Source organism: Melanostigma gelatinosum, assembly GCF_949748355.1.
Source record: "Melanostigma gelatinosum genome assembly, chromosome: 2".
Taxonomy (NCBI): domain Eukaryota; kingdom Metazoa; phylum Chordata; class Actinopteri; order Perciformes; family Zoarcidae; genus Melanostigma; species Melanostigma gelatinosum.
The window spans coordinates 31,322,529-31,440,028 of record NC_136635.1 but is presented as its reverse complement, the minus strand read 5'-3'; the positions used below and the strand labels follow the sequence as shown (position 1 = coordinate 31,440,028).

Here is a 117,500-nt window from a genome sequence, read left to right as displayed (position 1 = left end):
TATCGATGACTGAAGGGATGATCGTAGATAGTTTAGTTGATTTGAACTAAATAGCTTTCATGACCTACGACATCATCTCTAGAATCTGTGCCCTAGTTAGAGAGGATTCTGGTTTAGAAATGTATATAACATGCTAACAGAGCGGTAACACACGCAAAGAAATAGTCTGCTTTTATGCTCCTTGTACAGCTGTGGGAACAAATAACTTCAAACTGGAAGACACTTTATAATAAATACAAGATCAGGCCAACACATGAGCACTGAAACACCACAACATACCGGAGGGGTAACGTAACCAGACAACCTTCTCCAGCAGCGTGTGTCAGGCCCACTGACTCCATCTCATTTCGCTGAATCAGCGGACGGGAAGCGACCACAAGCTGACACAGGTGGGAGAAACCTCAAAGGGGCGTGGCCCACAAATCTAATCTGGGAGGTACGGGAGGAGGAGAAGTCCATTAAAAGCTAAAGATGCTAATGCTAAAGAAGGATTCCACTGGACAGGGCTTGTGGCGCTGAATATTTGCAGCAGACTTGGACTGAAGTTACTCAAGTCATGCGCACACAGATATTGAGTGCACGATGAACGTATTTCTGCTGGGGGGGTTCTACTATTACCATGCTAATCCGATGCTAGCTTGGTTGACTTGTGTGTATTAAGAACATTTAAATGAGTTCATTCAGAGGCACAAAGTCTCGACAGTGTATTTCTCGGTGATGTAATCAGGTCGTTATGTTTGGTGAAATCTTTCAGACTTCTTCAGTCCAATGTTGAAAGTAAAAAATAATAAATGAGTAAATAACACGAGCCCTAATGCTGAACGAGACTCCGTGTTTACGCTGTTTGTTTGGGAATACTGTGTCTTCAGCAAACATGATCTGTTGTAACTACAAGTTAGGTATGAACTGTTAGAAACTTGCAGCAAAAAGAAGCACCGGCTATTCACAGGCTACACGTGAAAGTGTTCAACTCACAGTGCATTTCTTTATGTTTTACTCAAACAACCACAGCGAGCCTCTTCCACCCACAGGCCCTCGACCATAAACCAGTCAGAGTCTTTAATATTCACACAGAATAGAAGAGTGAGTTATGACTCCAGCATCACCACGAAGACCACAGGACACTGCGATGCACCATATTCTGAAGAGGAGAGATACGAGTCGTCTTCAACGCGCTTTGATCTCCGACAGCACGAAGCCGTCTTCGGGAGGAAGCTCCGTGCAGCACGCTTTGACGTCTCCGAGCCCGGCCTGCACTAACTGCAGCCACGGCCCCCGATTGTAAAGCCTGTTGGAAACTCTGTGTAATGAGTGTGAGTGTCAGAGGGCCATTATGTCACCGCGCTGCTGTGAGCCAGCAGATGTATCGCTGCGTGCAGATGTTGCCATAGGTACACACGGACGCAGCAGCTTCTCACCTATTTTTCATGAGCCCGGTTTGTTGCCAGGGTTTTTGTTTCCATAGCCACGCTGCAGTCTGATGCAACAAATCCCAGCCAGCCAGCCAGAACCCCCCCCCCGGGCACGATACCAACACAGAGAGAAAGCCAGCGCTATAGGCTGGCACCGACCGACTGACTGTCCGACTGAGCTCACACTGTGCACAACCCACTGATGCAGTTTCCTACCATCAGTGATTCAGCTTTGTAGTACTCTTGGTGGATCTGCAGGAATGTTTGGGACAGGAAACGTCTTCCAATACTTGCGTGGAGCCTGTCTGTCTGTGTGTGTGTGTGTGTGTGTGTGTGTGTGTTTTCCAGGGTCATGGACTGCAGCCCTTTGGGAAAACATGCCCTTGAAAGCTCTCTGAATTTTTAAACGCGTGGGCAAAAGATTTTTGAATGTGACTACTGTGTCTCTCTCTCCCATCAGAAAACAGAACGCCACCTGAAGCAGCATTAATGTGACAGTAACTTATCATAAAAAGTACTGCAGTGTAGAAGAAGTATTGCTTTATTCTTGACTGTGCCATCTCAAATGTCTTAAAATGAATTTAAAGAGCTAGAAAATGAACAGTTTATTTGCTAATATGAGGTGAAAATGGATTATTTCATTGGTTTGTTCCCCTTTAAATAACACCAACACAAGGAGGAAGATGTGGTAGCAGGTTAAAAAGGTGTCCGAGCAGCTGGAGGTCCTACCTGGGTTGTTGGCCTCTCCCTCCAGGACCTGCAGCTCGGTGCACTCGGCGAGGGAGTGCTCCAGACAGAGCTGCAGGAAGCGGGCCTGGGTCCGGCTCACCCTCTTCAGCAGCGACAGCAGAGCCACCGTCTGCTCGCACTCGTTCCACCCCTTGAACCAGCTGGCTAACACGCCCACCTGATCGCGAAACATCATGGTCTGCGAGGCCACCGGACTGTGGCGGTGGAGTGAAAAAAGATGGAGGATGGGTGGTCTTCTCAGCTGATTGTTGACGTTTCTACAGGTGTCAGCAGGTGAGCTTCAGCTGGAGCACCGGGACGCCATTCTTAGCCTTGTTAGCGGCTGGGATAGCAGTCACTTTCAGAACTTCTGGACCCAAAAATAGTTTCGGCCGTAGCTGGTGCTGGATATATTCCTGCAGGAGGTGGTTTTCTGCAACGTCTTCTCCTGTGTGTGTGTGTGTGCGTGCGCGTAAAGGCTCTCCTCTAGCTTGGCATTAGGTGATACGAGCTGCTCTCGGCTGCTTAGTCGCTCCCAGAAGGGTTTGATATCCGATGAGTCAGCTTTCTTCCAGCACACGCTGTGTCACATCAGCCTCACTGGCATTTTTTTTTCTTCTTCTTCTTCTTCTTGTTCAGGGAATCCCTCTTAAGCCTGTATGGAGGACGTTAGAAGTTAAGCAGAGGATGAAAACCATATTCATAAAACAGACAATGGTGGCTCTTTGTACACACATGCAATGACTTCTACAGAGGAAACAAAAAGGCAGTTCTATAGAAATGCGACAGTGGGCCTTGTTGGTTCAGCTCTGCAGACTTTGTGCTGCTGCAATGTGAAGAAGGAGAAGAAGAAGAAGAAACTCCTACAAGCATTTATAGGTCGCCTCCTCGCCATCGCACAGGCTTGTGGCATTCACCGCCGAGACAAAAATAAATAATATTCGTTTTGGTATCCACCCATTCCTAAAAATACAGCTGTCGGTGCTACTGGAATTTTCCAAAAGGAAGGAGGCCGGTGTTATAGCGACCATTGGCCGGCGTGTGTGCAGCTGAAGAGACGTTTAATGACAGGTTGACTCGCATACAGCTGAGTTTCTGTGGTGGTGAGTTCAGACCAGAGAAGAGAGAGAGAAGAGAGAGAGAAGAGAGAGAGAGGAGCACACGAGCGTCAGCCGACGTCTAAAACTGTCACTTTGCTTCATCAGCACACACAGAATGACCGTTGGCTGATATGTGTGTGTGTGCGCGTATATATGTGTGTATGAGTACGTATGATAGTGTGTATGAGTATGTATGATAGAGTTTGTGTGTGTGTATGATAGTGTGTGTGTGTATGAGTATGTATGATAGTGTGTATGTATGTAGTATAGTGTGTATATGATAGTGTGTGTATGTATGATAGAGTGTGTGTGTATGATAGTGTGTGTGTGTGTATGAGTATGTATGATAGTGTGTATGTATGTAGTATAGTGTGTATATGATAGAGTGTGTGTATGTATGATAGAGTGTGTGTGTGTATGTATGTATGTGTGTGTATGTATGATAGAGTGTGTGTGTGTGTATGTATGTATGTATGCGTGTGTATGATAGTGTGTGTGTATGTATGATAGAGTGTGTGTGTGGGTGTATGATATAGTGTGTGCGTGTATATGATATAGTGTGTGAGTATGTATGAGCGTGTGTGTATGAGATTGTGCGTGTGTCCCCCTTCTTTTTTGGATCTGGAACCTTCCCGTGAAAGAACCGTGTAACTTCGACTTAAGTTAGCAAAGACTAGCTTTACGAATGTCCGCGAACCTTCGCACCGCTAACTCATTGTTTGAGTGTATGTGTGTATGTGTGTATCTCTTCACGTGCAGTCGGGTGCTATAGCACAGCTATGCGAAGAGTTTTATTTCTTTCTTGGATGAACACTAAAGCCGAAAAGAAGAGTGAACGAAACAACGGAGTATTTTCTTAAACTTCGGTTGGAGTGTTTGAATTGTCGGTGAAACGGTTTTAACGGAGCTTTTAACGGTTCTTACCTCGTGGATCAGTTCGCATCGTTGGTGTTTGTCTCGAGGACCGACGACGGGCTCAGCTTATCTTTGACTTTGTTTTATTCTTATTTTATTATTTGCCATCTTAACTAACTTTTCCTCCGTCTCTCCACCCAGCAGACGGGCTGCTCGTTCTGCTCTGGCTCTAGAAAAGCACCACACGGTCAAGATAGGACGGAAGCTCTGCGTGACTTCCGGTTTGAGCTTTCAAAGTAAAGTACTGCAGTGCGGCGAGGCAAAAATGTCAACAAAAAATTTCGCTGAATCAGAATCAGAATCAGCTTTATTGGCCATGTCTGTGTACGCAATATAAATACATATAAAAACATTAAAGACAACAAAGTAGATCAGAGAAGCTAAGCATAAACATTCAACAACTATGTACAATATAAATATATAAATATATATCGAAGAATATATATGAACATAAAGAACAACAACAATGACCGTGGACAATGTATTTGAGATATTAGTGCAGAACCAATCAGAATCAGAGCCATTTTATTGCCAAAATACGTTGCACCTACAAGGAATTTGACTTCGTGAATGGTGCATAACAATAAACAATGAACACAGTGCAATAATCGAGACATAATTTAAAAATAGAAACATATTTCAATTTACAATAAAATATGGCAGACATATAGAATTTGATTATGATTAGTATGAAGTAAAGATACAATTATATAATATATAAGATAATATATTATTAACATATAATTATATAAATATAAGCAGGTTAATTAATAGTAAAAAATATAAACAGGTTAACAGTTATGGTCATAAAATATAAACAGGTTAACAATTATGATCATAAAATATTAACAGGTTAACAGTTATGATCATAAAATATTAACAGGTTAACAGTTATGATCATAAAATATTAACAGGTTAACAGTATAGTCAGTCAAGTAGTAAGGTGCATAGCACCGCACTAGTTGCAGTTGGGTACTGAAAAGATTATTTAAAAACTGCATGAATACAAACCTTTATGTTCAGTAATAATGTTTCGAAATGAAGATAAGTCTTTACATAAAACAAACTGTGAATAACAGGATATATGCATCTCCCAACCAAGAGATACTTTTATCACAGTGTACCATATATTCACAATGATACCAAAACATAGTAACAAAGTGGTGTTTTTGAAGTATATTCTTGATTTCGGTTCAATACGTATATTATTATTATCATATAATAATACACCATCGCGTTCAATCTTAATCTCACTATCTTCTGTGTTTATTGTTGTATTTAACCTCCAGCAACCGTTTTGACGAATGCCGGTTATTATTTTGAAGGCACAACGACGTCAACTTCCGGCAACGTTGCGGCCGCCTTGACTCGGGGAGGCTCGCGCTGCTCGTTTCCACATGCTAATCATTAACAGCGGAGCATTACGTCAGGGGCTTGGCAGCGCGAGGAAGCACCAAAATAGAGAGAGAGAGAGAGAGAGAGAGAGAGAGAGAGAGAGAGAGAGAGAGAGAGAGAGAGAGAGAGAGAGACAGAGACAGAGAGACAGCGACAGACAGAGAAGCAGAGAGACAGACAGAGAGAGAGCGAGAGAGAGACAGACAGACAGAGAGAGAGAGACAGAGACAGACAGAGAGACAGACAGAGAGAGAGAGAGAGAGAGAGACAGACAGACAGAGAGACAGACAGACAGAGAGCGAGAGAGAGCGAGAGAGAGACAGACAGACAGAGAGAGAGAGAGAGACTCTCAAATATATTTATATATATTTATAAACATTATATTTATAAATATATGACCTACACACATGTATATGTATATATATATATATATATATATATAATAATCAATCTAGATGTTATATTAATGTTATTACTCTCTGGAACAGCACTTATCTGGTTTGAATCCTACTTGAAGGACCAAGAATACTTTGACTAAAATGAAAATGACATGTGGTGTTCCCCAAGGTTCAATACTGGGGCCTCTTCTGTTCAACATCTACATGCTTCCACTAGCTCAGATTATGGAAAGCAACAAAGTGTGTTATCATAATTATGCAGACGACACACAAATCTACATAACTATGTCACCAGGGGACTATAATCCCATACAAGGGCTGGGTAACTGCATTGAACAAATCAACAACTGGATGTGCCAGAATGTTCTTCAATTAAACAAAGATAAAACAGAAGTAATTGTTTTCGGTACCAAGGACGAACGATTGAAAATCACCACTCAGCTTCAGTCACTGATGTTAAAACCCACAAACCAAGCCAGAAATCTAGGTGTAGTTATGGATTCAGACCTCAACCTGAACAGCCATATCAAGACAATTACAAAATCAGCCTCCTATCACCTTAAGAATATATCAAGGATTAGAGGATTTATGTCTCAACAGGATTCAAGGATATTAATCAATTTCATGCTTTTTACTACCACTGTATTTTATTTCATTTTTTTGATGCTTTGGCAATACTGTTTCTAAACTTTCATGCCAATAAAGCGAAATTGAATTGAATTGAATTGAGAGAGACAGAGAGAGAGAATAATGAATTATGCTGATAGATTATGTAATCTATTATATATAATATCTACATACAAATCATACACAGTAAAACCTGCTGCATTTCATATATTTTATATTGTTTACTTATTATATTATAGATATCTACCCTACAAATTATTTTATTTAATGTATTATCATTTTTTTATCGTGTCTGTTTAATCTCTTGTTCTGTTTTATCAGGTTTAACTCAATACAATATAATTTTACTGAAAATCGAATTGTACATTTCCCTTCTTTTTGGAATAACAATAAGTATGAATTCAGCCACAAATCTATAAGTGACACGAAAGAAATGATGTGAGGGAATAAATCTTTTATTATTATAATATTTTAATACAATATCTTAATTATTTCACAGAGTGCCCTACATTCAGCTGTTGCAGATGTAATTGCTGACGTTGGACTCACAATAAACATAATAGTTGCGCCACCTTGTGGTGTATCAACGCAACGACACTTTATTGATTATACAGAATATATATACATTCCATCCAGAGGCTCTCATGTGTATTAAGGGAGAGAGAGAGAGAGAGCGAGAGAGAGAGAGAGAGAGAGAGAGAGAGAGAGAGAGAGACAGAGAGAGAGAGAGCGAGAGACAGACAGACAGACAGAGAGAGAGAGAGAGAGAGAGAGAGAGAGAGAGAGAGAGAGAGAGAGAGAGAGAGAGACAGAGAGAGAGAGAGAGAGAGAGAGAGAGAGAGAGAGAGAGACAGAGAGAGAGAGAGAGAGAGAGACACAGAGAGATACAGTCGTATATTACAACGTGATGCTCCAGATTAAAACGGCACTTTCTTTATCAATTAAAATATACTCAATAAGGGTGGGACAACATTATAATAATTTACTTTAATTTATTTCATATTGTTAATTGTCACTAAATTATTTTCCTTTTGACTGTTTTTGTTCCAGAGCCGTGAATAAATGTCTTCTAAAGGTGATTGAATGTAATCTCATTACATGTAGGGATGATGAAAGAGGCTTTATGATTAATAATACACAAGTTAAAGGAGCACAACAAATACAAGAATAAATATTTAGTTGACAATGTGGAGCAGACTTTACAACATGTAGTAGACCCGTAGATTGGAAAATAAGTGAAAATGATGCTAAATATCGACGTCACTTGGACTTATGAACTCAGTATTTCTAAAACTGCAGTTATAATTATTAGTCAGACGATGCATCTCTGAAACTCGTGGACTTCTTACTCATTAAGGACTCGTTAACTAATATTTGTTTCAGTAAACAATGTAAGCCAGTTAACACTGACTTTATAGTGTCACAGATTTATAGGATATTTTTTGGGGCTATAGTAAATTACCAAAATCTATAATTCCAAAAATTTCCAGTCGTTTCACAGAAACATGAATCATTATTTTGATGAGCGTTTCATTGTTTCAGTCATTATTGTAACAAAAACTACAAAACATGTTTCGGTTCCAGATTCTCAAATGTGACATTTTTTCGACTTTTCTCTGCTTTTAAACAAAGTGAAGTGAATATCTTTCGATTTCTGACTGCTGATCAGACAAAACATTAGAAGTTTGATGACTTTAATCAGTGAGCTACATGTTTGGAGCTCCAGACTTAATGTAGCACTCTTAATAGATTTCTGTAGTAAGAAAAAGGAGAAGTATATATATATATATATCATACATGTGGTCCTGGACACGCCTGCTGTGATGGTTTGGAGTGTACTTTGTCAACCAGGTGTTGGTCTGTGCACAGATATTGTCAACGCCAGTATGTGAGTTTGAAGATGAAGGATTAAAAAAAAGATATGTAGACAATAATATGCATATTTTTTGTGACCAAACGTTTGTTAATTTACCAAACCGTCCTGGCGTAAACATTCAAACACGAAAAAGAGAGTAAAGCCAGGAACCCTCCATCCCTCTTGCTGCTTTACTATTGTTACACGTAAAGTTTCTTGTTTAAAGCATAGTTTATCTACTCACACACGAAATGCAGTTTGATGTGTTTGGATGATCATCGTGTTAAGTTCAGGGAGAGACACGAACATTCTTAAGCTTAAGAGGAATATTCAGATTACATACAGTGATTGTGTGTGCACACGTGTCGTATCTGACATGTTTACAGGTGGAGCTTCTCAACAAGCAAACCAGTTATTGCTGCATCAAACATGGCTCGGGGTGTTACAGTGGGAGCTGTGGCACAAGCACACAATATGATGTGTGCAACACGGATAAAGTGGAGGATTTTAACGACTTTATAACCTGCTTGGTAGTTTAAGCTATGATGTTGATTATACTTCGTATTAATAATCTAAATGTGTAAAGTAACTAAATACATGTAAAAGTACATATCGTCAGTAGAAGTATAAAGAGCAAATACCTCATATTTGTACTCAAGAACAGTACTTTCCCGTGCTGAAAGTGTACATTTATTTGACGCTGAGCACCTGAACTGTTAATCAAGATTAAGAAGAAAGTGTTTTCTACCAAAGTGTCTTTGCTCATTCTCACCACTAGAGGGCGCAAAGTAGTAACGTTTTTAATTCGACACACATTGACTCTAATGAAGAAAACGACTTTAGTTTGTTAAGAGATCAAAATGTAACAAAGAACAATCATCATTAATCCTTTAAGACATTATATTGAGAAACCTTGTAAAAATATATCAAGAAAAGGAGAAACCTCCCAAAAACTTTGACATAATACCTCAAAACTACGAGTTAGCGTCTCTTTTCTCATCATTTTAAGATGCTGACTCATTATTTGAAGGTCGTTTCTCATTAAAATCACTGATATGATCTATTTGTTTTTCATCACCGTGGCAGAAATGTTTTTTTCTATAATTCTATATCGACACAAACACATTTTACAAGTTTTCTGTCTGAACTTCTTCAGTTTGTGGAGTTGAACATCGACTCTTTCACACGAGGAAGCAGACTGAAGAAGCAGAGCGTGGCTGCTGTGAGGCGACCAGCAATTAAATGCACAGATTTGATGTTACGAAACTTTAAAGCTGCTGAGTCAGGCCTCTTGTCAGACATCCAGATGTCACCAGCCACCCCCTTCTGCCTCTCTCTCTCTCTCTCTCTCTCTGTCTCTGGGCTCAGGGCCAGATTAACCCTATAATTGGGCTAAAAGAACAAGCTGTTGGGCCCTTTTTATATGGAACCAGTTTAGCCTTCTTCCACTTTTACTTCATGATTTTTCTTCATGAATCAGAAAGGGACTTCATGATTTTTCCAGAAGAGGTAACGAGCTCATTGCAACCAGCTGTTGGAGGTTGAAAGGTCACATCGTTCCCTTCTTCTCAGTTCAAGGTCTTCATCATGAGCACAAATAGGTTTTTCACCGACACCACGCTGCTGGAGACCCAGGACGTGTTGCTGGACCCGCTGGAGGGAAGAGAGGCACGGGAGAACCAGAACCAGGACTGAGAGGAGCAGACTGTCAGACCTGCTGCAGTAACATGAGAGGATTTCTAAAGTCTGGTGCTCAGAGACACTACCACGTTAGTCCACAGGGGGCGCCACAATCAACACTAACTAACACTACACTCCTTGTAGTAACTTTGAGTATAAATGTGTCAATACTAGTGTAGAAATACTCTGTTACAAGTAAAAGTACAAAAGTATTCCCATCAAAATATACTTAAAGTAAAAGTACTCACTATGCAGAAAGGGTCAATGATATATATATATATATATATATATATATATATATATATATATATATATATATATATATATATATATATATATATATATATATATATATATATATATATATATATATATATATTACATTACAGGATTATATTCTGAAACGGTTTTCCGAAACCAAACTAAGTGGTTTTGTTGCCAAATGTTCTGTGAAGAATGAAGTTTATTTTGAAAAGACACTGTGCATGTAACAAGAGTACATCGACACGATAACGCGTGTTGCTAACGTAACGTAGAGCGCCACCGTTTGAAGCGTCTGTATTCGATTGGTGGGAATGTGTTCAGCTCTCAATGAAGTGCACGTCGGTGACACGCTGTGAAGAAACAGACAGTCGCTGCGGTCACGTAGAGATTTATTTTATCCTTTGATTAAAAATGATCAGAAATAAACACAGTTTACATAAAGTGACGATGGTGGTGAAGAGGCCACAGAACAGGCCGTCCTTCTCAACAAGGCCACAGAGACAACAACACGGCTGTTCATTCACTGAACACACACACACACACACCAACATACATTCACACAAACACGCACAAACACACACTAGCATACACACATTTTATTTGCCTCTCAGTTTATTTTCATTCTTTTGGTTTTAATTGAGAGGCAAGTTGGCACATACAGGATAATAATAAGTTATATTATGTTATTATATTACTTTCATAAACTTGCTCATTTTTTCCCTGTAAATATATGACTCTAATTTCATAGAATTTCTGATTTTCTTTTCGCAAATTGATGACTATAATTTCAGAAAAAATGGAATTATTTTTTTGTAAATTTGCAATTATTTTTCCACGTAAATATACGACTTTAATCTCTGAATATTACGCCCCTCTCCTTGCTCCAGTTATTATTTTTTCCACCTATAATGACCCTAATGTGCCATCGCAGATATTTTACATCACTGAGCTAAACAACTAAATATAACTGTAAACCACATATCTGTCACCCTCTACTGTTATTTTTCATTTTTCAGTAACGTCCAACAACAAATGCCATTTTTATCTTCATTTGAAATTTCTCTAAGTGCCTTTTGTTGTGCCTTGTTTTGTCTAGTTTGTGTATTGTGGAAAAGCCAATAAAAAACATTTGTCAAAAAAAAATACAACTGTAAACCTGAAGCTGTTTATTTCAGCTGCTGATGTTTGGTTGTTGTGTTGTTTATTTGTGACACTCTATGAAGGGCCAGAAACACTAATAATTGTGTTTTGTGATGATTTTTTTCGGTGGATTCTCTCTGTTGAACTCTCCCGCTGTGTTCCGAGGCCGACGCTTGACATTTGGTGAATGAGCAGAGCAAACACGACTCACGTGAACAAAAGGGAGTAAAGTCCCGTCGTCTGACAAAGTAAACATGTCCGTCCGCAGCCTCGAACACAGAGATCGTGACGCTTCTCCTTATCTGACCAACAAAAAGAGTCACAGTAAACACTCGGTCACTGACTGGTGAGATGGAAACACACACACACACACACACACGTAACGTGACAGCTGGTCCGTGAAGGTGGAGGTAACCCCAGGCGAGTGGAGGAAGAGGAGGAAGAGCTTCGTCGTCCTCAGCTCCTGATAAGCGCCAGGAACTCGTCGCGGGTTTTTGGATCTTCCCTGAAAACTCCCAACATGGTGCTGGTGATGGTTTTGCTGTTCATCTTCTGAACGCCTCGCATCACCATACACATGTGACTGCGGAGAGGAAGAGAGGGGGAGTCAACACGAAAGGAAAGGAAGTGGAAAATAAAAGAAGACGCGTAGAAAAGAGATTAGATGAAGAGATTAGAAGGAGAGGGAGGAGGAAAGAAGGAGGAGCTGTGACAGGAACATGAAGAAAGAGGAAAGTGAAAGCAAATGAAGAATGAAGTGAAAGATTCATGAAGTGAAATAATTGAGGAACAGACAACAGCAAGTAAATGTGATCAAATGGAAAGTAATGGAAATGAGATAAATATAAAAAATGAAGAAGAGGGGAAGGAAAGGAAGAGCTGTAAGGAAAGAGGAAATCGTCTCAAACAAAGGAAGTGACGGAAGTGAAAGTAAAGGGAAACGGTTCTGAGAAATTAAAATAAAGTATAAAAGTGAAAGGAAAGATGAAGGAAAGGAAGAGGTGTTTCGGAAAAGAGGGCGCAAATGAAAGGAACTGAAGTGATGGAGATGAAAGTCACAGAAAAGAGGTCAAATAAATAAGTTCAATTATAAAAGAACAACACAAGGTGATGGGAAGAAAGACAGGGCTGTAAGTAAGAAGGAAGTAAAGGAAAGAAAATGAAGTGATGCAATCGACTAATGGAAACAAGAGGAAGTGAACTGAAGGAAGGGAAGAGGTGTAACAGGAAAGAAAAGAAGAAATGGAACAAAGTCAAAAGAAAAGAAATGAAAATAAATAAAAGAAGAGTGGAGTAGAAACAAAGAAAGAGGAGGTGAGGAGGAAAGGAAACGAAGCGATGGATGAAGTGAAAGTAAAGGAAACGAAGAGCGTATGAAACCAAAGTAAAGTCAAGTTAAAATGAATAAAAAGAACGTGTACGTACGTCGCCTCGATGACCACGCCGACCCCGGTGGGCTGCAGCGCCTCGGTGATGGCCACGGCGATCTGTTTGGTCAACCTCTCCTGAACTGTGGACGCACAGACAAACATGAACCCGGCCGGACGGAGCAAACACACCACCAGAGTTAAGAAACACTGAACTTTAGCTTTCACTTAAACGCGGTGCACCTTGTAGTCGACGGCTGTAGATTTCAACAATCCTGAGAAAAAGAGAGAGAACACTTCTCAGTAATGAATCAATATCCTCTGATCCGTAGATCTCCATTCAGAACACATCAATGAACTTCACTGTTGCTCCTTCATCCCCATGAACACACGCACACACACACGCACACACGCACACGCATACACACGCATGCACACGCACGCACGCGCGCACTCACACACGCACGCACACACTCACACACGCACGCACGCACACACGCACGCACACACGCACGCACACACACACTCACACATGCACGCACGCACACACGCACGCACACACTCACACATGCACGCACGCACGCACACACGCACACACGCACACACGCACACACGCGCACATACACACACGCGCGCACATACACACACGCGCGCACGCACACGCACACACGCACACACACACACGCACGCACTCACACACGCACGCACACACACAGCTGCCTTTACTGCCTTCACTAGAGCTACGATCCAACACTATCTGCGGTAATCAATAAGCTGTATAATTCACTGTGTGGGAGACACTGGGATGGTAAAACAAAAAAAGTAAAATATTTTATGGAACACTTTGTCAATAATTCATATTTTTCATATTTACCTCAGTAAACATTGTAAACATGAGTTTATGTCTCAGTCTCTAGTTTCAAGTCTTCTTCAATACAGCATGATGTTCATTTAGTACATTATGGTCCATTTAGAGTCACACAGACCATAAAGCAGGGGATGCTTTGGGGCGGGGCTACACAGTGATTGACAGGTCGACACCAGAGACGTCCACAAACCAATGGGTGACGTCACGATGACTACGTCCACTACTTCTATACAGTCTGTGGGTAAAGCCACAGCTCCAAAACGTCCACCAAAACAATCTAGATTGATAAATAGCGCTACAGGTAAGAGGAACAAAATGTGTTTTGATTTATGGGTGAACTGTCTCTTTAAACCAAACAACGGTCACCTTAAAGCTATTTATGGACCGACGAGGGAACAGAAGAAAATGAACTTATTTGTAGCAACGAGCCGGTCTTCACCTTCGGCCTCTTGCTCTTCTCTGTGAGAAAAACCACTTTGGACAAATTTGACCTCATCCACCTCCAGGAAAATGTGAGGGGATGAAAGAGGATGTACTGTACGTACGTACAGGAGAGACGAGATGCTGCAGCCAGAGGGAAAAGTAGGAAACGCTGCGTCCCTTTGATCAAACAATAATCATACATTTTATTCACAGAGTGATTTTCATACAACACAACACACATGATGTGACAGACACAGGGAGGATGCAGGAGAATTTAGTTCTCAAAAATGTCTTGAAGAGGAATTTGATGCAGGATTTCCACACCTGTTCATGTTCATATGACTTTACACCTGATGTGCATATTAATACACATGTGCATCCTAAGTGTGTATTTTTCTCATTGTTTCATCTTTATTCTATTCATTTACGTCTGATTTACTATTTTTTATATGTGCATCTATATTTATTTTAATTAATTGTATTATAAGTTAGGTTTATTATCAGTAATATGTTATCTGTCATTGCCAGTATTTTACTTGAATATATATTGAAATTGATGTATTGTGTTTACAATTGAAAAATAATAAAATGAATAAAAAACTTTTCATTTTATTTTTCCTTTCTTTCAATTTTAATCACAAAATGTAAATGTTTGTAATCTTACATTTTGCATTTGATTTAGAGTCCGACTCTAAATGGACCACAATGTACTAAATGAACATCATGCTGTATTGAAGAAGACTTGAAACTAGAGATTGAGACATAAACTCATGTTTACAATGTTTACTGAGGGAATAAATCAAGAGAGAAGTAGAGTCATTTTCTATAGACTTCTATACAACCAGAGGAGTCGCCCCCTGGTGGACACTAGAGAGAATGCAGCTTTAACACACTTCCTCATTTGCTTCACTCGGCAGAACCGGAGGTTGCCGCCTGGTGGAAACATAACATTTTATAAACGTGTATCTCGTCCCAACCTCTCCGGGTAACGAGTATCACTATTACACGTTTAACCACGAAGAGCTGCAAATCCACCAAACCAGCCTGAACATGAAGACCATCTGAAACCATTGATGAGAGTCTGTGGAGCCGCATAGTTTTTGGACCCTGGTCAGAGCTGGAATGATGCTACGCTATGATTGGCCAGACTGCGTTCGAGGGGCGGGACTTAGCAAAGGGTAGGTCAGATGTGAACCAGCAGGTCAGTCTGTAAAGTGTGATGGATGTTTACAACAGATGGTTTGGGTGATCATTTTACTGTTTTCCTTCTGCCATGTCGCCAGATATCAGCCCAAAAAACCATGGAAATAAGACCAAAGTGGGATGAAACCAGATTTTCCTTTGAAACATTCTTACATCTCTGTAATATTTCTTTGCTTTCTCTCAGCTCGACCAGGACAGAGCTTTTAGTTCCAATCGCAATGTGAGTCAGCATGCTCAGTACCGTGTTTGTGAGGGGTGTTAGTGCGATAAGCCTGAAGGTATTGGGGTCAGTGGGATCAGATCCTACGCTAGCACACGCACACACACACACACACACACACACACACACACACACACACACACACACACACACACACACACACACACACACTGTTTAATAATCAGCTTAATCACACACTAGTTCTCACTCTCTCTCACACATGCACATAATTGAGAGTACATTTACTCACCTGGCCAGCTTGCTGAGGCCCAGAACTCTCTTATTGGGGAGGTAACCGATGTGAACCTGCACCCAGGGAGAAAGTTCAAGATCAGACATTTTATACGCGTTGAACCTGTTTCCACTAAAGCGAGACAGGTGGTGCAGTAGCTCATGGAAGCAGATGCATCTGAGCACCGCCATTTATACCAAGGGATACTCTTATTTTGGAGGGGTAGTCTTTGTTAATGAAAAGCAAAAACAACATTATTCTGAGTGAAACTAAATCTGGAGTAAAACATCCTGACATGCATAGTCCCCAGAGGATGAATCCTGATGTTTTGGGCTGCACTCAGACCATAGCAACAAAGAAAGGACTAGAACGGAATAGACATTCCCATTCAAGTCAACGTCGATGAATGGTCAGAGAGGCGGCCATCTTTATGTGTACAGTTGCCATTGCACCCGTTGCAGCGGGCTCACTTCCGTATAAACTAAACAGACTCACGGCAAGTCGCAGACTCACTGAGGTGAAGTTTTGCGGTAACGACTAAAACGGCAATCTCCATTTTCTTATCTACTCGTTAAATGACTGCGGGAAGCAGTTCAATGTCGGTTCTACTCTGAGTCATTTATTCATTTTCCCCATTTGACCAACACTCAGAAAACTGCTGGCTAGATTTCTATTAAATGAACGGTGGCCGTTCATGGTCTCAGGGGATGACTCCAGGACCTCATGACCGTTCCACAAGTGTTTTCCTCTTCCAACCCACACGTTGAGTTAGTTTGGTGAGTTATCTAACCACTTTATCGAACCATGCCTGTCGAAATTGTGATATTGTTTATTTCTGTGTAAATATTTCTCTCTATTATCTATTTTTTTTTAAAGCACTTCCATATTAAAATGTATTATTATTATTCGTTAAATTGTTGGAATTGTTACACAGTAAGTAAGTCACCTGCACCTCAAACTGCCTTTTATTTTAAAATACGAGAAGGCAGATGTTTCCCCTCAAGTGTACTTTAAGTTGTGAGCTCTTGGCCAGTTTATCTATCTGTCAGTTTATTGATGAGAGTTTATCATAAACAATAGTTCTTATATGATCGATGTGACGGAAGCAGCAGGAAAAAGACGGCAGCAACAGAAGACGAAGATGAGAGCGGAGCAGGTGGACGAACAAAAGACAAGAGGAGGAAGAGATGGAGTCGTCAGCTGGAGAATCACTGATGTCTGTCGGCTCTAATTCTCTAACACACACACACACACACACACACACTCACAGTCCACTCAAATGTCAGACGCAATTTGTTGTCAAGACGAGAGAAAGGGCAGCGGCAACAAGCGTGCAGAGATCTCTTTTTCCTCCAGTTTCCTCCCTCTCTGCTGCAGCGGCCTGACATATCGACATCAAACTGACGGACCGTGACGGCTGCTTTTCCACTTATCTGCTCACCTTATTCATGTTCACTGGCACACGCTGGGGTGTGACGACAAAAAAGTCATCACAATGGTAGATTTATTAAATTGTAGCCACTTTTAATTCATAGATTACCGTAGGTTTGTTTCCCGCAAACTAAACTCTGGTGAACTCACTGTAGATTTAGCAACGAAAGGGACGGACGCAGAGACTGAGTGACTGTGACTCCAAATGAATGCAGATGTTGCTCCGTGTCTTATAGACGCATGTCGGCAACGGAGGTGGCCTTTTGACCCGGAACATCCGGACAATTTATCAAGCTTCAAAACGTTAAATTAAAACTTTCAGCAGCATCAATAAAGTGTTTTTTTAACTTTTCCTCTTTACTTGATCATAAAACATATACAAAATAAAATATATAATTTGTATGGATTAAAACAAATCTTGTCATCAGTAGTTTTAATGATGTATTATTCAAGTTAGTGTAAACAAAACTACTGGATTTATTCAGGTTTATCACCAAACCTACACTTTACAGATGTCATGTGAACACATCATGATAACGTTATAATGTACCTTCAGCCAGTACTCGTTTTCACTGAGCAGAGCCTGAAGGCATCATAATGTAACTGAAGTGAACCTCCGTTGGTTAGCCGTTAGCGGTGCTGCTACCGTTACTAGCTCTCCTGTTGGTTAGCCGTTAGCGGTGCTGCTAACGTTACTAGCTCTCCTCCTGTTGGTTAGCCATTAGCGGTGCTGCTAACGTTACTAGCTCTCTTCCTGTTGGTTAGCCGTTAGCGGTGCTGCTAACGTTACTAGCTCTCCTGTTGGTTAGCCGTTAGCGGTGCTGCTAACGTTACTAGCTCTCCTGTTGGTTAGCCGTTAGCGGTGCTGCTAATGTTACTAGCTCTCCTGTTGGTTAGCCGTTAGCGGTGCTGCTAACGTTACTAGCTCTCCTGTTGGTTAGCCGTTAGCGGTGCTGCTAACGTTACTAGCTCTCCTGTTGGTTAGCCGTTAGCGGTGCTGCTAATGTTACTAGCTCTCCTCCTGTTGGTTAGCCGTTAGCGGTGCTGCTAATGTTACTAGCTCTCCTGTTGGTTAGCCGTTAGCGGTGCTGCTAACGTTACTAGCTCTCCTCCTGTTGGTCTAAACACTGATTGGTTGTTTACAATGTTAATTCATGAAAAGAGGACACAAAACAACGGTCTCAAACTAGCGACACCCTGAAGTGTCGCAACTTCTCTCAAACTAGTATCCCTACGGTTTACACTTAAAATAAATGATCAATATCCTGAAAGTACACCACACTGCTAGCATGACTTTTAAAGGTGAATGAATGTGTGTATTCTCATTGGAGGCTGATCACAAAATAACAAACAGACATATCAAACAGCCAGCGGCTACCTGACCAATAATAGAGGAGGAAGAGGAGGCCTCTCTCTCTCTGGTGAGTCACTCAGAGACACAACAGACAGACAGATGAGAGAGGCTGCTGACGATGACGAGGGGAGGGAGGAGGTTTAGAGACATAAAAAGCCACCTGACGGCCACCACACACACACACACACACACACAGGAGGTGTGGTAAGTGTGTGTGTGGTTCACTGCTGTCATCAGAGCCCATTTACACATGGTGGAAATAGATCAGCTGCCAGCTGTTATTGTTTTAAACGAACATGCACCTGCGGGTGAAGATGGAGTGATGAGGGAAGACGAGGAAGCAGAATCAGAGAGAAGGGAAGAGGCCAATTTAGGTTTCTTAGTGGAGACTAATGATGTGAGGAGGAGGAGGAGGAGTCTAAGACAAACGCAGGATAAACAGATCTCAGCTAATCTAATTGTTTCTCATGTTCTCTGTTGTTCAGACCAGCGGCCTCCAGATAAAATGTTTCTGTCAGATTCACATCTCTTTCTATGTTTGTGAGAATGTTTATGTATTGAATTATAAATATTTGCAGCTTCCTGCAAGCAAAAACAAAAGTCCACTTTGTTGATTATATCAGAAAGCAAAGCGACTCGGCTGCAGCAAAGTAGTTTCGAGTATGAATTCATGTGCTTGGTACTTACTGGAGATCCAGCGTATCTGGACATTGCATGAACAATTACTTCTCTGGCAACCATCTTTGTTCTTTTATCGTATGTCAGTGGGTTTATCAGGGTTGGGGGTCGGGATGTAGTTTGTGTTTTTGATAATACTTGTTCTAAAAATTCAAAAATAAAATGTAAGAAATAAATGGGGGCCCAACAAGTTAGCTTAGCTTAGCATAAAGACTTCAAACAGAAGTAAACAGCTAACCTGGCTCCTAGAGAAAATGGTGCGAATGCCATAGCTTAGCCTTCTGCTATCCTCCGCAAGGCTAAGCTATTAGAGAGATGGAGAGAAATGTTGCGAACAGACTAAACTATTGAAGAGACGGCCCACTCTTGGGCTTATTTTCTGTAACCGGTGTTGCATAAAAGAATGGTGGAATTAGCAAGCTAACTAGTGGAGGGCTGGCTACGTAGCTAGCTTGCTAATTTCAGCATTCTTTCATGCAACACTGGTTACAGAAAGTGATCCGAACAAAGTTGTCCCTCATCTGGCGATAGCGCTGTGCTCTCCTGTGATAAGAGCGTGTCGATCAAGCATTAATTGTCAAAGTCAAACTTTCGGAGCGACGGTGGCGCTAGTTAAAAGGTCAGAGGGTCACTATAATGATCAAGAATCATCCTCTGGGGATCACGAATATTCACATGAAATGTCTTCATCTTCATTCAACATGATCTCCGAATTTAAATGAAAAACCAGCTTCTTAAACCAGAGGAGGAGACCTGTCTGTGCTCACCCTGCCGAAGATTGGCACCAGGTGATGTTCACACATGGAGAACATGTCGATGTCTTTGACGATCACCATCTCGTCGTGGTCTTCGTCGAAGATGGCGTCGTTCAGCACGTCTGCAGAGAAAATTTAAAATAAAACAGAGACATGAAATGAATGAATCTCTTGTAATTCTGAAACATTTTTTAATTTACAGAATTACCACCCAAACTATCTTTCTCTATATTATATCATTTCACCATTAGTCCACTGAATTTATTCATTCATCTCAATACTTATTTCCAACATATTTCTTTCAGAATTAGCTTTTTTTATATTCTATTTATTTCATTAATATATCAACCAACAACTGCATTTAATAATACTGTTGTGATTGAAAGGAACAATATGTGCCACCGCGACCCGATCCCGGATAAGTGGTAGAAAATAGACGGATGGAATATGTGTCACATAATACAAATTTAAAGAAATGTATGTATTTAATACATACATTTACATTGAAAAACATTTACATTAAAAAAATAAACAACTGATTAAAAAAAAGGGAAAGAATGATACAGACTAAAATAAAAAAAGTAAAGTAAATAAATAAAAAGGGCTGGTTTTTGATAACCCGTTCAATGAACCAACGACTGTATCTATTTGTATCCATTTAACGTTAGGCTTGTGGATTATCTTACAGATGAATTTCTTATTTACGAAAAAGCTATTTTACTCTGAGTTTTCCTGCTGTATTTGTACCTTATCTTACGTCTTTTGAAAGTGTTTATCGCCAGATTTTTTTAAAATGTGTATAAAAACTGTCCTGCATCACTTTCTGTCCCCATCGAGGACGGACAGATAGAAACCACGAGGGCCGTTCTGCTCACCTCCACCGCCGTTCTGCCGCTTTTTTATCGCAGACTTTGGTGTTTCTCTCTGGCGAACGGTCGCTGTCTAATTATAGCTGTGCTTCCATACGCTCCTTCCTCTAGTTGCTTTATTGCATTTCTTTCAGTTGCCGGGGGTTCAATAAACCGCTTTATCTGTTTGTGATGACGTAGACGCCTCTCGCGCTCACGGCGGCATCTTTTAATTTCCTGACTGGCTATCTGTTGGAGGGAACGGGGGGGGGGGCAATGAAACAACAGAGGACAGACTTGTTGCTTCAGTCTCTGCTGCTTATTGTGTGCAAACAGGTTGTTTAACACATTCAGACTCTCTTTAGGTCTCTTTTTAAATCTTTCTGTTTGTCTGATTATAACGTCATGGCGCCATTCATCACCAAGATCGTTCCCAACACCACACACACATTGTTGTTTTGTCTCTTGATCTTATTTTTGACTTTTGACAGCGTTTTCTCTGCAGGTGAGGCTTTCTGCTTTGGGACAGCTTCTCTTCAGGCTAGAGATATGTTAATAGTAAATGTCAACATATTTCTCTGTATGAGTGAACACTTTCACATATCGGTGACGCTTCCGGATAAATCAGAGGATTCGACCTCTTCACAACCAATGAACAGAAGTGACCATATATGGACTGAGGAGGAGTGAAGTAGAGAGGCCGGATAGTCTCTGGTAGAGACCTGTCAATCACTGTGTAGCCCCGCCCTAAAGCATCCCCTGCTTTATGGTCTGTTGACTCTAAATGGACCATAATGTACTAAATGAACATCATGCTGTATTGAAGAAGACTTGAAACTAGAGATTGAGACATAAACTCATGTTTACAATGTTTACTGAGGTAATACATCAAGAGAGAAGTAGAGTCATTTTCTATAGACTTCTATACAACCAGAGGAGTCGCCCCCTGGTGGACACTAGAGAGAATGCAGCTTTAACACGTGAAGCTTCGGCTTCACTCGGCAGAACTGGAGGTTGGCGCCTGGTTTGGGCCAAAGTGGTGGGCCGACCCACCGACACTGCCATCCCTAACACCACAGCGCTTATGTGGCTAAAAAACGGAAACAAACAACTCTTGTTGCCCACCTGACCTCTACAATGGACAGGAAGAAAAAACTGAGCACAACTCCTGCACACACTTTAAACCTCATTGAAGCAACAACAGGAGGAGCTGATTCTGGATGTTGTTTGCCTTCAGGTCGACTCTGTAATAAAGCGGTAATCCGGTTTGGAGTCCGTCTCAAAGAACAAAGTTAAAGTCAAAGAATGACTTTGCTGTTCCCGTTGATCTGGGAACAACGCAGCCACAATAACACAACCAGACACCTGAACTGTTGGTAATTATTTGTCTTTTTCGCCCTTTGTGCCTCTCAGTAAATAAGTCCAATAAACATGGAGGACTGTATAAACCTGATCTCCTGACTATTCTTGTTTGTTGTCCCTCTGGAAGTTGTTGTGTTCCCAGAGCTGAAACAATCAGTTATTATTAGTTATTAATCGATTAGAACACCGACGCAGCGAAATCAGCTGATAATTATTCATCGGTTCCTCACTACGAGAGACACATTGGTAACGTATTGATTGCAGTCGCTTTAATGAGAACAGCTGCAGTCCTAATCTGAAGCACAGCGTCACTATTTCTGATAGAAACGATGAACAGAACTACAAAATAAGACCCAAGTTGTTGCAATAAAGAGGAATTAGAGTCCTGCTCATTACAGCTTCTTACACCACCAGTTACAGTTACAATTGCATCCCCCCCCCCCCACACACACACACACACTGAAGGATAATAACGTTAAGTCAGCCTTAACTCAATAAAGGACAGCTGGTGAGGACTGTCGGTTCGGACGCCCTGGGTGACAGAAAGACGAGGCGGTCATCAGGTAATGACAGTGTTACTCATCATCAGCTCTACGTTTCATAGTGCTGCCTCCTGTGTGTGTGTGTGTGTGTGTGTAAATGAATATCCCACACCCACACCCACACCCACACACACACACACACACACACACACACACACACACACACACACACAAAGAGTGAATAGGCCACATGTTGACACATTGTGAATGAAGCAGGGAACAGTGGAGTGAATGACAACATAAACAAGGTTATTCATTTATTGTTCCGGCAGCCAGAAGTGTGTGTGTGTGTGTGTGTGTACTGTCTCTCTCTCACGCACGCACGCACACACACACGCACAGTATAGGTCACACCAACTTGTCAGAGGGAGAAAATCTTTTAGTTAAAGCCGGGTATGCTTTAGGGCGGGGCTTACTGTGATTGACAGGCCTCTTCCACGGCGTTATCCGGTCTGACAGTTGTTTTGGTTTTTTTTGCCTTGTACTGAAACTGTAACGCTTTCAGTGTTTCTTCAGTTCATGAGAGTTGTAACATGTTGGTGGCCTTAAAATGTCTTTTTCAGCATTCATTTGTACTTCTGCTTCCAAAGAAACAAGATGGCGACGGCTGACATCGCCGAACTCTAGGCTCCATAACTTCAGTCCACAAACCATTGAACCAATGGGTGACGTCACGATGACTACGTCCACTACCGATATATCATGGAACGGATAACGGTGGTTATCAGTGCTTTTTAATCACGGTGAACTACATCATTTCCCTCCTCATTCCACAGCAGAGCAACAGCATCTGATCACCTGGTCGCCCGGCCGCTCCACCGGCTCATCAGCTGGTTTTACCGCGGCTCAGTTTAGCAAGGTGTGCTTCAGAAGCCTGTGAGACACGCCTCGCTGCAGTCGGGGCCTTGAGGCTCCTGGAACGTCACAAACTCAAGATTTCCTGTTTAATCTCTGCATTTCTATTTGCTCACTCCTTGTGCTCGACAACAAGATGATTTTCAGCTCGTGCTTTGTTCAAAGCTGAACCCGTGACCTGCACACACACACACGCAAGTGAACTCTCTGATCAAACAGTGACACTCACTATGAAATGCTATAACTCTCCACAAACATCCAGTTCTGGAAACTACATGCGTTCTCTGCTTTTCCAACAAGTCTAAAAGGGGGAGTCTCCTGCAACAGCCAATCAGCAGACACGACGGAGCACCGCCGCGTCCTGCAGAACACACGCGTGTCTTCACCATCTTCACCAGCGCCCATCCGCTCCTTTTGCAGGTTCAGAAGGAGAAATTCACTGGGTGCTCTTCACATTTATGTCTCCTGTCGCTGCATTCCTTCCTTGTTTCATACAGTGTTACAACACACAACCATCCCCCACAACAGAACAAACGACCTCCAGATGGAGTTCAGAGACGGGGGGGGGGGGGGGGCAGATCCCCGACTCCAGCCATTCCAACGAGCCGGTTGAGTTGAAGTGCAGGATTTTGTCGGTTGAAACACCGAAATCGCGCACAAAATCTCTTCAGTGATGTTTCACCTTCAATAAACTTCCTTAAATTCAAGTCTGGTTCCCAAACTTTCCATAAACATAAGAACGATGTCTGTGTATGAAATGATGCACAAGGGCCGGGGGGCTGTTGGTAACGAGTCATTTCTTCATGGATTCATCTGGAAACTATTTATTTCATTCATAATGTACTCTATTATATGTCAGAAAATAAAAACAGTAATCTTCTTCAAAATGATTTCGGATATTTTTGTTGAAATTTCTTTTTCAGGGACAATGCACACTAATCAACAGTTGCACTGTAAGTGAGCCAGAGTTAGCCAGAGAGGCTCATTTCCATCTGCTGTCCCCGGCCAGATGTTCAAGGCAGCCTAAAATAACAAAATCTCAAATTGAAACGGAGTTAAAATTCATAGAGAAACAGACGGCAACATACAGACAAAACCGAAACACAGCAAAAGAAAAGTGAACGACATTAAAGCGGAGCAGACATAACAGGTTTCAGCATGCGTCACGCAGAACAGACCCACCTACAGGACAAGCACATGTAGCACTGAAGCGCTTGTTTGTGCTTGTTTGTACTTGTTTGTACTTGTTTGTACTTGTTTGTGTGCGTGTGGTGGCACAGCATTCCACCAGTGAGCTGCCTTGACCTTGTGGAATGACACAATCACCTCTTGAAGCAGATCCAGTGAGTCTGCTGCTTTGAGCGCTTTGTTTAATAAGTGGAGGCGGGGCCACATCATGTCAAATTTTAAAAACCAGACACACATCAGTGAATTCAATGATGTTCTCCCAACTCAGGATATGGTGTTTGGTGAGAATATTGCAGTGATGGTGACTTTTGGGTTTTTAATCAAGTGTTTTTTACATTTACAAATGTGACTTTGTCAACTAACAAGATCATTTTGCACATCAGGAATCACAACACAGGACGTTTCTCATGAAACTGTTGAAAAGACGTAATTAGAAAGACCAAACCGTGAACGTCTCCCTGAAGCGAGGATGTGTGTGTGTTTGGTACCAGGATGTTCTCACAACGTTCTTTCTCTTCCTGACTGATACAAAACATATGACGTAAGGAAGTGAAGGAGTATTTATACACCGTGGTACTGCTTCTGCTGAAATACTCAAAGTAAAGTACAGTAAAGTACAAATAGCTCAAACCTTGAGGTACTCTGACCTTCGTCAATTTTAAATAGGATCACAGCGCCACCTGTGGCTGCATCGGGGAGAACAGTCAAAGCATCGAAGCCTGGTTTTCATTCACTCTTCACGGCTTCCTTTCATCTCTTGGTTCCCGAACATGAAAATGTGGTGGTCATTATTATTAATCATCTTATTGTTATTATCATGATTAGTAATAATGTTTGCTGTCCCTATATTATGTGTTCTTATAACTACTCTTATTGTACAAAGTAACTACAAGAAACTAAAGTACAAAGCAGAGTTAAATACTTCGGTATCTCGAGCAGTTAGGTCCAAACAGTGTTCATATCTTATGATCTGTCTTCACGGATATAATATTAATATGCATATATAGTATTGGAGTGAAGAGTTTTTGGGAGCAGTGTTCTCTCCTTTAACTGACACCTGTTGACAAACCCAAACAGCCTCTGAGCGGCTTTGCGGATTGAAAAAACTCACCGATGATTTTCTCCTGGTACCCTTTGGTGAAGAACTGCATGGCGGTGGCGGCCCGCCACGGGGTCTTGAGGAGCCCCTGCCGCTGCGGGTCCTCTCCGAGCCCCCGCAGGATGGTGGTGTAAGCAGCGGCCAGGGACGGCAGGCTCGACTCGTTGTCCTCCACGCTCCTCGTGCGCTCCTCCCTCCAGCTCTCCATCACGGGCCGATGCGCGCCGGACTCCGCGCCCGGATTCTGCGCTCCTGCTGCAGCCGATGTGGCTGCTGCTGCAGCGGTGCGTCCGGAGCCGCCCGGTGCCGGACACTTCACCATCCCGTCAAAGTGTCCGTTCAGCACGGCGCCGCAGTCCGGCTTCTCCGTGGAGCCGTACGGAGTCTGTTCGGAGTTCTCCATCACTTCTTCTTCTGTGGTTTATTTCTGATTCCTCGCGGCGGAGCACTTGTTGAGCAAGTTTGTTGTTTGATGTTTCACTTGTGTGTTTTTGGATCAATGTGCGCGCTCCTCGCGCTGTCTCAGGATCCTCGAGGCTTTATCAGAGCAGGATAATCCAGGGAGAGCTCCCATTGGCTGGCCGGCTCCAGGGAGGGGGCGGGGCCAATATCTTTCACCAGTGGAGGAAGAAGTTCTCAGATGTTTTTACTTCAGTCAAGTAACAATACTAGTGTAGAAATACTCCGTCACAAGTTCAACTGCATTCAACTCAAGTACTGAAGTAAAAGCACACAATTAAAAAGTGTATTTTTCAGTCGGAACCAATGAGCTGAGAGGAGACGGACTAACCTGTTCAACGTGTTCACAGTAACACAACTGTGAATCGTCCCGTTTCAGTGCTGGATGTGAATACTTTAAATTAAAATCAAGAGTCGCAGAAACGTGAACTAACAAACATTTACATTTATTGAACTTTTAAAATACAGAGAATAAATGTTCTGAAAGAAAGGAGGCTCCACTGTCGATGAAGGCCCATCTGAAGAGTCACTGAAGGCGTCTGAAGGCTTCACGTTCTCATCAAGTGCCTCAAACACATTTAACAACATCGACAGTTTTTACACCAACAAAAAAAATGATTTAAAATGTTTAGTTTTTGTTAAAAGCGAATGCAGAAAGCTTGGCGGAGGGATCCAAAGATTTCTTCTTCTTGGCACTATTTTCATCTGCTTCCGCAGGTCCATGTTCATTTCCTCCTCCTCCTCCTCCTCCTCCTCCTCCTCCTCCTCCTCCAGCTCGCTTCCTCTTCTTCAGATCTGTGTCTCCAGTTTGGCCCTTTGCTCTTTCCGTCCACGACTGAACAAAATTATACAAAAAAAAAGAAGAGCACATGAGATGCACGTTAATTACAGAACAGGACAAAATCACATTGTTCTTCTGCTTCAATCCTACATGACGACCCCCCCCCCCCCACTGTCTGAAATTGCATCCTGTCATGTATAATCACTGACAGGCTGCTGCCTCTTTCCCCTCTGCGGTTTTGTTTATTTATTTTCTCTCCGAGACAAAAGGAAGCGCTTTCCTGGACGTACTGGAGTCGGGATGACTCATCAGGCCTGGCGAGCGAGCGGACGGACGGACGGACGGACTGTCACGCACGCTTTCTGGCTAAACGTCAATCAGATTATTTTCCAGTTTTTTTATTCAATAGCCAAACTGATGAGTCAAAGCCTCGGCTGTTACAGATTCTTTATTTATTGACTTGTTTCATCATCATATGTACTTTCTCTGTGATCCAAACTCATTTAGTCATAAAATGTGAATAAAACACGACAAAGAATATCACATAACTTGAGCATCATATTTAAATCCATACCAGTATTTCTAAGGGGGATAAAAAGGAGGAAAAATTAAAACTGAATAGTAATAATAGAAATAATAATGGTGGGTAAATAAATAAAAGAAACTGTAATAATCATATTAAAGCGAGTACCACCACACTAAAAGGAAGGTGAACCAGTAATAAAAACCATATCAATACGTCGTCATATAACTCCCGTTACTCCGCTCAATAATAAAACCTTCTTTGTTGGTGAGACGGAGACACAGAGACCGTGACTCCGGAACTGAATGTCCGCAGCAGGAACAGACTGTCTGAAACATCATGACTCCCTTTTGACGCATTATCTGAAGGCGTGAACCTTTGAATGCAGAAATGATGTTGAATGTTGCATTTCGTCGAAGAAGCATTCACGTGGCTGCTGTGCTTTCTTCCCTCTTGCAAGAGAACAAACGGAAAAAGACAACTTTGAGTCTTCTGATAACTTCATTATTGATTGAACACAAACTCTCTCCTCCCGATTAACCGAGACATTTCCCACCACGTAACACACATCCAACAGGATCGCAATTTTGACTAAAGGTTTTCAAGGTTTGCGGAAAAAGTCCTGAATATGAATTCATTATTTTAGTTTTAGGTGTTGAATGTATTGTCTGACTGCGGCTGCCTTTGATGAGAAACAACGCAAACACAGCTTCAGCAGGATAAAGCGTCGCGTTGTGCGTCTGCGTTCTCGGACATGTTGAACACTAATTCTCAAATGCGTAAAGTATAAACTGGGCTTCAGAAGTTAAAACAAATCTTGGCGGTACAAAACTGTTCAATTTACAAATATAATATGAAAATGTAATGGACAATACAGGCCCCCCCCCCCCTCACAATGCTCTTCAAAAGAACATTTGTTCTGATGCAAATTCAGATTACAGTGAAGGAAAGTCTTTAAAACGCGTCGTGTTTCTCCTGCAGGCTGACCGGCTCACGGTGTTATTATCATAAGATCAATGCTTTGTGCCCTCGCTGACAAAACACACTCCACAGGGTTCCCAGGCAACAGGCGGCGGCGGCGGCCCCCCCCCCCCCCCCCTGCTGAGAGTCTTGATGTATGCTGGGTCAGGGACCGGGTTGCGACACTAACATCTATTGGCGCTTGTCTGGCTGGAAGGATGAGGTGCGTCCACTCGCTCACACACACACACACACACACACACACACACACACACACACACACACACACACACACACACACACACACACACACACACACACACACACACACACACACACACACACACACACACACACACACACACACACACACACACACACACACACACACACACACACACACACACACACACACACACACACACACACTTCAGCGTTTGAACACCAGCATTAGTGGCAGAAAAGAGGTTTCCCTCAGGCTGCTCCATCCCTCTACTCTTCAGCTCCACTGCCTCCTCTTGTAGTTACTGAAGACAGAGAGCTCATCGCCTCTAGACCGGTCCGGCAAGCGCAAACCGCTAAAGCCCCGCCCCCCTTTTGGGAGAAAGAATCGTCCATCAGGGCTTCAAGTGTAAAAAAAACAAACGCGAAGTATTCGAATACTGATTTCAACGTCTATCCACCGCAGCGACGGCTGAAGCGTCGGAGCTGTGTTTCTAGCAGACAGGCTGTTGTGCTAGCGGGCTAGCTAGCTAGCGAGCTGTACCCAGCATGCCGTTCAGCGGTGTCATTTTATAAATGTACAATTATTCGTGTTCCAAATTGTTTATGTGTCACAAACTGTTGCGTCGTGGTGTTTTGTTGTTAAAGAGCGTTCGTCGTGGGTTATTAATTGTTGTAATAAAGTTATGACCACGACTCGGGTTCCCTCTCAACACAACGAGCTCCGACCGCTCAGAGCAGCGAACAATATATTCTGCTGCTGTTGAAGAGCGACAGCAGTTCTTTCGGCTGTGCACCGGCATGACGCGTGTGAAAACGTATGTCATACAGGAAATTAAAACGGTGAACCGGTGTGGCCTACTTAGCAGCCACGAGGACAAAAGGGCTGCCGGCGGACAGAATCGGCTCCGGTTCCTCCGGTCCGCCGTACGAGCTGAACCGGTATTTGTTATGAGACGTTCTGGCAAGTTTAAAAGTGGCCAACACCAGCATCCTGTGCCGACAGCGTCACGGTGCTCAATCCGGCTTGTATTGCACGAGTATAAATAATATCATAACAATATTAAAAATGATAGAACTGTAGAGAATGAGTGTGAAGCGTCTCCGGGCTGCAGAGATCCCTGCAGCTGATAATCATTCCGGTCTAATCGATGTTTCACTGGTTGCTCTTCAGGCCAAACGAGATGAACGCAGGATGAACAGGAAACACCTGAATCCCTCTGAAGGAGCAGATGAAGAGCTTCTTTGGTAAGGGGAGACACAGATGGAATCAGCAGTGAGGTGGAGGTTTAATCTGAAGGATAAACAACATAATATCAGCGCCGGCATTATCCCAGAGGTGTCGCACCCATCCTCCGGTTCTCCTTGGGTTAACACTGTTAGCAACATTAGCTTCTAGCTGCCGGCTCACCCGTCACGAGGAAAATAGAAATGCTCTGAATTCCACACGGAGAACCTTTAACTCTCTCCTTAAGTGTGTACGTACAGAGGCTTCTACCTTCGACTCTCCAACCAACGAAACGGTTTCTAATGCGTTTCTCATCCGTTTGTACCGATGTCTATTCACAGCCTTGGAAGTCGCACAACATCGTATGAGAAACGGAAAGGGACCCCGAACGCTTCATGGAACTCCTTCGACTTTCCTGATGTTGATGTTAAAATGAGGCTGTCGTGAGCTGAAGTCACGTGACTTGAGTTCCCCCTCAGGTAAACGGGTCGCTCTCTTTGAGCACCGCTAGCTGTCATCGTGTTGATGTCTTCACCATCTTATCTTCTTCTTTGAGTTGTGCACTTTCATCCAGGACTTTAAAAGCCATTACTTGTCGGATGCTTGAAATTTGACGACTTTTGTTCACGGAAGAGTTGGAATTTTAATAAAATGAATGCTGGTAACATCTTGGAACGATTCCCATCGTGACTTTAACTCCTCTTTACCAGAGTTCCTTTGTAGATTCCAGATACTTTTGCTTAAAATTTGTAATTGTTCAGTGAATTCCTCACCAGTCTTTCCTCTGATGACAGCGTCCTGAAGCGCCCCATGGCCTCTTTGATGACGTCCGTCTCCTCCAGGTCTGGGTGGTCGGCAGTGATGCTCTTCCTGTTCTCCTCCAGCCAGAACTGGAAGCCCGTCTTCGGCCTGAACAGACAACAAACAACACAACCGTCAGTCCACCTCGTAACTTCCACTGAAGTCACTTCAGACGCACGACTCCATCGGTTACCTTGTGGGAGAAAAATGTATCCACATTCATACTGAATCACCGTCATATGTTCACGTCACTGAGACAGGGAGTCGGATATAGCAGCCCGGGTCAAGATACAAGGGGGGTGAAGAGAGAGAGCGAGAGAGGGTGGAGAGAGAGAGAGAGAGAGAGAGAGAGAGAGAGAGAGGGTGAACAGAGAGAGAGAGAGAGAGAGAGTGAGAGAGAGTGAAGATAGAGAGAGAGAGAGGGTGAAGATAGAGGAGAGAAAGAGAAAGAGAGAGTTCTAATGGAGGGAAAAGACAGGAGGCGGTCAGAGGAGGATCAGGAGAAGACGAGTGTGGAGGGAGATGGTGGTTATGACTTGTCTGAGGTCCTCAGTGTAACTTGTCTCGGTGAGAGTTCAGAGGACATCTCTGACATCACGAGTCAGACAGAAGAGTTACTGAGTCAGCCGTCAGGTAAAGTCAAAGAAGCGGCTCATAAACAGGAAGAACCCACAACAACCTCTTATCTTCAGTGTTGTCTGCGGGTGAGGCTGGAGGCGGGGCTTCTGCTGGTTTCTGCTGCTCTGGAGGCGGGGCTTCTGTTGGTTTCTGCTGCTCTGCAGCCGGCGGTGGGATCTCCTGGGTCTTCTTCTTTGTGCTCGTCAGCTGCAGAGTGGACTGAGTCTGGAGAGGAAACAGCAGAGCGGAGTAAACACCCCCAGTCTGGAAACACAGACGCAGAATATGTACGAGGAAATCTACAGCGTTCAGTCTGATTTAGGCTCTTTAAATACAGATGTTTTTGATCATCTTGAGGTCACCACATTGTTTTTCCTATCATAAAGATTAAACTTATATTAAAGTTATTAAACTTAATCTAAACTAATTCACAAAGTGCTTTTCCGGTTCGAAACATTAACAAAAAACATTTCAGGACCGCAGTGAAATAAAATCAGACATTTAAAACATTACAAATTAGAACGAAAATAAAGTCATGTCGAAATGTAAACGATCCCCAAAACCCACCGGCAGCGATCAAACTGCATTTCTTTTAAAGGTTTGCCAAAACGAGCCGGCTGTAAAGCTGGACACCGATACCTTGGCTTTGGCCCGGGGGGCCAGCGGTTTGAGGACGGGGCCCTTGTTGAGCGGAGACGACTTCCTGCCGGACGTCATGTTGTCCAAGATGTTCGTCACGCGAGGCTGAGCCGACGAAGACGAGGGCGTCCCCGAACCGAGGACCTGCACGAGTCGTGTCAAAAGCTTGATCCTTCTTCTGTCTCTCTTCATCTCACTCATTCTATGTGTATGTGTATTCACCCTTAAATAATTACAGAAATCAAACATAATGGCAACATATGTTCAGTTCTTACCTTAAAAGGATTCGCACGTCCAACTTTACCAACTGCAAAAGAATAAAAAGTAAGATTGCCAAATTAAAATGATTGTATCTCTGATGGGATGGGATGGGGGGGGGGGGGCGTCAACGTGAAATATTTTAACCCTCACTTTCAAAAAACAAAACAAAAATAAAAACTTGCCCCGCCCGATGTCCTTAGAAGATAAAAACTGTCTTAAAAATATTATTTTTACTTTCACAGAGTTAAACCAACTTCAGTCCTGATCAAAGCAACTAAATATTCACACATTTTCATAACGTGACCCTTTAAACTTAAGCTCGTTTACGTGAAGCTGCTGTTGTGTTTGATGAGTCTGGCTTATGGCAACAGTTATTTTGAGTCATTTTTATTTTTTGTGCAGTGTCAGATAAAAAAACCTCACTTACATTAGAGCAGGGATTCCCAAAGTGGGGTGCGCGAGCTGCCTCTAGGGGGTGCGCGAGAGGAAAAGTGTAATGGCGGTCTGATGGTGTAATAATATTAAATATTAAAAAAAAAAAATGTAATTTTAATTTAAAAACTGTCAGGTGGGACATCTGAAGCTATCAGTGGTAAAAGAGGAGAGGGACAGAGAGAGAGAGAGGAATCGGAGGCGAGGGGAACAGAGAGGTGCGTTGGGGAGAGACCGGGAGAAGAAATCGAGCCAGAGTCAGAGGAAGATGAGACGGAGGAGACCGGAAAGGAGGAAGGGATAGCACAGACACATCGGGAGCACATCGGCCCATCGCGGAGTCAAGGTGAAAAAAGAGGAAACGAGAGTGAATCAGACTGGGAAAAAAAAAGAGGAAATATGATGAAAAGTATGTGTGTCTGGGCTTCACTTGGATTGGCAACGCAGATTCCCCAAAGCCACAGTGCGTGGTGTGCAGTGAGGTTCTGGCTAACAGTCTGAAGCTCTTATTTACGTCGCCACCTGAACACCAAGCATGCCAGTGCAAGTCAAAAGCCCCTTACATTGTTTATGTCGAAATTGGAGGAGTTACAAAACAGCCAAAAACAACTGGAGTCTCATTCATGTGTTGGTCTATAAATGACGCACTACGGGCTTCATATCTGGTTACAGAATAGCGAGAAAGGGGCTACCGCACACAATCACTGAAGACGTGAGCTCACCAGCTGCCAGAGAGATGGTGGAATGTATGATTGGGGAGAAAGAAGCAAAAAAGTTGTGCATGATCCCGGTGTCCAACAACACTGTGTCGCCGCATCGATGCTTTGTCTGAAGACATCCTGGCTACATTAGTCGCTCATTAATTGTAAATTAAATGTGATAATCTGCCTCTGAGCCTGTGCGTGTGTCCTCACATCCGTATTGCTCTTTAAAAGTGACGCCTTGTGTCACTGAAAGTTATTGAAACGTTGTTGCAGTGTTTCAGGGCGTTTTCACACCTTCAGTTCGTTTGCTTTGTTGCAGTTGCTCCTTTGTTCGGTTTGTGTTCACACTGCAACATTTAACAGCGGACTAAATCTTGTAAACAAATGCCACGCGCGAGCAAACTGTTCTCTCATTGGTCCAATTCTTATGCGGCTATGAAGGCTTAAAAGGCTCTGTTGCTTCTTTTTTTTTTTTTTTTTTTATTAAGGGGGGGGGGGGGGTGTGCGAACCCGGTCGGGATGTAGAAGGGGGTGCGCGGCCTAAAAAGTTTGGGAACCGCTGCATTAGAGGATCAAGTGTTACAGAATGCTACTGTGCTATGCTGCTAACTGCTAGCAGTATGCACGTGTCTTCACAGTACAGCACCGCTGCCTCTAGTGGACAACAGCGTGCATTACCTCCATAATGCAAACATGAGGATCAGTCAATACAAATCAATACACTTCAGAGGCCAGAGCTCCAGACTGAGAGCCTGATATAATAGAAAGAAGGATGTTATGCAGTAATGGCCGAGGAATCAAAGAGTGGTGGTTTCCATAGGGACAGTTGTATGTTTATTATAGACGATCTATAGGAGGCACAATATGTCCGTAGTGATGCAGAAAGCTTTAACAGTGTATTTACAATAACACCCAAATTCTATTGTTAACATTGAAATAGATCTATACCTCCATATGAATATAGATATGAATAGATCCAGCTACGGATGGTGTGTACTCACTTGGAGTGAGAGAAGGAATCACCGGCGAAGCAGCTTCTTTAACAAACGGAGTCACGCCTGCAGAATGAGACGCGTCACAGTAAACACTCAACATCAGACAAATGGCAGAAAACAAACGCGTGCAAAGAGTTACAGAGATGCAAACTGACGTTTTCTGGTTTCTGCTTCCTCCCCCGTCTCCATCTCCTGTGCATTCTCCTCCTCTTCCTCCCTGAGCTCTTCTACTCGCTCCTCTTCCTCCTCCTGACGACGCCTGTTGCCTCGACGTCCTCCCGTGACCTCGTACCTGTCCGAATAGGAAACTCGTGAATCAAAAGTCTCTTCCGCTCCACTGAAGCGTCGCAGCTTCGGAATCCTTTAGCACCAGTCTTAAAACTACAGGGAGAACTGGAATACGCGCGTCACGCCGTTACCCAGAGGGCCGTCTGACGGCGGCGTGTTCTGGCTCTTCTTCCCGTTCCTCCGGCTCTTCCTCCTGGATCTGGTTGGCCTTCTCCAGGGCGATCTCGCTGAGCCGCTGGGCGAGCGCCATGCGTCTGGAGCGTGACGCGTACCTGATGGCCAGAGTCACCACGTTCTGGGTCATGAGCTCCGCCAGCTCCACGCAGCGGAACTCTCTCTCCAGCTTACAGGACAGCTGGAAGGAAACAACGACGACGCGTCGGGAAATAAAACGAGGCAGAAGCTCCGACGTCCTGATGAGACACAGAGCGCTTCTGCAGCCTGACGAGGATTCATGGGACTGTTTTCAATGTGAGTGAAGCATCTTGTGTTGCTGAGCGGCTCTCGTTTTTACATGAGCACCCTGAACGCCTCACGATGAAAACAATTACACTAAAAAGAGAAATTAACATTTCTTCTTAAAATTAAAAAAATGACAAAGTAATACAAACTGTTCCCTCTTTATTAAGATTTCATTCAACTTATTCATAAATATTTTTGTTTTACTCATTGTGAGCTACATATGACTTTACTAAATACAGTTCCATTCATCTGAACAGAGACTAATTAATGCTGTACTTTAAATATCGTGTCAGTTGTTTTTATTAATTTAAACTTTGATATTCACTGTCAGGTAGTGTACAGTTCATGCACATCAACCAAATGTAAAAATAAATAATTAAATATATTATGTTTATTATTGTGATTATTATATGGTTATAAAAATATAATTATATCATATAAATATTATGGATAAATATAATATATATTTATTTGCACAAACTGCAGTACGCGCTCTGTCTGATCAGGCTTTTGATCGATGATGGTCAAATAAGAGACTCACTGCGAACATCTTCATGAGCAGCTCCTGCTGCTCCTTCTGGGACTGAGTCCGTCCGTCCTCGTCCACCTCGTAGCCGCTGGACGACAGGAAGCTGAAGTGGTTGTGGAAAAGGACCGAACGCCAGTACTGCTCCTGGAGGAGGACAGAGGAGGTGAAAGAGGACAGAGGAGGTGAAAGAGGACAGAGGAGGCGAAAGAGGACAGAGGAGGTGAGGCCTTTACACACAAACCGTTGTTTTTGTCATGAGAACTTTCATACAGGACGCAGCATAAAAGTTAATTCCTTGCAATAGTTTTGATGCAAAATATTCGCAGTTTTTTACATTTTCATGTTTGTCATAACATTTTATAATTCGACAGTATGAAGTGTTATTTTTGAGAACTTGTCTTTCATATCTTTAATGTGTACATGAATATTAGGAGTCTTTTATCGGGTTACAGGTCAGATATGTCGCCCGTACTCCATGTTGTGTCTCTTACTCTAATCTGGGCAGATGTTGGCATGTGTTAGCAGGTGTTAGCATGTGTTGGCATGTGTTGGCATGTGTTAGCATGTGTTGGCAGGTGTTGGCATGTGTTAGCATGTGTTAGCAGGTGTTGGCAGGTGTTGGCAGGTGTTGGCATGTGTTGGCATGTGTTGGCAGGTGTTGGCAGGTGTTGGCATGTGTTGGCAGGTGTTGGCAGGTGTTGGCAGGTGTTGGCAGGTGTTGGCAGGTGTTGGCAGGTGTTGGCAGGTGTTGGCATGTGTTGGCATGTGTTAGCAGGTGTTGGCATGTGTTGGCAGGTGTTGGCATGTGTTAGCAGGTGTTAGCATGTGTTGGCAGGTGTTGGCATGTGTTAGCATGTGTTAGCATGTGTTGGCAGGTGTTGGCATGTGTTAGCATGTGTTAGCAGGTGTTAGCATGTGTTGGCATGTGTTGGCAGGTGTTGGCAGGTGTTGGCATGTGTTGGCAGGTGTTGGCAGGTGTTGGCAGGTGTGCAGTTTGATCAGAGCGAGCGGTTTACCTCCATCAGTCCTTTCTCTGTGGAGGTCTGACACAGAGGCAGCTTGAAGGGCAGGATGGCCACAGCCGGCCTGGGCAGCGTGGGAGGATACCTGGAGCCTTTGCATGGAATACACCTGAGAGGACCAGAGCAGGAAAACCTTTGACACATTTGACTTTTGGCTCTCATTGTCTGTCTTTTCAATGACTTTGTAATTAGTTGTAATTCGTCAACTGTTTTCCTGTTTTTTCCAGGATGATTTATAAACATACACATAAACCTGCTGCCGCTTTGCTCCTTTGAAACCTATCTTGTGTTGAATTTAAAGCATTTTTAAGCACTTTTAAAACCATATTTTCTACCATACATTTCATTCAGCATCCTGTTTTAAGTGAAAGTGTTTGAAAGGAGAGTTCACCTGAGCTGCTGAGGGTTCTCGTGTATCCCGACCACCCAATAGTGGTCTGACTTGCTTTTGCAGGTTTCTCTGGTGTTGCACACTGGTGTCCAAGTGTTGCCGAGAGAACGGTTCAGCATCCGGACGACTCCATCCGAGTCCACATAGCACGGGGTCCCTGAGAGAGAACCGGGCCCACGTCTCACAAATCAAGACGCGGTTTCCAAAAGCGTTTGCTTCTGCTACTTTAACAAAACAGGTTTCCAGCAGAATAAAAACACATCGTCTCTACAAACGGACCCTCGGCAGTGAATCCCAGCCAGCACAGGTGGGACCTGTGAGACAGAGGGAGCGGCTCGCCGATCATGAGCTGCTTCTTCCTTCCACCGATCTGCAGCAGCTGGACTCCCAGAGCTTGTTCCCCGTCAAAACCTGGAGCTGACGACGGCGAGAGGAGAACCGACGTCATTTACTACCATGCATCTGTATGTAGCTGCTGGTTGTTTCCCAAAGCATCAAAGCTGTTACGCTTTAAAGGAAGCTACTGGTTTCAGTTCATGTCTGTGCTCTACGACGATGAGACTTTAACCGTCGATCACTGTGAAAGAACAGTTTCACTAAAACGAACTAAAGTGATCGACGGACATGATGTTTACTGAACTCGGGCATCTTCAGAGTCCTTCAATGGTTCATTAAACCATAATCTGCTATTAAATTGATGGATAAAAATGTGAGAGTGTGTGTGAGTGTGAGTGTGCGTGTGCGTCCTTCCTACCCCGGTGGTAGACGACGAGCAGCTGCTCTCCGTGTCCGACCATACAGACCACATTCCCCGGCAGGCTGTAGATTTCCCTCTGCACTCCTCCGATGGAGAAGAGTCTGAGCATCAGCGCGCTGGTGGCGACCGCCGCCCAGCCCTGACCGAGACACAGCGCCCGCACGTCCTCGCCCGGCGGCAGGTCCACCATCCACTCCTTATTGGTGTCCCAGGACGAGAAGTGGAAGCACTGGAGCTTACTGGAGGAAGAGGAGAGGAGGAGGAGCGCGATGAGGAGACACAACCACCAAACAAGTCACAGACAGCGGGGCGGACGGAGGTTTTTACCTGGCGAGCTCGTCCGTGCTGGGGCAGGCCAGCAGCACGGCCTCCTGGGAAAGATCGACCACGCTGTGGCCCAACGAGTTGGTGAGGTGCATGGCGTGGTGCACGGCGGTGTCGTGAAACTCCACGTCGATGGCGTCGTCCTGCTCGTCGTTGTAGCCTCGAACGATTCCCACCGAGTTCCACATCTGAGGAACAATTAGTTTGTTACGACATGCGAGACTGGAAATCATTTTATTTTAGGGAGTTTTGGAACATGTCATGTGACGAGGAACAACCAATCACAGCGGGAGATTTATTGTCTTTCTTCAGTCTACGGTCGATATACGGAGAAGTTACTCATTTTAGTTCAGCTCTACATCCTGTCCCACATTCACGACGCCACAACACCCGGTGAAAAAGGTGAAACTGCAGCTTTACTGCTCCGTGTGTCGACTTCAGTGAGTCTTCAGTTACGATGCTGGAAATCCATTTAGCTTCGTTTAGTTTAGTCAGTGAGGCTAAATAGATAAATAGATAAACACAATGTACATTTTGGAAATGACACCTTTTTAATCAAAAATGTTTGCATCCCAAGCACCCCGGATGAAAGGGTGAACGGCCCCTTTAGCAATAAAAATAACAATATAATATAATTAAATATTAAATATTAAATATTAAAAATGCAAATGTAAAAATTCACAACATGTACAATGAAATACAATAATATCAAAATGAACCAAACACAACAAACAAACACTGTTGTTTGTTTGACTACAAAAGAAGAAGGACCTGAATGTACCATGAAGCGGTGCGTGAGGTGAGCCGGGGTGGAGCCCGGCTGAAAGGCCTTCTGGGGGGCCGTGGGCAGCGGCCCCTCATAGACGGGACGAAGGGGAACCAGCGGGGGGGCGGCCGGAGCCGCGGCGCTGCCGTCCTCGTCGTCCCCGAACCCGTCCCAACCGACCTTCAGCGAGCCGGTGTCTGAAGATAAGAAAGTTACAAAAATATATGAATATGACATAAATCATGAACAAGTTAAATTGTGTATTTAAAAAACGGTTAAAGCAAACGGTTTAACTGTTGCAAGAGTTTAAATGACACAAGTAGAATAAATGTTTTTGATGAAATATCACAATTTAAAGCTTCGTTTCGCTTGTTTTCTGACTGAACCGTAAAGATGAAAATCTCACTATGATGACGGTCTTTACAACGGCTGGCTGTGAAAAACGGTGTAGTTTTGGCTATCGTTGTAAAAACTAAAAAACTTGCTTTTCCATCCTACCGACGGGGTTCAGGGTTTATTTTTGCCAAATTTATTCAGAACAATAGCAGCGAAATCCTTTTGTGAGTTCAACCAAGTTTCCTGCATGAACTTTGAGAGTTGAGCTGCAACGACTCGTCTTCTAAGCGCGTGTCCAGCGGACGTCCTGAATGTGAATGAAGTGTCCTGCTACTCTTTAAACCGTTTTAAAAACACACTTCCTGTCGTTTCATTTCTTTAATCTGTCGTTGATCTGCCTCCTCACTCACCCAGCGAGTTCTCATCGTCCAGGATGGCCCCTCGGTTCCTCACCCGCCCCGTCGCAGGCACGAGGAAGTCGTCGTCGTCATCGTCCACCCCCCCGGCGACGGGTTTCTTAACCGGCGAGTTGGTGTCGCTCAGCCCTTCGTCCATGAGTCGGTCATCATCGTCGTCATCAAACAGGTCGTCGTAGTCTTTCGCCGTCTTTTTCGTCGCCGCCTGCTGAAAGTCACGTCGTTCATTAGAATCAACGCAGAAATATTTTCATCAAAATATCAAGAGATTAAAATTCAAAGGAGCGATGAGTACAATCTTAGCGAACGTCCAGAGTTTTAACAGAAAAGAGGCCGAAACCTTTCCAGAGGATGTTTTCAGATGATTAACTTTAGTAAAAGTAATAATTCCACACATCACAAGTAAAAGTGTGTAAGTAGAACCAGGAAAACATACTTAAAGTATTAAATCTGTCTAACTATCTTAGCTGGTGTTACAGAGTTGTATTAACCGGGTTTTCTGAGCCGTACCGTGGTGCTGGTGGAGGTGCTGAGTCCGTCCAGCAGACCCAGGCAGCCCTCTGTGTCCGTGTAGGCCACCTGGCTGCCCGACGGGTTCCAGGCCAGACCGCACACCGTGAAGCCCTTCTCGTGCTTCTGCCTGCAGCAGAGACGAGGCAACTTCAGCTGCAGCAGATCCTGAACGCTTTGAATCCTGAATAGTTTGCGTCGGTCGAAGCTCATGACTCTGCCGACCTTTACCTTTCAACGCAGAGCTTGCTGTTCACGTCCCACACCGCCAGCGAGCCCCCGACGCCGCCGGCCGCCAGGAACCGACCGCACGGAGACCAGGCCACCACGTTGATGAGCTGCAGAGACAGCAGGGGGGGGGGGGCAGATCAACTCGATTCTGGTACCCGACAACACAGAATGCAGACTTTTGATGAGTAGCTTTAGCCCCGTACTCATGTGCACGTCCAGCCGGCCCTCACCTACCTGTGTCTGCAGGTCATCGGACAGCGTGCTCACATGATCCCAGGTCCCTCGCTCGTACAGGTGCACCTTCGTCTCCACAGGAACCGCTAAAAACTAAAGCACGCACACAGACATCTTGACATTGATTCGACCACCATCCACGTGTTAGTCCCTGATGTGGTTTGCATGGAGGAAGTGCTGGAGGGATGCAGATGTAAAGAGCTGCGTCGCTGACCTTTGCTGTCGAGGGCTGCCAGGCCAGCCGACACAGAGACTTCGCATTGCTGACGTCATTGGTCTTCTGCAGCAGCGGCCAACTGATCAGCTGAGACTGAACGGACACAAAGCAGATCAGCATCCGACACACTGGACTGATGGGAGCGCACGTTAAAAACATTTAAAAAACACAGACGCACCTGCTCCTCGATATTCCAAACCACCACGGAGCCGTCACAGCTGGCGGACGCCTGAGAGAGAGAGAGAGACAGAGAGAGAGAGAGACAGACAAAGAGAAAGACAGAGAGAGAGAGACGGAGAGAGACAGACAGAGAGAGAGACAGACAGACAAAGAGAGAGAGACAGAGAGAAAGAGAGAGAGACAAAGAGAAAGAGAGAGACAGAGAGAGAGACAAAGAGAGAGACAGAGAGAAAGAGAGAGAGACAAAGAGAAAGACAGAGAGAGAGACAGAGAGAGACAGAGCGAGAGACAGAGAGAAGATTTTTATTTGTTGCTGAAAACGTACCACAAGCCTCAGCCTTTCAATACATTTCCTCTGTGATATTATTATTATTATTATTATTATAATATTTCCTATCGCAAGGATCTCTGCCGCAGAAGCGACGTCAAAGCCTCGTGACAGCTGCAGCTTTTAAATGCTGACAAAACAAAAGACGCTTTCATTGGTGAAGGTTTGGTTAAATCTATCTCAATCGAATTATACGTGACGGTCGATGCTGGTCCTCCGGTCTGTTTCTCCAAACTGTAGTAAAACACTGACTGTGGAGAAGAACCTCATACAAATATACTTCAAAAACACATGAACTGCCCCTTTAACCTCAGCGTTGCATTCCTAACGTCTTACGCACCAGGAAGTCATCTTTGGGGTCAAAGGTGACACTGAGGACGGGCGCTTCGTGGCCTCGGAGCGTTTTCTGCTGGCTGCTGTCCGACACCTCCACCACCTTCACCATGAAGTCACTGGAGGAAAACAGAGAGACAATACAAACCATAAATACGCGAGAAACCGGCTCGTGAACGCGGGACTACCGGCGACAGAACGGAGGGGACATCAGCTGCGAACCGGCACGAGTGAAAATCATCAAATCGATGCAAAAATAATGCTGATTTCCGCCGACGTCGGCCAGAATGCAGATGTCAAATTCGCCCTAACAGCCTCAGATGCCTGAATTGTTACAATCAATACCACACCAGAAATGACCGGTGTGGAAATGGAAGCATCAATAAGGCGCCATGCTCTGTGCCGTCATTGCCGTGATAAACTGGCTCGGGGCGAATCAATTCTGGGAGCAAAACAAGACGTTTATGTCCAATCAAGACTGATTCAAAGCGGCGCCCCGTCTGTGAGGCGGAGCAATGGTTCAGCGTTCTGTGCTGGAACAACAACAGCGAAACCTAATCATGATCAGAGTCTGCTTCAGTCACGGCGAGCTGAACACAACACGTTACGCACGACAGCTTCACCTGCAGCCACAGCACACGCCGGAGAGCAGAGAACACGCGTCGCTTAACAAAGCAGACGTGACGTCCGCTCGTCTCTCAGGTCCGGTTCTTCTCTGGGATCAGACTCAGGATGAACCCATCAGTCAGCTGGAGGCCCTCATAGCTGAATATATATATATGAATATATATATTCATATATATATATATATATATATATATGAATATATATATTCATATATATATATATATATATATATATATATATATATATATTAATATATTCATATATATATATATATATATATATATATATATTAATATATATATATATATATATATTAATATATATATATATATGCATATATATATATATGCATATATATATATATGCATATATATATATATATATATATGCATATATATATATATATATGAATATATATATATATATATGAATATATATATATATATGAATATATATATATATATGAATATATATATATATATATATGAATATATATATATATATGAATATATATATATATATGAATATATATATGAATATATATATATATGAATATATATGAATATATATATATATGAATATATATATATATATATGAATATATATATATATATATATATATATATATATATGTATGAATATATATATATATATATATATATGAATATATATATATATATATATGAATATATATGAATATATATATATATATATATGAATATATATGAATATATATATATATATATATATGAATATATATATATATATATATATATATATATATATTCAAGATGATGTCACAGGTTGTGGTCCACACGGGCGGAGTCTCTGTCATGGAACACTTTGAAGCAGCTCATTGACCGATAAAGTCTGACAGTTACGACTTTATATGTGATAGGAACTATTGTTACGTCCAATGTTGCTCTGGGGACATATTTAGCCCGTGCCGGTGTTGCCAACTTTCTCGCTAAATCTGGTGACTTTCCAACCCCTCATGGCGACTTTTTTTCTAGCAACTTGTTCTGGTGTTGTTGGAGTTTGCTGGTGTTTTGACTCTGACGTTAAAGCACGTACGTTCTGCACCGTCGTGAACGAGAAATCACCAAACCTTAAAACACAGCACAGTCTTACAAACTCTTGTCCAATGGAATTAGCAGCATTAGCTCCAAAAGTTGCTAAATCTAGTGAGAAAGTCTCCAAGTGGTCAACACCGACGGTTTGTCCCTTCAGGCCTCCTTCCAAAGCCCCTCCCCCAAAATGATCATCATGAAGGTAAACAATGAACATGGCTGCTATCAACACTCACAGCTGTTCAGCTCTCAGCTTGTGGGAGATGAACAGTGAGTGCAGGTAGTTAACCCGCCCAATCATTACATTCGTTCTGAATGGACGGGCTAATTACAGGCCTGCGACCGCCACAGATTCTTTCTATGTTTCCTCGGTTCATGACTCACTGATTGCTGTCAGGATGGAAGGATGCCTTTAATCCGTGAGCTACGAATCTCACCACATTTGCTACCTTTGCCTCAGCTTCTCGTTCTGGTTTTTATTCAAAGTGGTCACCTGGAGCCGGCAGCGACTCTGGAGCCGCTGCTGTTGAAGGTGACGTGTGTGGCGTTGGTGGTGAAGCGGGTCAGGATGCCGTCCGGCTCGCCGTCGGGAAACGTGTGGATCTGCACCGTGTTGTTGGAGCTCGCCGTCACCAGCTTGCCGTTCTGTGGAGGGAAGGACACGTCTCAATCCTCCAGCGACCGCGGATTCATTTCAACAAAGGTCTCGGTGGAACGTGAATCAAACATCCTGAAAGATCCCAAAACAAGCAGCAGACAGGTGGTGACCAACCTTGAGTGCGAGAGAGTACGCCTTCTCCCCCACGGTGATGAACTTTGGATCGTCGTCGTCCAGACCCTCCCATATACGAACATCTCCATCATTCCCGCAGGTTACAATGAACCTGAAAATTTGAATATTGTGAAGCAGAAATATGTCAAACCAATTATTTCATCTTCCTCAGAAGATAAAGATTTAAAGGTGAAGTGTTCGGGACGTCTCCGGTGTGCCAAGCGTGTGGGAGAACTTCTGCGTCTGACGTGAACACAGGAGTGTGCTTATCTAAAGCCAGCGTTTGGTTTGTCCCTTCTGGGCTACTGTAGAAACGTGGCGGACTCCGTGAAGAGGCCCCGCTCCGTATATGTACTGGTAGGTATAAACGGCTCGTGAGGTAACACAAACACAACAATACTTATTTGCAGGTGATTATACACTAAAGAAAACATACTTATACTCAATAACTGAATGCCACACACTGTTCCTTTAAATCAGCTCACTAGTCTGCATCAGGAGGACTGAGAGCTCTTTCTATCATCGCTGTGCTGCAGTGTTTTCACACACAGCGCTGCTTCAAGAAGTCTCGTCACACTTGGAAGTTGCAGATTTAAAAGACGTACAGTATACCTAAAGTACAGTATACCTAAAGTACAGTATACATAAAGTACAGTATACATAAAGTACAGTATACATAAAGTACAGCATACCTAAAGTACAGCATACATAAAGTACAGCATACATAAAGTACAGTACACATAAAGTACAGTATACATAGAGTACAGCATACATAGAGTACAGCATACATAGAGTGCAGTATACATAGAGTACAGTATACATAGCTAGAGTACAGTATACATAGAGTACAGTATACATAGCTAGAGTACAGTATACATAGAGTACAGTATACATAGAGTACAGTATACATAGAGTACTGTTGGGAATGTAGAGGGGCGTGTTTGGGTTATCAGCATTTAAGAAACTGAATTCTTGACATCAATAGAATTATTAATGTGAGTAACAATTATTAATGATTATTAATAATAACGGGGCACCACCCTGTAAACAGGGACTAATAACCAAACGATAAACTAAGTCTCATAATTAGTGGCCACTCGTAATGTCAATAGTCGGGTGCGACTACACATTCGAAGTGACAGTGAAGGGTTAAGTTCGTACACAAGGCTACTACATACAGATCTTATTACACAAATATGCACAAGTAATCACAAACGACTGCTCTTTAAAATATAACAGAATTTATTAAATCGAAATAATAAGTGATCAGATCAAATAATATCACAACCAACAACGCTGTCATACAATTTTATGTGCCTAATATCTAAACAAATGAATAAAATGGGTGATGATGTATGTAATACAAGTATGTGTGTGTGTGTGTGTGTGTGGGTCTGTGTGTGGAAAGGAAGGTGAGTCCTAACAGCTATCGCTAAAGACTACAAAGATGGCGGCGTCGAGTGACGCAGACAAACAGGGAGGGGCCTTAAAGCGTTATAGCTAAAACCTTCCACCAGATGGCGGAGTCGAGTGACTTAGACCAAATGGCGAATGGAGAGGGGGGGGTCAGCTATATGTGTTGCGTGTGTCGGCGCACACGTGTGTTGGAACAATAGGTGAGAGTTTCACCCACAATCCGGAGCTCTATGTGTGTGCAAGTTACGGAAAACAAGAGGAATAAAAGGGGCAGAGAGAGGAATCAGAGTTTCTGTGTGCGATGTCGCGTCGTAGTGAAAATGAGGATCGCCGAGCGTATCTCACACAAGTTGCCGTTGTCGCTTCGCGAACTGACGACACTTATGCCCGATAGTCGCGTTTCCACACTTCACTCACAGAATCGACTCGAGGAAAGAGAGCAAGAACAAAGATGAAATCAAATAATCCCAAAAGCAACAGTCAAACAGGAAACGCACAGTACGACGGACCTCGGAGCTCCGTCGACGATTGCGTAATCTCTCAGCAAAACGAAAACAATTACTTTAACACGACAAAACACGGGAATAATAATATATAAATGAATGGCCTGAATTAAACTTAAGTTCATTTAAGCTAAACTACGCCCAGACACCGTGACTCTTACTATGAGATGCTTCGTGGCAAGGTTGTAGAGTGTTTGTCGATGAATGGTTTTTCCTCCTCCAGAAGGAAAAGAAAAGCGTGAGGCTGCTGTGGTTTCGGCTGCTGGTTCGGCCCGGCTCGCTGCAGAGAGGAGGGCCTGTGGTTTTCCAACGTCGGCTGAGACACGTGTCGGTTCGTATCTCTCGGTAATGGTCGGTGAAGGAAGATTGTTTGGTCTTCCTAGTACCGTGGCGTGTACACGAAGGGGGGGGAGCGGCGCGTGGAAGAGAGGATGCTTTCCGCGGGCCAAGGCCTTAACTCAGAATAGACGTGGTTCTTTTTCGTCCAGCGAAAGAGCACGTGCGTGCTGAGATGAGTGGGGGTTGAGGTCGATCGGGTCCTCTGGTGATTCTTCTTGAGCCTAGACGGGAGTCCAGAGCGAAGAGAGCGATTTTGGCTGCGTTGCCGCTTATAAGCGTGTCTCTGCGCACAGCGGGAGACGGCTTGTCGGCCAATGAAAGGTCCACCTCCGCGGTGGACCGAAGGTGGAGGTGTGGTCATCTCCAGGGGGCAAGGATCAGACCCCAGGTCATTTGTGAGGAGGGGAGGCCCATGTGAGGGACTCAACCAGCCAGGAGGTGGCGCCAGAACCCCAACATCCCCCCTTTGGTCTGAAGAGCGGGATGCTGGTCACGGTCTTTAGAGCAAACCAAGGGCTGGCACTTACATCCATGTGCAGGGGAAAAACTGTCCATATATTCCTGAGAACCTGAAGAGGTTAGACAGTCCAAGTATTCCTGGGATCAAAAGCAGTGGTTAACAGGCAGTGTTCAATGTTCAAAGTTCAGAGTTCAGAGTTCACTGGTGTCTGGTTGCTAACGAAGGTGGCATCTGGGCAGATGGCTTTAACTACTTTTTCCCTACATCTACTATCATACACAATTCAAATCATAGGTGAGCAAAACATTATTCCCAAATAATTCAATCGCTAATATGATGTTGTGATACTTCAAGCATTGCGGTATAGTGTCAAAGAATGTAACAACCCAAATAAAACAAAAACAAAACACAAAGGATAAAAAGAAAAGAGGTAGAAAGAAGGGAAGCAGAGGAGGGATACAGTGGTTACTGATTCTACTCCTAGACAGGACTGGAAACCGTCAGCGGAGCGGTCGCCGGGTGGCTAACACGTGGAGCTCCGTATAGGAGGGAATCCAGTCTGTTCTGTAGCTTCTGGATGTATTTATACATAATATGTGCGACGATTGCTGTGATTATCCAGCCACTAAGAAGGAGTCCCAAGGCTAGCATGCTGAGGTTGTTTGCCTGATAGGGGTTGGACCTAATCAAATGGTTAAACAATGTGGTAGTGAGTCCAGTGGGTTTGAGGCTGAACTGGACCAATTTCGTCCCTTCTGTTAGAAGCTGCTGTTGAATGTTATCATCAATGGTGAGGTTGTGACCCTTGAAGGCATCCATAATCTCAATCTCTACATTGTGTGTGTCTGGGTTGAGGTAATGGAGGACGATGTCATTGATGTGCAGTGTGGCTCCTTGTGGAACTGTCAAAAAGAATGTCTGATTTGGTAAAGTTAGCTTAGTGGCGGTGTCGTGGCGATCGTAGGATACGAGGACTTCGGTGGCGGGGGTGCTAACCAGCCATTTGTTGCCTGCTCGTTCTACTCTTGTCTCCGTACCATCATCCTTGACGGACAGACTACCTCGGCACCTCTGTTCAGGGGACTCGGCTCTCAAGCCGCAGAGGTAGCCTGTTACGTCTCTAACGAAAGGGTTGCTCGGGCAGACCCAGTGGATGTCTTTAGTTTTTGTACACATGCCTAGGTTGGGGATGAGGTAGAGGGAGAGATCGTCATCATGGTAAGCAAGGATTGGCGGTGTTGTGAGGTGTACATGTGTATCACCTTTCCAGAATCCGACATTCAAAACAGACTTCATTCGATACACATTTTGTCTCTCTATGATTGGTAGATTCAGAATGAATCCTATTTCTAGGTTCTTTGGATCTACCGAAATCGGGATGGCGCTGCCAAGACTATAAGCTAGATGTACCTGTGATGGTTGCACAACAGTAGTGGTCGCAGATCTAAGGATTTTGTCAACAAGGTCCAAAGGGACCAGATAGGGTGGGATTTTCCCACTGGTCAAGCTATTGACCGATGAGCTGATTTCTCTGATGAGATCCTGCATTAAATCTCGTACTACTCGTACATAGGTTATGTCTTCTTGGACTACTTCGGAGAGAGTAGCTAAGGCATGCAAGGTGTTATTGAGGAGAGCAGAATGTAAGTTTACAGTGACGATGGTTCCCTGAAGGGTTTTACCCAGGCCCTGTAACTGTGCTTGTTGGAGTTGGATTCGCTGTTGGATCTCTGGCATTTCTTTGTCAAGTTCGCCCATGTGTCTTTGGAGCGCGCTCAGGCTAATGGAGTTGGCGGCCGAGAGGCCGATGGAGAAAAGGGACCCAATGGCCGATGCTGCGACGAGCAGACCGCCGAGGAATCTCTTAGGTCGGTGCTTACCGCTAAGATCCTCCTCAGTGACCAAGAACTTGTGTAATTGGTCGAGGATGTGAGCGGTCGTCTGCTTGGCCCGGTCGACTGTGTCGTGGGCTTGGACTCCGCTCAACCTTCCTTCGGTCAGCCGTGGGGGCAATCGGATATGCTTACGGTACACGTCCCAGGGGTCTAGTCGTACATAGACTCTCTGGGTGTAGAGGCCGCAACGGGTAATTAGGAGTCCGGGTGTCCCTTGTAGGACGATCCCAGTCGGTGGGCCTGGTTCCACCATTTCTAGCGCTTGGGTGAGTTGTAGACCGAAGAGTATGCCGAGGATCCAAGGGAGCCCCATCTGTGAACACACCAGAATCTAATTACTGTGGGGATAATGTATTCTATGTTATAGGTTAGTGCATGCCGACGGGGTGAGTTGGGGCATGCAGTTAATTCCTATCTCTACTGGGGGGAGATGGCCGTAGCCTCTCCTTGGAGTGAACCCGGTTTGTAGGGTTTGATCTGGTTCGCATGGACCCATTTGTATGCCGGTGGCTGTTTGGTCTTAGGGACCCGGATCCGATATGCTACCGGTGAGAGTTTTCCTACGATTTCGAAGGGGCCTGTCCAGCGAGGTAGGAATTTCTTTGAGATTCCCACTGGGCTGGTGAATCTAAAGTAGAAAACCTTGTCGCCCACCTGGTATTCGTGGTGCGATGCCTTCCTATCGTAGTAGGCCTTAGAGCCTTTTGCACTGTCTTCCAAGTTCTCTTGGGCCCACGCAAACGTATCTCGGAGGTGCTCACGCAAGTCTGAGACGTACTGATGTGTAGTGTAGGCTGTCGCGACGCTGACATCCTCGGGGTGGTACAGGAGGTGAAGCGGGAGAGTCATCTCCCTTCCCGTCATCATTTCAAAGGGTGTGACCCCCGTGGAACGGTGCGGGGTGGACCTAATGGCCATCAGTACCAAGGGGAGTTTCACGTCCCAGTCTCTGCCACTGCTGTTAACATACTTCTTGAGCATGCTGACAATGGTGCGGTTGGCCCGTTCGACCTGACCGGAGGACTGGGGGTGGTACGAAATGTGGAATTTGGATTCAATTCCCAAGAGATCGTACACGCTAGTCATGACGTGGGAGGTGAAATGGGTACCTTGGTCTGAATCGATGGAGAGGGGTAAACCCCAACGGCTGAACACGTGGTTCAGAAGTAGGACTGCAGTCGTCATAGCCGTGTCATTGGGTGCTGGGAGGCATTCCACCCATTTAGTGAACGCGCATGTGACGGTGAGGAGGTATTTGTTACCTCTCGAGGACTTAGGGACTGGACCGACCCAGTCGATTTGGAGGTTGGACCATGGGAATGTGACCCCCCTTGCTTGAAGTGGGGCACGACTGATGGGGCGGGATGGCTGGAACTGGCAACAGACCAGACATCCCCGTACGTAGGACTTAGTGTCCCGCATCATGGACGGCCAATAAGCGACTTGCTTGAGGGTGTTGAGAGTTGCCTTGTAGCCCCGGTGTCCTCCTGTTAAGGAGTCGTGAGCATGGGTCAACATCACCCCCCTATGGTCAGTTGGGACGACCCAACGGGACGGGCCCTGACCCTCGTAGGAGTAGACCAACAGACCCTGGTCTATCTTCAGGTGTGACTGGACGGACTTAAGGTCTTTCAGTTCTCGTGAGTCTAACGGTGGCGGTGCCACCTGTTGTGACGGAAGGTTCAGTATCTGGTTTCGAATGCTTTGAATAGCCGGGTCTCGTTCCTGCATCGTGACCAAGTCTGTGTCGCCTGGTTTGCGTCCCAGGTGCAAAGTCTGGAGGCACGACTGCGGATTCTCTGCTTTCTCTTTGGTTTGCCGCCGAGTGATCGCATTCACTGCATACGTTTGGGGGCTTGGGAGCCAGCTTTCCTGGAACTCCCAAGGCGTGCCTTGTTCAGCCCCCAATTTGGCGAGGCGGTCCGCCTCATCGTTCCCGTCCCTATCAGGGCCAGAGGTTTGGGAATGACCCTTTACCTTCTTCCAGTAAATTGTCATCCCCTGGGTTGTCACCAGCTGATCGCATGTGAGGAAGAGCTCTGAATGTTTGACCTCTTTGTTTCGAGCATTTTTCATGCCGTTCGCCTTCCACGTAGGGAAGTGAGAGATGAAACTGTGGCGAGCATAATTCGAGTCTGAGCAGATCACCAGCTGTACAACCGCTTGCCTAGTGGCCTGTTGGAGTGCGATGAGTGCTGCTGCAATCTCTGCGTATTGGCTCGACTTTGAGCCGAGTTGGTAGCAGGGTGGCTCGTTCGTTTCGAAGCCCACCCATTTGATACCGACTCCAGCTCGGATCTGGCTCTCGTGATGGAATGAGCAGCCGTCCACATAGACCTTCGGGAGGCCTTGGCAGATGTTCTCATCGTAGTAATGATGGTTGGATGGAAGCGATGGGGTTGTGATGATTGAAGATTGGGAGCTCGGCTGTTCTTCACAGTCGCAGTGTTGGCACTGCGCAAGACCCTGGCCCAGAGCCATCTTGTGGTTCTGGGCGTACTTAATCTCAACATCATAGCCTTGCAACGCCATCATCCAGGATGCGATACGACTGTTAGAGACTCGACCCTCTCTCAGTCGCTGACTGTTCAAGAATACGACCGGTTGGTGGCAAGTCTCGATGATGACTTTCTGACCTCCGATGTAGCTACGGAAATGTTCCACAGCCCAAACGGTGGCAAGAAGGGCCTTTTCGCAGTCGGAGAACTTAATCTCAACGGTGCTTAAAGGTCGGCTGGCGTAGGCAACGACCCGCTGGTCGGTGTCATATTTCTGTGCCAAAGCAGCGCTAAGGCACTGGGAAGAGAAGCTGGCCTCAAGATGGAACTCTTTGTCTTTGTCTGGGTAGGCCAGACAGGGGGCGGAGCAGAGCTTTTCCTTCAGTTGGTGGAAGGATTGCTCTTGGGGTCCCCCCCATTCGAAAAGGCTATCTTTGCGCAGAAGCTCCGTGAGGGGTCTGGCTATTTCTGCGTAGTCCTCCATGAACTGCCGTGAATAGTTGCAGACACCCAGGAAGCTCCTGAGTTCCGACACGTTTGTCGGAGCTTTGATGTTTCGGATGGCTTGTATCCTCTCTGCCAGAGGTTCAATGCCATCTGCGCCCACCGTGAGCCCCACGTACTTGACCTTAGTACGGCACCACTGGCCTTTGGTGATAGCCAGTTTAGCTCCTGCGGCGGCGAGCTGGCCGAGAACATGGCGGATCTCAGCCAGGTGTTCCTCAAAGGTCCGACTCCTCATGAGGATGTCGTCCACGTATATGAGGTTTCCGCGAGCGGCGGCGTCGGCCATCGCTTTGTGGAGGAAGATGTTGAACTCTGAGGGCGAGTTAGAGTACCCAAACGGGCAGCGGTTCCAAGTGTACTGGCGATTGCCAAAGGAAAAAGCAAGCTTGTATTGGTCGACTGGGTCGACTCTCATGGTCCAGAACCCATTGGCTATGTCCACCGTTGAGAAGAAACAGGCCTCTTTTACCTTTGCCAGTTCTTGATCCAGGTGGATCATTGGCCAACGGGAGAGGGGAACCTGCTTGTTCAGTGGGCGGTAGTCGATGGTAAGACGCCATTTTCCAGTTGGCTTCAGCACTGGCCAGATGGGCGAGTTGTACGTTGAGTTGCACTCCCTAATGATTTGCTTTTCCAGCAATTTGTCAAGGATCTCTTGAATCGAGTCATAGGCGGCCAATGGGATTCTGTACTGACGTACAAAGGTTGGTTGGGCCTGTGGGTCGGTAGGGATGCGAACTGTATGGAGGTCGGTGACTCCGCAGTCGTGGGAGTCTTTTGAAAAGATCTCCTGAAACTCGCGGAACAAGTGTCGAAGTGCGTCTCTCTGAGTTTCTGTTATCAGAGCGTCCGACTTCGCGAGCTGTTGCTCCATCTCTGCCTCAAAGCCAGGGTACGGTTCGTTGGTCGGTGAATCCGCACCCGTGACTGCGGAGGTCGAATCTCCTGGTAGAGTAGTGAGGGTGTACACTATCATGTCGCCGTCAGTACTCAGGGAAGCGTCGTGGATTGCTTCGCTCTGTAGCATTTCATGACGGACGATGGTGATCATTTTGGTCGGAAAGGTATAAAGAAGGCCATTCAGTTCATCCTCTCTAGCTAGGGATGGGGGCAGCTCCCCTATGACAGGGACTGTGAGTTCAAAGTCGTGGAAGGACTGGTCAACCAGTATCCCCAATGGTTGTCCTCCCGTCACCTGGATCGGTGAGTGGGTCAGATTCTGAACCAGTATGTAGGCTGAACGATTGTTCACCTCAAGCAGGGGCATACCACAGACTGTCAAGTTCAGTTCCCAAAAGCGGGGCAGAGGTTGGAAGAATGCCTGTTCGCTAGGCAGCGTCTGTCCCTTAAGGATGACGAGGCGTATGGACACTCCGGCAGTGCGGGCGGGCACTGTCATGCCAGTTTCACTGGCGACTTGACACGCCTGGGGGATAGTTTGCCCCGATACCATATGTTCGGGTTCAGTGGCGAGGGGGTAACGCTCAGCGCTACCTTGAGACCACAGAACTTGGTGGACTGTGTCCAATACGGCGCCAAGTCTTACTAGCAGGTCTGCGCCGACAAAGAACGGGGGATGGAGTCTAGGGACCACACTGATCAGGTGCGTCACCTGTTTACCTCCAATCCGTACGTGGAGGGCACACACCCCGATGGCTTTGAGCATCGTTTGCGGTGATTCAGCTGACAGAAGCCGGTGGCTTCGCTGAACGAAGACTGGCGGTGGATTTTGTTGGCAAAGAGTGTTGAACACGTCTTGGCTGACAGCTGATTTCTCAGACCACAGGGCTAGGAGAGCCTCTGGATTCATGATGCCATTGAGGTGTACGCCTTCAGTCAAGCGGGGGGCGTACAATGCTGACGTGGGGTTTTCCAACGAGCAAAGGAAAGACTGGTGATCACGGGGCAGGTTCTCATGGTTTGGCTGCGACGGTCCCAGGTCCGCAGGCGGAGCGGGCTGAGCCGACTCAGGGGGAGTCTCTGGCAGGCACGGGGGCGTCTGCAACTCGTTATCATGAATGACGGCGACTTGTCCGTCTGGAACTGACGTGTCACCAGTAAGGTTCAGGGGCCTAGGTGTGTCTACCTGTGCCCAAATGTGTCCCTGATGACAATCAATGAGCGGGGCCAATCGGTCCAAGAGGTCCTGGCCAAGGAGTAAGGGTTCGGTGTCTAGGATGCAGACATGAATGGGATGCTTGATAGTCATTCCCTGAAAAGCGATGTCAACCCAGACACGTTTGGTGATGGGCGACTTATCTTGGGTGTAGCTGGTGATGCTGACCGCGCACGTTTCGCTTTGCAGCGTTGTGCCCCGGGAATGCATTGCTTCAGTTACCATCAAGAAGGTAGCGGTACACATGAGGCTGATTTCTGACCCGGAATCGAGTAGAGCAAGAGTGTTATGGCCTCCCAGTGTGACTGAGATGTATATACGACGGGCCCTGCCTTTGCGGACAAGGTCACCCAAGAAGGTCATGGAACGGGGAGGTGCGAAGTCGGGAGTGGCCGTTTCCGGGAGTGTGCTGATGTCTCTTCCCCAACCTACAAAGTAGACTTTGGCGGCAGAGGAAGAAGTCTCTAGGCTTAGTCAGGTGGGCGGCAAGTTGGGATCGGGTTTCCCTGGCGGGGTTGATGGTTTCCCGGGGGGCGTCGCCTTCCCCAACTGCTTGACTGCCTCTTGCACATACTTACGGATTAGGCTCTCCAGCTCAGGCGTTTCAGCTTCCTTTGCAGGGAAGTTGCGAGCCCGTCCGTTGTACCTACCTGGTTGTGGAGGGTTGCGTTCAACCCTCCGTGGTGGATGCGATGTGGGTTGCTGCCGTGGCCTTACCTGGTTGTGACCTTGGGGGTGTCTCTCACCCCCCTGGTTGCGTTGGTCCTCCGACCGCCATGGTCGTTGGTTTCTCAAGGGTGGCCGAGAGTCTCTGGCCCAAGGCCTTTCATTGCCTTCCAACGCTAGGTCAGAGTCTCCGGACTGTTGGATGCCCAGGACTCTGGCAGTGTCTTCATGCTTCTTCAGAGGCCGTGCGCGTGTCTCCCATGCCAGTTGTGCATATTTCCTGATCTCCGGCATTGTGAGGTTACTTGTTCTGCAATGCATGGTAACATCGTACCTCACACCGTCGTGGAGGTTGTGCAGGAATAAGGACTTAAAGGCATGGTCCTCTTCTAGACCAGGGGCGTTACGTCCCTGGAAGTACGCGGATCTCAACCGCCTGAAGTAATCTCTTGGGGCCTCTAGCCTTCCTTGAGAGATCGCAAAGGCGCCGAGAGTGGCTGAAGCGGGATCAGGGTACAAGGAGTACTCCTCCCTAAGAGCCTGACAGAGGCTCGAGTAGCGGTCGCGGATACCTGGCTGGAGTGTCTCCATGAAAACATGGACTCCTCTAGCCGTGGTCTTCCAGATTAGCTTTAGCTTTTCGCGCGATGAGGGGCGCGAGATGTCAAGGAGGCAGCGGTCGATCTCCCGTAGATAGTCGTCGATGCTCGACTCTCTGCTACCGGGATCGAAACGTTCTACATCTTTGGCAAGAGACTCAATCTGCCGGGTACGCAGGCCCTGCGCGCCGATGGGGCCTGGGCCGTCCGAGTCGTCTGAGTCTACTAATTCACCTCGAGGGGAATCAGGGCGACTATTCCCCCTCCTTGGGGGAGAGGGGGAGCGGTTTCGTCGCGACCTTGAACTAGGTGGAGGGTATTGGTCTTCCCCCCTAGTGGGTGGCGAGACCGTTCGACTGAAATGCAGGGTGGTCCGACTCGGGCCGAATGAGGCACCACTGTCCAAGGGTTGCGAGGACCGAGGGGCACTGTAGCTGTCCAAAGTGACGTGGTGAGCGGCTAGGTTGGGTGGCACAGTACTTACCTGGGTTAGGGGTGTCTGTCCCTGTGTGGTACTGTGAAGCACTTTCATTCTGTCGTTAGCCTCTAGGGTAGCGTTGAGCTCTGTGTGGATCTCCTTGAGATCCACTCGCAGGGTCTCATTTTCTTCCTGAAGCGCACGATAGTCGGTTTCTCCCTGCCTAACCCCAATCTGAATCTCACCCAAGGCGCTGCGCAGTCTGTCGCATTCCTCGCGGTGTGCGACAGCTTGTAGCTGCATTTTCTGATGGTAGGTGAGGAAGATTGATCCAACCACGTCTTGAATCATGCGTTTTGGTTTATCTGGATGGTTTCCATACGCCATTAGCTCCACTAATTGCTTCTGACACGTGGCTGTGTCGTATGTACCAAAATACTCTCTCTCAGGTAGCGTGAACTTGAGGAGATCGGCCACCGCATCTCGTAATACGGCGTCATCTAGAGCTACAGCTCCAGAAGCGGAGTCTTTGTTGTCGCTCATTCTCTTTTTAATAAGCGCGACTCCTAGTGGTTATTGATTCCCTACTGTTAGTAAGAAACTGTTAGCGTTTACGGTTAATGCAGGAGCACAGTGAAATGTCTAGTTCTGTGACTTACAAATTTCTACTGTACTACTCTGAGATATCACTACTGCTTGGCAACCAAAGGTACAAAATGCTAACGTGGCTTAGCACTTTTGGCCTATGACAGCTGTGTGTAACTTCTTTGAGGGGTTTAAGAAAACAAAGTATTGGTATTACAAAAACAAACGATCAAACCTACTACACAGCTGACTGTTAGTTTAGGAAATGAAACGAGTAATTGAACCTGAAAGGAAAACGAAATAAGAATTTCGGAAAAATTTAAATTCAATTAAAATTAAGATTAAAATCAAAAATTAAATTACGATAAGGAAAAATTTTGAATATCAAAGGTCTACCTATTTTGGAAAATAAGGTGCAGAAATTTGGATCATTCAAAACAAAGGAAAAAAATTAATTTTTCGAAAAAAATTAATTTTGGAAAATTAATTATTCAAAAATAATTATGGATTATTATGCATATATACTGTAATAAGACTGGAATAACGTATCCTCACACGGGGCACCATATGTTGGGAATGTAGAGGGGCGTGTTTGGGTTATCAGCATTTAAGAAACTGAATTCTTGACATCAATAGAATTATTAATGTGAGTAACAATTATTAATGATTATTAATAATAACGGGGCACCACCCTGTAAACAGGGACTAATAACCAAACGATAAACTAAGTCTCATAATTAGTGGCCACTCGTAATGTCAATAGTCGGGTGCGACTACACATTCGAAGTGACAGTGAAGGGTTAAGTTCGTACACAAGGCTACTACATACAGATCTTATTACACAAATATGCACAAGTAATCACAAACGACTGCTCTTTAAAATATAACAGAATTTATTAAATCGAAATAATAAGTGATCAGATCAAATAATATCACAACCAACAACGCTGTCATACAATTTTATGTGCCTAATATCTAAACAAATGAATAAAATGGGTGATGATGTATGTAATACAAGTATGTGTGTGTGTGTGTGTGGGTCTGTGTGTGGAAAGGAAGGTGAGTCCTAACAGCTATCGCTAAAGACTACAAAGATGGCGGCGTCGAGTGACGCAGACAAACAGGGAGGGGCCTTAAAGCGTTATAGCTAAAACCTTCCACCAGATGGCGGAGTCGAGTGACTTAGACCAAATGGCGAATGGAGAGGGGGGGGTCAGCTATATGTGTTGCGTGTGTCGGCGCACACGTGTGTTGGAACAATAGGTGAGAGTTTCACCCACAATCCGGAGCTCTATGTGTGTGCAAGTTACGGAAAACAAGAGGAATAAAAGGGGCAGAGAGAGGAATCAGAGTTTCTGTGTGCGATGTCGCGTCGTAGTGAAAATGAGGATCGCCGAGCGTATCTCACACAAGTTGCCGTTGTCGCTTCGCGAACTGACGACACTTATGCCCGATAGTCGCGTTTCCACACTTCACTCACAGAATCGACTCGAGGAAAGAGAGCAAGAACAAAGATGAAATCAAATAATCCCAAAAGCAACAGTCAAACAGGAAACGCACAGTACGACGGACCTCGGAGCTCCGTCGACGATTGCGTAATCTCTCAGCAAAACGAAAACAATTACTTTAACACGACAAAACACGGGAATAATAATATATAAATGAATGGCCTGAATTAAACTTAAGTTCATTTAAGCTAAACTACGCCCAGACACCGTGACTCTTACTATGAGATGCTTCGTGGCAAGGTTGTAGAGTGTTTGTCGATGAATGGTTTTTCCTCCTCCAGAAGGAAAAGAAAAGCGTGAGGCTGCTGTGGTTTCGGCTGCTGGTTCGGCCCGGCTCGCTGCAGAGAGGAGGGCCTGTGGTTTTCCAACGTCGGCTGAGACACGTGTCGGTTCGTATCTCTCGGTAATGGTCGGTGAAGGAAGATTGTTTGGTCTTCCTAGTACCGTGGCGTGTACACGAAGGGGGGGGAGCGGCGCGTGGAAGAGAGGATGCTTTCCGCGGGCCAAGGCCTTAACTCAGAATAGACGTGGTTCTTTTTCGTCCAGCGAAAGAGCACGTGCGTGCTGAGATGAGTGGGGGTTGAGGTCGATCGGGTCCTCTGGTGATTCTTCTTGAGCCTAGACGGGAGTCCAGAGCGAAGAGAGCGATTTTGGCTGCGTTGCCGCTTATAAGCGTGTCTCTGCGCACAGCGGGAGACGGCTTGTCGGCCAATGAAAGGTCCACCTCCGCGGTGGACCGAAGGTGGAGGTGTGGTCATCTCCAGGGGGCAAGGATCAGACCCCAGGTCATTTGTGAGGAGGGGAGGCCCATGTGAGGGACTCAACCAGCCAGGAGGTGGCGCCAGAACCCCAACAGTACAGTATACATAAAGTACAGCATACATAAAGTACAGCATACATAAAGTACAGCATACATAAAGTACAGCATACATAAAGTACAGCATACATAAAGTACAGCATACATGAAGTACAGTACACATAAAGTACAGTACACAGAGTACAGCATACATAGAGTACAGTATACATAGAGTACAGTATACATAGAGTACAGTATACATAGCTAGAGTACAGTATACATAGAGTACAGTATACATAGAGTACAGTATACATAGAGTACAGTATACATAAAGTACAGCATACATAAAGTACAGCATACATAAAGTACAGCATACATAAAGTACAGTATACATAAAGTACAGCATACATGAAGTACAGTACACATAAAGTACAGTACACAGAGTACAGCATACATAGAGTACAGTATACATAGCTAGAGTACAGTATACATAGCTAGAGTACAGTATACATAGAGTACAGTATACATAGTCAGAGTTCAAAGTTGAGTGTACAATAGTCCTGTAGAAGTAAATAAAAGACTACGATTGTATTTGTTTTTGTTGTTGTATGGACTCGTGTCTGGAAATAAAGTTGAATATTTGAATATATATCAGGACATCCAGAAAGACGCGTTCCAGCAATCAGCTACCATTAACAGTTCAATAAATTAAGACAATATAAAAGAGACTGAACTTACTTCCCGGAGTCATCGAAGCAGACCTCGGTGTGTCCCTCCGAGTGGCCGTAGCGCATCGGCTTCCTCTCACAAGGCATTTTAACTCAACCTCCGGACTGACGAGCAGAAGAAGAAACCGAGGAATAAATAAGAAGACGTCCTCTCAGGAGTTGTCTCGCGAGTTGTGACTCGAGCAGATAGTTCGTTAGTTTGACAACTTACTCGCTGACTCCACTGACTCGAGATCCGACCCTCTTCTTCCTGAATCTCCCGCGCTGCGTTGAAAACAAGGACGCGCAGCGTCACCACTCCCGCCATATGTACGTCATGACGCAAGCGGCGTAACCCCGCCTACGTTTGAGAAAAAGCTGATGTAGCAAAGAGGCAATACACTCAGAGCTTTCAGCAAAGTAAAAGTATCAATGCTGCTGTGTAAAAATGCTCTGTTACAAGTAAAGACAAATCTTACTTTAGTAAAAGTACAAAAGTATCAAATATACTTTAAGTACCAAAAGGAAAAGTACATCATTTTGCAGAATGGCCCATTTCAAAATAGTATATTTTAAATGACTGGATTATGATTATTGATGTGTTTAATGTTGCAGCTGGTAAAGGTGGAGCTAGTTTTAATTATATTTGTTCATTTATATTTTTGTAATAATAATCTCGAAGTACAATATTTCCCTCAAAAATGAAGTCAACAATCACAATTTTAAGTTTTAATAATTGTTTTTCATACTTTGTATCATACCATGTGTTTATTCATTGTCTTGACTTTTAATATATATTTTTTTACATTTTATTGTTGGAATTTCTAGTCGAGCAAAATTATATTTATAATACAAATAAAAATAATACATTTTAATTGTATGGCGCTTTAAAAGGTACTCAAAGGCACTTTACATGGTAAACACAGAAACAATAACAGCAATGATAATAACAAGAGAAATGACCGAACAGTAAGAAACAAAACAAAAACATACATATAGCTTCACAATTTATTGTTAGCAATTTTTGTTTTTACTTCTTTGTTTGCACCGTGTTGTGTATTTGTGTCATGCATGCACACACAAGTGAAAAGCCGATATGCACTTAAGACACCCACACACAAAAAACCTTCATTCAGCCAAACTTAACTTCATATTTATACAAGTAACAAATTTCAAATCAAAGATCTTTCTGACTAGTTTATTCTACAGCTGGATAATCTCACATTTATGTCTGACGCAGCAGAAAACTGTTTTATACGGTTGTTTTAATCATCTTTATTCTTTATTATATTATATTAATCTTATAAGTAATACAGATATTGAATGAAAAGTTAGACTCTTAAATATATATATTGAGAGCAGCTGCTAAATATTTGATTACTATCTTATTTGGGTGAAAAATGTATTTCTCAGCATCTTGTATTTCAGAACACTTTTTCACTTTGCAAACACAAAAATGAGACAGAAACAAATGTTCACCCACTAATACCTTTAATTATGGATCAATACAAGCGTCTATCGATGCTCATCTTAGCTGCCAGAGACCACCTGCCACCCGTCTGTTTGAGCGGCGTCTCGGGGGAGAATTTGATTCGTGCAACAGGAAGTGCTCTGTCAGTGAAATACAACAGAATCAGAGGGTGAACATGTGCAACATGCTGGAACTAGTGTTTTAGATTACACATACCTGTACATTTCTTTTCTCAGATTTGGATATCGAATGTATTCTGAATCTAATGTTACACAATAGAACGCTGGTTCTGCAGCTGCAGAAAGATGATGCTGGCTATAACCGGGTGGTACAAGACAACATTAATATTTCATGCATGTGGTTCAGGAAAATCAATGGATGTGGCTCCTGAACTCCTGTCCGTCGACTGAGCGCTGACATGCAGACAGTCAAAGATAGACTTTGTCTGTGGCTTCACATCTGACAGAAGTTCATCAGCTGTCAGAGCGGTTTACCTCCAGTGATTCAGTGTTGGCCTGCAATTAAGAAACAAATAAAAGCAAAATGGAAGCAACGGAGGCTCAAATATAACCTGACTTTTAGAGAATCCAGCAATCATTCATTACTTACACCTCTGCCTCTCCTACCGTGACAAATAATTGAGCCTTCAGGTCAGCTGATGTTGATCATCATTGCCATAAAAATACTCATAATATAGTAAATATTCGTAATTGTTTGACAGTCTGAAAGTAGAGTGGTCATAATCTTGAAGCTTAAAATTTGTCTCACTTTTGTCCAACGTTACACTCGTCTGAAAGCAAGTAGCCCACAGCAACGAACAAACCTCTGATTCACTGTATTGATACACGGATGTCACTTTACACTTATACAAATATATACACACACACACACACATATATATATATATATATATATATATATATATATATATATATATATATATATATATATAGAGAGAGAGAGAGAGAGAGAGAGAGAGAACATTTTGTAATCGGTAAAGGTAAGAAAGCAAATGGAGCCAGTGCAGTAGAAAATGTGTTTTTACATTTATTTATAGAATATTTACACCTATTTTTACACTACTCATGTACTTAACGCTCCTGTCTATTCTTTACTTTTTATTTATCCAGCTATGCATATATAGATATATACATTGTTTACATTTGAGTTTAAATATTTACATTTTTTAAATGAATGTTGACCTGTTTTTTTGCTTTATTCGGTATTTTATACTATTATATTACATTTCATCCCTACATTTCAACTCGTTCTGCTTAAATTGTACTCTCGTGATTTTTTCTTTTTTGTAAATATTGGTATTTGGATGCAGTTTTGGAGGGAGCTTAAGAACTTAAGAGTTTCATTGTAATTGTTGTTGTTTATTTTATATTTCTATATCTAAACGTAAACCGTATATGACAGAGAACTTTGGTGAATAGGAGAACACATCATGGAAAAACAGAACAAAAGACCAGCCAATTTACTCAAGCACGTATACAAGTAAAACCACTATGACAAAATACTGACAAAAAAACATTTGGGGCCTGAAAACCAAATGGCCTTGTGATGATTATTCCATGCCCTGTTCTGTATTCATACAAGTCACTTGCCCTGAGCAGTTTTTTCTTTACACTGCTGGTTGAAGAGAGGCTGAATGACATGAATCTGTTGAAAAAAATAATCTGCATTCCATCCCATTTATGAAGCGGAAATAGTCTTCTTCATGTCCTTATCTCTCCATTTGCTCTGCTGAAGCGCTGGCATTTAGAGGTGTCCTTTTGCAGACAGCGGGATGAATTGTTTTCAGAGCGATACTTCAAAAGCAGCATTTTCCGTCCCATTAGCCTGTCTGACTACAAAAGCCCACAGCTGCAGCGTGAGCGGCCACGGATGGATGAGCACGACTTGAGCTGCACCATTGAATCGGTCCTGAGGTGACAAAAAAAACCTGAGACACAGTCATACGACGGGGGCAGTGTAAAAGGCATTTATTGTTATTTTGTGTATCAGTGTGACGAATACAATATAAGCCTCGAGGGGGGAAACAAAGGCATTCAAATACTTAAAGTACGGTGGCCCTGAGAGTTCAAAAGAAGAAGAAAATGTCTTCACATACAGCATTTAGAAAAAACAACTGAAATGAAAAACACTTTGTAAATTTACAGTGAAATTCTAACGCTAACCGACTGTATTGTGCTTATACTTTATCGTTGTGAAAGCAATGCATTCTGGGAGTCGTAACGCTTGTTCTCATGATCCTGACGGTTTCTTTTCACAGTCTATTACTGCTTGCTGCTAACAAGTTATTGTACATTTTGATTACAGTAAGTTACTGTGTTTCTCGGATACAGTAGAGATACTGTAAATTGTATGCTGCCGGTTAAAATACTGTATTTTTAAAAGTTTATAAGTAAGTTTATAAGTTGCTGTATTCTTTTAAGAGTATTTTAAATTGTACAGTCAATTACTAGCAAAATTGCTGCCAGTAATTTACTGTTTTTTTCCATAAAACGTTTGAGTCAATTACAGAAACACTGCAAGTCACAGAGAACACAACGGAGATTCGTTTAAAAAACATTTGAATTCACTGAATCGTAATAAACTAATGCTGTTTGTAGCATGATCCAGATTTGAATTGACATGCTAGTAATCAGCAGAACGGTATAGATTTACAGCAAATATCTGACATTTGGAAAAAATATTCTGTTGTGTGACTTGCAGGTTTTTCCATATTTGGTTGCATTTTTGCAGCGTTTTGGCTTCCTAAATGATACACACTCATTTCTATTTGCATGTGTTTTTCTTCCAGTGGCAGTGCGTCGAGCTCTCAGGGCCACCGCATCTCCAACATGTAAACAGTTTTTTGCAACAACAGTACTTGTGAAAGCTAAAGAGGCACAACTGATGTTGCAATATCCATCCAGAGAGGAGCTTTCAGCTAAGAAGCAGCAGCTGAGTCCAGGCAAGTGCAGTTGTGCTGCCATCTTGTGACTGGCGAGATGAAAACTGTCCCGTTGAAGCTCACGTTTGTGTTTGTTCAGAAGAGCTGTTGGGACAGTACCGGTATTTGAACCGTTTTTTGTCACCATGTCTTTCTCCCACTCATATCTGTTAACAACAGAGTCCTTGTTCCCGTCCTCTGTTCTTCAGTTTGCCCCACACAACTGACCCTCGAGGAGGTAAATGTGGTTCGCAACCTCTTCACACAAAGACGTTGGAGGGAGATGTGGTTTGGAATTTTGTGATTTGTTAAACAGGTCAACAGGATTTATATGTTGCCAACAGTCACGCTGTGCCACTTCCCCCCAACAAGAGTCTTAAAATAATGCAGAATTAATTATGTTTGGATATTAGATGCTGTTAAGAGTCCTTCTACCTCAGACATTTGACAGCACTGATTGTGTGCAAGACAAAGTCAACAGCAAAACATCACATCTTTTATTATACTATGGCGCATGCATAGAAATAGAAGAGGAGTAGAACGCACAGTAAACTGTTTCCGTGATCATTTGAATGTTTGGCTCATTTTCTGTAACCAGTGCAGCATTAAAGCACGGTGCGATCGGCATCTGCTTGTCAAATGCTGCTGATTACAGAAAGAACAGCCGCACACAGTTGTCACTCATCTGTTGATATCAATGTGCTTTGGTATGCTGTGAGAGTGTGGATGAAGCGTTAAGTTGTTCAATTTGACTCATTTACTCTCTACGCTTCGTTACCATGGGACTCGATCCCGCAACCTCAGATCCACCGACGCCAACCTCCTTACCCCCCCCCCCCCCTACTCTGACCAAGCATCGGACCTGGTGGGACAGGGCCTTCTCTATTGCCCCCTCCCTCTGGACCTCCCTCCCCCAACACCTCAGACATTCTCCGTCACTTAAAACTCATCTATTTAAATCTGCTTATAACCTGTGAAGCTAGTTATGTATGTTTTTTTTGTTTCTGTTTTTACCACGTAAAGTGCCTTTGAGTACATTTTGAAGCGCTATACAAATAAAATGTATTGTTATTATTACTATTATTCCACTGCTCATTTTAGTCGTTACTAAAACTTCAACTCAGTATTTATTTACACAAGTTAACCCGCTACAACGGTGGCTCTGATCATCCTGCTATGTGGGGATGTCTGTCCTACTCCTGTTTTATTTATATCAGTGCACGACAGGAGGTTCCGTCTCAGCCATTGAAATCAGAAAAGGTGCAGTTCCTCTAGTGGCCTCTAGAGATCATAGATGCCCACATGATTTCCAACAGATTGACTTGGAGTCAAAGGGGGGAAATGCTCCAACATCAGAAGTCAATATTCCACAAATAAAGTGAGGGTTAAAGTTGAATGTCTTTGTGAGAATCTTTACTCCATTAAGGATATTAAGGCAAGTGTTTTGGAGAATGTTTGCTTCATTACAGGTTTCTCAGCGTATCTTGACTCGTCTCCAGACGCTGTCAAGATCCAAGGTTTCAAGCCCTTCCTTCACAAACCCTTCAAGAAGACACATTACGTCCATGTGTTCCCACAGTATATGGATCTGCTTGAAGATCAAGATCAACAAAGACCTTAAAGAACTCTCCAGTTCTGCACCTTTTAGACCTCAAAGATCTGCAACAGCGAAGCTACTTGAAATTCAAACGGCCTCTTGGCCAAGAGATCCTGCCTTTGTTTGTCCCATCTTTGCCCCTCCACGGTATGAGGCCTGCTTTGGACATGTCACACAGCGCAGGCCCCATCACACTTGATGTGGTACTGTTGGAGGTAGTCCCTGAGCTGAGGCGGCAGCAGCAGGTTGTCTATGCCCTGGTAGGTGGTGCGGCTACAGATCACAACCCTGCAGAGGTGCTGGAGGGTGAAAGGGAAGGGCCTTGATAGCGGCCGGGAGAGGAGGGGCTCAAAGAAGAGGCAGGTGGCCGGGTCGCTGTAGTGCCTCAGCAGTCCTGTCACGCTGGGGTCCCGGTACATGCACGGGTCGCGCACGTCAAAGCTGAAACGCTTGTCGTTCTGCTCGATGCGTGCGTGCAGGGAGCGGCTGTAGCGACGGAAGCTGACCGAGAACAGGAACTCATCCTGGGCAGAGTCCCGGAGCAGGAACGTGCCCTCCGGTTTGCCCTCCAGCAGCTCCTCCGCCTCGAAGCGGTTCAACACACCCCAGTAACAGGGGCTGTTGTTGATCTGGAGGAGATCCGGGACCAGGATGTAGTCGGTGTGGCCACAGCTGCCCTCTGCTCCCCCGTGAGGACAAGAAGGGTCCCAGTCCTCCAGACTAGTGCCTCCAGGCCCAGGAGAGCAGCAGATGTCCTCCCAGGAGAGAGGGGTCTGTGGCGGGGAGGTAGAAGAGGATGAGACATTGGGTTTGAGGGGAGCCTCCATGTCCTTGAGGGCACTTGGGTGGCTGGCGTTATTTTTTACAAGGTGCCAACATCGGGCCAGTTCGGATTTGGGCGAGAAGGGACACTTGTCCTGCATGAGCTCTGAGACGTGGATCTTGCGTTTGGACCAGAAGAGCACCGAGAAGGGTCGCGAGGAGCCGGATGGAAGGTGGTGATGATGATGGTGGTGATGATGGTGAGAGCGCAGAGGAAAACACTGGCCCACAGCATCCTGAAACTTCTGCCGCAGAGAGCGTCGGGACAAGGCCTTCCGACACACCACATCAATGTCTGCGGACGTCAATGCGTCGCCGAGAGCGCAGCAGCTACACTTTCTCTCTCTGCGCCGCCTCGGACAGGATGTCGACCGCACGCCCAGCTCCTCCGTCCCCTCCGCCTCCAGCCCTCCGGGACTCGACCCGTTGCGAGAGCTCCGGGAGCGTTTCTTCCGCCGCCAAACATAACTGTCTGCACTCCAACTGCGGAGGCCAGATTTGGGTCGCGTGTCCGAGCCTCGTGGCTTCTTCTCTGACATGGCTGCCTCCTCTTCCTACTCTGTGGCACATTCAATAAAACAGACGCCTGAGTCATAACAAGATTACAGGAGCATGACTCATATCATCAACACATTATTGAGTCTATTATCAAAAGGTTGTAAAGTTGTGCATAAGGGAGGTAAGAGAAACAGACACACAAACATGAAGCCCCATTGATAAAAGGACTTTATACCTTTGTTTTACTCACCACAAAGAGTTCTGTGGTACCAGAAAATATCATTGCAAACTCTTTTCTTGTGCCAGAGGGGTCCATTTTGTAACGGTTACTCATTAGAAACATGTGAGTAAGTACCTCGAGATGATATCTAAAATACATATTTTTGGGAGCCACATTTTTTTCATCTGGTGCAGAACCATCTGGCTCATGTAGAGATTTTGTCTGATCGTTTCAGTGGCGAGAAATTAAATTATCATTGCAGAGTCAGAAACGGCCACAAAAATGTATCAGTTCCCGTATAAAAACCCAGAGAAATTGTCGGTTAGAAACATCTAACAAGGGAGCAGACTTCTCACGCTTCATTCAGAGATGGTTCAGGAGGAAAGTGTTGTTCAAATGTTTACAAAGCTATTGTTTTAACAGTCTGTTATAACTGTACATAGCAGCAGTTTGCAGAGATGGTCTCTTACAATACAAAGTCTGTGAGCAGCAGAAGGTTTAACATCTCACACCGGTCATTTTCATCTTTCACTGTTATGAACTCTTTGAAGATTAATGCAGGAGATTATCTTACCTTCCAAACAGTGTCAGACATCCACATCAATGTTACGACCAGTTGTTCACTGCACATGAGCGGACATGTGTGACCTGCCTGCAGCCTGCAGCCTGCTCCAGCTCCAACAGACGGCAGACTGTTCCGCTTCCTATATAATTATGCTGCCGAATCCCCGAGGGGGCAGCCGCTTCCTCTCGTCCTCTCTGGGTCTGAATGAATGAAGGGAGGAAAGGCGATGGGGGAGGGTTTAATGCGGGTTAATGGCAGTGAGACATCCTCTTCTCTCTCCTACATCTCCTTTACACGTTCATTGACAGATTCTACATCAAAAACAAAAGAGCACAGATAACCAGAGCAGCCGGAGAGTGCTTTTTCATTCACAAAGTGAGTTATTGTTATTATTGACTCCTCCAGGAGGATCATGCGATGGATATCGTCTGTGTGTGCGTGCAGCCATGTGCTCCTCTTAGTCTGTCCATGACTGATCTCACATTCTACTGCACCAAACTGCATCGTATTTTGTCTGCAGCCCGCGTGGCAGTGCCTGAGTACGATGTACTCAGCAGTGTGTGTTCTAGTGGTTCTGTCAGAACCACCTTTCAAAACAGAGTTTACAAAGTGCTTTGGCAGAGTGAGGCCCAACAAAGCAAGACAAACGAAGGTGAAATTAAACAACAAAACCAAATCGATACGATGAGAACAAACTAAGAAATGAAATGAATACAAAAAATAATAAAGACACACACACTGCTGAGTACATCACTGCAACTCAGCCGCTGCTAGTGGTCAGACAGCTCGATGAGTTTCATTTTGTTTTTGTCACGATTGTAAGACGTGTCTCATACAACGATTTCGAGCCAATCGCCTGCATTGATCTGCGCTTGTTTTGGAGTTTGAATGAACTGTGTTTTACTTATAGACGCGCCTTATAGTCCTTTGGTGTCTCGATGGGGGGGGGGGCAATTGTCGGCTCTATTCATTCAATCACACATCACAGCAGTGGTTGTTGCAGACACACTTGCACACGGAGATCTGCACTGAGTGCACCTTCTAGCTTTCTGCCTGTAATTCTATTTCTGCACACTGATTCGAGTTGTTTTAATTTCATCAGAGGCCATCAGAAGCTTCACTTAAAGCATCAGAGCACATTTCGCATGGAGCATTAAATCAGTTAAGTCTGTCTGCAGAGGATGCCAAACTGCAAACAGATTATTCCTCAGGTTTACAAGCAGCACACACACACACCACCCGCTTCGGCCAATAGCAGGCTCGGCCCAATTAACAATTCAACCCAGTAGAGGAAACAAGCAAGCTTTTTAAAAAGCTTCCCTGATTGATTGACTGACATTTGAGTTTCCCAGTTAAAACTTCCAGCAAGCGCTGCCAAAAGGATTCATCTCTCAAGGTGATGTCAGACACACAGTGTGGATGACATTTTGGGAGATCTATAATTCATGAAACAAATAGACTACATCTACCAGACAAATAATATTACTCCCAGTGGTTTAGTGTGTGTGTGTGTGTGTGTGTGCGTGTGTGTGTGTGTGCGTGCGTGTGCTTGTGTGACCCCTCGACTCTAACAGATAAAGGATAGTCATCAATAAATGCCTGACGTCTCAGATAATGCAGTGACACTCAACTTCCTCTGAACTGAATATTTAATGCTCTTCACATTATCACAGAGCACAGCAGGAAGGTAACTCCACATGTTCTGGCAAACAACCAGCTAAATCTATCTGACTCCAAAAAAAGGAGGGAAGACACTGAAACTAAACTATGAACTTTGGATGAAAGGATTCAACAGCCTCAGATAGAAAGGTCCGATCGGTTAACTAATGCAAATTAAAACAACTGTCTCATTTCTGAACCAATCTCTCTTCACTTTGGCTCTTTCAATATTTATTTGTTTTTTTCCTGTCATTTAAATGTCTTAAAATTTAGATGAACTATGCATTTGGATCTACATGCTAACGTCAACATGCTAACATGCTACAGAGACACAGCTATCATGCTGATGTTTAATAGCTGTAAATCATATTGATCTATTTAACTAATGTGTGCACTAGTTACGTTAGCTGTTAGCCAAACACACCGTCTATACCAATCAACATGTAGAAACTGTTTTCCCCCCACTGTGTCTCTGGCTGCAGGCTGAGAGGGGCGATGCACTCAGCTGTGTTTTCACTAGTGGCCCCCACACACCAGGGCCATTATAAGAAGTGAGCGAGGAGTCAGCAAGCAGTCGATGTCAGTGTAATAAAGTGCAATAAAGGGTGTTTTGTGAAAGTTCCTTGAGCAGCCATAACTGGACAACCAAAATAGTATGCAGCTGTGGACAGACACAGAGGTGCACACTCACTCACACACACACGGAAGACCACATGTTCCTCCTGACAAAGACGATAATAAACCAAAGGAAATATTTGTATAGATACCGAAGATAAAGATTCATTTCGTGGGGACGATGAACATCATCTTTACGTTTTTCATGGCAATCAAACTTAAACAGTACTTTGAGTTACGGTGAGTTCGCAAATAAAAGTTCTAAAAAGTTTAGTTTTGTTTATTACATGTATTTATTTGTCAGAGCGCATGCACAACAAGTAGTCCCTGAGCAGTAACACTTCAACTAATGCAACTAATATAAATACAAGTTCAATACAATAAATACTAAATCAAATCCAAATTAGTTTCTATTTTGTCAGATCTTGCAGGAGCCATTTGCTGCATTGTCAGCTGTCATTATAATGTAATCTGACTACACCAAATGAGGATTACTGTTAACACTTTCATCATGTCATTCATGGATTCTCAGAAACTCTCCATTTACCGCACACTCCATGAAACATTCAGCCTCTTCATTGAACGACAGCACAAATTGATTGGGGAGAATGATGGATCGGAGACAAACACACACACACACACACACACACACACACACACACACACAGAGTCAGGTGAACCACAGAGAGGAAGACATGTGATCTGAAGGGGAAGACTTCATTCTCCAAATGAAACAGGAAAAATAAATATGAATCAATCTTTGTGTTTTCTTCGGCCCAAAACTTGTTTTCTTATCTAATTTGATGTTGATGATGTTACACCTTAGTGCCTTGAGATGCAGTTCCTCCCACGGCCACTAGATGCAAACTCTGACAAAACACTAAATTAATAGAAGTGGATGAGAAAACTTCCCACTGGAAATACCATCTCAATAATTGAGATAGTATTCCCATACCAGGATGTCTTTCTCTTCCTGACTGATAAAAAGAGGATGGAAACACGTCAGCTAAGATAATGTTACATTTGCGCGTGGAACATAGCTAAGTTAGCTAGCTAGCTAGGTGACGTATATTGTGATGACGAGAGATGTAGTTCATGAAATGATACTACAACAAACTGAGACTCTCTTGACTTGTTCAATTATCTTTTAATATCTTATCAAACATCATTATGTGTAATTCATGGCACAATTCAAAGGGGATCAATTAAGGTGCCTTGGGGGACACCGGAAGGGGCGGGGCTTTCGCCTCTCTGTTGCCTGGCTCCAGTGATGGAAAACAGACAGTGAGATATTACAGTCTACAATATAAACACATATGAAGCCCGCTGCACCAACTCGCTGTGAACCGATAAAGTGTGTCGGTGGGGCGTGGTGCAGAGATTTAAGGGCCTCCTGCAGTGGGCGAACCCCGGTCGACCCATTAACCTGCTGCAGCCGGGACACGACCAGGGGCTCGTATCAGTCCACATTACGGAGGCATCGATCCCAGGAGCCGCTCAGCCGACAGGAGCAGTCATGAATAATTGATGCTGCGCTGATTGAATGGAGACTGTACTTTGCTGCTTGTATTTTTATATGAAGGCTCATTTTTTTATTAACATTTAGTGCAGTCAGGAGGAATGGAACTGCAGAATGCCTGTGTTACATTTTCAGATTGTTTGCGTTCAGCATTTGATGCACATTCGTTTATGTTTTTTTTAACTGCTCACAAACCTGCATTTTACGGTTGAAGTGGCTATCACACGCCTAAAAATGCTCTGGTAAATAGAGGGGCTGGAAGAAAAGCAGAGCTGAAATAAAAGTTAATGCTGTACTTACATATATATATTTTCGGTTGCAGGTTGCTGTTGAATTAAACATTGTAAACATGAGTTTATGTCTCAATCTCTAGTTCCAAGTCTTCTTCAATACAGCATGATGTTCATTTAGTACATTATGGTCCATTTAGAGTCACACAGACCATAAAACGCTGCCCTTTGTTAAACATCCCAGCGTTGCCTGTGTGTGTGTGTGTGTGTGTGTGTGTGTGTGTGTGTGTGTGTGTGTGTGTGTGTGTGTGTGTGTGTGTGTGTGTGTGTGTGTGTGACAGAGGCAGTGCTGTACAATCATGTGAATTACAGAAATGGTAAATTGAATCAGGGGAGTCTCTGGCTCCACTGGTCTCAGTTGTTTCCATTGATCTGTATCAGAACACTCGTCTGACCAGCAGCAGCGCTGCACCTCTCACTGTAGAACCCACAGGGTCACGTTACATCTCACTTAAAGAAACATTCCACCATTGTTTTGTGTGTATGTGTGTGTGTGTGCGTGTGTGTGCGTGTGTGTCTGTGCGTGCTCATGCAGCAACCTGAGCTGTCGGACATTCGCCTCAAAGCAAAGTGGATCTTCACAAAGACGTACACATTTTGGTTTGCTGGCTCAGATTTTTTAGGTTTTTGTGCATTTTTATTGTTCATGAATGTATGTTCATCTTTAAAACATTTTACTTGCAGAATGTGTTTTATTTTTGTCTGATTGATCCTCTCGCCCCTTATGATTGGATTATTGTGTTTCCTGTTTCACAGCGTTTATTTTAAATAACAGTCCACTGATATCTTGTTCTCTTTTGATGCACCAGAATTACAAAGCTATTTTATAAAATCTTTATTTCACCTTAATGACATTAAATGACATAAATTACTTCCTGGAGGTTGAATCAATCTGCAAACTTAGATCAATAATGTGTGTATTTATGACTAATAATATGATTTACAGTAAAAGTATTCGGATGCTTTCTGGGGAATAATAAGGCCTTCTTATGACAATCATCCTTCCTTTGTTACAGTGACAACACCAAAGATGGAACTTAATAAAAATACTAATACTCAAAAGAGAACTGGTGTTTTAGTGGAGTATTCCCATTTTGTGAAGCTTTTGTGTTTCTTTATTTTTCTTTTCTTATTTCTCTCCTTTTTGTCCGTTGAGTACTTTTACTTTAGATTCTTACTTCTTCACTTCTCAATAAAGTTTGTTTGCACGACCATGTGAAGTGAAGTACCCCTTTCTCTGTGGTACTGCTACTGTTACTTAAAGTACTTAAGGATTCTACTTCTTCCACATATCAAAGTGGCACATGTATCAGCACATTGTTTTGCAGCCATTAAGACGCAGGCGGCGGTTGGATATTTATCTGCTGTGGACATGTGAGCTGCCCGTATCGACTTCCCTCGGGGGAGATTTATTTTTGCCTGCAGTCGCTCGGCTTCCCGCAAGCAAGGTGCATCCGGAGCGGTTTCTCCTCTCCGTCATGTTGGAAAAAGTGTAACCGAAGCCGGGCACTGGACTCAACACACACAAACACACACATATGGATATACTGACACAAGTGCACACCATATATATACAGTATATATTTATATATAGTCCCAGAATGGAATGTTAGAATCAAAGTAAACCGGGAGCAGGACGAGACACGACAATCAGCATCCTCACATCCTCCATGGTCCTCACATATCTCCATCCTGGTGAAGAAAAAGCTCATCAACGGCTATATTTCTGAAGGAAACTTAGGAGGGCAAAGTTACCGTGTTCAAATTGTTGTTAACTTTTAACAGAGGAGCAAAAGAGAGCATCCTGACTGCAAACTTTACAAACCAACATGGGATGTTCAAGGCACAGGACAGGAGGGTTCTACGGCGAGTGGTTCAAACCAGAACATCATTGGTTCCCATCTAGAGCGTCAGAGAGATTGGTGACAAGAGGTGCCTGCAAAGAGCTCATTCTTAAAAGACAGAACCCACCCAGCCACAACCTGCTGTCTGGAAAGAGACACAGAAGTATCAGCTGCTGTACCGCCAGACTTTAGAACAGCTTCTTTCTGTTTTTATCACCCGAAAGTGCATTTTAATGTTGGGATTCCAACATTACCAACCAATATTTTTATTCAACGAGAGTACCAATACAGTGCTGCAAATTATAAAGTATATATAACATATATAAGTATATATATTGTGTTTTTTCATTAAAGTATCTATAAATGCCAAATAATGAGTACAACGTATATAACCCCTGTTAAATGTAATGGAGAAGAAGTATAAAGTAACTAAATGGAAATGCCTTTCCTGTCGTTCTTCAGCTGCTTTAACAAAGACAATAAAAGCTGAGAGAGGAATGTGACTTTCCACCTCTGTCAGTGATAGAGGATGCTATCACATTCCTATGACTGTAGCCAGTAGAAGTACTCAACATAACGCCACCCCTTCATGGAGGAGTGGTGGTCCGACCGGGTCTTTCTTAATTCTACTTTAGTCGACTGCCATTAGAAGACAGAGACCAAATGAGCAGCCGTGTGATTTGCAGTGTTGTGAACTGCAGGCTGAGTATTGATCAGCTGAGGATTTAATTGAGTACTTTTGGGAGCTCTCACATGCAGCATGACCTCATATACTACTGTACGCATTCATGATAGTAAAAAACAAAGAGTCTAACGCATCGAGAGAGAGGCTGCGACAGATTTTCCCTCCATGCAGGTTTTGTTGGACAGATGACGGACAAAACCACCCGAGGATCCCCGACAGCCTCTCTGTCTCTCTTCGGCTTATCGGTCGGCTCACATCCTGTCCGTCTCCTCCCGGCCTCTAATGCACCGAGGAGAGAGCGGAGGGAAGGGGATCATTGGGAAAAAAACATTGAATGTCTCTTTCTCGTCATGTAAACATCTGCAAAAAAAACCACAGAAAATCAATAGCAGAGGAGAAATTCCAGTAACTCTGTGTCTGTGTACGCAGCTTGTCTTACAGTGGAAGTGTGGGCCGCGGTGACACAAACGCATACCGACATGAAACGTGGTCTGGATGCACGCTGGGGATCCACTAGTTTCTCCTCTGTTGGGCCTAATTTAGCTGTAAAGTAAAGTTCTGGTTAGCTTGTAAAGCTCAAACAAATACTGTGTATGTGTAATGTGAGAAGAGTCACTCGTACTGACAATTATACAGATAATTATCAGCAAGTCAGCGTCTCTACAGCCTTTAGCCTTTTCTAGCTCATAGTGTTCTTTGTTTCAGGTCCCAGTCCTCTCATAAACCACGGACTGTAGATAAGAAGTGGACGTGATCACCGTGACGTCACCCATTACTTTGTGGACTGCCGCTTTGAAGCTTCAAGTTCGGCATTTTGTTCGTCGCCATCTTGTTTTCTGCAACCAGAAGTGACACGAGAAGGTGGAGCTAAGTACAACCGAACACTAAATATCCCAAACATTCAACATCAACACTTCAGTTTATCAAACACTCAACACATTAAGGAAGACATCATCCTTCAGTTTATCAAACATTCAGCATCAACACTTCATCCTTCAGTCTATCAAACATTCAGCATCAACACTTCATCCTTCAATCTATCAAACATTCAACATCAACACTTCATCCTTCAGTCTATCAAACATTCAACATCAACACATCAGTTTATCAAACACTCAACACATTAAGGAACACTTCATCCTTCAGTCTATCAAACATTCAGCAATAACACTTCATCCTTCAGTTTATCAAACATTCAGCATCAACACTTCATCCTTCAGTCGATCAAACATTCAACATCAACACTTCATCCTTCAGTTTATCAAACATTCAACATCAACACTTCATCCTTCAGTTTATCAAACATTCAACATCAACACTTCATCCTTCAGTTTATCAAACATTCAACATCAACACTTCATCCTTCAGTTTATCAAACATTCAGCATCAACACTTCATCCTTCAGTTTATCAAACATTCAGCATCAACACTTCATCCTTCAGTTTATCAAACATTCAGCATCAACACTTCATCCTTCAGTTTATCAAACATTCAGCATCAACACTTCATCCTTCAGTTTATCAAACATTCAGCATCAACACTTCATCCTTCGGTTTATCAAACATTCAACATCAACACTTCATCCTTCAGTTTATCAAACATTCAACATCAACACTTCATCCTTCAGTTTATCAAACATTCAGCATCAACACTTCATCCTTCAGTTTATCAAACATTCAGCATCAACACTTCATCCTTCAGTTTATCAAACATTCAGCATCAACACTTCATCCTTCAGTCTATCAAACATTCAGCATCAACACTTCATCCTTCAGTTTATCAAACATTCAGCATCAACACTTCATCCTTCAGTCGATCAAACATTCAGCATCAACACTTCATCCTTCACTCTATCAAACATTCAACATCAACACTTCATCCTTCAGTCGATCAAACATTCAGCATCAACACTTCATCCTTCAGTTTATCAAACATTCAGCATCAACACTTCATCCTTCAGTTTATCAAACATTCAGCATCAACACTTCATCCTTCAGTTTATCAAACATTCAGCATCAACACTTCATCCTTCGGTTTATCAAACATTCAACATCAACACTTCATCCTTCAGTTTATCAAACATTCAACATCAACACTTCATCCTTCAGTTTATCAAACATTCAGCATCAACACTTCATCCTTCAGTTTATCAAACATTCAGCATCAACACTTCATCCTTCAGTCGATCAAACATTCAGCATCAACACATCTGGAGATACGTGGTTTTCACTGGACAGGAAGGGAAGAAAAGTCGTCATGTGAAAAGTAAAGCCGACAGACAAACGTAGTGGAGTAAAACAATATTTATTGATTTCCAAAGCGAGTTGGAGTAACAACCCCGTCTCAACAGAGACAGTGGAGTCTTCCTGAACGCTTTGATTGACACGTCTATAACCTGGAGCATGTGCCTCCTGACTTCTGACTAAGTCTGCGTCAGCATGCATTACATATATAATCGAGCAGAGTAATCACCTGACAGGACACCTTGTTTCTGCACATGCAGCAGGTTCGAGACTGAGAACTGAAGGTGGTTCATGTCCTTGAATTCAAGCTTCAACACGCCTGAAACACAGAGTCCAGTTACTCTTCTCTACGTAGTTACATTCCACCGCCCTTGCAGACCAAACCCCAAATAAAGTGAATAAGCATCCACGTGTTAAAAACATTTATTCACTTTATACATCTTTACAGTTCTCTCGGTGTCAGACAGACGTGAGCTGGAGGGAATGTCTCGGTGTCCATCGCGGTGTGTTTGACGGGCTTCATGCTCGGCTGCCCAGCAACGACTCGATGAGTCTCGAGCTGTTTGTGATCGCAGTCGTCACCACGATGAATTTATACCCTGGGAACAGAAGGCATGCACGTTATTTAGTACACTTCGACCTACTTTCAGGTCTTTTGACACAAAGCTAACTCCAGTTAATTCAGTCCGATTCATTTGTTTATGTAACTTAGGAGTCTTTTAATAAATCGGTTATGAATGAACATGGACTTGAGTCCACACACTGGTCACAGCATAGCTCGTGAAAGTTTAATACGTATTCATCTTAATAATCACAAGAAGAGAAACATAAAGCTGTAAAACCTTTTAAATGAACTGATGTTGCTTAATGTGATGCCAGATGCTGTCAGCTGATTTGCCAGGAATTATGAAACTAAGAATTTGACAATAACGATGTTAAAGATGATTATATGTGTCGATGTGTTCACTTTGCATCTACTGTATCGGTTTGTTGTTCATGAATTGATAGATCGATGCATCGTTGCACCCTCAACTCCAAACAGCAGCAACACTGAGAGGCAGACTGAAGAGCAGCGGGGGAAACGACAGTAAACGATCGGCAGACATGAAGAGTTCCCATGGTTACCTCTCTCTCTGCCGAGGAACCGGAGAGCTGAGATCTCAGAGAAGGTGCAGCCTCCGAGGAACATGACGAGGATGATGCGCTGAGCGTCGCTCTTTGAATCCGCTCCGCTGCTGCCTGATGAGAAACAAAACATTCACAGTTGCAGATTTACACGAGAAGAAACAAGAAACCGCCTTTCTCCGGGGTAAATATAGCCGAGGTCATCAGGATTTTCTCATCTCTGACACGATTGCAAAAACCGTGTAATCGGGTTTTCTAAGTGCACGTTGACATATTCAAATGATTCACCGTCAACATTATATTAATATCTCTTTATGATCTCACCTGTAACAGCGAATTCATGTCCATTTAGCAGCCTGGTGACTTCTTCGAGCCCCGTCCAACCGTCTCGCTCCAACACCTACACGTGACCACAGCAGGAAGAACACGTGACCACAGCAGGAAGAACACGTGACCACAGCAGGAAGAACACGTGACCACAGCAGGAAGAACACGTGACCACAGCAGGAAGAACACGTGACCACAGCAGGAAGAACACGTGACCACAGCAGGAAGAACACGTGACCACAGCAGGAAGAACACGTGACCACAGCAGGAAGAACACGTGACCACAGCAGGAGGAACACGTGACCACGTGACCACAGCAGGACGAACACGTGACCACAGCAGGAAGAACACGTGACCACAGCAGGAAGAACACGTGACTACAGCAGGAAGAACACGTGACCACAGCAAGAAGAACACGTGACCACAGCAGGAAGAACACGTGACCACAGCAGGAAGAACACGTGACCACAGCAGGAAGAACACGTGACCACAGCAAGAAGAACACGTGACCACAGCAGGAAGAACACGTGACCACAGCAGGAAGAACACGTGACCACAGCAGGACGAACACGTGACCACAGCAGGAAGAACACGTGACTACAGCAGGAAGAACACGTGACCACAGCAAGAAGAACACGTGACCACAGCAGGAAGAACACGTGACCACAGCAGGAAGAACACGTGACCACAGCAGGAAGAACACGTGACCACAGCAAGAAGAACACGTGACCACAGCAGGAAGAACACGTGACCACAGCAGGAAGAACACGTGACCACAGCAGGAAGAACACGTGACCACAGCAGGAAGAACACGTGACTACAGCAGGAAGAACACGTGACCACAGCAAGAAGAACACGTGACCACAGCAGGAAGAACACGTGACCACAGCAGGAGGAACACGTGACCACAGCAAGAAGAACACGTGACCACAGCAGGACGAACACGTGACCACAGCAGGACGAACACGTGACCACAGCAGGAAGAACACGTGACCACAGCAGGAAGAACACGTGACCACAGCAGGAAGAACACGTGACCACAGCAGGAGGAACACGTGACCACAGCAGGACGAACACGTGACCACAGCAGGAAGAACACGTGACCACAGCAGGAAGAACACGTGACCACAGCAGGAGGAACACGTGACCACAGCAGGACGAACACGTGACCACAGCAGGAAGAACACGTGACCACAGCAGGAAGAACACGTGACCACAGCAGGAAGAACACGTGACCACAGCAGGAGGAACACGTGACCACAGCAGGACGAACACGTGACCGCAGCAGGAAGAACACGTGACCGCAGCAGGAAGAACACGTGACCACAGCAGGAGGAACACGTGACCACAGCAGGAAGAACACGTGACCACAGCAGGAGGAACACGTGACCACAGCAGGACGAACACGTGACCACAGCAGGAAGAACACGAGACCACAGCAGGAAGAACACGTGACCACAGCAGGAGGAACACGTGACCACAGCAGGAAGAACACGTGACCACAGCAGGAAGAACACGTGACCACAGCAGGAGGAACACGTGACCACGTGACCACAGCAGGACGAACACGTGACCACAGCAGGAAGAACACGTGACCACAGCAGGAAGAACACGTGACCACAGCAGGAGGAACACGTGACCACAGCAGGAAGAACACGTGACCACAGCAGGAGGAACACGTGACCACAGCAGGAGGAACACGTGACCACAGCAGGAGGAACACGTGACCACAGCAGGAGGAACACGTGACCACAGCAGGAAGAACACGTGACCACAGCAGGAAGAACACATGACCACAGCAGGAAGAACACGTGACCACAGCAGGACGAACACGTGACCACAGCAGGAAGAACACGTGACCACAGCAGGAAGAACACGTGACCACAGCAGGAAGAACACGTGACCACAGCAGGAGGAACACGTGACCACAGCAGGAGGAACACGTGACCACAGCAGGAGGAACACGTGACCACAGCAGGAGGAACACGTGACCACAGCAGGAGGAACACGTGACCACAGCAGGAGGAACACGTGACTCCGCTCGTCTCTTATTGATCTCCACACGGAGAGCAGGTGAGATCCCGTGGAATGAATGAGTCCTTGTTTGTTTCCTCACCTGCTCGACGAGTTTGCAGCTCAGAGGGACGTAGGCGCCGCTGAAGATGTAGGCCATGTCTCGTGGGACGCGCAGGTCGTATTCTTCATCAGACTTTGGCACCTTTGCACAAAAATAGCGATAACAATACGATTATTAAAATACGGCCTCCTCAGCGTGACACGGGCAACACGATAGCAACGGCGATGAGGATTTTACCAGGTTGAGCTTTCGGCTCAGGGCTCTGAAGTTGCTCTTTTTTGCCAGAGAAGAGAAGGCGTCACTGAGCTTACCTGCAAAAACAAATGATAGAATAACAAAAAAGAGATTCCTGAAACCACCGGTCAGGGTTGTGCGTACGGAGAGAAACTGAGATTGTGTTTTGGAAGACTTGAAATCCAAAAAGACGGCCGTTCCACCTGCAGTTTTGTCATTGACCAGTTTTCCCACTTTGCTCTCCATGACGGTCAGCGTTTCCCCCGCCGGCTGCTCCACCAGCAGCCCCAGCTGCTTCAGGTTGGCAAATGTGAGCAGGTGGTCCGCTCCATAGCTCTGATGAGGTCGAGCAGAGACAACGTTTCACATTGAAGGCCAGCTTAACTCGGGCTCGTCAATCCAGGAACTCACGTTCCCCAAAAAGAATAAAACAGTCCAATACACACAAAACCAGACGGAACATAAACATCTCACCTGTAGATATTGTGCTTTTAATGAGCGGTAATCTTTTGGCAGAAGTCCTGTGAGAAACATCACAGTTATTAATGCAACATGAGGACAATCTGAACGCGTCTCTACATTCATATTGACACGACGACAACAAACCGTTTTCCGTGATGGACAGAAGACAAAGCAGCCGCAGACTTTCCATCATGGAGACCTTGAAGAAAAGAAAAGAATAAAGAAGTTTCCAGCATGTTATTAACAATTTGCCCTGATCCTGGATCAGACTGACCTGTCTGCTGATGTGCTCCTCTAAGAAAGAAATGCTTGCACGGATTTCAAATCCTTCAAGTAAAGCTGGAACAGAAAACAAGACGAGTGTCAACAACAACATCAGCTTCACAGGAGTGACATTAACGGGACGGTTGGGTGTTTTCAAGTCGGGCCGCATGAGGCACCGCTTCATCTTTCTGTTCGGACCCGAAGCCGTTCTCTCCCTCTGTGCTCTCTCAGCACACCGGAGCTCCTGGTCCACCGCGGCCTCAATCCGTTACTTACTTTGTGTTGTTGTCTGACTTTGGTGTCGTAAAGCAGAAGTTCACACTTTTTTTTTAACCCCTCTAAGAAAACCTAAGCCCCCAAATACAGATCTTAGTTGTAAATAAAATATAAGTTTGATGCTGGCACCGCTCAGGTTGTAACGGGTTAGTTCAGATTCACTGATGGAGGCAGAGTAGAGCAGCAGCTCCTGAGTTCTGAGAGGTTACATCACCTCGTTTAGTCAATGGAGTCTGGTGTCTTTGTAGAGATCAAAGATAACAGCTTCACTTCCCCTCAGAAAGGTTTGTCTGACATCAAAGTAAAGAGGAGAAAATATTCTCAATAAAGCTTAATACTTAAAGTGATATCGATTCTGTAGAGTCTAAAATACGTCCTCAGTAGAACATTGTACTCCTGTGTTTCTCTAAACTACTGTAGTAGAACTCTGACTCTGGAGAAGAACCTCTCTCACACACACACACACACACACACACACACACACACACACACACACACACACACACACACACACACACACACACACACACACACACACACACACACACACACACACACACACACCTCTACTGTCCCTTTAATGATTAAAACACATTTAACTAAAAGCTGAATCGAACATTTCTTACAGTGTTCTGTCTTCAACAGCTCCTGAAAGTCCTGCTTCGTCTTCTTCTTCATTATCGATTCACTTGCACCGATGTCTGAAAGAGAACGTGCTCTTCAGCCAACTTTAAAAGAACTAAAAAACTAAAATCCACATGATGAACACTCACGGAGGCTGAGCAGCCGATGCTCCTGTTTTAACCCTTTAAGTTCCTCTGACACAAACGTCTTCATCTGCTTTATGTCCATCCCCCGACGCTTCTGTGAGACAAAAGAAAGAGAGTGTCGGTCTGACTTACGATAACAGACGAGGGGGACGGAGATTTACTCACGTCATACGCAGTCTGGAGGTTCCTGGCTTTCTGGCTGAGGAAGCCGAAGACGTTGGAGAAATGCTCGTTTCTGATTTCGCTGAAGACCTACGAGACGCGTGCGAGAGTTCAAACATTCGTAGGAGTCGTGATGATGATGATGATTTGAGATCAGCCTACCTTATCCTGAGAGTTCAGCATGACTTTAAGACTTTTGTCAGACGACGTGACATCAGGTCCAAACTCCACACATCCTGCAGAACAGAGGCTGCGCTGAGACGTCGACAATCAAACACGTACGAAATAAATCTAAGTGTCATTGTTCAACAATGGCCGCTTTCATTCTGCAGGAGAAACACATCGTTTCAAATCTGCTTTTAACCGCCAAACATTTTACGTATGTTTGAAAATATTTCCCTCTATTTTATAATAAAGTGTCTTTAAAGTGTAAAAATTAGCCAATTAAAATGTAATTTTTGCATTTTCTGTCATTTCTTTGTGTTTTACGATTCGCTATTTTTTGAAGTAACATTTTTTTGAGAGGCGTTTTTATTTATATTGTCAAAATAAAACCCATCAGGGTCCAAAGTGAAATAAAAAGCCCCAAAAATATACAGATTTTTTAACACTGCGACACAGACAAAATGGAAGCAAAATCTATCAAATTAGCAATTATATTTAAATATCTAAAATATCACCTTGTCAGACGATGTTGACGTATCGCAAGATGGTGATTTGTCTGATTGAACAACCAGATTTGATGACCAGCGAAGTTTATTTTCTGCTTGTTAAGTTGTCTGACAACAGAAACAGAAAGGTTCACTGTGTAATGCAGCTTTGTTAAACGTTAACTGAGCCGGTTCATCAGGTATTTAAAAATGTGGATTAAAACACGTCATCTTTACACATAAACATACTGCTGCACAATTAATCGAATATTAATCGCGACCACGATTTTGCCTTCCTACAATTGATTGACTGCAAGATTGACGTTTCAAATGCTCCACTCGTAGAAACCTCGGCTTCATATCGAATCAAGCGCTTCCTAAACCGACAGCCAGCCACCAGGGGGCGCTCATGATGTCCTGCCGTATGTCAAACAGAAGCCGCCTGAGAAAAACAACCTGAATGTTGCAGCTGCGGTCCAGAGCAGAAGAGTAACGGTGAAAAGTTTTGGTACAATTATATTTGCTTCTAGATGCTTTCCAAATACGACCGGCTCTTATTTTGATGCAAAGATTTGAACATGAGCAGAGCTCTGTTTATTATAATGTCAAATGTGAAAAGTGCTGAAAACATTTTCTCCTTAAAATGAAGGAATTGTGATCTCAACATTGATCAAAGTATCATTTTGGTCATAATCGTGCAGCCCGACGTAAACTGTATCTTTAGATTCAGCTGTGTTTATGTGGACAGACGCAGCTCTTCACACTGAACAGTCAACTCTGCACAGGCTGCTTTCATACCCACCACATTTGATTCTAAATATATCATCCACCAGCCCCTCGTAGACGACTTGAGAGCACAGAGGCGTGACGAAGTCCACATCTGCAAATACGACGGCAGCGTTAGAGACGAGAGACGAGAGCAGATTAAAGGTGCTATGTACCAGATTGGGAGCATTTCTGCTGAGCCGGTGGCTCGGTGCTAACGGTGCTAACGGTGGCAAAAGTGCTGACAGAGCAAGCAGTATTCATCTGAGGGGGACTGGAGGGTTCAGGTGCTACGCTACAGCGAGGACGGCGTTAGCTAGCCAGTGTGGCGACGCCCACATGCACAAATGAAGTGGCAACCTCCGGTTCTAGAAAGTGAAGCTAAAGCTTCATGTGTTAAAGCTGCATTCTCTCTAGTGTCCACCAGGGGGCGACTCCTCTGGTTGTATAGAAGTCTATAGAAAATGACTCTACTTCTCTCTTGATTTATTACCTCAGTAAACATTGTAAACATGAGTTTATGTCTCAATCTCTAGTTTCAAGTCTTCTTCAATACAGCATGATGTTCATTTAGTACATTATGCTCCATTTAGAGTCACACAGACCATAAAGCAGGGGATGCTTTAGGGGCGGGGCTACACGGTGATTGACAGGTCTCTTTATCTTCACACATGCTGCTGTATTAACGCTCTGAATCTGGTATACTGCACCTTTAAGGACCCATGTGTTCTCACCTCTGTCGATGAGAAAAACCTTTCCTATTTCAGCTTGTCGAGCTCGTTGTTCTCCCTGTTCCACCTGCTCCCTCCACGACTCGTACGCCATCTGGTACCAGACAGCAGCAGAAACGTTATCGCAGGTGAAGCCAGAACGCGTCGCGGAGGATCTGACGTGACGAGTGTTTTGGTCTCCGATCATACCGCACCTTGGAACATCGTCCAATCCCGTAGACCTTTGAGAAGGGCCCGTAGAGGGAGTGGAGGAGGTGCAGAGCGCTGCCGGCTGTCCTGACCCAGCGCTGGTCCCCCGCCTGTGTGACGAAGGACAACCTGAAGCACCTGAGCTACATTTGACTGACTTACACAAAATATAAATGATCCATCGGTTTATAAATCACAACTTGTCACCTTTTATTCACACTTTTCTTTCTCCTGAGTCATAGTGTAAATAACCGTTCGTGTAATTTGGATCACAATGTGCAGCAGAATTCAGATTGTTTTTGATTGACTGAATATAAAGCACACTCTGCTACCCCTGACGATGTGATGTATTTTATGGATAATTCATATTATATGCAATGCACAACAAAAACAGTTGTTTCCTTTTCCCTGACGCTTGAGCCATTATCATTATTATTATTATTATTATTATTATATGGTTCTGTTTGTTGCACTGAGAGTGATTTATGTGCAAACGACCTCATCAAACAAATTCAATTCAATTAAATTTATTTTTGTGTTGCCCAAAATCACAAATTACAAATTTGCCTCAGAGGGCTTTACAATATGTACACATTTGACATCCTCTTGTCCCAAATAAAGAACATAAAATATGCCTCGAGTTAACGGGCTGAATGATCTGTCGACTTGGCGTCGTGGTTATTTACCAGGAAGTTGTCTCTGAAGAACTCCGGCAGCTCCAGACTGATGACGTCCTCGTCGAGAGGAAGCAGATAGAAAGACCACTCGTCGGTGGTCACTTCTGTGGGACGACAAAAACACGTTTTTATCATTATTCTCTTTGCATTTTGGAAAAACATTCATTTCACATCGTTTCAGTGTTACTGCAGGTAGATTGATAAAGCGTTGCGGAGGTTTAATCAGCATTTAACAGCTGGAGGTTTTATTTTACAACATTAACTTTTATTATTTTTTATCAGTGTTGTCGTCAAAACCACCTCAACCTCAACCGGGACCGATCACGACCAGAGTGTTAGGCGACCGAGCGGAGTCCAACGCTGCAGAACACACTCAGGAGCAACAAGATCCACATTCCCAGAAAAACACTTTTGGGTCAAAACAAGTTCAGCACTTCCTCTCTCCAAACCTCATCATTGCTGCTGAAGCTAAAGCACAGGATGTTCTACATCCGGTCACATTGTGCAGTACGCACGCCGGCATTGTTTTTCTGGCTATTCTGACCCACAATCCTTTGCACAGCAGATAAATGCAGAGGGTCAAAGTTCAAGGGGCCATGTTATGACCAACTAGTATGCACCAATTGATTGCATGCTGCATAGAACAGTGCGTACTTTGTAAAGGCCGCTGCAGTATGTGCTAGAAGCAAAAATAAACATGAAGTATGTGATTTGGAACGCAGTAAGAGCAAAGAAATGAAGACGCTCACCACCAAAGATCCCCTGCTCCTCCAGCACCGCCTCACACGCAAAGAACTGGAGCGCAGAGGAGGGGCAACAGACGGGTTCGTCAATTCATTCACAACTTACTCCAAGAGAAATCAAATAGAGTGTGTGCGCAGCAGCAAAGCAGGGAAATACCTTCTGAGGAGTGAAGATGATCTTGTATCTTCTAAATCGCCCCACTGCCTTGTCTGCATTGGCCACATCTGGAACAAGAAGCATCACAGCATGACATCATTTAGGAGGCTCGTTGCTATGACGACGTCACTGCATGTGTGCGGGCTGGGAATCTATATATAAGACTGATTAAAGAGTATTATTGATCCTGTTAAACTGTCATTGAGCCTTCATTACAGAAAGAAAACATCACACTCTACTTACAGGAGTCGTTTTTGACTGAAGACATTTTCTCCAGAAAGAATCACACAAAAGCAACACTTTAAATCTTGTGCTCACTAGTTTCGAAGAAAAAAGTCATTCAGCGGAAAAAAAAGCACAAATAAAGACAAAAGAAATCACCAACTGCGTCCGACTAGTCGACTAACGGACTACGAGCCTGCAGCCCTACTCACCACATATCCATTTGACAGTTTGTATTCTTGGCCGGATCAGAAAACAGAGCCTGTAGGAGAGTAAAGCCTCGTTATCACGCAGTCATCGTCAGACGTGTGTGTGTGTGTGTGTGTTGAACTATCGTTAGGACTATGAAGGGTGCAGGGCTCACTGGTCTGAGGTGCTGACAACAGGTTTGTATTCCACTTTGTAGAGTTTGTCGACTTCATGTTGCTGAAGAAAAAAAAAAAGGGAGAAAATGTTTGAAAAAGACATTTGAACTGAAGAGCTTCTTCATCAAGAGTCAGCTGATGAGGTTCACCTTTAGTATCGACACATTGGCGATTCGATCCAGCGGGCTCATCAAGTCCGCCTCGATGAAGAGGTCCTTCTTCCCCGGCAGCTGTGTGACAAAGAGAGGAAGATGGGAGGGTGAGGAGGACGACATCTACAGGACGCTGTATTCACACACAACATGCTTTCAAACAGGATTCTCTGCCTATTAAAGTGAATTATCTCCAGCCTTAACCAAGCGTGGGGCAGAGCACGTACACTTTGTACACTAATTATATGTAGAACACTTTTAACACTCGTTATTTTGTCTGTGTCGTATTTTTCGTATTGTCGACAAATCCCACGAAAACACTTGACCTCTGAAGCCTCAGTTCGTCGTGCCACTGAGCTCCAAGCCCATTGATCTCTACCAAAGACATACATCTTTAAACATGGGCCATTTTATAAAAACAGCTGGTCACAGCTGCCTTTTTAACAAATGTTACTCAAACAGGGGGAAGTAAAGCATTTGTTTCGGACTATTTTCAGCGGTGGATGAATCCACATCTGGTGCTCTGGTGAGTATTGGTGGCAGCAGGACGGTGTGTGTGGTGTTTGAGTTGTCACCCAGTGCTGATGTGTTTTTAAATGCAGCTCTATGACACATCAGGGTTTTGGATATACAGACTAAACTTCTTTTTTAATCATGTCACTGGACTTTAAAGAAAGCAAACCGTTTCCTCTGACCAACACCTAATGACAGCTGGGGTGTGTCAGCAGTGCAGTAGCTTCTTCTTTATTTTATTTTTTTTTACATACCAGTCATTGTTGGTGGTGAGTCTGCCGTTGGAGCAAGATGGCAGTCAGCCAAAACAAACCAACAACGGACACATTGCGATATACCGGTATTGTCCTACCTGTTCCAGCAGGTAGATGAGCTGATCTCTGGCCAGCCTCTTGAGCAGAGAGAAGTCTGGGAGCTCCGGACAGTCTCTCCTGGAACTGTGAGCCATGCTGGGCCACAACAATAACCACACACCCAATGAACACAGAACACAATACTCATATAACAAAACATGTAATGTCAGAGAGGCTACAACCAAAGGAAACACATCATATATATGCTGTGATTGACCTAGCTAGCGTTAGCTTGTAGGCTAAAAACACATCCTTAACACCACAGTAACGTTACATGTTTAAAGACGAGCGTCAAAGAGCTGACAGTTATGCAGAAATATTTTCACAAAATTGTCCAATAAACAGCAGAAATCAAGCAGCAAATATATGTCAAAACATTATTAAAAAACGGGGGGGGGGGGCATTAAACTGATATTAGAAGCTAACCTGCTGCTTCCGTAGCTAAACAAAGCGGAACAGACAACCAGCTGCTGTTTCCACCCGGACCAACACAAGGGACGGACTGTTACACCGTTGGTCAAAAAAGAAAAAGGAACGAGGTTGAAGTCCAGTCACAGCTGGTTCCTGGCGCTACTTCTTTGTTTTTCCACCATGAATTCAGACGCAGTTTTATTGTTAGAGACGGTTAACTTTGCGGCAGAGAAACATCGTAACCAGCGACGTAAAGATCCCGAGAAAACCCCGTACATTAATCACCCGATCGGTAGGACTCTTTGTTGTGATGCCTTCAAGTGCTGCTCGGTAGGACTTTTTGTTGTGATGCCTTCAGGTGCTGCTCGGGAATCTCTCAATCCAACGCTGCAGAAGTCAACAATAATAACAGTGGTGGAAAGTAACTTTAAAGTATATTACGTATTATATGAAATATTGTTTAATATACAAATATTATTAATAATAATGTTATTTAATATACAAATATTAAATATATTGTACTTTATTTCCTCCTACGTTGTACCTCTACTCCACTACATTGCTGAGGGGCATATTGTATTTTTTGAACGTGTATTATTATTAGTTAAGACAGATTAAATAATACAAAATATAATCAAATACGTTCTGAATTATTTTTATTGATAAGATGAGGTATACATGGCATTATATATAAAGCAATTAAAGTAGCTCCGCCTTTACGAACTACAGCATTAAAGTGTTTATTTATTTTAAGTAACATTTTTTTATGTAGGACATTTACTTGTAACAGAGTATTTCTACACTGCTGCAGTATCACAACTTTTACTAAAAGTAAAGAGTATTTGTTCCACCGCTGGATTGTAAAATGATTTCTGATGCTGAACTCTGTGTGAAGCTGTGATACTTGACACTTGCTGAGGTATTAGAAGGAGGGAGAATACAGTCTGAGTTGGGGATTTAATCATTTTCACAGTGGTATTAAAGCTCATACTATAAATTGGCTAATATTAGATGATTATGGATATATCAGCATCGATGTATAAGTAACACAAAGAAATATCAACAGGTATGAGTTCATTAAGAAACAATGTTTCCATTATATCTACCAGAGATACGTTTATTTATTTTGCAACCGTAAAATATCACTGGTCACAATTATTGAAAATAAAATAATCCAAGGGATGTGTTTTGAGATTTTTTTATGGTTAAAAACAAATATTCTGTCGCTGATGTATTTTTAACAGATTTTATAGTCTTTGTGAAAAATACATGTTTTCCAGGTGTGTCCTTGAGTTAAATGTTTATTTATTTATTGTTATTTGCCAAATGTCAAAAAAAAGAAAATCAATATGAGAGTACTTTAACATCAAATATCTGTCAAAATCTTTTCTCTGGTTTCAAACTTTTAAGGAGTGGCGAGAATCCTCAGCCATGAAGGAGGCGTCACAGACATCGAGGTTTTACAAGTGAGTATGAGACTTTGTCGGGAAGCTCCGGTGCCTTTTGTGTCACTGAGCCGGTGTCTCGTCTTCCCCGCAGGCCGCTCTGCTTCACGACACAGTGGAGGACACGGACACCTCTCTTGCAGAGCTCGAGGCGACGTTTGGGACGATCGTGGCTCGTATCGTTGAGGAGGTGACGGACGACAAAAGCCTGCCCAAACACGAGAGGAAGCGTCAGCAGGTGGAACACGCGGCACACTGCAGCTGCCAAGCCAAACTGGTCAAACTGGCAGATAAACTGTACAATCTGAGGGACTTAAACCGCAGCACACCAGTCGGTCAGCACCTCTCTGTCACTCTCACTGCTCTTATACTGTAACCGAAGAGTTCATTTAAGTTCTCTTTTTCTATTTGTTCATTGTGTCGAAACAAGGCAACTGCCCAGGTGTCCGTAGCCAACAATGCTATTTGCGCTAACTAGGTGGCAACGTCTGAATATTGAAGTAAAGGCTGAAGTGTGTTAAAGCTGCATTCTCTCTAGTGTCCACCAGGGGGCGACTCCTCTGGTTGTATAGAAGTCTATAGAAAATGACTCTACTTCTCTCTTGATTTATTACCTCAGTAAACATTGTAAACATGAGTTTATGTCTCAATCTCTAGTTTCAAGTATTCTTCAATACAGCATGATGTTCATTTAGTACATTATGCTCCATTTAGAGTCACACAGACCATAAAGCAGGGGATGCTTTAGGGCGGGGCTACACAGTGATTGACAGGTCTCTACCAGAGACGTATACGGCGTCTCTACGTCACTCCTCAGTCCAGATATGGTCACTTCAGTTCACCGGTTGCAAAGAACAACAAGATAGCATCCAAGATGGCGATGACGAAATTGCCGAATTCAAGGCTTCATAACATCAGTCCACAAACCATTAAGTGACGTCACGATGACTACGTCCACTTCTTCTATGCAGTCTATGAGTACACACAGTAAAGTGTACCCAAGTCACAGAAATACAAGTAATAGTTTGGTAGTGGTGTTTCCTTTCAGAGAGTTGCGTTGTAGACGTGTCTGACTGTTAATAAATACTTCATGGACTCTCTAAGGACACTAGAAGACACTACAGCTGTCAGATAAAGAGTAAAACTGTAACATGACAAGTGCGTTTCCACTATAGAAGTACATAAGTACCAATACTTGACCGTGTACTTACCTAGTCACCATACTGCTTCCCTGTGTGTGTGTGTGTGTGTGTGTGTGTGTGTTTTACAGGCTGGACAGCCGAGCGGGTGCAGGAGTACTTTGTTTGGGCCCGTGAGGTGGTGAGAGGCCTGAGAGGAACCAACTCTGTGCTGGAGCAGAAGCTGGAGGAGCTGTTCAGACAGAGAGGGGTCCAGCTCTGACAACACAGCGGAGAGCACACCGCTCCAATTACAAAGAAGATACTTTTTCATTTGTAAATTATAGAAATAAATCATATAGTTTACATCTGTGTGGTCACTGGTTTTTAGTTTCTGTTTTCATATTTTGTCTGTGTAGTTGAATTGAGTTTTTAGGAGTATTAGTATCAGTAGTTATGTTCCTATCCATCTATCTACCTAAAGGGGTGGAATGTAACTAACTATGTTTACTCAAGTGCTTTGAGGTACTTGTACTTTAATTGAATATTTTCTTCTCACTCTTTCACTTTACACTTCAACTCCACTACATTTCAGAGGGAAATATTATTGCAATATATTGCACTCAAAACATGGAAAATGTTCAAGTGGCACTGAAACTATTAGTTCATAGATTGACAGAAAATGAATTGGCAACTACTTTGATAATTGTTGAAGTCATGTTTTGTGTAAAAACGGTTCATGGTTGGCTTCACAAATGTAGAGGTTTGGATTGTTGGTTGAACAAAACACACTGTGAAGATGTTACTTTGGGCATTTATATCATTTATCACTATTTTCAGAATGTTTACAAACCAAATAAGTCAATTTATGGATATACTATACGCAGTGGAGCTGGTGGAACATGTTCTAGGTAGGGCTGTGCCACATCCAATCAATTTCAGCAAACATCCCAGAATGATTTAATGCAAAACAATGAAGGTATTAAACACGTATGACTACTTTATAGTTAAATATTTAACCTTTATTCCAACATGAAAAAACCCAGTAAATAACACTTTTATAAACACGTCAGGACATCTTATTTTAGTCTCAGTATAATATAATAATATATATATCATATAATAATATATATATGTTATATGATAATATTCTGTATCATATAATAATGTGTATCATATAATAATATATATATATATATCATATAATAATATTCACTATAATATAAAACACACATATATATATAATGATGTATTTATAACTATATATCATGTGCTTCATGTCTCTCATTCCCTAATTGTCCGTGATGGATCTGTCCCCGTTGTTTTAAAGCTAACTAAGTTATTATCATGACGTCATCCAGCTAGCTAAACCTGTCTGGTGAAACACGTTATTAGTGGAGAAGCTTCGCATGTATAGTATCTATCTATCTATCTATCTATCTATCTATCTATCTATCTATCTATCTATCTATCTATCTATCCATCTATCCATCTATCCATCTATCCATCTATCCATCTATCCATCTATCTATCTGTTTGTCTGTCGTTCTGTCTGTCTATGTGTGATATCAGCCACTATTATGCTCTTGAATTGCAGAATATCTACATTCAGCTTTAATCTTCTCTTTAAGTTTATTTTCGAGGTAATTCTTAGCTGACGATATCTTGTAAACTGTAGTACATCAGTGGTCTAAAAAGCCAGTTAGAAGTGATTTTTGTGCTAATTATTGTGTGTTTCTTTTTGGGCGGAAGTGTACGTCGGAACAAATCCATTTCCGGTCCGCTTGCTCTTCAGCGAATAAGCTTAACTTCCGTTTGACTAAAGCAGCGACGAGCTAATTTTGTAGGCATAAAATACATATTTTTTACTTTTATTCGGTTGATACCGGCGGCCAGGCAGCCATGTCTAGTCGCGAAGCCCTCAACATGAAGCTTCCTCCGATCCAGTCCACGGCCGGAGCCGTGCCGGTCCGGAACGAGAAAGGTAACAGCGGCGGTTAGCTACCAGGCGGCTAGCTGCGTGCTAAGTTGTTAGCCAGCTAAACAACACCAATTGTCGGTCTGAAAATTAGATAGAGAGATAACGTCAGACATATAGCTAGATAGATAGATAGGTAGGTAGGTAGGTAGGTAGGTTAGAAAATTCATGTGGACGCAGTTCCCGCATTGTTTGGGAATAAGACGTGTAAACAGTCACAATTTGTGTGTGATGTTTGGATGTCCACCTCATAGATAAAAACACATACTTTTGGTTTTATAGTGCAGCTACAGGAGCAAAAGTATTTAGATAAACTCTACAAGATCCAACGACAACAACACAACAGCCTTCCTGTCATCAATGTAACATTATAAACATACAAAGTTAGCTATTCCTATTTAAAGTATCCCAATGAAAGCTAGATTCAATTAAATATCTAGGCAATATTTAGCACATTCCTGCACTAAACTGTACATTTACTTTTATGCATTTCTCGATTGTATAGGGTTTAATATGATGCTTTACTTTTGCACTGTGTTTGTTGTTATGCACCAAATCACCAACACAAATTCCTGTCAAAAACACTGTTTGTGATTCTGAGCTGGTACCAGCAGAAAAATACTGGATTTATAACGAATAGTTATTTGAATCAATTAATCTACCAAATATTATTTTCCCAGAGCCCACTGTGATTTTGAAGTACATGCTATTCATAATCCAAAGATAATTACATTTACAATGATATGAAACGCAGCAAGTCCTCACTGTTTTTAGATTCCAGCAAATATTTTTTGCATTGAATTGATCGTCAAAATCGTTGCAGATTATTTTTATTTGACTAATGTCAACAGCTCTTAATTAAGAGGTTTTAGTATTGCTTCTAAAACCGTAAAAGGGGAATCCAAAAAGGGAATAAAAGTATTTGAACAGTTATGACTGATTTCTGACTCTGAGTTTTATGAACTTGACAAAGTTAGTGAGCTACTCCTAATGAAGGTCTCGATACATCTAGACCGTCAGCATCACTGGTGTGAGAGCTTGTCTTCACAGCTCATCTTTGTCTGTGTACATTCCAGGTGAGCTCTCCATGGAGAAGGTGAAGGTGAAGCGGTACGTGTCGGGTAAACGTCCCGACTACGCGCCAATGGAGTCGTCCGACGAGGAGGACGAGGACTTCCAGTTCGTGAAGAAGGGAAAGGAATTGGAGGCGGAGGTGGAGCTGGAGGAGGAGGATGTCTCTGACCCACGTCTCAAACGTTTGCTCAACCGCGTCTCCGAGGACGTGGAGGAGAGGTAACGGATCGCTTCAGGCGACCGATGTGATCGTTAAATGCTGAATGCTGAAATGCTAATGTCACCACGCTGTGTCCCGTCTGTTTGTCCTCAGGCTGGCGAGACACAGACAGATCGCGGAGCCTGAAGTTGTGGCCGAGAGCAGCGAGGACTCTGATGAAGGCACATGGCACCCAGAGCACCACGAGGAGAGCAGTGAGGAAGAGGAGGAGGAGGAGGAAGAGGAGGAAGTGGATGATGAGGTAGGTTACTGTCTTTGTGTTCTGCTTGTCCCAGTCAGGACAAGTTATACGAAGAAAAGTTTTTCTTTCTCTTCCTGTGCAGGAAATTGAGAGGAGGCGATCGATGATGCGCCAGCGAGCCACCGAACGGAAGAATGAGGACATGGAGGTCATGGAGGTGGAGGAGGAGGGGAAGTCGGGGGCGGAGTCTGAGTCTGAGTCTGAATACGAAGAGTACACCGACAGCGAGGACGAAGCAGAGCCACGGCTCAAACCGGTCTTCATCCGCAAGTAAGGACTGTCTGCGCCCATCCCTCCTGGAGCCTGAAGGGTTCAGCACCGCTCCAAGTTTACAACAAAGACTGTTCCATCTCACATCGTCAATGTCTGAAAATAAATCACAGAGAGAAACGGTAGTCTGGGGAGTCAGAAATCCATGAAAAGCCGTTGGACACCATTTCTATTTGGTGTCGTCTGAAGTCAAAGAACAATATTAATCGATCTTTGCTCAGTTGTTGAAGGTCTATGGGAGTAAACTATGTTCATGATTCCATAGACATGCAGTGGGGGCGTCTCCGACTGTGTTGTTAACATCTAGCAAGCTGTGCAGTGAAGCTAAAGGTCCCAATAACACGGTTTTGATTTCCTTTTGTTTGCAATGAACATATTTCACTAAACATCACAAACTGATCGACATGCATCCAATCAATCAGCTTCTAGCAGCTGATTGATTGGATGCATGTTAATAAGTGTCAGGTGAAAAATAATTGGATATTTCACAAGATAATAAAAATGAACTTTATTCCTACAGCACCTTTTTATGCAAGAAATGCAATGTATTCAAATCTATTTTAGATCTTAAAAAGAAGTGTGAACTGACTAATTCTTAGCATGTAACAATAGAAACGTTTAAACCACAGAGGAAGATCATGATGAGGATGTTTGATCTGCGTCCTCCACAGAAAGGACAGAGTCACGGTGGCGGAGCGCGAGGCGGAGGAGCTGAAGCAACGAGAGCTGGAGGCCGAGGCCAAGAAGCAGGTGGAGGAGCGGCGGCGCTACACCCTCAAGATCGTGGAGGAGGAGGCCAAGAAGGAGTTCGAGGAGAACCGGCGCACGCTGGCCGCTCTGGACGCTCTGGACACGGACGGCGAGAACGAGGAGGAGGAGTACGAAGGCTGGAAGGTCAGGGAGCTGAAACGCATCAAGAGGGACCGAGAGGTCCGGGAAGTGTGAGTAAATAAATCTAAATGCAGATGGGACGCTCTGACTTCGCTGTGTGACGAAATGAAGCTGACGTGTCGGCGTTTTGTCCTCAGCATGGAGAAGGAGAAGGCGGAGATCGAGAGATTCCACAACTTGACTGAGGAGGAGCGCCGCGCCGAGCTCCGCAACAGCGGCAAGCAAGTCACCAACAAAGCCAGCAAAGGCAAATACAAGTTCCTCCAGAAGTACTACCACAGAGGAGCGTTCTTCATGGTGAGTCCACACGTTGTTCTGAGCGTTGGAGGCGTTTCCACACCACTCAATCACAGAGGGAGACGTTGTCTCTACTTTAGTGACAACGCACACTCCGAGGTCTTCAGACATGACTGTGACTAACAAAAGATCTACTTTAGAATACTTTTTAGATGCTTTAGAAACAGGTCTGAAAAATCTATTGAGTAAATATAATTCAACAGTATCTGTTGTGATCGGATGTGATCTGTTGTGATCTGATCTGTTGTGATCTGATGTGATCTGTGTTCCAGGATGAGGAGGAGAACGTGTACAAGAGAGACTTCAGCGCTCCTACTCTGGAGGATCACTTCAACAAAACCATCTTACCCAAAGTCATGCAGGTGAGCGGCTCCGTCCTCACATTGCAGCTGTTACACACCGGACTGTTCAGCAGTTATTAAAAAACGTTTGTTTTCATATCGTGGTGTTGAAGTAAACAAGAACTCTGAGAAGAAGGAAGTTAATTTCTCTCTTCAGGACAAAACAGTTTTTCATTCTCTGGTAAACTTTTAGATTTTAGTCTATTTTGCTTCCAGAACACGTCTTCCTTCAAACTAGTGGAAGGAAAATATTAATGTTAATGTTTTGACCCTGTTCACCTGTAGAGTCTCTAAATGTCTGTGATGTAACTAAACGTCTCTTTAAGACGTTTCCTCTCAATGAGTTTGTTCTCAGACTCTGATGATAAATCTCCACTTCAGCAGCTCTTACATTCACCAAACTTCACTCGTTCATTCCTCTCTGTGTGCTGAAGGTTCACACATCACTCACATTTATTAATAAAAACATGGAGGAAATAGATTATTGTTCTGATTCATGGAGTGAAATCAGATACCAAAATCAACAAATGAAAGTAAACGTTTACTTTCATGGGTCAATGTGGAGAAATGTACCAGCGTTCAAATGAAGGGGAAGTCCTTCGGTGTTCTGATCCGACCCGTTTGTTTCCCGTCACAAGGTGAAGAACTTCGGCCGTTCCGGACGCACCAAGTACACCCACCTGGTGGACCAGGACACCACGTCCTTCGACTCGGCCTGGGCCCAGGAGAGCGCTCAGAACAGCAAGTTCTTCAAGCAGAAGGCGGCGGGCGTGAGGGACGTGTTCGACCGGCCCACCGTGAAGAAGAGGAAGACTTAGAGACGGACTCCATCGGAGTTCAGAGACTTGTTCCTGAGACCGCAGAGACGCTCGACTGGACTTCATGTTGTGGAAGGAAAGCAGGAAACCATCTTTCTAAACAAACTTGATTTAACGCCGGCTGCTGTTCAGAGGCAGAATATCAGTTTAACGTGGCTGAAGAAAAGGAACAGATTAAACCTCCTGCTGGGTTCTTTTAAAGCAGCAGGTTGTAATTCTGTACAAACCAACTAGTAACAGTTCTGTTGCAGATTATTGTTCTGATTTCCTGCATTGTTTCTTTGATATTCTAATTTGTGTGAAATAAAACTTGTATTTTCATCTTTTTTTATTTTACTTTCCCACTGACAGCAAAAGAAGTATTAAAACTTTAAATCACAGACAGGTGAGGCAGGTCAACTTTTATTTAGAAACAGAGAAAAGACAACAGTTGAGCCTCGTGTCTGAGTTCTGGTGAGAATGATTTGTTCAGTTGGTCAGAGCCACCAGAGCCTCCACCACGTTCCCCGTGTGTTCCCTCAGACTGCGCTCCGCCACCGACCTCGAGATCTCCATCTCTGACATCTGCAACATCAGAACATCAACCGTTAAAACGTAATCTAATTACAGCGTAAGAAGGGAAACCTCACCTCTCGTTACCTTCAATCCAAACACCAACGTCTCAATGAGTTTAAAAAGAAAAGTATCAAAACATCTTTTTGTAAACTCCAAGTCTCATTTATCTTCTCTCAAACATCACTATTTCAAACACTCCACCGTTTACACACAAGTGTGTTGAATAGTCAAGTTTTAGCTAGTCCAGTCTGTGGACCCCTTAGTGCTCCAGCATACATCTATATCTATAGATCTATATATCTATAGATCTATATAGATATATAGATCTATAGATATATATATCTATAGATCTATATAGATATATAGATAGATAGATATATATCTCTAGATCTATATAGATATATAGATCTAGAGATATATATATAGATCTATATATATCTATATATCTATAGATCTATAGATATATAGATAGATAGATATAGATATAGATATAGATATATAGATATATATATAGATACACTAATAATACTTCATAGTTGTTTACAACTCATTTAGTAATCAAACACATTAAAAAGTAAACTTGTTATGTGTGCAAAAACTATAATTATCATGAATAAATGGTAAATTGTTAACGTGCGATTAAATGAAAAACGTACAATTAGTTCCACGTCCTCTTTCTTGATGGTGACTTTGGCCAACTCTTTCTCTCTGAAACGCGATGACACAACCAACGGTTACATCAGTTATTCCATCATTATAACGTGATCCTCAACCTGCTGCTCGTCATGATCTCACCTCTCTTGTTTGGCTTTCTGTTCTCGTGATCTTCGGTCTCCGATCACAGACATCGCCTGAAAGAACAAAACAAAAAACAATTTTATTCAAATTTATTTGTCATTTTCACCCAGTTTCAAAATCCTTTAAAAAAACAATGTTAAAATTAAACACATGCATTTATGTATACGTTACATATTCACAATATCATTAAACCAACTCAAATGTGCTGTTTACTATAAATTAAATATCACGTATTAAATGTTCTGTATGATTTGACAGAATGACACAAACTATGATCCATAAATGTGTCATGAATATTTCACATTCATTTCGTGGTGTTGTGATATAACGTTACGTATGGAAGAAGGTCTTTCTAACATCTTATATCAGGATATTATGTTGTGGTTCAAGCGTCTGACTCCTCTCAATCTAGGCTGCATCTTAAAGAAGAAATTACTTTTAGTGGTTCACTTCAAACATTAACGAGAATTCATGAGCCAAAGTCTGATTACAGAGAGATTTTTAAAGTGTACATGAATGCTCTGTTCTGTCACACAGAGCAATAACAAATGCATGAAATACGCAAATTAAAACCACTATCTGGGAAACTCTACTTTAACATTAAATAGTTATTACGTAGGTTATCTGGAGCTCAAACTATAAGTTTTAACAAGATTTAACAAAAACAATGATAATCAAGACATTAATTTGTCATTAATAATAAACAGCACATGATACAACCAATAAGTTGTCACCGTGGGTTCTCAGGGGGGACATTTTATGAACTAAATTGTGAATTAATAACGTTTTAAAAATGATATATATTATTATTATCATTATTATTATTATTATTATAAGATGAATCAATGACAAGTGGCTTTAATGTTACTGATCCTCATTGAACAAACACCATGAATGAAACCCTCAAATTAATTTATATTTACATTTTAACAGTCTGATCTGAGGTACAAGCGTAGAAAACCACAGATATTTACTTTTTTAATAGAAAGATAGACCCAGACCTTACAGTTCTGTCACTGTTATTATTATTTACTTTATGTAAATACCTTTACATCACACTTTAATCCGTTTTAACCAACCAACAATAAATACTGAATTTGTAATGTATTTATCCATTTCCAGTTGTTTGTTGGTTAACTTGTATATGGCATTGCTATATTCTACCTGTTTAACGCTCTGGTGTTGCGCTGGTGAAGTTTACGACAGTGATGCAAAGTGGGGAAAGTAGCTTTACGTCAGCTAGCTACGAGGCAGTTCACGTTAGCCACTAAGATAATAGTTTACGGCACCATTACAGAGCATATAATATCATTGTATTATAAAACAAATATAAACAAATACTTCTTGTGTATTTCACATGGCTCTGTATCGGTGATGATGTACCGGAAGTTAACTTAACCAGTAGTGGCCGCATGTTTCCCGGCTAACGTTAGCCCGGAGCTCTCACCGTTTCTAAGTCGGAGCTGGAGATTTCCTTCTCCTCCGCGTAGTCCGTGACTCTCTCCAAGTCCGCGGCTCCGCTGTCATGCTTCCGAGGCTTCTCCGCCGGTTTTCCCGTGCAGTTTTCGTCGGCTTCAAGGTCCAAATCGACATCTCCCTCGGCCGCCATGTTTGCTCCAGTGAGGCCCGGAACAAAAAAGAAAGGTTCCGTTAAACGTCGGAGGGAAAACAAGGTGGTACCTTCTTCTTCTTCTTCTTCTTCTTCTTCTTCTTCAAAACTAACTGAGGAGATCACACAAAAAGGCATGAATGTGAAAGGGTTTACCTGAAAAAAGGTCTATGATATCTTAAAGTGATATCTTGAAGAAAATAATACTACTGCACAAAACTCATATATATATATATAACATCATCATGTTTTATTATTAGTATTTGCCCAAGTTCCCCTCTCTCTCCTGTCCCTCCTCTCAGTTAAATATAAGGACTCATACACACACTTGTGTACATGACCACCATTAGAAACAACAGCTGATTTGCATATTTTGAATAACAATAATATATTTGTATGTTTTTTTCTGTCTACACCAGGAGGATCATGTAATGTCCATTCAGACGATGCAGTGGTCGTTGCAGACGCAGCTCTGAGAGCAGACCTCCAGTTGAGTTTAGTTTCTGCTGGTTATGCTTTGCTTTCGTTCTCATTTTGTCTATTTGAACCATTTCTGTCTATTCAGACTCTTTTCTCAGTTCAATTCCTCAGAATATGAGCAAGTTGTGCCCTCAGTCATGCTGCAGTTATGAATGACTTCATCGTGTTTCTATGGGAAGAACAACTCTTATTTCTTTGTACATAATTTACACCCAGCTTCTTTTTTTTTTTTCTAAAACAGGTTTAAGAAAACCCAAACAATGCCAGCTGGTCACAGACTGTTCGCTCAGGAAGAGTCCAACAGGACTAATGAACAGATCATTTTTCTCATCCATTTTTTGTTTTTGTAAACAAGCTTGGATTTCATTCAGCTGTTATTGCGCAAGCCCATTGAAACCATAGACTGAGCGCTTTCACTCAAGTGGCTGTTTGCATCCGCTTATTTGCTTTTTTGTTTGTCCCCTTTGGCACGTCTTCCTCTCCCACAATGCAGCAGCAATTATGTGAGAGTGAAAGGGGCCCCCAGGAATGCCGCTCAGAGTAACACGTGTTTACAGGGGCAATAATCCAAAGTGAGATTCAGGACAGTGTTGTTTTTCTGCAACATTTGTCACTTTATGTCTATTTATTTGATGTCTGCTCTGGAGAAAGATGTATTTACGCTACAAATATCCAAATGCTTTGTAATCTGTACAAATACTTCCAAAAACCTTGAATATATCGCGTGACTGTTTCTCGCTGTTACGCTTTGTGCCGCGTCGTGTGAGTCCACGCCTCTTCGCTCAGGCGCCACCGACGCTTCCTCTTATTGAACCTCTTGTTTGTTGCTCGGTTTCCTAGAAAGTGAACCTGGACCCACTGTGCGGCCTTCTGGAGAATTAACACAAGATTGAGGCGCAGGCTGTTTCCTGTTGGTTTCCAACATGCATGTAAAGCGGCTCATCCTGCTGAAGCAGCTTCTCTGCAGGCAAACAAACGTCACGTGTCCTCGTCCCTCGTTCGCTGCAGTTGTTTTCACTTTTCGCTTCTTGTTCTTTTAATCCAATTTGACTCTTTACTTGAAGAGCAAAGTCATTTTGAATAACATCCTTAAAGAAACACAGTCAGAGAGATGAAACGCATCTTTAAACTGCGGACTGAAGATACTATTGGACAGCCATTGTTGCCTCTGATCGGAGACGTGTTCGTGCAGCGGGTTAACTGTTGTGCATCACCTGCTGTTCACTCAAGAGAAGAACCTGTCAGCAGGTCAGATTATCAGTTCATCTGGCACAAACAGGTCTGTGCAGGAGAACGTGTTTCAGCAGGTAAGAGGCTGTCCAGCGACAGAACGCTGCGGTGTGATTGGATGAACTGGACCGCAGATTCAAATGTCCTGTCTGTGGAAGGTCATCCCGACCGAGAGGATTATCCCGACGCTCCGCCCTGCGCACTAACCCAAATCTAATCTGACTCTCTCCTCATCCTTTGTCTTTTACTTCATCATCATTGTTTCTCTATAAAAACAGAGGGTATAAATACAAACAGGAAAACAAGGAAACCAAACACAATTAAAGGTGAACAGAGAGGACAACATGATGCCTTTTAGAAATGTATATCTATACTATATGCTATACTGTATCATCTTCCTGAATTTCTAACCGATTCTCCATCAATTTGATTTCAACCGTTATGGTCAGCCATTGTTTGTAATCTGATGCATCAGTCTTGAGCCAGTTCTTAGGGAGGAGAATCTGGACCACGTCCTGGTCCCAGTTTCATACGTCTCAGGTGTGAAACAGGACCGGATTAGCGGCTTTTTGTAACCTCGTACCGAACAGAAGGTACAACGTCCCAGAAAAAGGTTGGACTCCAAAAACAAGTGTGTGTGTGTGGTTTGGTTCCATGGATTGTTAAATGTCTAAATAAGTGCTTAAAAAAACTCATTTTCCAGTGCAGCATCACAATCACAGCACATCACCGGCATTAATGAAAGCATCAGAACATTACAACATCTGGTGAATCAGTGTTAATGATTATGAAGGAAGGAAAATAACATCATGATTTAAATAACGCCTATTCAAGTGTTCTTACAGGAAAGTAGAATCACCTCAAAAACAATTATCAGTTGAGTTACACGGCGCTTTCCCAATGCACGTCAATGGTAAAAATGTCATTTTGGGCCCCATTGCATCACGAGACGGACACAATAGTATTTTTGTCGTCTGACAGGAAGTTAACTGAGATTCTTCCATTGGAGTATTGCAGAAAATATTTTTTGGCAAACAAACGATGGTTTTTACACGTTTTGTTCATCAAGATAATCTTCACTAATAAACACCACTTTTATGATGTTTGAAGGAACACCACGGTCACATGACTTCACGTCTCCACTGCTGCTCCACTGAGGATGCTTAGTCGTCTCATTTGCACTCTTTTTAAGATTCACCAGAGGGGCGTTCACTGACCTGTTTGATATCAGACAACATACCGTTAAGATCTCTTCAACACGGACTTTATTTCAGACATCGAAACAAAAAAACCACATCTCATTCTCCACGAGGGAGCGGGAAGTGAAAAGAAATGCTGACTCATTTCCAGGGTTGAGGCCTGTTGTTGCCAATACTTCTGTACTTTTACATGCGTTTTCTTTCCCTGTAACACAGTATTTTCATACTGTGGTATTGCTACGTTTAATCGAATGCAACTAAGTGAATATTACGAGCAGACCCGTTATGATGAAAGCAGAGTAAACATGCAAATCATTTGGAAAGCTAAAATATTAGACGCAACTCAGTTTATATTCTCGGCCTGTTTCTCGGGTCAGGAATGAGGGCGCTGTGAGGCATCTAGAAATCACACAGGGTTAATTGTTTAATTATTGTAAATCTGGATGAAACAGGAGTCGTGCCCAATCCCATTGTATTGTGGGGTTTGTGCAGTGCTGGGGGAAGGGAGGGACAGATGGGAGGACACATGGTCCCTGTCGACCTCTTCCTCCTCACCCCCCTCCTCCCCTCACAGACTCTTTGCCTAATCTGACCGGGTAGGACGGGTGGAGGATGGGGGAGGGCACCGGGCATTCGCCACCACCTCTCCCTCTTTTCTGGCAGCACCCAACACTGCCGCAGAGCCAAAGCACGCAGGATATGGGCCAAAAACCAACTTATTCCCCTGCGAGGCTGGACTGAGAGCAGCCCGGACCTGGTGCTCATGCTCAGGGTCTCGGCTACAGTGAGCCCAGCCGGACCAGATTTACCGCTAATCCAGCGTAAGAAGCATGTAGGGACAACCTGCTGGACTTTTCCACTTTCTCTTCCTCCCCTTTTCACTGCCAGGCCTTTTCAGAAGTTGTGTTCGCGGCCTCGATGAGGACGTGAGGATGCCATCTTTGCAGGCACGCTGAGAGAAAAACCCCTCCTGTGCTGGAAGTTCATGGCCAAATGTAGAGTCGTCCCGGCCGAAGAAAAGAAGTTTAGTGGCACAATGTCGGCCAGTCAGGGGATGAACGGCGGCGTCTACAACTACTTCCTCAACATGGTGGCCTATCAGGTGAGAGCTGGCGAGCGGCAGCAGCCGGAGTTTGTCAGTTTAGAGTTGATTGTGAGACAAAAGTGTGTCTTTATTAGTAGATGACTTAACATTAACCCTGGAGTCGATTTTTATTGATCAGGAATTTATTAATTTGTTGTGACAAGACATAAATATTGGATAGAAAATGTTTAATTCAAAGAAAGCTGGTCACTGTAGCTGTTTTAGCAAATGTTGCTAAAACAGGAGGGAAAAGTGCACTTGCTGGGGACTATTTTTAGTGGCGGATTAATCCACATTTGGTGCTCTCGTGAGTTATTTGTTGCAGCACGGTGTGTGTGAGATTGAGTGGAAACAAACTACAATGTTTGTTCATTGTGATAACATGTCACCCAGTGCAACAGTGAGGCTCATTGATGAAGAAGAGGTGTCAGACGCACACATGGCTGATGAGTGATGCTACTGGTGGGACTATAGGAATGTCAGTCTGTCTGTCTCACTTCCAACTCATTAAATACGACGCCCGGTCAGTCGCCCGCTTCCTCCAACGCCACTTTTGAACGTGTCGGGGCAGAATGCGCTCATACAGCACTCGTAGCAAAACCTGAGAGAAAAGTAATGTGCCGAAATTCGTAGATATCCCAAGAAATCAATTGGTATGTTGTCCAATTAATGATGAACCAGGAAGTTTAAAAGCCCACACAGGGCTGGCGGGAGGTGGATGAGTCCAACAAACACAGGCTGCAACCTCCGGTTCTGAAGAGTGAAGTCAAAGCTTCATGAGTTAAAGCTGCATTCTCTCTAGTGTCCACCAGGGGGCGACTCCTCTGGTTGTATAGAAGTCTATAGAAAATGACTCTACTTCTCTCTTGATGTATTCCCTCAGTAAACATTGTAAACATGAGTTTATGTCTCAATCTCTAGTTTCAAGTCTTCTTCAATACAGCATGATGTTCATTTAGTACATTATGGTCCATTTAGAGTCACACAGACCATAAAGCAGGGGATGCTTTAGGGCGGGGCTACACAGTGATTGACAGGTCTCTACCAGAGACGTATACGGCGTCTCTACGTCACTCCTCCTTCCAAATACGGTCACTTCTGTTCATTGGTTGCAAAAAAAAACAACCCCCGAAAATTGTCAAACTCAAGGCTTCGAAACATCAGTCCACAAACCAACGGGAGACGTCACGATGACGACGTCCACTTCTTATATACAGTCTGTGAACAGGAGGCCGCTGTTCACACGTGAATCTATCGGTCAATGGTGATTGATTCATCACGTAACTTGCGTACTTAAGACGGAAGTTTATTTTGAAAAGACTGTGTGCATGTAACGCAAAGAAATTGCCACTTGTTGCTGGACTTTTGTCGGAAAACGCACATAAAATAACCTTTTGTTCGATATCATACGACCCCTTGTCCGAGGATAAGTGTGTCAGGGACGGCATGTCAGTTTCAGCTCGTTACGTGCATGCAGTGTGTTTTCAACATAAACTTCTAATGTGGGTTTGCTTAGATTTTAGGTTGACTCACACGACCAAACTACTTGGTTAGGTTTAGGAAAAAATCGTGGTTTGGGTTAAAATAAACTTTGTCCGTCACTGAACTAACACCAGTTGCGTAACAAAGTTGTCTTGGTGTAAGATAAGTCATCATTGACTTGGTTTCATGAACAGCGGTCTCCTGGGTGAAGGTCTTGTGTCTCAAACCAGCCCTGCGTGGACTTTCCCTCTCTTTCTCCTAGTTAGCACGCTAACATGCTCAGCTCAGCTGGTGAACATGGTAAACATTCTGTGTTGGCGAACGCTACCAGCTGGACTACAGCTCTCAGCAGCGTTTTTCATCCAAAAAAAACACATTTTCCCCCCCAAGCGTTGATGAAGCTCAAGCAGCTTTCTGCTGCTGTCTGAAATAAAAATGAGTATCAGACAGGAAGTGACGCCACCGCCCAAACACGGACGTGAGTGCGTGGCCGACAGCAGCCGGTCTGTATGACCCTGACGTGACGCAGCGATTGGGCTGATGTCTACGACATCTCTGCTGCCGAAAATACGGACACGCCAGCTTGTGTTTACTTGATGGAAAAGGTGGCAGAGAGCGAAAAAACAGAGCAACATCAACACAGTTTGATTATATTTATATATAAGTGTAATACTGTAGCGCAGGGCAGGTGGATTTAGCTATTGTAGAAAGCTTCATGCTTGTTCATGGATAATTAAGTGTGCATTGATATAATGTGTATTGTATATTCAACGAATTTACATTATATTATTAATTATTGCACTGAATTATTAGTCATTTGTAGTCGGAATACATATTTAAATGATGCATTCTCATATTGCTTTGACTTGGAATGAAGTTGCTTCAGTGTCGTAAAACATTGCTTGAATGTATTTAAACTCCTTGAAGGGTCATTTGATTTGTACGCAGGTGTTGCTGAATGGGGGAAGAAGAGGTCAACGTAGCGCCGCGTTATTTGTTTTAACTTTGTGAACAATTGTAGTGGAAGTGCCGGACATTTATGGAAGTTCGATGCAAAAATAAATGCAATGTAAGAAAGTTATTGTCTCAACAATTCATCAATTAGTGGCATCAATTAGTAGCAGCTTCAGTGTTGTAATGCTGTCTGAGTCATTTACAGACCCTATAATCAATAAAATGTATATCTCAAAGTAAATTCATACGCAGAATGAAATGAGTTGCTGTATGAAAGGTAAATTGGATCACTGGTGCATGTGATCCATGCAGCATTAGCTCTCGGATTAGCTTGTTAAATACTCTGAAAGATGCAGGAGATCTTATCATCGTACGAAGAAAGAGCTGGAGGGAGTCCTGACCCGTGTGTCTGGGAAATATAATATTAATTCACCATTTCTCATGAGACAAGACTCCGTTATAGGAACTAAAAAAGCTGATTATGTCCAGCACAGAAACGGGTTAGTTCCCTTTGTAAACGTTTTACATCGTTTTATTGACGTCCTATATCTCAGGATTTATGGATTAAACTGAAGGTTGAATAATCAGTGATATTTAGGTTAGAAACATACAAATTAAGCACCAAATCCAACAAAATCTCAGCTGTTTAATCTTTGTCTGCTGCTGAGGGATGCTGGCAGCGGCCTCGGTTCAGAAAGTCGGTTCTTTTCTGACTCACTGCGCGTTTTGTGGCCGTGATGACGCCTCCAGTCACAAATAAGAGTAGATAATAAACAAAATGTATTCATGGAGCACTTTTAAAGAGCGAGAAATAAACATCTAAAACATGAAAAAGCATCTAAAACAAGAAGAAGAGAACAGTAAAACCAGAAGCAACGTATTGAATAAGTTATAAAGACAGAAAAGGCTCAACAGACAATGATTCCATCGTCTTGTCAGTGTTTCTGAGATGCTGAAGGATCAGCAGAGTGAGACGTCAGCTGCAGAATAATAAAATCCAGAGAAACATTTCTGTGGACTATTTAATCCTTCAGAAGCTGAATCGATGGAGACACCATTTCAAACTGGTCATACCGTCACAGTGCCGGGAGCAGGACAGGCAAGAAAGAGCCAAACGATGCTGAGATTCAGTGATGGTCATTTAAAAGCACAAAAGCTTTCTGACACAAACCAGTGAGGAACGCCAGGAGATACCAGCAAACAACAAGTCCTCAAAGGGACACGTGGAACTGATCAGGGCTGGCAGACGATCACAAAGGCGGGAAAACTCACGAAAGACGACACGTGAGGAGTGAACTTCAAAATAAAACAGGAAACAGACTAACCCTATACCAAAGATCATGACACTTACTCGTGATATATTGGATTTTGATTATGTCAGAGCATCAGAAATTTGGCATTACATCAATCAAATATTGATATATTTTCGGTCCTTTGACTGCGTTGGGCCCCAAAATGACCAATTTTGCACTTTTTTTCCTCCAAATTCAAAGGCCAAGAAGTCGTTCATAGGACCCAACACATCGGGTTGACACCACCTTGGCGAGTATGGACGCCGTGCCAATGCTAGCGTGAAAGCTACACAGGGCGGATGTTGCCAAGTAACGCAGTGGGGTTCATGATGACACACGAATGAAAGGAAAAAGCAGAATAAATGAGTGGAGAGACAGGACAGGAGGACAGGAGGACAGGAGGACTCAGAGTGATGAGGCTCAGACCTTCAGCCAACAGATCTGAACCCAACTGAACAAGCGTTCCACAACGTTCTCCACCCGCACGGTGCAGAACGGCGCTCTGCAGGCTCATGGTGGACCAGCGTCTCACCAACACGCGGCCATTTTCTTCCTTTTTATTTGTCAGCATCTATGTGGAACAACACACAGATAATTATGTAACGTGAAAGAATGACACGACGTCCAACCTACATCACATGGGAGAGTTAACTTTTTGCAACAAGCAATATGCTTTTATTCATGACGCACAACGCATAAAGGAAAGCAAATAAGTATCTAAGTTAAGTTAAGTTAAGATAGAACTTTAGTGACCGCAAAGGAAATGATGGTGCCTGAGATTGAGCAAAGGCTATAACAGAAGAATAAGAAAAAAACAATAGAGCACAATGACAAACATAAACAATAGAGCGAGACGTATTAAGTGTATCATGATAATAATAACAGTCATAATGAAAGCAGCTTTCATAACATAACATGCAGCTCAAAGTGCTTCATCAAATTAAAATATTAAGTGTACAAGAAGTAATATTATCATTCGTGCCTACTCGAAACTGAAATAGAAAAGTAATATTGTGCATGGCATTTTTCTAATCTTGGCCTCATGTTGTATATTTTGCTTTGTTTGTTTGAGATGTTGGACATCAGTCTCCGTCCTGTCCCCCTCAGATATGCTGCTGCTGTGGACCGGCTCCCTGCTCGCTCTGCTGTGCCTTCTGTCCTCCGGTCAAATCCTCCACCAGCACGCGGCTCATGTACACGCTCTTCCACATCATGAGCTGCTCCGTCTCCTGCCTCATGCTGTCCCGCACCGTCTCCGAGCTCGTCAGGGAAAATGTGAGCACACACACACACACACACACACACACACACACACACACACACACACACACACACACACACACACACACACACACACACACACACACACAAGGACTGAAACATAACAGCCGATAGAACAAGAGAACTCTGGAATCATTTCGTAAAAAAGTCCTGATACAAAATCTGTGAAAACACAATCAGAAGCCGAAGTCCTCATGTAGCTTTGCAGTTCTTTTATACCCCAACATGGGTTGTGATTGGCTGCAGGTCGACAGGTTCACCACGCAACAGGGCAAAAAGCAACAGACACATTTAAAGTGGACACCACATGATGTGAAAACTATGAAAGGTTGAAAAAGTATCTGGTTTGCCTAAAGTCACAAACTGGGGCTGAGCTATGGCCCAACGTTTAAGCTACAATTTGGAAGCACGGACGGCAACTGTATATATTACAGTACAGTACATTTTCCTAAAATGTCCATATGAATGCTTCTGAAGGGGGAGAGCAGTGTTACGATAACTGCATGAAATAATTTCAAACGTCCCCGAAGTCAATGTAAACCTTCAGAAATTCTAAATGTTATCTTTTCACTTTGTTAGTAAGTAGTTATTTGCGGAAAATGTGAAATTCAAATAAAAAAAGAAAGAAATTCTGTTATTTTTATTTGAATACTTGGCATCAGTAGTTCTAATGATGTATTGTTGTTTAGGTCATAATTCACTCTCTAATATCTATTTTGTATTGTTGTGAAAACATCGGCTTCACACAACTGGATTTATTGAAGATTCTCGCCAAAAATTTAATTTGACAAGATATCATTTGTACACACCAGGACCCCCCAATTCTCATTTTTACCGAGGAGAGCTTGAACGCACCATGCAAAGTCAACGCAACCCCCGTTACAGTTAGCTGTTTAGTGCCGTGCACAAAAGACGTGCACGATGGGGATGATTTCAACACAACAAGTGTCTGATTAAGTTGGTTGTCCCAAATGCTTTAAGGTCCTTTCTCCACGGCTTATTTTGGACTTGCAGTTGTGACAAAGTGTGAGCTTCATGTAATGTGACGTGTGTGGCTGTCACGTGGCGGGCATGAGACTCTTAAAGAGACAGGCGCTGAATCGGAGCGTTTCAGACAGCGCGTGAACACAGACAGACGGTTTGACTAAAATGTGTTTTTTGAGCGTTAAAGCATAAAAACATGCTCGAGTAGAAACCCGAAATACAAGTAGGAACCTGAAAATGAGCATTATATGTGACCTGTAAGAGTAATCGGAGAAAAATGCAACTCAATCGTTTCCACTGCTTTGATTGGCTCGTGGGGCACAAGAACTACTTTCTCAATGTTCAGCTGCTTCTGGTGGTCGAAATGTACCGCACGGTTCACTCCCGTTACCGACTACTTCACCGGGAGGAGAGCAGGATGGGAGAGCATTCATATCTTATGACTCTGGTCAATAGTTCTCATGCGTAAGCTGTGTGAGGACATCATCACATCATTAGCATCAATGGATGTTGAATTGCATTAGAAGCTATCTTTGTTGCGTAGATAAAATACGTTGTGTGTGTGTGTGCGCGCGTGCGTGTGTGTGTTTCAGGTGCCTTTCTTCAACATGGTGTGTGACCAGGCGCACGGCGGGGGCCACTGCGAGATGCTGGTGGGCTACTCCGCGGTCTACAGAGTCTGCTTCGGCACTTCCAGTTTCTACCTGATGATGGCGATCTTCCTCATCGACGTGAAGTCCAGCCAGGACTACAGAGCGCTCATACACAACGGGTCAGTGCTGCGGAGTGGATGATGATGATGATGATTCGCAACGGTTTTTTCCATCTGCAACATCAACAAAAACAACATGCATTGAACAATATATTCAAGACGACACTGTAAAATACTGCAGCTCACTGCAAATTATAAATAGAATAAATTCAAAGCAGAAATCACAAAACTATCAGCAAGCGACCACATTTATTCCCAAGTTTGTACGTTTTATTGATTCTGACAAACATGAACCTCCTTCCAGCTTCTTATAAAACTGGAAATTCCTAAATCTGAAGCACAACAAAATGAATCCATCATCAACCTTTTCATAAATTCCCTAAATTTTCTGGCTCTTAAAATCCTAAGTGAAATCTGGAGTTTTTCTCTGGATTAGGTTACAAAGATCTTTATGTCATTTCCCTTGAATCAGAACATTTAAATGTGGACCAGAGACGTTTCCACGCCTCATAGAAGCACACGTCTCTAAATACGTCACTGCGTGCGCTGTGTGTTCTCCCTTGGCTCAGCTGACCCGCTCTATTTAAGGCTCCTTGTTGTCACACTTTCCATCGCAGTGGATTAGAGCGCTGACTGATCTCAGATTAGGGTTTGTGCCACGGTGAAAAGGATTCCGGGTCTTTGGACTGTAGGGGGGTCAGGGAGTGCCCCAGAGCCCCGATGAAACCTCGTATACGTCCAGACGCAGTTTCATTAACAAATTATATTATAGTATATTATAGTATATTATAGTATGTTATATTATATACCATTAAGCCACATAACATTTCAAATATATTTTCATTTTATAATGTCTGTTCCTTTTAACTCAACCTTCCCTTACAATACTTTTATAATGTATAAATATATAATAACATAGAAACAGGTCTCCGTGAGTTTAACTCGTCAATGAAACATCGTGGGTTTGCTTTATTTCTTCAATAAACAGCAGAGATCATCCAAAGCAGTCAAGCACTTCACAGCTCGAGCTATTTTCAAAACTCTCATATTAATTAAATACATTTATTTGCAGCCTAATACCACAAATTCTCCATCCTTTGACCCTCGCATCAAATGAGGAAAAACTCCAAAAATATAGACTTTTGCCTCAGAGGAGGGATCTCTCCCGAGGATGGACAGAAGTGCAAAAGAGGTCTTGTGGACAGAATGAAGAACAAAATAGAATGACAGCGTCGTCGCTCCGTATGATATGAATGATAAATATTGGCCCAGAAACAGCTCCTCCCTCCCCGTCGATGTCTCCTCGTCTTCCAACATCCGTAACCTTGGACTCGACCCTTTCATTTGAATCCCACATGAACCACGCTGTCGTCTCCAAAGCTTTCCACCCCTCATCCGCTCCCACATCACCCCAAGACTCGACTACTGCAACCGCCTTCTGTTTGCTTTTCTCTGTCCTTATGAAACAATGCATCTGTTTCAAACTCCTCGTCATCACAAAGCTCTCCATAACATGGCACACTGCCTACCTCATGTAGGTTTTAAAATATTTTTCTTTATTTTATCTCCCTTGTAAAATGTCTTGGAGTTTATATAAAATCACTTCCTAAATAAAATGTATTATTATTATAATTTGTCTTATTATATAATGAGAGCACAGCACTAATAATAGCAGGATAATGGTAGAAACATGATAACTACTTTAATGATGACGACATGTGACAAATAATATGAGCATATTAGTTTTAATATCACACAGAAATGAATGACTCCTGGGAACATGAAAGAAATTATTGGAACATTTGACCAGATTTGCAAAGAGGACAATTTGTAGTAAATGGACAAAAACATGCTAAAAACTGCAGTCATGAAGCACATTTGAATGACTGGTTATGTGTACGGAGAGAACAAGCAGGACCAACGAATAGAAGAATCCGTGACAAAGCAAAGCTGATGAATGAATGCAAAAGACGAAAAAGGAGAATCTCTTGAGATTGAAACTGTTCTTGTTTCCGTCGGTCGACCTGCAGCTTCTGGTTCCTGAAGTTCATCACTCTGCTGGGGACGTGCACCGCCGCCTTCTTCATCCCAACAGAGTCCTTCCTGCACGGTGAGAAGCCGAGACACGAAGCCACACCGAGGAACACACGTGGTGGACGGAGACGGCGGAGTCGGTGCAGCTCCCTGTGAGTCCTGCTGGGGGGCAGCAGAGACCCGCCGCTCCGCTCCACTGCTGTCAATTATCGGACCGTAAACCTCTGCAGCTTGACTTCACTTTGTTTGGGAACAATACATCTGATGGTGATACAAGCGTGAGACCAGCGCTGATTTATGATCCGCAGCTTGTTCTCTCTCTCTTCTCTCAGAAATAAATCAAAACACCTTTCTTCCCCCCCCCCCCCCCCCTCCCTTTCTCCCAGCTTGGCATTATGTTGGTGTGGTGGGAGGATTTGCCTTCATCCTCATCCAGCTCATCCTCATCACAGCTTTTGCGCACACCTGGAACAAGAACTGGTGAGTGAGAGGGTCGTGTGAATAAGCTGTTATACCGCTTGGTATGTCGTTATAGATTGTGCGTGATGGGGGTATAAATCATGACAGAGGACTTCATGAAATGTGAAAACAAACTGGTGATGAAATACAATAATAAAGGAAGACACACCTGTCCACAAAGCTTTGTTTTCAGGCTTAGTTTATGGTTCAAATGATGGTCTGTTTGACTTTGAATAGACCACAATGTACGAAATGAACATCATGCTGTATTGAAGAGATTGAGACATAAACTCATGTTTACAATGTTTACTGAGGGAATAAATCAAGAGAGAAGTAGAGTCATTTCAGCGGATCCCCGTCAGACTCAACTTCTTTATATTGTCTACAAAAAAAATCTAAAAGATGCCAAATAATAATAAAAAAAATGATGAATACGAGAATATAAGCCCACTGGATGAAGTCACAAACGGAGCTGTTTTTCTTTTACATTTTGGAGACGTGGTTCTCACAGGACAGTGACAATATGTTGTTGACGGCCCCTCACATTTTCTTATATTTATATAATACAGTATACAGAGGCAGCCGGGTTCACATCTGGAGAAGAGCCTCTCTTGCGTCCAGCAGAACTAAATCATGAAGACTTCAGCAACATCTGTCTCCTCCGTCCCAACACCTGGAACTTTGTTTCTGTTTTCATCGACTTTTTCCAGTTTGTGGGTTTAATTTTTGTTTGTTTGACAAAGTTGAATTCATAAATCACCTTTCAAACAAATCAAATGAAATTGAAGAAGAAAAAAACTACAATAAAATGCAACGCCGAACAAATAGATGATGGCAAAACAGTGAAATGTTAATAAAGTAAAATTAGAATGAGATCAAATAAAAAACTGAATATGTATAAATACTAAGAACACATAACACGCTGTTTAAAATCAGACTAAATAATAAGCAAAAATAATAAAAACAATTAAATGATAGTAGACCAAATGATCAAATGCAGACTGAATAGATGGATTTTTTTGTGAAAATAAAGTATATATGAACAAGAAATGCATCAAATCCTGACATTTGAGAAGCTGGAAACAGCAAATGTTAACGATTATTTTCTATCTGTCTATTTACTATTATTATAACAATGATACATTTTTTGTTGATCGACTGATCAATGAACTGACTGATCATTGCAGCTCTAATTAAACATCATTCAAAGAGTTAACAAAACTAAAGATAGCACACGAGGAGGCTCTGATGATGATGATGATGATGATGATGGTGCTCACACTCTCGATCTACTTGTTTGTTCTTACGTTTGTTTGCTTGTTGACGTCTCCTCCTCTGTACGTCGTCCCCATCGTGTCCTCATTCGTTCAGCCAGACTCGTCCCAGATGTTTTTGACCGTCTCCAGCTGTTGCCTTCCGTCTCTCTCGGCGACCTCTGAACTCCCCTGTCTCTCGGGCAGAGTTGTTGCAATAACAACTAAGAGGATGTATTCATGCAGGGCCTTTTCCAACACAAACACACCAAGCTAACAAAGCTCTTATTCCCTTTACGGTGGTAAAGACTCTTCCTTCTGCTTTGCAGGTCAGAAGACAAGCTGCTCAAAATAACACTGATGTCTCATCATCTTCTCGTGCGGCGTCGGCCGATTACGCCAGCCATCTGTGTGTTTACCGTGTCACTAACCGTAACCGGAGGCTGCTCAGTCAGTGTGCAGTAACTCACGAGAAACAAGGAAAACTCACAGACTTTACATGAGAAGTGGACGTACTCATCGTGACGTCACTCGTTGGTTTGTTGACTGATGTTATGAAGCATCGAGTTCAACGATTTGTTCGTTACCATCTTGTCTTTTTGCAACCAATGAACAGACGTGACCATCTTAGGACTGAGGAGTGACGTAGAGACGCCGTATACGAGAGACCTGTCAATCACAGTAGCCCCGCCCTAAAGCATCCCCTGCTTTATGGTCTGTGTGACTCTAAATGGACCATAATGTACTAAATGAACATCATGCTGTATTGAAGAAGACTTGAAACTAGAGATTGAGACATAAACTCATGTTTACAATGTTTACTGAGGGAATAAATCAAGAGAGAAGTAGAGTCATTTTCTATAGACTTCTATACAACCAGAGGAGTCGCCCCCTGGTGGACACTAGAGAGAATGCAGCTTTAAGGCTTCACTTTTCAGAACAGGTTGCCGCCTGGGAAAATGCTCATATTTCTTTTTTAAGAAATCCTGAATTTGCCCCATAAATAAATCACTTTCATTGAAATCTGCGGTCAAACGGTAATAAATCCATTGAAGACTTCGTGGTAGAAAACAACACTTCAGGTGCTCCTCTGACAGCTGCAGCATCGCGGCAGAAGTTCATCTCTCTCCGTCCTCTTGTGTTGTTCTCAGGTTGACCGGAGCGGCGGAGAACAAGCGTTGGTATCTGGCGGTGATGTGCGCCACCCTCTTCTTCTACACCATCGCCACCATGGCCTTCACCTTCATGTACAAGTACTACACGCACCCGATCGCCTGCCACTTCAACAAGGCCCTGCTGTGGGTCAACCTGGGGCTCTGCGGCCTCATGTCCTTCATCGCCGTCACGCCGTGCGTGAAGCAGAGTGAGTCATGAAAACACACGCGCGTGTGTCTGTCGTCGATTCCCGACGGTGAAATAACACTCCAGCGATGCAAACAGCCTCCTGTTGAAACCAGCGCTGCTGCGGATCATAATAATTAGATGTACTGTAATATCATCTGGTTCTCCCTCTGAGGACCAAACGTTGACTGCAGGCCGACTTTGTCTGCACACGTCTGGGTTCTGAGATTGAAGCAGCTGATTACAGAGGTGGAAGAAACTATACATTTACTCAAGTACTGTACTTTACTCCAGGAAATAGATATGATCTCTTCAGTATTTCCATGAAACATTTTGCTTTTCACTCCACCATCTGACACCTGGAGATTCAAGTGACTCTGCACATTCAGTGTTTGCATTGATACACTGAACTTTCAGTGAATATCTGCTGTTGGGTAGAAACATTGTAATTGAACTTTTAGTTTCAGCTTCATGACACAATTCATTTCAAACATAATGTACATTTCGGATCCAGAGCGTTTCATCGTCATCTTCAGCACATGGATTTGGTCTAGTTGTCATAGAAATGTGTAAAAAACTGTTTTGAACACACAAAGAACACCCAAAATTTGATATCAGGTTTCAACCCTGCAAAGGGAAACATATCTCCAAATTTGGGGCTTTTCATTACCAAACAGCTTGTTTTTACAGATTTAAATAAAACCGTAATAAGTAACATCTACCTCTGAAAGGAACCTGTTTTCTCTGTCAACTCTTCTCACTCTTAGTAGTTTTACTGTACATCAATAAACTGAGTACATGTTACCCTCTTTCAGACTTTATACTTGTTTACGTTTATTTAAATCAGTGATTGAATTGTATAATTTGTACACGGCGGTATTTGTACTTTCTATGAAGATGAAGGAGTTGCCTCTCCACCACTGCTTGCTTGCTTGTGTGTGTGCATGTCAGGTATTGCACATGATGGTGTGTATTGTGACCCTGACCCCCCCCTCTGTCTCTGTCTCTGCAGAGCAGCCTCGGTCGGGGCTCCTTCAAGCCTCCATCATCAGCTGCTACGTCATGTACCTGACTTTCTCGGCGCTGTCCAGCCGCCCGCCAGAGAAAGGTACGCTCACCAACCAGCCGCAGAGCAGGAGCTCAGCAGCTCCAGAGGTCACGCCGACACACAAACCTCCACCGACGGCGCGTCAATCACAAGAGAAACGCGGCGCAGGAAAGGGAATGTTGTCAGAAACTCTTGCAAGTGAAGTACTCACCGTGTGTTTTTCTTACTTTAAATCTGCAGTAATCAATATTCTTCAAGGATAAAAGGGTTGAATGACTACTGTATGTGTAATATGAGATGGTGGCGACCAAAAGACGGGCAAAAAGAGAGAATACTGGACTTATATTTGCGCATTTTATTTTATTTGAGGACAAACTGCAAGGGAATTGATGTTTCTCCTGTTTCCGCTTTCTCTCCTGAGCTGCAGTTGAGATATAATCACACAAACAACTCAAAGACATTGTAAAGCGACGACTGTAGATTTAGTTTCTCATCTCTTACTGTGGCTCTTCACAGAGGACCGATAACAAACAACCATCATCTCGACTCAACCGCCCCTTTATCTTCACCACAAGATGAATTCAAATGTTTCAAAAAGTGTTTTGTTTGTATCTCATCATCCTGTTAACACACACACACACACACACACACACACACACACACTCGTATTTCTAAATCCTCTATAATTGGCTTCCCTCGTAATGACTCACCTGTTGACTCCAGGTAAGACAAAGAGCCTCCACATGACAGAGACATGAGGGCAGAGGCTTGTCAAAGGGCCCCGTCTTATCCGGGGTTTACATCTTAATGGCATGCATGCAAATAAAGACACGCACACACACACACACGCATGCAGAGACACTCTGGGATGAGATGTGCTCTGACATGCTGCCTGCGGGGCTGCTGGGCTGCTGGGCTGTGGTGAGGGCAGACAGGAGGATGTGTTTCACATTCCTCATGGGTCCACTGACAACATAATAACACAGGAAAGCAGCCCGGCAGCGTCATTACACGTGTTCTCACACAGCTCGTCCGTCGAGCAGGTAACA

General features: G+C 43.6%; 9 protein-coding genes across 13 annotated transcripts in view; 3 read left to right on the top strand and 6 right to left on the bottom strand.

The window, feature by feature from the left end:
- The window catches only part of samd4a (sterile alpha motif domain containing 4A), a 48,788-nt gene extending 44,484 nt beyond the window's left edge, over positions 1-4,304 (bottom strand). For both annotated transcript variants that reach the window (XM_079291371.1, XM_079291372.1), the window contains exons 1-2: positions 4,166-4,304; positions 2,142-2,796 (exon numbers count right to left, since the gene is read on the bottom strand). In XM_079291371.1, the coding sequence (XP_079147497.1) occupies positions 2,142-2,337 (196 nt within the window). In that variant the 5' untranslated portion in view covers positions 2,338-2,796; positions 4,166-4,304. The remainder of the gene's footprint in view (positions 1-2,141; positions 2,797-4,165) is intronic.
- A 7,654-nt stretch (positions 4,305-11,958) lies between these two features.
- Positions 11,959-26,343, bottom strand: gch1 (GTP cyclohydrolase 1; the record flags this gene model as incomplete). Its single annotated transcript, XM_079291915.1, has 6 exons — positions 11,959-12,098; positions 12,941-13,025; positions 13,126-13,157; positions 15,847-15,902; positions 20,059-20,168; positions 25,953-26,343. The coding sequence occupies 6 exons, from the start codon at positions 26,341-26,343 to the stop codon at positions 11,972-11,974; spliced, it is 801 nt and encodes a 266-aa protein (XP_079148041.1). The 3' UTR covers positions 11,959-11,971.
- A 545-nt stretch (positions 26,344-26,888) lies between these two features.
- On the bottom strand, positions 26,889-59,653 carry wdhd1 (WD repeat and HMG-box DNA binding protein 1). Of its 3 annotated transcripts, XM_079283912.1 has the most exons (26): positions 59,602-59,653; positions 59,401-59,495; positions 44,357-44,468; positions 44,078-44,229; positions 41,895-42,006; positions 41,225-41,275; positions 41,044-41,139; positions 40,830-40,922; positions 40,596-40,702; positions 40,365-40,494; positions 39,849-40,062; positions 39,118-39,299; positions 38,340-38,524; positions 38,010-38,251; positions 37,535-37,672; positions 37,256-37,412; positions 36,859-36,973; positions 35,855-35,986; positions 34,983-35,206; positions 34,719-34,855; positions 34,570-34,626; positions 32,447-32,478; positions 32,172-32,315; positions 31,594-31,757; positions 30,887-31,022; positions 26,889-27,234 (listed from the first exon to the last, which is right to left on the bottom strand). In XM_079283912.1, exons 2-26 carry the CDS (start codon positions 59,475-59,477, stop codon positions 27,028-27,030), a joined length of 3,396 nt encoding a protein of 1,131 aa, XP_079140038.1. In that variant the 5' UTR covers positions 59,478-59,495; positions 59,602-59,653; the 3' UTR covers positions 26,889-27,027. The 3 variants fall into 3 exon arrangements, with proteins under 3 accessions (XP_079140038.1, XP_079140037.1, XP_079140039.1); XM_079283911.1 differs by having other exon boundaries at positions 59,401-59,644; XM_079283913.1 differs by having other exon boundaries at positions 39,849-40,059; positions 59,401-59,644.
- Positions 59,654-65,548: 5,895 nt separating this feature from the next.
- On the bottom strand, positions 65,549-66,739 carry socs4 (suppressor of cytokine signaling 4; the record flags this gene model as incomplete). Its single annotated transcript, XM_079290715.1, has 1 exon — positions 65,549-66,739. One exon carries the CDS (start codon positions 66,737-66,739, stop codon positions 65,549-65,551), a length of 1,191 nt encoding a protein of 396 aa, XP_079146841.1.
- Positions 66,740-76,419: 9,680 nt separating this feature from the next.
- On the bottom strand, positions 76,420-88,046 carry vps33b (VPS33B late endosome and lysosome associated). Of its 2 annotated transcripts, XM_079295131.1 has the most exons (24): positions 87,979-88,046; positions 87,552-87,648; positions 86,684-86,764; positions 86,534-86,595; positions 86,382-86,431; positions 85,948-86,015; positions 85,797-85,842; positions 85,057-85,151; positions 84,376-84,480; positions 84,185-84,275; positions 83,488-83,565; positions 82,198-82,271; positions 82,039-82,125; positions 81,877-81,967; positions 81,730-81,804; positions 80,838-80,902; positions 80,708-80,762; positions 80,576-80,622; positions 80,305-80,437; positions 80,105-80,178; positions 79,907-80,008; positions 77,788-77,863; positions 77,464-77,577; positions 76,420-76,937 (listed from the first exon to the last, which is right to left on the bottom strand). In XM_079295131.1, the coding sequence occupies exons 2-24, from the start codon at positions 87,645-87,647 to the stop codon at positions 76,858-76,860; spliced, it is 1,845 nt and encodes a 614-aa protein (XP_079151257.1). In that variant the 5' UTR covers position 87,648; positions 87,979-88,046; the 3' UTR covers positions 76,420-76,857. The 2 variants fall into 2 exon arrangements, with proteins under 2 accessions (XP_079151257.1, XP_079151258.1); XM_079295132.1 differs by lacking the exon at positions 87,979-88,046 and having other exon boundaries at positions 87,552-87,654.
- Positions 88,047-88,054: 8 nt separating this feature from the next.
- hddc3 (HD domain containing 3) lies at positions 88,055-90,892 on the top strand. Its single transcript, XM_079295149.1, has 4 exons — positions 88,055-88,255; positions 89,374-89,429; positions 89,503-89,743; positions 90,679-90,892. The coding sequence occupies exons 1-4, from the start codon at positions 88,144-88,146 to the stop codon at positions 90,807-90,809; spliced, it is 540 nt and encodes a 179-aa protein (XP_079151275.1). The 5' UTR covers positions 88,055-88,143; the 3' UTR covers positions 90,810-90,892.
- Positions 90,893-92,332: 1,440 nt separating this feature from the next.
- mfap1 (microfibril associated protein 1) lies at positions 92,333-96,977 on the top strand. Its single transcript, XM_079293240.1, has 8 exons — positions 92,333-92,510; positions 93,581-93,797; positions 93,892-94,039; positions 94,122-94,309; positions 94,981-95,250; positions 95,338-95,497; positions 95,770-95,859; positions 96,477-96,977. The coding sequence occupies exons 1-8, from the start codon at positions 92,429-92,431 to the stop codon at positions 96,654-96,656; spliced, it is 1,335 nt and encodes a 444-aa protein (XP_079149366.1). The 5' UTR covers positions 92,333-92,428; the 3' UTR covers positions 96,657-96,977.
- A 54-nt stretch (positions 96,978-97,031) lies between these two features.
- On the bottom strand, positions 97,032-99,651 carry hypk (huntingtin interacting protein K). The gene is made up of 4 exons (XM_079293252.1): positions 99,457-99,651; positions 98,007-98,062; positions 97,868-97,919; positions 97,032-97,220 (listed from the first exon to the last, which is right to left on the bottom strand). The coding sequence occupies exons 1-4, from the start codon at positions 99,616-99,618 to the stop codon at positions 97,125-97,127; spliced, it is 366 nt and encodes a 121-aa protein (XP_079149378.1). The 5' UTR covers positions 99,619-99,651; the 3' UTR covers positions 97,032-97,124.
- A 3,861-nt stretch (positions 99,652-103,512) lies between these two features.
- serinc4 (serine incorporator 4) overlaps positions 103,513-117,500 on the top strand; it is a gene marked incomplete at its 5' end in the record, with an annotated part of 19,315 nt that continues 5,327 nt past the window's right edge. The window contains 7 exons of the mRNA XM_079282007.1: positions 103,513-103,629; positions 108,447-108,614; positions 110,198-110,376; positions 112,347-112,426; positions 112,737-112,830; positions 115,214-115,425; positions 116,416-116,511. Coding sequence (XP_079138133.1) covers positions 103,513-103,629; positions 108,447-108,614; positions 110,198-110,376; positions 112,347-112,426; positions 112,737-112,830; positions 115,214-115,425; positions 116,416-116,511 — 946 coding nt within the window. The remainder of the gene's footprint in view (positions 103,630-108,446; positions 108,615-110,197; positions 110,377-112,346; positions 112,427-112,736; positions 112,831-115,213; positions 115,426-116,415; positions 116,512-117,500) is intronic.

Coding starts and splice junctions, on each gene's coding strand:
- wdhd1 (XM_079283912.1), bottom strand. CDS start 59,477: ATGCCTTGTGAGAGGAAGCCGATGCGCTACGGCCACTCGGAGGGACAC. Junction 44,469..59,400: donor TGCTTCGATGACTCCGGGAA/GTAAGTTCAGTC, acceptor TCAAATTTTCAG/GTTCATTGTAACCTGCGGGA. Junction 38,252..38,339: donor AGCACGGACGAGCTCGCCAG/GTAAAAACCTCC, acceptor CTCTTCCTCCAG/TAAGCTCCAGTGCTTCCACT.
- mfap1 (XM_079293240.1), top strand. CDS start 92,429: ATGTCTAGTCGCGAAGCCCTCAACATGAAGCTTCCTCCGATCCAGTCC. Junction 93,798..93,891: donor TCCGAGGACGTGGAGGAGAG/GTAACGGATCGC, acceptor GTTTGTCCTCAG/GCTGGCGAGACACAGACAGA. Junction 95,498..95,769: donor ACAGAGGAGCGTTCTTCATG/GTGAGTCCACAC, acceptor TCTGTGTTCCAG/GATGAGGAGGAGAACGTGTA.
- vps33b (XM_079295131.1), bottom strand. CDS start 87,647: ATGGCTCACAGTTCCAGGAGAGACTGTCCGGAGCTCCCAGACTTCTCT. Junction 82,272..83,487: donor TATATTTAGAATCAAATGTG/GTGGGTATGAAA, acceptor TCTGTTCTGCAG/GATGTGTGGAGTTTGGACCT. Junction 81,968..82,038: donor ACCTCCAGACTGCGTATGAC/GTGAGTAAATCT, acceptor TTTGTCTCACAG/AAGCGTCGGGGGATGGACAT.
- hddc3 (XM_079295149.1), top strand. CDS start 88,144: ATGAATTCAGACGCAGTTTTATTGTTAGAGACGGTTAACTTTGCGGCA. Junction 88,256..89,373: donor GTACATTAATCACCCGATCG/GTAGGACTCTTT, acceptor CAAACTTTTAAG/GAGTGGCGAGAATCCTCAGC. Junction 89,744..90,678: donor AAACCGCAGCACACCAGTCG/GTCAGCACCTCT, acceptor TGTGTTTTACAG/GCTGGACAGCCGAGCGGGTG.
- hypk (XM_079293252.1), bottom strand. CDS start 99,618: ATGGCGGCCGAGGGAGATGTCGATTTGGACCTTGAAGCCGACGAAAAC. Junction 97,920..98,006: donor CAGAAAGCCAAACAAGAGAG/GTGAGATCATGA, acceptor ATCGCGTTTCAG/AGAGAAAGAGTTGGCCAAAG. Junction 97,221..97,867: donor AAGAGGACGTGGAACTAATT/GTACGTTTTTCA, acceptor CTGATGTTGCAG/ATGTCAGAGATGGAGATCTC.